This window comes from Marmota monax, unplaced genomic scaffold (assembly GCF_021218885.2).
Source record: "Marmota monax isolate L192 unplaced genomic scaffold, Marmota_monax_Labrador192_F-V1.1 WCK01_AAM20220418_F8-fsc00181, whole genome shotgun sequence".
Taxonomy (NCBI): domain Eukaryota; kingdom Metazoa; phylum Chordata; class Mammalia; order Rodentia; family Sciuridae; genus Marmota; species Marmota monax.
This window is the reverse complement of record NW_026694276.1, coordinates 1,141,889-1,284,896: the sequence shown is the minus strand read 5'-3', so window position 1 is coordinate 1,284,896 and position 143,008 is coordinate 1,141,889. Positions and strand designations below refer to the sequence as shown.

Genomic DNA, 143,008 nt, shown 5'->3' with positions numbered 1-143,008 from the left:
GACAATGTTTTACAACTAGTAAATGATACAGCCATAATTTAAACTTCATAAGTTTCATATTACCAGTTTGTTTTGCTTTGATTCATTGACCTTGTCTTTTGTTTAATCCTAGCAGGTTACTTTCTCCTAAGGTTTTTTTTTTTTTTTTAATCCTTAGACTACTTGGTCCCTGGTGGTGGTCTTTGTTTCTATAGGATTCTGCTGATAAACAGTGTCCAGCCCTCTTCTCTTTTGGTCTTCAAGAAGGGAAGATGGAGTCAGTCAATCCCACTTAGTCACTGGCAAAAGAAGGCTCAGATCCAAGTGTAGCCCTTTCCCTGAAGTAGCCTCTACCACAGTGTTTCTGTAGATGTTGCCTCTGGATGACCAGCCTCAGGTACATCTGAGAAATTAACTGCTCACCAACAAAACAGCTTTGGGCCCCACATAGACTTACTAAGTTGAAATTTCTGGGGACAATTTCTGGGGCTCTTAACTATTAACAGGCTTCCCGGGTGATTCTAATGCACACTCAGATTTGAAAACCACTGCCCAGGGTTGATACAGTAAACCTCATCTGTCAGACACATGGATGACCCCTCTTGTTCCCTTTGAGTACAGGCAGAATCCGTGACTTATATACAATATAGAAAATGGCAATGATAGACACTCATGTGATCAACCGATAGAAGACTCCACGTTATGTTATGTTATGTTATGTTATGTTATGTTATGTTATGTTAGACTGTCTTGGAGGACAAGAAAAGGAGGTGCTCTTGCTGGCCTTGAAGAAGTAAACTGCCATGATGTGACATCCTGTGAAAGGGTGACATGCCAGGAAATATGGGTGACCTCAGGAAGCTGAGAACAGACCCCAGATGACAGCCACAGGGGCCACAGTCCCACAACCACAGGAACTTAATTCCGCTACCAGCCATGTGAAGCTGAAGGACCCAAGGTCCACAAAGGAATGTAACCCTGGAGGAAACTCTGATTGTCACCTCATGAGACCCTGAAAAGAGCAAGCACCCAGGAAAGTCATGCCTGGATCCCGATCCATAGATAGGACGAGGCAATAAATGCTTGTTGTTTTAAGTTGCAAGATTGTTTTAAGTTGAAATTTGATAAGTGACAATAGAAAATTAATGCTTCTCCTGCTACAGCTTGGATCTGAAATGTCCACCAAAGGCTTGGTCCTCAGCTTGGCACAGTTGGAAGGTGGTAGAAACCTTTGAGGGTAGGACCTAGTGGGAATTTTAAAGTCATTGGAGATATGCTTTCGCTCTATCTCTTACGTTTCCACTGTTATGAAGTAAGTAGTTTGTTTCAGTACACACTCGCCCCATGATGGACTGCCTTGCCACAGGCCCAAAAGCAACAGGGCCAACCAATCATGGACTTAAGCCTCCAAAACTGAGAGCCAAAGCAAGCCTTTTCTTTTTTTTATTTTCTTGGGCATTTTCTTAGAGTAACAGAAAGCTAACTAATAAAACTCCCTTCTCAAATTTTCAGCACTCAACTTTTTCATAGCATTATTTATAGACTTGTGGGAAGAGGTTGGAAGTAATTATCTATTTTTTTCATTTTAAATATACCTTTTTTAACAGTTAATACACTACTACATTTTCATTATAAAATTAAAAAGACCAACTATACCAAAAATTGGCAAGGACGTAAAGCAATTGGGATTCTCATGTTGAGAATGAAAAATAGTACTTTGAAAAATTGGTATTTTTTTTTCAAAGTTAACATACACCTACCATACAATCTAACAGTGCTACTCCTAAATATTTACACCAAAGAAATCTTATTTCCATTCAAACACTTGTACACAAGTGTTCAAAATAGCTGTATTCACATAGTCCAAAGTTCATCAACAGTTGGCTGGATAAGCAAAATGGAAATATTATTGGGGAATGAAATATTGATTCATATAACAATACAAATAAATCTTGAAATCATTATGGAAATTGCAGAAGCCAGACACAAAAGAGTGCAACTTGTATAATTCTATATATAAAATTAAAACTAATCTCTCATGACAGAAAGCAGATTAAGAAGCAAGGCTAAGAGGGATGGAGAGCAAAGAGCACGAGGAATCTTTTGGATATGATGAAAAAGTTGTGTATCTTGATTATGATGGTTGTTGCATAGTGAATATGATTTTCAAAACTCATTGCATTGTGCATTTTAAATGGGTGGGGTTTAACTGTATACAAATTACTACTCAATAAAGTAAAAAAAGTAGATAATACCTCCACAGGATACACAATTCAAAAGGCACAAAAGATACAAAGTAAGTCTGTCCAACTCCAGGGGCAGCCATTGTTGTTTCCTGTGTATGTTTCTAGAGATATCTTTACTTAATATAAATTGCAGATATTTATGTATTTTATTATTATACATTAAAAAAGAAGCCTCCTTCTTTTGTTTAAAATAGCTAAATAACTGTCCATTTATGGCTATAACATAACTAAGCTAGTCTCTAATTGATGAACACTTGATTATTTCCTGTCTTTTTACAAAGATCAATGAGAATCAGTTAAGTGAATGGGAGGGGCAGGGGATGGTAGTGAGGGACTTGAGAACAATCTACACCAAAATAAGCCAAACTAGTATAAAATTGCTGGAATAAAGAGTATTTGCATTTTTTTTATCTTTTAAGATATTGCTAAATTACCCTCCATAGAAATTATACTGATGTATATTTCCACCAGCAATGAAAGTGTCCATTTTTCTATACAACTTTGCTGACACAACACATTATAAAACTGTTCAAAAAGCACATATCGCTATAATTTTATTTTGTGTTTCTTATTTTGAGTTTCTTATTTAACACCTTTTCACTCTTTTAAAAATGGCACACACCTGTAATCCCAGCAACTCAGAAGGCTGGGGCAAGAGGATAGCAAGCCCAAGGGCAGCCTCAGTAACTTAGTGAGACTCTGTCTCAAAATTAAAAAAAAAGAAAAACTGGGGATGCAATTCAGTGGTAGAGTATCCCTAGGTTCAATTCCCAGTACCCTCTCAAAAAAAATGTTATTTACATTCATAGATGTTTTAGTGGTTGTTTCTTATGAACTGTTCATATCCACCCACTTTTCTATAGGGCTGCTGGCTTTTTCTTATTGTTTTATAATAGTTCTTTATTTATGGTCTTGGCTCAGAATCCTCAGGAAACAGCTTGAAGTAAAGCTTACATATTAATGCTTTATTGAGGGAGTGCAATTCCAGGGCAGCGAGAGTGAATGGAAATAAGGCCAAAAAGGAGGGGGAAAAATACAAGGTGTTTTGTTATCAAGCTGACCATAGATTCATGAGCAGACAGATGGACACTCAATTAGGTGACTGACGGGTGGGGCGAAATGGTGACAAAGGAGCTGAGAACAATCCACACCAAAATAAGCTGAATTGGTATATTGATTATTTCAGATGGAAAACATTGGATAAAATGTATTGGCAGAAAAAGTAACTCACCTGCCTTTTCCTAACTGAGTAGACTGCAAAGATTCCCTTAGGAGAGATGCCTTCCCTGAGAGCCAAGAGAATAGAACTTATCATTGGAGACCGGGAACTAGAGCCAAGGACCCAAATAAGCTCATTAAAGTAACTTTTATCTCTTAATAGTTTTACACATCCCCCATGTCTCTCAATGATCACCCTAGAATTGATTACCCCTACCCCAGAACCCTCATCCTATAATTTCTTCACAAATGTATTTCTTGTCTAAAATGAATAAGAGCTTTCTGCTTTGGCCATTTCTTTGGGTCTTCACTCTCTTATGAGGGTCCCCAGGTACATGCAAAATTAATAAAACAGGTATGCTTTTCTCCTGTTAATCTGCCTTGTGTTAATTTGGTTCCTAGACCCATATGATGATCCCACCTAAGAACTGAGATCGGTAGAGGCAATGGGAATAGAGAGGAAAAGATTCAATCTACTGTCTCTTGTCAACAGCTGTCCTACAGGGCATTAAGTGCCCTATACTTTCAGATTGTATCACCTTGAACAGCAGATGGAGAAGCCAGATCTCAGGTAAGGAGGCATGATATTTCATCTGAGTTCAAAAGAGGGGAGTGTCATAACTTCCAGGTCTGGTCATCAGTGCAGTTGTGGCCCTAGCCTGCCCTACATCCTGGTAGAGGACAAGATAAGCATTGTTGTTAGGGATAAGGCAACAAGGACAGTGGGTCAGGGCAGGCCACATGGAGTCAGCCACTGAGGTCCTGGAGAGGCAGGAAATGAAAACAAATCTGGAAGAAATGATAAATACAGATATAGTAATATGAAGTTATAATAATATAAAATCATCCTTTTTCCTATACTTTTAAGTTTTAGATACTTGTTCTTCCCATCCTCTGATTTATTTGACTTGAATCATTTATGTGATTTTTTTTTTGCCATTCAGAAATATTTTATTTTTATGTGACTGAATAACAGTGCTTTATGGTTTTAACCATTTATTCCTCTGAGATTATGAAAATGCAAATAAAAACAAAGCCCCTCCCAAGTTTTCTTCTGGTTTTTACAGAATTTATTTTTCAAAGTTTAAATATCTCTGATCTATCTGGGTTTTATTTTGGTATAAAGATAAACCATATGAGTCCGACTTTATTTTTTTTTAATGGACACACAGTTGTCCCTAATATAAAAGGATACTTTTATCCTTAAATATACTTACTTTTGAAGACTTCTTACTAAACCTGCTTTTACCTACTGGGTCTGAGACTTATTAGGTCTAAGAAACTATTTATGATAAAAGACTCATGTAATTGTAGATCTGGACTTTGTTTTACACTATTGTCCAATCTATAGAGGGCAACAGTGGTCAAGTAACAGGTAGTTAGTAGGGAAATAAGATTAATAATACATTTTGTAATACTATGTCCAAAATTTCATCTCCCTAATTTCAGCAAGATGTTGCTAGTTATGGAGACACCGCCCCATCTTGACATATTGTGGTTTGAATTACAGCTTCTTTCCCTGGAGAATGTTGTAAAATATAATGTAGTTTTATGTGCTATTTTTTACTTGGCAAGGTCTGCGGAATATCCTCAAAGGTATTTACAGTGCAAAAAAAAATTTCTTTTTTCAGTAAGACAGGAATGAATAGGAAAAAGAAAAACATGTTTAAAAGAAACTAGACTTCCAAAAAACCTTTGCCCTACAGAATTAACCATTTCCTTAATGGGTTGTACATCCATCCACCCAACCACCTCACCACCCATGTAGCTTGCACAACCTTTTGGCCCACAGTTTTAATGTCACTTCACTAATTATGACCCATTCCTCCTGGCTAGACTGTACATTTCTCAGGGGCAGAGACTGAAGGAGACCAGGCTTAAATTTAACCCTGAGGCTTAGCCTAGAGCCTGAAACAGAGAAATTGCTGAAAACACATTTCTGGAGTAAATGAAATAAAGAGCAAGAAAATGAATCCACTCAAATCTTCCTTGAAAGCCTACTGACACCACCATTTAACTCTCCAACCCCACCAGAACTCTGGGGTCTGAATGCTCAATGACTTCCCCACCTATCCATTTATGTGTCTGTCTTCCCCATGAGAGTGTGAACTTTTTGAAGACATAGACTGTCTTAATCATTTTTAGATCACTAATACTTAATATATACCAGTAAACATTTGCAGAATGAATGCATGCATGCATCAAGTATAGTTACAGAGGCAGTCTGTGGAAAGGTCTGAAAATTGTTAAGAGATGGCTAGTGTGGCTGGTCTTTGTGTCCTGAAAAAGAGACTTCTCTTAGAGGGAAAAATGTGGTTAAGTAGAAAGTGGGTGAACTTCAGAGAGAGGAGACCCGATTTCTAGTTCCAACTCTGCTCTTAAGTTTGGACAAGTCACTTCTCTTCCTGAGCTTCAGTTTTCCTCACTGTAACTTGAAAATGGTTAGGATTGGAGACAACATTTTGAAAGTCCCACCAAAGGGCAGGTAAGCTGCAACTGTACTATTGCTATTATTATTATTTACAGTTATTGTTATTAAGAGGTGGAGGGAATACAAAGGACACAGCATTGTTAAATTCAGAGCTTAGGTAGCATTTGAGGAGATGGTTTGGCCTAGAATGGAATGGGGTGGGGACTTCCAGTAACCATCATGGTGATAGTAGCCATCAAATCCTGAATACCTATCATTTCATTAAATCTTTACAACAAACCTTAACATTAGTAGTGTCACTCCAATTGTCAAAACAAGGAAACTGAACCTCAAAGAACATCTCTGAATTTCAAGATCACAGAGCTAGTAAGTGGTTAAACTGAGTTCAAACCCAACTCCATCTGATTTCATAGCCTGCTCCAGGAACAACTCTTCTGTTTTTCTGAATAACCCATAAGCTGAGAATATTCTGGAAATAAAACCTAGATTAGAGTCCTTTCAAGAATCCAGATAGTGAGTTAAGCTGGGTGAAATTACAAGGCCACATAAACCTGTTTGTCATCGCTCTGTTTATCGTCCCACACAGATGCCTTAGGATTTTAAACAACTAAGCTTGTGCTGGACTAAATGCACTGCATTGGATGTAGAGAACTGGTTCTTAGGGGAAAAAAATATCCACCTACACCCATCCTTTCAGCAGCACAAAGTTACCAGAGGATTTAGATAGCTGCTTTTTGGGGACTTCCTTAGGCCTGGTTTATGATACGAATAAAGAATTTCATTGGTTTGCATTTCCCCAGCTCACATCAGATGTTTGGCTTGGCATACCAAGCATTCTCAAGATGTGTAGTACACGGAGATGCATCCCAGGCACGGCTGTTGCAAATCTTCATCTGGCTGCAGTCTCTTTGATTCCTTCTCAAGTACTCAGGCTCATTCTAGTCAAAGATATTTTTTTTTTTTTTTACCACTGCAAAACTTAGAACCTGATTCTGAATTCCTATGCACTGTTTACCAATGTCACAGAAGTCTACTCTCCTTCAGCCAGATAGTCTTAAATGTGCTGTTACCCACCACGGTTCCCAGCAAGTTACAGAGCGCTTCATAGGTACTCAACAAGTATGTCCTGAATTGAGAAGTTAATTTAATCAGCAGAATCCAGCAACAGCACCTCTTGGCTTCAGTATTATATAGCATCAGTATTCAGGAGGGGTTGAGGGATTGTGGAATGGGAGGAACTTCTTTAAAACCTCTCAGTTTGTATATATGACTTCCCCCACAGAGAGTCCTGCTGGAAATAAACATAACTTTCCCTGTGATCCCCCACAGGAGGGACATATGGCATGGATACGCGCTGGCTTCTCTATTAGAGCTTTTCCAAAGGACACCATCTATTTACCAAGCAAATATTTACTGAGCAAAATGGGAGGAGGAAAGGGCATTCCAGGGAGAGGGAACTGTTTAAATAAAACTGAAGAGGAAGGAAAGCCAGGGGTATGTATGGTGTACAGAGAGGAGTGAAATTCAGGAGACAAAATCTGCATGGAAGGAGGGAAATAATCAAGTAGATTATTTTGGGGGTGCTGGTGAAGGAGTTTGAGTTTAATTCAACAGGCACTAAAGTCAAGAAAAATTTTCAGAAAGGGATGGACATAATCAGAAGTGCTCATTAGGAAAATGAAAAATTCGCCAGTAAATCGATTGAGGATGAATAACAATATAAAGGAGCCAATAATAACTGAGTACTTACTAAGCACCCTTGCAACATTCGAAGCTCTGGGCACACACAATGCCGCACTTAATAAAAACAATAGGTAATGCATGTAAGACACCATGCCTAGCCCATGGTGTTTTCCAGTCCTCAAAATCACCCTGTGAGTTTTGTTATCACCTCAACTTTATAGATGATGCCTGAGGTTCATAAAGGCTAAGTATATTATACCCATGGTCAAACAGTCACAAGTGGCCCAGGCAGGATTTTAAAAAAAAAACAACATTACATTAATTTAATTTATTTATTTCAGAGCCAGGATTTAATGTCACATTGGTCTGACTCAAAAGCTGACTCTTAAAGCAGGGAGATATTAGGAAGAAACTGCAAAAGCCCTGACCTGTGGTTTATGAAGGACCAGGAAGGAAGGAGAAGAGAAAAATGGATATACAACTAAATTATGGATAATAGGCATGATATGGCAACGGATTAAAACTTGATTGGTCAGAGATGATCCAAGATTTTGAGCGTGATAGACCAACAGAAAAATGCACTATACCAAAACTCAAGAACACGGAAGGAAATGTAAATTATAAGAATTCCAAAAATGTTGAATTTGATGTGTTGAAGGCATAAGCAAAAGGGGATAGCATGAAAGCATTTGGAAAAATCATCTTATTCCTTACACTTTATTCCTCATTTATAACTGCTCATTTTTTAAAAAAAATTTCTTATTGTGGCTGGGCTTGGTGGCACACGCCTGTAATCCTAGCAGCCTAGAAGACTGAGGCAGGAAGATTACAAGTTCAAAGCCAGCCTCAGCAACTTAGTGAGGTCCTAAGCAACCTAATGAGACTCTGTCTCAAATTTTTTAAAAAATATATAAAATGGGCTGGGGATATGGCTCAGTTGTTAAGCACCCCTGGGTTCAATCTGCATTACCAAAAAACAAAAGTAAATCTTTTTTGGTAGGGACGGGTACCAGGGATTGAACTCAGGGGCACCCAACCACTAAGCCACATCCCCAGTCCTATTTTGTATTTTATTTAGAGATAGAGTCTCACCAATTTGCTCAGCCACTCACTGTTGCTAAGGCTGGCTTTGAACTGACGGTCCTCCTGCCTCAGCCTCCCAAGCCACTGGGATTATAGGCATGCGGCTCAAAAAAAAAATTATGGTAAAATGTGTATAACGACCTTTATCATTTGAACCATTTTAAGGGTCTTTCATTTCTAAATCATCATAAAGTTGATTTCCAGTTTCTCATCAAATGTGTAAGGAGTTTGGAAATCACTTCATCTTAATAACAAGTAAAAATCTGAACAAACTGAACAATCAAAAGCTCTTCTTAGAACCATGAGAGGAGTGAGGCCATAGGAAAAAAATGGTGCTCCCCAAATTTGAAAAATAGATACAGAGAATCACAACTTACCAGAACAGAAACCTTTCCAGGAACCAGGTGGGAAAAACTAACCTGTAATCAATGGTTTGCTGTGATGCGTGGGTTAGTCTTAGATAAAAACTCCAGGGGACCCGGGCCCAAGGTGGTGGTGTTGTTTTTGTGAGTTTTACCTCCAGGAGGTATATACACCAGGTTCTCACAGAGACTACAGAAGAAAAACCTGTTGCTTCTGGGGAAAAATAACCATTTTGAAATAGGAGCACCAGAGTGTTCTGTTCTTAACAAGGCCTGTCCTCAAGGGAAAACATTTCCCCAGAGTTTACCCTAATGAAGATTTATCAGAGCCTAAGCAACTGGGAAAAGGGAAATTACAGCCCACTCCATCCATCCTGTCCCACATAGATGGATGTGTGTGCGGTGGAGGGTAGATTGAGAAGTTCTATAAGCTGTGGATCTAATTCTATAGAATGACTTAGCATGCTCACCCTCCCCGACATTCCACCTCCACACTACCAAGAGCCTGTTCACCAGAGTTTCTTTTACCCAGTACATTGTGTCTGAGAACATGAAGCAGGATAAATGCCAACAAATAAATAAGTAACAACAATAAAAAACTTCACGTAGGCATATCATATTTGAACTGGAGAAAACCAAAGGTAAAGAAAACATCTTGAAAGAAGCCAGAGAGAAAATAAGACTTACCTAAAGAGGACAAAGATAGGAATTACATTCAAATTCTCAGAAACCACACAAGCGTGGTGATATGAACCTATAGTTTCAGCTATTTGGGAGGCTGAGGAAGGAGGATGGCTTGAGCCCAGGGGTTTGAGACCAGTCTGGACAACATAGAAAGATTCCAATCTCAAAAAAATAAAGTGAAGGAGAAATAAAGAATTTATCAGACAGACAAGAACTGGGGAAATTTGTTTCCTGCCTTACTAGAAATGTTAAAAGTAGTTCTTCAGAAAGAAAAATGATATAGGTCAGAAACTTGTATCTACATAAAGAAAAGGAGAGCACAAGAGAAGGTTTAAGTAAAGGTAACATAAAAACTTCTATTTTTATTCTTCTTATTTAACAGGTGACATTGGTTCAAACTAATAGCAACAATGTATCCTATCATGTATGCTTGTGTGTGTGTGTGTGTATTTGTGTAGGTGCTTATGTATAAGTGAAGTGAATTACAGCAATGATTCAAGGGATGGGAGGGAGGAATTAGAAATGTTTTGTAGTGAGGTATTTGCACTATCGTTGAAGTGATATAGTGTCATTTGAACATTGGTTTGGTTTAATTGTAGATGTATATTACCAACTGTAGGGCAACCACTTAAAAGGTTTTTTTTTTTACAGTAAAACAAGTTTTTAATTATAATTGGTGTGTAAAAAAGAAAAGAAAATGGAATCATAGTTAATACTCAATTAAAGCTACAAAAAAGCAGAAAAGAATGGAGGACAAAAATAGGAAAAAAGAAAAAGGTAATGAATAGAATATAGTGACAACTGGTAGATATTAGTCCAATCTTATCAACAGTCACTTTAAATGTCACTGATCGAACCTACCAATTAAAAGCCAGCTAGTGAATTATAAAAGAAGACCCATTTATATATTGCATACTAGAAACTCATTTTAAATGTAGAGACATATACAGATTAAAAGTAAATGAATGAAGATATACTATTCCAGCACTAATCAAAAGAGAGTGTGAACCGGTGCAGTGGCTCACGCCTGTTATCCCAACAACTTGGGAGGCTGAGGCAGGAGGATCGAAAACTTAGCCTCAGCAAAAGCGAGGCACTAAGCAACTCAGTGAGACCTTGTCTCTAAATAAAATACAAAATAGGGCTGGGGTGTGGCTCAGTGGCCAAGTGTGCCCGTGAGTTTAATCCCTGGCACTCCCCCCCCCCACAAAAAAAAAATGTGAACTGGGTGCAGTGGTGCACACCTTAATCCCAGTGGCTCAGGAGGCTTAGGCAGAAAGAATGTGAGTTCAAAGCCAGCCTCAGCAATTTAGTGAGACTCTAAGCAATTTAGTGAGACCCTGTCTCTAAATAAAATATAAAAAGGGCTAGGAATGTAGTTCAGTGGTTAAACACCCTTGAGTTCAATCTCCAGTACCAGAGGGAGAGAGAGAGAGAGAGAGAAGAGAGAGAGAGAGAGAGAGAGAGAATGTGAATAGCTATATTACTTTCAATAGAGGACTTCAGAGAAAGGAAAGATATCAGGGCTGAAGAGAGGTATTACATAATGACAAAAAGGTCAATTCTTTAAGAATACATAACAGTCCTTAATGCACCTAAAAACAGAACATCAAAATATGTGAGGCAAAAATGGATTGAACTTCAACAAGAAATAAATGAGCCCACCATTATAGGGGAGACTTCAACATCCCTGTATCAGAAATGGACAGATTCAACAGGCAGAAAATCAATAAAGACACAGTGGAACCCAAAAGCACTATCAATCAACTGGATAAAATTAACATTTATAGACTACCTTACCCAACAACAGCAGACTATGTATTCTGCTCTAGCTCAGATGGATATTCTATAGCATAGGATATTCTACATTCTGAGCCAGAAAACACACCTTAAAAAATTTAAAAGAATATAAATCATACATTTGCCCTCAGACCACAGTGGAATTAAACCAGGAATTCATAACAGAAAGATGGCTGGAAAATCCCAAAATACTTGGAGTCTGAACAATACATTTCTAAGAAACACCCACAGATTAAAAAAAAAAGAAAGAAAAGAAAAAGAAATCTCAAGAGAATTTTTAAAACATCCTGAATGAAATGAAAATGAAAATACATCTTATCAAAATTTATGGAATGCAGTGAAAACGATACTTGGAAATTTATAACATTGAATGCACATAGTCACAATGAACAAAGATCTAAAATTAATAACTGTGCATGCTGAATGTTTGTGTCCCCCTAAAATTAATATGTCAAAGCCCTAACATTGAATGTGATGGTATTAGGAGGTGGGGCATCTGGGGAGTAATTAGGTTTAGATGAATTCAGGAGGGTGGAGTCTCCATGATGAAATTCGTGCCCTTCTATGAAGTGGAAGAGATTCCGGAGCTTTCTTTCTCTACCATGCAATGATACAGGAAGAAGGAGCCATCTGCAAGCCAGAAAGAGGACCCTCACTAGAATTGGGTCCCTGAGCTTGAACTTTCCATCCTCCAAAACTGAGAGAAGTAAATGTTTGTTAAAGCCGCATGGCCAATGGTATTTTGTTATTGCAGCCCAAGATGACGAAGACAATAACCTAAGTTTACATCTTAGGTAACTAGAAAAAGGGGAAAACAAATTAAAATAAAAGTAAGCAGAAGAAGAGAAATAATAAAAATTAAAGGAAAAAAATCAATAAAATTAAAACCAGAAAATTAATGGAGAACATCAATGAAACCAAAGCTGGTTTCTTTGAAAATATCCATAAAACTGATGAGTCTCTAGCCAGGCTAAGGAAAACACATACACACACACACACAAAAAAAAAAATAGATAAGGCACAAATTACCAATATCAGGAATGAAAGAGTCCTGATATCACCAGTCCTATGGACATTGAAAGGATTGTAAAGGAATAGCTCAACAACTCCATTGTGCCTACAAGTTTGATGAAATGGACCAACTCTGTGAAAGACACAATCTGCCAAAACTCACACAAAAAGAAACAGACTATTTGAATAGGCCTATATCTATGAAAGAAATTGAATTAATAATTAATAACTTTCCAAAACAGAAAGCACCATGCCTAGATGGATTCACTGGCGAATTCTACCAATCATTCAAGTAATAAGTACAGAAAGTCTTTACAATCTCTTCCAGAAGATACAAGCAGAGAAAATACTTCCTAACTCACTCTATGAGACCAAAGACATTACAAAATCAGACAAAGGCATTACAAGAGAAGAAAACTACAGACCTAAACTCTCATGGACTTGCATGCAGAAATCCTCAATGAAATATAAACAAACTGAATCCTACAATGTATTAAAAATTAGATACTATAACAAAGTGGGACATACCGTATGCAAGACAGGTTCAACATTAAAAAATCGATGTCATTCATCACATCAATAGACTAAAGAAAAAAATCATATAATTATATCAATGTCTGCAGAAAAAGTATTTTATAAAATCTAATACCTATTCTGGATAAAAACTGACAACAAACTATTGATAAAAGGGAACTTTCTCTACATGATAAAAAACATTTGCAAAAACCCTACAGCTAACATACTTAATGGTAAGAAAAAATTTCCACTAATATCAGAAACAAGAAGGATGTTCCCTCTCACCATTCCTTTTCAACATTGAATTGGAAGTCCTCACTAATGATATAGGGTAAGAAAAATAAATAAAAGGAAATAAACTGCCTGTTCACAGATAACATGTTTGTCTATATAGAAAGTCTGAAAGAATCAACAAAAACTCTTGAATCTAATAAGTGATTATAGTTATACTGTAGGATATAAGATAAATATATATATATAAGTCAACTACTCTTCTACATGCTAGTAATGAACAAATAGAATTCAAAAATTTTTTAAAAATGGTCTATTCATTCGCACCTTTAAGAATGAAATACTTTGGTATAAATCTAACAAAGTATTACAAAAGCTATATGAAGAAAACTACACAACCTTGATGAAAGAAATCAAGAACTAAATAAATGGAGAGATATTCCATGTTCATGGACAGGAACACTCAGTATTTTCATAAATTCTTTCCAACTTGATCTATAAATTCAACATAATTCCAATTATATAAGAAATCTCCAAATCTCTTCAACTGTTCTGTGAACCAAAAACTGCTCTAAAAACTAATCCTTTTTTTTTAAAGTTAACACTAAGTTGAATTGATGTGTGTGTGTGTGTGTGTCTGCATGCGCGTGCATGAAGAGATCTAGAAATTATAATACATGTAGAGACTTGTGTAACCAACACTGTAATCAGGACACAGAACAATTCCATCACCCCCCAAATTCCCTCATGCTGATTCTCATAATGACACCTTCTCCCTACTTCTAACCCTTGCCAACTTCTGATCTGTTCCCCATCATGGAGTATGTCATAGAATTGGAATCAGACGGCATGCAATTTTTAACACTAGGCTTCTTTCACTCAGCATAATACCTTTGGGATACATCAAAGTTGTTTTATGTCTCAATAGTTTGTTCCTTGGTAATCCATTGTGTGGATAAACCAGTTTGTTTATCCATTTACTTACTGGAGAACATTTGAATTGTTTCCATTTTTGGCAATTACAAATAGAGCTGCTATAAATATTTCTGTAGAAATTTTTGTGCAAACATAAATTTTCATTTCTCTAGGGTAATTACACAGAAGTGTAACTGCTAGGTCATATGGGTAATCTATATTTCATTTTTTAAGAAATTTTCCAACTTTTCCAGGGGATGTGCAACTTTGTGTTCCCAACAGCAATGTGAGTTTCACTGTGTGAGCACATCCTCATCGGCACTTGGTACTGTCAGTATTTTAATTCTAGCATTCTAATGTGTGTGTTGTGGTATCTTATTGGGCTTTTAATTTGTGTTTTCTTAATAGCTAAAGAAGTTGAATCTTATTTATTTTGTATATCCTCTTTAGTAAAGTGTCTCAGTCTTACTCATTTTTGATTGGATTATTTGCTTTCTTACTGTCAAGTTTTGAGAGTTCTTGATATAGTCTCAAGTCCTTTGTTGGGCATATGATTTGTAAATATTTTCTCCCAGTCTATAGCTTGTCTTTTCATTCTTAATTGTATATTTGTCTTTTCATTCTTAATTGTATATTTTGCAGCTGTATTTTAGCTTGGATGAAGTCCAATACAGTCATATTTTTATATTATGAATCAGGCTTTTCTTGTTGTGCCTTGGAATTCTTTGCCTAATTGCAGGTCGTTAATATTTTTTCCTGTGATTTCTCCTAAATGTTTTTCAGCTTTATGTTTTACACTTAAATCCATGATCCATTCTGAATTAATATTTGTATGAGGGGTAAGGTTTTGTTGGAGGTTTGTTTTTCTTCGTATGGATATCCAATTGCTCCAACACAATTTATTGGGGACAATTCATTCTTGAGTGAGCTGTCTCTGCATCTTTATAAAATATTAATTGGCCATATCCGTGTGTGCCTATTTCTAAACTCTATTCCATTTCATCTATGTGTTTCTCCTGTTGCCAATATCATACTGTTTTGGGTGATTGTAGCTTTGTAGCAAGTCTTATAATCAAGTAGTGTGATTTGTTCAACTTTGTTCTTCCGTTTCAAAATTGTTTTAGCTATTCTATCTCCTTTGCTCTTTTCTCTAAACTTCAGAATTAACTTGTCCAGGTCTACTAATGGTTTTGACTGGAATTAAGTTAAATGTGTTTATAAACTTGGAAAGAAATCTATATTCTATTGAATCTTCCAATTCTGAACATGCTATTATCTCTCCATTTATTCAGGGCTTCTTTGATTTCTTTCATCAATGCTTTATAGTTTTCAGCATACAGATCCTGGACATATATTTAATTTTTAGCTTTTATTTATTTATTTATTTTTGGTGGTGCTGGGGATTGAACCCAGTGCCTTGGACATGCTAGGCAAGTTCTCTGCCACAGAATTACAACCCCAGCCCAAAGTTTTAGCTATTTTAAATGATATTGACTTTTTTTTAAATTTTGCATTTCAACTTTTACTGTTAGCATACGGAGACATGGTTTCCCATATGTTGAGTTTACATCCTACAATCTTGCTAAACGTTTATATTAGTCCTAGGTATTTCATGTGTGTACATTCTTTGGGCTTTTCTAGACAGGTATCATATCATCTGTAAATAGGGACAGTTTCATTTCTTCCTTTCCAGTCTTTTTGCCTTCTATTTCTTTTTTTTTTTACCAGAAACAGATGTCAAATTTTGCCAAAGGCATTTTATACATTAATTGCTGGGTTCATGATTCTTTTGTTGTTTAAATGGCAAATATGGCAATTACATTGATTAGTTTTCAAATGGTAAACAAGACTTTGCATTACCTAGATAAAAACTACTTGGTCATGGTATATTATTATTTTAAAATACATTTTTGGATTTTTATTTTTAAATATTCTGTTGAACATTTTTGTGTCTATGAGATATTGCTCTGTAGTTTTCTTGTCATGTCTTTTTGGGGTATAATGATATCTAATTAATGTATCAATCCTTTTATTTTCAAGATTGAACTTTGAAAATGACAAGAATTCTTCAAACTTCCCATAGAAGACACTCTGGATTTGGGGTTGGTAGCATTTGCTGGTCAGTGAATTTGATACAACTTTATGTTTTGCTCCTGAATCCCAAATGCAGTCAGGAGTCATGTTATTCTCAGTGATAACTGGCTTCATATTCTCATGGTCTATCTGCCAATTGTAAAAACTGGTCTTTCCAGATTAAATATTTTCAGTGACTGATGCAACAAATTACATTTTCCTGCACACTGTGGACCCAATCTCTTGTTCTGTTTTGCAGCCACACCCCAAACAAACCTACCAACCAGGTCCAAAACCTTTCTGCAGTTCACGACTATGTGGATTTCAGAGCGATCTGGAAACGTTGGCTGTCTTCTTCAGAAAAGTCCACAGCTCAGATAACTCAGGCCTCTGGGATTCAACTGCACAAACTGACCCTCTGAGGCCTTTGGTCATTCAGGTAAAGGCCAACCCAGGTCCTCAGCTGGGGCAGAGGAAAGCAGACAAAGGGAGGAAATTCCACCAGGAAGTCCCTCTCTAAGTGGTGGGAGGAATACATGAGAAGTTATTCATGTCCTGTTTCATTTATTTTTAGTTTTTAGATTTCGGTACTGGAGATTGAACCAAGGGGGCTTTCCCACTGAGCTACATCCCTAGAACTTTTTATTATTTTTTTTTATTTTGAGAAAGGGTCTTGCTAAGTTGCTTAGGGCCTCGCTAATTTGCTGAGGCTGGTTTTGAACTCACAATTGTCCTGTCTTAGCCTCCCAATTGCTAGGATTACAGTTTCCACCATCTCACCCAGCTGTTTAGATTTTTAACAATGAATGAATTAAATTAAAAATTTTTAATTAAAAATTTCTTCAAATTACTTACTCAAGGAAAATAATATATATTCATTGTAGAATTTTAGACAATAAAAATAAGCAAAAATGAGAAAAAAACTCATTTTTGAAAGTAAGTGTTTGATGTTTACCTTTCAATTCTTCTTTCTCTGTATGAATAAGTAGTTTTATGTTTGCCAGAAAGTTCGGTCACACTATGACGCTATTTTAAAAGCTGCTTCTTTTCAGCTAGCAAAATTATCATTCCATGCCATTAAATACTCTTCTGGCTGATAACACAGTAGTACCTTTCTTATGGCTGTACCAAAAGTTTAGTCATTTATTGCTGAATCTTTTGCTTTTGGAAGTATAACAAGGTGATTAATTAAACATCTAATGTGGCAGAATAACCTGATTGAGAAACTAGTTGTATCTGCTTTTCTTGGCTGTGGATTCTTCAGAAAAGAATGTGAAATATTTTTCCCACATCCTCCCAAGAGGATGGCCAGGGCTGCAAGTCTGGGAGGTCAAAGAGGTTTCGAGGTGGTTTTCCAACTAGGAAGTAAGATTCGGCTTACCTGTGGGCAGTGGCTTCCAGCCCCTGAGGAGAAGGAGGGACACCATGAGTGTTCACATATGTAGAAGTTGAGATCCAACTGGACTCTCCCCTCCCCTGCCATAGGGTTGGCAAAACCTGGTATACAGATGGCCATGAGGAAAGAGAAGGCCAGCTTCTGGGAGAGGCCAGGGTGTGTAGGCAGCCCACCAGTTTGCCTGGAGAAGCAGTACCCACAGACAAGGAGGACCAACATCCCACAGATAGCCCAAGGAGCAGCGGTTAAATGTGGGAGCCCTCTGAATCAGGACCAGCTGTCCCAATTCCATCAGATCAAGGCAAGATTATTTGCTGGGTTGGGGATTTTATTTTGTTTTATTTTTTGGAAAATCCAATGAATTAAAGGAAGAAGCCCTAATAATATTAGGCTTCTCACCAATAGTGAATGGAATTTGGGACCAGATTTAAAGAAATTTGGGGAAATAAAGAACATGGATCTTTCTTTCCCATTGGATGTCATGGAGCTATCCATTACTTGTTAAAAATGCAACATCATGAAGAACATTTATGTAACTGAATCTTTGTTTTCACTGCTTTCACATCTTCTTGAGCCCTAAGGAGTACCAAGGTCTGTTAGGTCAGCCAGCTCCATGGGTGAAGCCTCCTGAATTAGGGGACCTGAAGTGGGCCAAGACAGATAAGGGTGAGATAACCTAAGTCTGATCCTTGCTCTGTCACAAACATACTTTATATCTCTGAGCAAGTTTCTTCAACTTTTTAAAAAATTTCTTTAATTGTCAATATACCTTTATTTAATTAATTTATTTATATGTGTTGCTGAGAATCAAACCCAGTGCCTCACACATTCCAGGCAAGCCCTCTACCAATGAGCTACAGCCCTAGTTGGCAAGTTTCTTCAACTGTCTTTGCCTCCATTAGTACATCTGTAAAGCTCTGAACCAACATGTCTTTGCCACTTGGCCTTCCTCACCTGTAGGAAATCAGGACGAACTCACACACCCACGAAAACAGTTCCATATATTCCCATGTGCTCCCGTCAAAACAGATTGCTGACCATGTTCCAGAAAATTCCCTAAACTTCATTCCTTAACACATTTGCTCTTGCTTTTCCTTCCTTTTAGGATGAGTGTCCCTCATTTCTGCCCATGGAAGTCCTAGTCATTCTTTAAGATTCAGCAAAACAGCTCTCTTTTGCAAGTCTGCCCCCATCCCTTCCCTAGAAGCCTTCTTTCTTTTTTCTTCCACAGGTGCCTGTGAACACCTGTCAGGATACATTTTGCAAGCTCCCTGAAGGCAGGGGCTGGGCCTCATTTGTCTCCACATTCCCCACAGGACCCAGCTCCAGATTCTGAGTGTGATGGTGCAGCCAAATGTTTGTGGAACTAAAATTGGGACCTAGGCCTAGGCTTGGATAGAGTTCCAGGCTATTTCAGGCCCTACAACGGGTGGGGTGCCGAGGGGAATGCTAGCGCTGGGAGATAAAAGTTCTGAGCGGGAATGTGGCCTGGGTTTCACTGACTGGAATAGCCTCTCTGCCCCCACCCCCATGATGCCTCCTCATCTGGCAACAGGGAAACACTGTGTTCTTGCATCTCTCCTCATATGGTCCCTTGGGCCCTTTCAGACCCTCAGTCTACCCATTCTCTCCCTGAGCTTCTACAAAGAGGGCAAAGGCCTGAGCAGGTCTGTCGGAAATGGTTAGAGGGGCTCTGGGGACAGATCAGGGTCTGAGCTTCCGGTCTCTGGCTTGAGCTGTACTCTTGCTTTCCACCTCAAACATGGTGTTGACCCCTTGCCGGGACTCTGTTTGGAGTGTGAAAGTGGCATGAGATCATGCTGGAGGCTAAGGAGCTCTGTCCTCACCACTGCAGAATGGGACAAATGCTGAGGGTGGGGATGAAGAAGGTTAACTCTTTTCCTGAATGAGAGGTCAGGCTCGCACTGGGAATGGTGGAGACTTCAACTGTTAAAAGGCTGCCCAGGCAGAGCCCCATGGGTGCCATGGAGCATGAGAAGGGTTTTCAAAATCAGTGCGGAGAGGCATGAGGAACAATCTTGGAACTCCACATTTGTGGTAGGGAGTTCTAGGAGAATGAAATGGTTAATGGTTTTTTTTGAAAAACAGGGAGAGTCCCTCCTCCAGGGGCTCAGTTGGCTGCAAAGCCAGGAGCAGAGGCTCCAAGGGTGATGCAATGGGCCCGCCCTACTCACCAGAGAGGGTGAGGAAGGCGGGATCCCACCCAGCAACAGCCTCCAACCACCAGCAGCCCACCATTCTCTCTCCTTTGGCTTCAACAAACCAGCCACAGGGCTGGAACTTTGGAATTAAAAGGGCAAGACCCCAACCACCTAAGCTTTGAGAAACTGCAGCTTCTGCCTGCCCCATTACATCTGGCCTCAGTGCTTTTCCAGCCAAAGCAAACCCCTCTTCTACCCACCAGGAGCCATCTTGAGGGAGTACTCACCAGGGTAGCTAACCAGCCTGGCCAATAACGTCTCTTCCAATCTCAGGACCATTTTAGTCATAAGGGCAGGTGGCAGGTAGAGGATAGAGGGCTTGTGACTGAAAGGCACAAACAGGCAACACAGTCTCTGATACCAGCAAGCTGTTACCTCCACCCTGTAGTCCACTCACCATCCACCTGGGAGAGCATATCTGGCTGGGAAACAGATCCCAGAAGCATCTAAAGACTTAGGGCAGCTTCAGGAGTGAGCAAGTACCTCTAAATTCTGGAGACAGACTGCTGTTCCCTCCCTACCCTGGGATCCGACATCATCTTGGGAACGGGAAGAATAAGCATGCCACTTACTCTGTGGAAAGTGTGGGGCCCATGGAGATAGGAGGAAGTGCCCTCTCTGAGAAGGTCCTGGGGGACCCAGATGTTCTGAAAAAGTCCTGCTCTTGACTTTAAGCCCCATGAGGACAGGAACTGTGACTATCTTGTTTCCTGCTGGATCACTGACACCACCTAGCACAGCTTCTGACTCACAGCCAAGGCTCAGCAAAATAAGTGACCAGAGGCTGAAGTCCAAGGCCAGTTTCACAATTTCTGCTTTTATGGTAATTCCTCAAAACACACACACACACACAAAGAATCATCAAACAGATTCTTTGAACACTGTTTACAATGTCCAGGTCTTTCCAGCCTTGATGTTAATGGGCCACAGCTTTGAGAACTGAAGAAAAATACATCAGGATCTCTGGTCCAACCCAGAAGAAAGCATTTGAGGAAGTCTCCAGGGGCTGCTGACACACAGTGGCTAGACACTGGGGCCAGGCTGACCCAGGGAAGTGGCAGTTGTCCTTGCTTGGCCAGTTCAGCCTTCCTTCTCAAGAAAGCACAAACAAGTATCCAATACCAACACTCCTGTCGGCAGGCAGGATTCTGCTAATTCCTCTCATTCTGAGAGCATGGCACAGAGAGAATGTCAAATTCTGGACAATAACTCCTTTACCCTCCTGATTTTTATTTGGGACCCACATCTTAGAAACTTGGGTTTACACAATGTTTGTGATTTGTTCAAAGCACTTTTGTATTTGTCACCTGATTGAATTAGGTCACGGCAAGCCCCAGATAGAGAGCGATCACCCTGTTTTGCATGAGAAAACAGAGGTCCAGAAAGGTAGAGGATCTCAGTGACTGAGTTGGTAGCAGAGGCAAGATTTGAGCCCACATCTCCATCTTCCCAGATCCCCTGGTTTCTGCACACGATGTGGTACCCCCAGGAGTCAGCTATCACGGGTTTTCAGGTTCCTGGCACAAGACCTCAGACCCCCTACTGCCAAAAGGCACTTAACCCAGTCATTGTTTACAGGCAGGACAACTGGCCCTGCTGCTTAATATTTTTTTGCTCTCTTTCTCTGGCAGGACCTGGTGCTATGACCCAACTTTGCCTGTTTTGCTTGAAGCCATCCACCACTCTCCCCTTCCCCACACTCTATCTATTGCATGGAGTTGGAAGCAACCCAGATGCCCCACAATAGGCAAGTGATTACATAAACTCATAAGCAATATGATGGGATACTTGGGCAACGCAATGACAAGTATGTTAACGATCTCCGTGTGTGGTAATGTGTCCTTCAAATACTGTAATTTGAACAAAGCGGAACACAAAATGCCAGGTACCTACTGATCACTGGGGTGTAAAAATGAGCTTCTGCAAATTAATAAGAACCAAAAGTGAACCTGGAGAGTTGAAAAGAGATTTCTTTTTTTTTCTGTCCTTGTGTTTCTCTCTTCTATAATGTTAAAAATAATAATAAAAAGTAAAATATGATGATAATAATAAGTGGAGAGGGAGTCATAGAAGGAGGAGTGTTTCCTTGCCAGAGTCCAAAAGGGAAGGAGCAGAGGCTGGTATGGAGAGTCAGAGGGCACAGGGGGAAGCAGGAACTGTGCATCCCTATCCCTGGTAGTCTCTCGGGCCAGCTGGCACATTGTCAATCTGGAGTGCTGCTCCAGGGACACCCTTTGTCAATTACCATGTCAAGGTGCCTCCCAGATCCATGCTACATGGCCTCTTTGGGGGCATAAAGATGAAGGTGGTGGTCAGGGAGGGTGTGCCCATCTAGAGGGCTAGAGGCAGAGCCACTGCCCTGGTCACCTACTTTCATATTTCTATTGTCACCCAAGATCACTGCACCTACAGTGAGACCTGACTGGCAGGGGGTGAAAGTCCTACAGGGCAAGCGCAGCCTTTCTCTGGCGGGGTGCCAGGCTGGCAAGGGATGGGTCTGTGTAAAAGACACAAACTGGTCTTCCCTGAGACTTAGGGACAGTGACTTCTACATGTCTCAAGCTGACCCTGGATCTCAACAACCCCTCCTTAAAGACCCACTTCTCCTCCTGTGCTCCCAGCACAGGGCACATCACCACCACCCACCCACAGTGCACCAGACAGCACAGGTTCTAGCACCAGCTTCGGCCTCCACTCTGCCCTACCTCTGCACCTTATGCCTACCTGCCCAGAAATATTGACAGTTGCCATGATACCCCAAGCTGCTTCAATCTCTTGCTTTTTCTATAGCTGTTACTTCAGCCTGGAATCTCTTCCCTACCTCACCCAGCTGCTTATCTGTCAAGACAGCTCAAGCATCATCTCCCTCTGAGAAATCTTTCCTGGTCTTCCCCGAGCTCCACAGCACCTCACTCCTTATACCCCACCCCCATACCTGTCCCCAGGTAGATAACTTCTACCTAGAGGCACTAACTGTGCCTCTTCTTGTGTCTCAAGTCCAACATCTAGCTCTACTCCTGACACATCTGCAGCATTCAATACCACCATCACGCATCATTTAACTCGATGAAACATTCTCAGAATTGCATCACCAGGCAGTTTCATCATTGTCTGAAAACCACAGAGTGCACTTACACAAACCTAGGTGATATAGCCCACAACACACCTAGGCTGTAAGGTATAGCCTATTGCATCTAAGCTGCAAACCTGTACTGAACACTAGGCGACTGCTACACAATGGAATTTATGTACCTAAACATAACAAAACAGATGTATTCACACCACCATAAACACATGAGAATGCACTGAACTAGTACATTATAATGGCTAATACATCACAAAGTGGATAGGAATGTTTCAACTCCATTATAATCTTATGGGATTACTACTGGATATTTAGTCATTGAATGAAAGATTATGTAGCACATAACTGTGTATTTTGTGAATAGAAGAATAAATGAATGAATGTCTAGGATAAATTGGGGATGGACAAAGAGTGAATCTGGTTAACTGGACCAAGCCTCTACATGGAACCCCAATGCCACATTTCGGGGTGGGGGAAGCCTTCCAATTCACCTTCACTTTCAGGCCACTCCTTTCTGGATCAAGGGTTCTCTTGTCTCCAGGCCCTTTGGAGACTTCCTACTACCACACACAGTAGTCATCCCTGTAGGTCCCTGCTCTTAAATACTGGCCCCTGGGATGGTTCTCTCGTCTATGTGGATCGTGTGTTCAGTGGGGTAGGCTTGCTAGCAGAGGGACTATCAAGGGGGATGAAAACATTTCTTGGCATCCATGAGAGGCAGCCCCCTTAGCCAGGCCATGTGAAACCATCTGAGGATTGGGCAGGAGGTGGGCAGCCTCCAAGGTTCTCATGAATGTTATATTGTCACACTTCCTGCCTTGATAAGCTCTTTGATCTCTAGCCAATACCTGGTGGGGGGTGGCAGCCACCCATGCCCTCTGCAGTGGCTGATTTCCAGGAATGCCCAGGCTCTGGTCTGACATGAACCACAGAGGCCTACTGCCTCTCTGCCAGACAATGGGTGCCGGCTCTCCTGCCCTCAATCAAGTACCAGTCCAGCTCATCAGCCTCCTCCCAGACAGGCACTCAGGTAAGTGGAATCTAACCTGCTGGTCTTTTTCTTGGCCCAAACCACTAAGGTCCCATTCTCTCTAGATCTGACCCTGTCCTCATCCTCCTTGCTAGCAAGACCAAGTAGCAAGACCACCAGCACTGTGGGCCTGGAGCCAGAGTGATCTTGGTCCTGAAAGAATAGAAGAGAAACACTCCCAGGTCCAGCAAGTTCACAGCCTGGATGCTAAGATGCACAGAGAATGGGGGACTGCGAGACAAAGCACTCAGACAATAGAAGTTTACAAAATCAGATCCAAAGATAGACATACCTGTGCTTTAAAAAAATTTTTTACAATCCTAAATTCTCACAAGTTGTATGTTTTTCTATTCGAGTTACTTAAGAATTTTCATCCCTAGTTCTAACAGGTGTAGTCTACCTCTGGTCTTTGAGCAGGCAGTATTTTTTTTTTAGTGTCCCATTTATTTACTTTATTTATACATAACGTGCTGGATATCCGAACCAGGGTCTCTTCTAGGCAACTGCTCTACCACCTAGCTACACCCCTGGCCCCCTGAGTAGGCAACTCTGATGTGTAGACTCTAGAAAATCCATAAGGATGAAAACTCCAAAGAGTTCTGATTGGGCCAGGTATAATTCCTGACCCCCATCTGAGAAAGGGACCAGTGTGGTATCGGGATGGATGAATCTGGTATTCTTGTCTCCATCTCACTGCCCCTTTTGCTACAGGAATGCCCCAGAGGGAAGTCTAAATGTTCACAAGAGGGGGCAGATGAGAGAATTCTAATAGTTCAAGATCAGGAGCTGAAAGTATGCATCCTTCCAGGCACTTCCACAGCCCTCATCAAACACAAAGCCTCATGAGGCTGGGTGGTTGGGACACAGCCTTCTCATACTAAGAACTCGGGGGCTCCCACAGTGACTCTTTCACACCCTCCCCAACCTTGAACATAAACCAGTGATGGGGGGGTGTCATTTCAAACCACAGCTTCTTTCTGGTCAGGGTTGACTTGTTAAAACCCTGATGAGTTTCTGGATATAAAAAGGTGTGTGGGCTTGGAGAGAAATTGGGGAAAAGGCCCTTGGAAAGCTTTGAATGGCTCAGCACAGTAGAGAAGAATCTGTTCTCCACCAAGGAGGGAAAGGTGAGGTCCAAGAATGGGAAAAGAGGAAGAAGAAGCTATGTGGGCAGCAAGTTAGGGGCTTTGTGAGGTGGCCTGGCCATCGAGAAATCCCCCCGTGGTAACAGCCAAAACTACTTTCCACAGCATTTCAGAAATGTGATTTTAAATTGTTCACTATGTGACATAACCTCTCCAATGTGACCCGCGAACCTTCATTAAAAGTTCTGTTACGTGTTACAGCCTCATTTTTGTGATTGCTTTGGAACAGAGGTGGGGGTTGAAAGGAAAAGGGACTGAGTGACAGCAAGAGCTAAAGAAACAGTCATAAGACCCGAATAGTGAGTAAAAATCCAGACGAGGCAGAAAACTAGAGCCAGAAGGGACCATGAAAATCTAAGTCCCCCCAGTAATTAACAGAAATCCTAGGGAGGGCACTGGACTTTCCACAGGACAAGAGAATTGGTGCCAGTGTCATTTGAATCTCAAAGGAAAAGCTACTTCCGCTGACATTAGGTGACAAACAGGTTTTGCTTCTCCAGCTAAACTAAGCCTTGCAAAATACAAAATGTGTCACATGCACCTTTGCCATCCCAGGGCCTTAGCAGGAGACAACACATACTAGGGCTCAGGAAGTGTATGAGCAATCAATGAAGGTCCCAGATGCTCACTGGGCGCTCCTCGGGGCTATTGCCTAGGCGGAGCAAGGAGTTGGAAAGGCAATCTGGCCAGGGCTCCTCTGCCTCTGGCTCTCCACCTTCTGACCTATCAGTTCTATCCCAATGGCTGTAGCCTGAAGGTCTTGTAAACAGGCAAGACCCAGGAGGAGATGGTGGTGAAGGAGGTCACAAAGGGTTGTGCAGAAACCTGACTGCTCTCACTCTGTTCCATTCCCCATGAAGTCAAAAAGGCAAACACTACCCTTTGGGAAGGGGCTTTTGGTCCCAAGGGTCCGAGGCGGGGGCAGTGAGTGGGCTGTCTCGGGCCGTGGATTTTTCCTAAGAGTGGCTGTAGGAAGTGTTATGTGGGGCGCCGTGCCCTTTTCTACAAGCATCGCTCTTATGCCCCCGTGAGGCGTTGCCGAGAATCCAGAAGCCCAAAGACCCCTCAGTTCCACGGCATCCTTGCAGGAACCTTGCGCTGCTCACAGGGCTGATGGCGCCACCTGGTGGCTCTAAGGATAGGGCTCACCCTCGGACCCTCAACATCCTCGAGTAGGAAAGAAGGAGGAGCAGCATATGCGGCCCGGCCCAGCGTGGTGACGTCATGACAGAACGCTGATTCTCCCCGCCTCTTTCCCTTCCTTGGAACTGCCAGTACTTGACGTGGCGTCACCGCCCTCTACCCTTACCTTGCGTGCGTGCTTGCGTGCAGCGGAGGTGGCGGCGCGGGCAGGTCGGAGCTGCGCGCTGCTGCTTCTGGTGTTGCTGTGGCTGCCATCGCTGTCCGGCAGTCTTGGGCTGCCGAACAGAGGAGGCGCGGGTCGGAGCAGCGAGAAGCCCACGCAGCTCAGCACTGGGCCTGGCGGGAGGGTGGGCTAGCGCGTGTCGGAGAGTGCCGCGCGGGCGAGCGGGCGCCTGTGAGGGAAAGAGGCGGGGGCGGCGGGTCAGCCGCGGGCCGGGCCGGCCGGGGGATGTCGATGCCTGACGCGATGCCGCTGCCCGGGGTCGGGGAGGAGCTGAAACAGGCCAAGGAGATCGAGGACGCTGAGAAGTACTCCTTCATGGCCACCGTCACCAAGGCGCCCAAGAAGGTGCGGGGGCTCTGGGTGGCAGCGGGGACCAGGGCTCCAGCCTCGCGGAAGGGGCGCGAGCACCCTGGGCCCGGGCTCGGGTAGTTCGGGACTTCGAAGCTAGGGTTTCGGGTGGTCGGGGACGGCAGGGGTGGTGGAGGGGATGGCAGGTGAGCGGCCCCAGGCCTATCCCGAGCTGAAGAGGCCGCCCCTGACCTCGCTTTCCTTTGTCCCTCGGCCCGAGCCCTCGGGGATCTTTTTGAAATCCAGCAGGGCCAGGCCTTAAATTTGCGGCTGACTTTGCTGGATGAAGGGCCTTGGAAGACGAGAGTGAGAGGGGGTGAGCCAACTCAACTGATCCCTGTGACTTGTGCAGGGGATGAGGGTGGACAGAAGATCTCCACCCAGGTGAGTGGGTAAATCTGGCTGAGCTTCTTCAGGCAAATCCTTGGGAGCCGTGGCCGTTTTACCCAACAACTGCGTGATAGCTTACAGGCAAGAGAAAAGAATGCGTGGAACGAGGTCTTTAGTGCAGGTGAAGGCAATGAGGACAGCGTAAGATTGAAAAGCAAACTATGGTTTTTCACCTTCTTCAGTCCTCCAGTTGCTCCAATATATGTAAGAAACGGACATTTAAAGGTTAGTGACAACAGAAATTGTCATGGATGCAGGTTGATCCTAGAGTCATGTGAATACATTACTTAGATATTGCTCCAGAAAGGAGCTTGGGTGGGATGAAGGGGTGGGTGGTAAGGAAAGATTGCTCATTCTTTACTGCACTTACGGAGGCAGAACAAGTTTAGTCTATTGTGCTGTGGGTTGAGCTCAAAAGACATCCTTCCAGTTCTCTTGGAAATGGCAACCTTTGGAGATTGTAGTCTAACTAGCTCTCTGAGTGCTGGGATTGTGTTCTCATTTACTGCCAACCACATCTTGACTTTCCACATACCAGTTAACAGACCAGAGAAGCTTTGCAAAGAGGTGACCTTTCTGAAACCAGTGAGAACCCGGACAAATATTTTTCTCCAGTGTAAAGAGAGTGTTTCAGAGCTGTCGCTGTCTGCAGTGTTGAATGAGATGCAGAGCTTGTATAAGCTGAACAAAGGTTTGCAGGAATAGTCACTTGTCCTTGAGGCTCCTATACCTGAACTACTTAAGCTAAGTGGGCGAGATGGCTTTTGGTTGTTTTGTTTGTTTTTTAGTTTTTTTTTAAGCAGTTAATCTGCCTCTCCAGAAATCAAATGCACGATTCAAAGGACAAGTCACCCTTGTATGTTTTAGTTCTGCTTTCTTATAAAATTAAGGTTTTACTGACAATGCCTTTAAAGGTTGTGAAAGATCCCTGGATTCTAAGGAGTATGATTAACCTTAGTTTTAGTGCTCTCAGTTCAACTGACTGCTTTGTTGGGGGCCATAACTGTAATCTGCTATTCTTTGAACAAATAGTTACAGTCCTTATAAGCATAATGCTTAAAGGTAATACTTCACAATGAATTAGGGGAAAGAATGGGAAATCCCTGATAGCCTAATTCCCTCAACTCTTTCTGTCCTCCTTAGCCCGTCCTCTTTTGTATAGTTGCTTCAGAGTATTAGGCATCTTTATTGTTACTTGCCTTTATTTTAGTAAACCTGTATTCTTGGAAGCATCAGTACTGATAAACCAAAGCTTGTAGATTGTAAATTGCCAGAAAGTCAGGAATCTTGTTCACAATTGTATCTATTGTGCCTGGCTCTGTACCTTGCATATAGTAGGTACTCAGATATTAATTACCCACCTGGCTAACCAGTCACAGGTATCCAAATGACTGCACCAGGAATATCCCTTTTCCCCTTTTCTTCCCGGGAGGAATATTACTAATGTGTATTATTATGAGGCCAAGTGCTAATGACTTTAGAGACTCATATTCCATTAGCTAAAAGAAGCAAGCCTCTGCCAAGAGTATGGGAAGACCCTCTTGTAAGTTTCCATTTGCTGGTAAATGTGACCCCATGTTATTAATTTTGTTCTTTTTGAGCTTTATTGTGTAGCATTTACGTAGCATTTGTATTAACATGCTTTATGATGACTAATTACCCATCCTCTAGTGATGATAAAAGGCATTTATTTAGTTAATGGATCAGTTGAGGACTAGTCAAGGTCACAAAGCAAGTCCTAGGTAATCCATTTCTCAGAATTTCAACTGAATTGGACATTATGACTAAAGTCACTTTTGTACCTCTGCCATGTGTTGATAAATATGAGAAAGAAAGCATAAGAAAAGTAAGAGGAAAAAGTTCTATGGCATAGTCCTGAATGGTGTTTAAGAAAAAGGCTTTTTCAAATGGTGCGGTCCTTTACGAGGATTCCAGCCTGGCTCTGGACCAAGTAATCCTTGGATCATTCCAATCCCTGAGGCCCTTGGGAATTGAGGACATTTCTGATGCCAGAAGGATAGAGGTGACTTCAGGGTGACCTTAGTGGTCCTCAGTCAGATCACAATCTAGTGTAATTTTCTGGTCAGGTTTTATTCACTTAGAGGTAAGAATGGGTGCCCATCAATTAAAAGCATAGGTACCTGAATTCTCTAACTATGATCGTGACTTACTTAGTTTTTTATGCTCTGGGGTCTACCAGTCCATAATAGGGTTTGTGAATTTGATTCAAGGCTTGAAATGTCTGGCTGTCAAGAAGCCAACTAAATTGGTTCTTGAGGCTTCTATGCCTCAGTTTCTGCATCTACCACATCCATGCCTATTGTTCAGACCTGTGGAAATGGAGGCATGTTGGAAATTAAAATGGCAAAAGTAACTTTTCAAAACTCTTATTCCTTCTTTTTAATGATCATTTGCAGTGGGTTATAACAGAATATAACTACAATATAAATATGAAGTCAAAACTGTAGAAATAAGGGGAAATATTGTTAACCCTCAGGGCTAAGATGGATTTGATTATCACAGGCAACACCATAAACATCCCCCTAGCTGAGGATGAAGGGATCACAGAGTTATAGTAACCTTAGCAGGCACTGGAAAAAATACGTGCTAATTCTTCAGGAAGACAACTTTTCCTGACACAAAATTCTAAAGGAAATTCTCACGAGACCACATTGATAACTATGTTATTGTTCATATGGTAAAGATTGTTCTAGACTTGTGATGATTTCAGATGGTACAGCTAGGAAAATTTGAGATGAGAAAAGAGTATTTGAGTGGTAATGATAAGTGTATACTACCACAGCTGAGGCAGATCCCAGTTTTAATGTTGGCAGTTGTAGTCAAACCAATTAAGTCATCTAGTTCCCCATGATCACTGGATGTTTGTCCCTCTTTTTCTGCTACTTTGTGCTGCAGAGGCAATAACTGTCCTTGGACCTTTTGAAAATGACCTGTGTCAAATTGATTCTTTTTTTTCATAGAATAAATCCATATCTCCAGTTTGTTGATGAAATTTCCTGCCATCGACATGTTTCTCTGAAATGCCTGTCTCAGAACACTGGATGTTTTCTGAACTTCTGAACATTTAGGGGGAGGACTTTCCCAAGTGATACTTTAGTCATTGGACCTAGGACCTGTGCAGTCAGACTTTTACCATTAGCAAAATATAGGAAAGGAAAAGAATGCTAAAGAAACTACTTTTGCTTATAGGATATGTGGCACTGGTTCATCAGAAGGAATAGGAAGCACACCAAGCAGAGCCCCATCAAGTCCTGCTTAGGTGTTAACTTGATAGCCAGTTAACATTCCGGATATTCATTTTCTCTTTGGAATTGTCTTAGAGCAAATTTTTGGAACAATTTCATAGAGTATACACCAAAAATCACTGAGAAGAGACGGGCTGCTGTTGCTTCTTTACAGCCTTATTCTCTAGGACAGCTCCTGTTTTAGTGGCAGTCTTTGAACAGGAGTCAAAAATGTAAGAAGGTCTTTTTTTTTTTTTTTTTTTTTTTTTTGGTGGGCTTTGTTTTTTGATCTGGGACCTTGAGCATGCTCAGCAGGTGCTCTTCCCAGCTCAGATCTTTTTTTAGATTTCTTCACAGATACTGATTTCCTCCTCCTCTTACCTGGTTTGATTTAGTTACACTCTAGTTTCCAAATTATTTTTAAGTTCTTTTGTACATTTAACTTGTAACAGAGAAATCTGTTCATTGTCTAGGTCCTTTGCTGGCAAGATCACAAGTGTCTACCTTTTGTCTTATCAGGAAGGTATCATTTGGGTCTAGTGTGTTACCTAATATGTCTTGTGAAGTTGCCTGTAAAGGATGTTTTGACACAGAATCCTGTAGACTCCTGATGTTTATTCTGCTACCTATAGTAGTTAATAATCTGTAAACAAGCACTTTAATGCCCTCTTGGGGCTATTTCAAGGAATTGGCTGGTAAAGGAGAATAATTTATACGTCTCTGATTCTTAAATTTGGGAATGTGAATATTAAATTTTTTAAAAGATGGGCCACCATTTTTACACTCAACATGTACATTAGCATGATTCCAAACTGAATAATAATTCCAAACACATCCTTCTTAGGTGGGTCAGAAGCATCTTCATCATGTACAGAGGACAGCACATTTGCTTAGACCAGAGTTTTTTCCAACCTGAAATCTGAGAATCCAAAGTTGAAGAGATTCTTTCAAATTTTCCTTCCACTTCTTGTCACCACTATCAGTGCCTTATGTGTGGTAAGCAGTTAATGAAAATTCACTTAGGATTTTGGTCACTTTTTCTCTTGTGATTTCCTATTTCCCTTTGACTCAGGTAGTTCTCTTATCCCCACTGTTGTTTGGCTATTACATAAGGCCTGTTAACTTCCCCTTTTTGTTCCAAAAACTGAATGGCATTACATGTAAGTTAAGCACTTGATTTTTGGAGTCAAGTTTAGTTTTAATCTCTACCATTGAGAGCAATGGGACCTTGAACAAGGGATTTAACCTCACTGAGCCTATCTTCTCTCATCTGTAAACCAGGAAGTAACAGTAGTATGACCTATATAGATTTGTTGAGAGGATTAGCACTTAGTAAATTACTGTGTTTGCTCCTTTATACCTAGTGTCTGTATATTCTGGTTTACCTGCATATTTATGGTCTTTTCTTATTATCCTTGCATGCCATTCAGTCAGTGCCTCCTTACACCTGGAGAAGTATGCTGGTTTATGTGGTTACCCTATTGATAACTCTGGGCAATGCGGCATGATAGTTCAAGTGAGAACCTAATAATTCCATGAGAATTATTATCAAAGAGCCCCCAAAATCAAAATGTTTCTGTTGGAATGTCTTTTCAAAGGGGGAATTTTTTTTTTTTTTTTCTAACAGGTTATTTTGTGTAGAGCTTTAACCTGTTGAACACAATGTTTGTTGATTACCTGGACCCTGAGAGTTTAGAGCTTGTGATGGGAGTGAGCTGTGCTCTACCTCACCTTTCCTCACCTCCATCCCTCATAACATGAAATGCACCCATAGTATATGGGTATTTGTCAGGCTCTGGGCTAACCTGAGTCCAAAACTTTCTTTCCTCAAATTGCAGCAGTTTTGGGGGTCTTCTCAAACTAGAATCTTTGAGTTATGTGAAATAGTTCCAAAGACTTTTTGAACTGTGACTTCATCATTTTATATGGTGACCTTCACCCATCCTTATATACTCAACTTCCCTCTCCGAAGTCATGTTTCTCCCTGCTCCCCATGGCCTGTTCCTGGTTATGAATAACTGATTTTATCCTGCAACAGTGTGTGCCCTTTGCTCCACAACAATTACAGAACTAGGTGGAATGTCCATGCCTTTGTTGAAAGTCTTGTTTCATTTTCTTATCTCTGTTAAATTTTTCTAAGAAGAATCAGCCTGGTGCTTTAATTTCAGAATATATATAATGATTGGTACTGCCTGGCAGTATACAGTGGGGCTTAATCATTTACTACCCAAACTGGACACAGTTTAGGAAAAGAACTTTGGCAGAACCACAAATGTAAGGCTATCTGAGCATGCTCCTTCTTTCTTGCCATGAAAGTCCCAGCCTCTCAGTTAACATATATTACCTATGGGGCTTAATGGACTTATTAGCATGTTTCCCTCTATCAGCCTGAGCCAGTTCACCCTGTGCTCAGTTGTAGATAGAAATGAGGCATAATAAGCAGGAGGCATTTGGAACTGCTCACTGTGCCACACTGTTCATCTTGGACCTATCTCAAGCCTAATTCTTTATAGTCTGAAGACTTGCCCAGCAAGAGCATGCCCTATTGTTTCTATGTTTTTCTCTTCTGAACCTGTGAGTGTATCATAGTACCACTAGAATCCACTGAGCTATGTGCTTAAAGTGCCAAGGAAAATGCTATGCTCATCTGTAATGTGCACAGCTCTTTGTGAGCTAGATGGTGAATTGGTGAATGGCAGAATGAAGGGACTAAAGGCCTGGAAGAGATGAGAGTAACTGCTTCATTGACTTAGACCTCCTTAATAAGCTGTTCAAACTGTTATAAGCAATGACAGGATTTTGAAAGTTCTATTTTTAATAAACGGCTGCAGCTCTTGCTACAGCTCTGTTTTAAGGTGAACCTTTAGGGTACATGTTTTCATAAGGGTAATAGGAATTACTTTGACCTCAAGTCCAAGCTTTTGGGCTATGACCTGTTTCCATTATAGTCCCAGGAGCCTGAAATTTTAAAGAGAGACCTATTAGGAATGTTAATAGGGCAGAGATTCTGATCTGCCTTCTTTGACCAGTTCTACCTTGTCTCCTTCCTCAAAAACCTTTAAGAAAAACTCATCTGGACTCTTCATGATAGTTAACTTTTTTTGGAGATGTGGAAGAGATGATTGTCTTGAATTTTCAAAATGCACATCTCCCATATCTATCTATCTATCTATCTATCTATCTCTCTCTTTCTCTCTCTCTCAATTTCAGAAGAGAAATGAATAGGCATATTTGTATGGAAGGTAGAGAATTGAAATAGGCTTCACTTTTGCATGTTTAAGGGAATGCTTGCAGAGTCCTGGATTAGACTTTACAGTGGTTCTTAATCTTTTGAGTCATAGATCCCTTTAAGAATTTCATGAAAGTTATTGTTTCTTTCCTTAGGAACATTCAGGATTCCCCCCCAAAATTTGTATGCACTTTCAGAAGGTATTTGGAACTCCCTAAAACTCAGTCATGGATCCTAGGTTTAAAAAACCCTGATTTAGATTGTCAGGCTTCTAGCAGGTCCTGAAACTTCAAAAAGATTGTTTCCAGCATACAGTTTGTCCTTGTGGCTTGGAACAAAGCTGAGACTGTGTTGTCGCCCTCCTCCTTGAGATGCTCCTCAGCTGCCCAAGAGACTCATTATAAATGCCTTGAGGGTTTAACTCAGGAACTTTCACATACTGAAACCAGAATTTCAGCAACTTTTTTTTTTTTTTTGAACCTTCTTAGCCCTACTGCTGTTTATACGCAATGTGAATGTCCCTAAAGTTCTAAAGCTGCTTCCATAGGAGTATTTGGAATAAGGAGCTCATACCCTAGACTAGATGTCAAATTAAAAAAAATAGTAGTTTGCTTCCCTTTATCTCTCAAAAACAGGTATGATTTCAGGTGGAGCACTCACTATTTTAAAACTGAGCTGATGATACCTGAATCTTACTCATTTGGTTTCTTTAGATGGAACCTACTGAAGTTTAGGACTAAATTTCACACATGTCTTATATGTTGTGTCTGCCTATAATGTTGTCATTAAAGTTTATTGAATAAAATACTATGAGAGGATCATCCCTGAGAGAAAATGAATGAACTTGAAATCTTTTGGTGACTTGGACTCACTTGCCCTTTTATTGGACTGAGGCTGTTTTTCTAACTTCAGTCCCCTTCCTAATGGGTGGATAAGGGAATACCAAGAATTACAAGTGAGAAATTATTGAGAATTTCCAACAGTTTAGTCCTTGATAATGCCAGAAACAGAGGTGAGGGAGGAAAGGGCACTAGACACATGGCCTTCAGCCTGTTAGCACAGTAGCACAGTACACAAGGCAGTGAGCTCAGGTCTCTTTACACATAATGAGGAAGGTGATTTAAATTCCTCACCGTGGAAAGAAATTTTAAATCCTTTGCATTAGGGACACTTTGTCAAAAGGTGAAATTGGTATTCTGGTTTACACATGCTCTGGATTTAAGGAACAGGAGATTTTTACCTAGGGGTTTGAGCCTTGGGGGCCAGTGATGAACACTTTGATTTTGGAATAAATGTTGGGACCTGAAAGTACTTGATGAATTGCTCTGCCTGGCAGTACTAAGCAAATTTCTGTGTCAACTTATCCTACAACCCTGACCGCCCCTTCTGATCCAGAGGCTGAACTTAGCACTTAAATGCCATATGTGCTCTTGTCTTTTAAATACCATTTAGGAATTGGGCCAAAGCTGTCCTAACCAAAAGTTCTGTCTCTAGTTGACACTAAATTTTGTGTGTTTCCTTAAAGTACATGACCAGCGGGAGTTTGAGGAAAGGGAGACCTTCAGAATTTGGCTGTTTGGAATGAAATATGTTCTTTGTAGAGATGGAAGATGTATACAGTTGGTAAGGCAACTAATTCAGTTTCCTGTTGATGGCCAGGTGGTTCCAACTTCTGATTTAATCCTTTAGTTTTTAGTACCTAGCTTCTCAGCACCAGACTTCTTAGCAAGCAAGACAAGATTTCCAGTGCTCACTTATGGGGAGAGTAGCCCAGCTGGCTTGTCATGCTGGACTAAAATGAATTGTGAATGTTAATTATACTGATCAATACAGTGGCCTTGGTAACAGACTTGTAGCTGCTGTAGAATCTGTTTACTTCAGGTTTGTAACAGAAAAGAGACCAAGTTGGTTGGGGACATGGTGTTCTCACTGTAATAAGCTGTATTGTAAGTCCAAGAAAAATGCATCCTGTAGGGACTGAAATTGCTGCACCCCTTCCCCAGGATTTCCCATTGGGAACTTTACTCTGGAAGTGGTTTCTGTTCTTTTTTGCCAGTTGAGAATGAATCAAGATTGGCAAAGGCTTGGTTCTTTTTGGAGGTGGGGTAAAGAATATTTAAAAATCATAAAGCATAGAAGGAGAATACCTGTGTTAAGAAGCACTTTATTTCTCTACTAGCTTGTAATGGGGAACCTTGATTTATTTATTTTTTAAAATAATTTTTTAGTTGTTAATGAACTTTTTTATATTTATTTATATGTGGTGCTGAGAATTAAACCCAGTGTCTCACACGTGCTAGGCAAGTGCTCTTCTATCATTGGACCACAACCTCAGCCCCTGGGTGTGGATATTTGATGGGATTAATTTTAGCCCTTACATTGAAGAGCTAGAACTTCTGTTGGGGGAGCATGGGGCTCATAATACTGCACATTCTTTTCTGACTCCTTGGGGAGGGGATTAGCTGAGTGCTGGGCATGTTTGGAATGAGAGCATATTGCCAGTTTTTACTGAATTTGAACTAAAATTTGGTAAAAATGCAGTCTCTGTTTTCCTCAGACTGGCTCTTTGTCATATTCTCCTGACCCCTTGTGGACCCATCAGACAGATGGTCTGACAAGATGGAGTTGGTTTAAAGATAGATTCCCTACTTCCTTTGCCTTATTTGTTTGATCTCTGAACAAGGCATGTCTAACCCATTTGTTCTCCGTGTTCCTTGAGTCAGTTTATCAAGAACCTGGTAAACTCAGTGGGCTTGTGTTTATTTCTTCAGGTCCTGCTTAGAATGTTTCTTAAATCACTTCTTATGGGGTGGGGAAGAATGGAAAGTATCGGTCACCTAAGGAGTTTTTTTCCAAAATAGTAATTACCTAAACTAGGCTTACTTAATCAAAATGGCAAAGAGGCTGAGAGTAACGGTGCATCTGGAGAATGGGTTGACATTTTGAAACAGCTTCCCCAGATAAACTTAAAAGATTTCAGATTTAGAACCACTCTTACATGATCTAGCAAAGCTGACCAAAATTATTATGAAATCTGGGAATGCAGCTTCAACCCATGTGGGATGACTTAGACTATTAAAACTGCTGCTTTTTTACTTGTACATGACAGTAGAATGTATTTTGACATACTATACATAAATAGAGTATAACTGTTTCTTCTGGTTGTATATGATATGGAATTACATTGGTCATGTATTTATATATGCATATGGGAAAATAATGTCTGATTTCATTCTACTGTCTTTCCTATTCTCATTCCCCTTCCCTTCCCTTCATTCTCTTTTGTCTAATCCAAAGTACTTTTATTCTTCCCTACCCCTGTCCCCTTATTGTGAGTCAGTATCCACTGAGAGAACATTCAGTCTTTGGTTTTGGGGATTGGCTTATTTCACTTAGCATGGTATTCTCCAGTGTCATCCATTTGCTGGCAAATGCCATAATTTCCTTCTTTATGGGTGGGTAATATTCCATTATATATACTCTCTACACACACACACATACACACACATTTTCTTTATCCATTCATCTGCTCATCTGCTGAAGGGCACTTAGGCTGGTTCCATAGTTTAGCTATTGTGAATTGAGCTGCTGTAAACATTGATGTGGCTGCATCATTGTAGTGTACTGATTTTATACCTTAGAGTATAAACCTGAGGGGTGTGATAGCTGCATCAAATGGTGGTTCTATTCCAAGTTTTCTGAGGAATCTCCATATGCAGAAAGATAGCTTTGACTAAGTTAGTGAGCCAGATAGCCAGCCAAAGAGCAGATTTGAGACTCAAACAAAAAAAAAAAAGACTTCTTTTTACTCTTGAAGGGTCTGTTGCTATTGCTTTATTGTCAAATAAGACTCAATGTTAATATGTCTCTTTCCCTAGAAAAGTTGGTGTTTGACTGGAAAGAATGGCCAGACCTCTCAGGGTTAGTACAGGGTGTGACATGTACTATAGAAACATGAATGAAAGCTCAGAGGGGAACTTGGGGAGAGAGAATTATGTAGAAAGCAGGGCCAGTGTGAAGGCTGGATCACAGTGAGTGCCCGCAGTCCAGTGCCAGTTCTGCCTTTTCCTCTCAGAAAGCTAATCTCAGAATAACCACAGGTCCACACCTCTTTACTGTAGGGTGGTCTTAACAGAAATATTCATTGTTCTGCCTAAGGTCTTAGTGAAGTTTTCCATACCTGTACCAAAAGATTGTCAAATAAGGACTGTATTTAGGCTGTTCCAGGCTAACCTTGTCAGATGCAAGCAGAGCCCCTAGCCCTCCTCTGAGAAGTTAGCTCCAGGTGGTTCCAGTTCTAACTGCTCACCAGCACGTAGAAGAACCTGTGTTAGAAAACCTGCCATCCTGCTGTTAATATAAGGACATCTTATGTATGCTAAGTGATACGTTAAAGCTGAGGGAACTATAATCACATACTAATTATCTCTATTTTCTATTTTTAAAGAAGCTATTTAAAATGACCAGACTTAATTTCAGACCTCACTTCATGGGACTATGTAGAAACATTTTGTGGTTCTGTTAAGCTTATAAAGCTGTACGGTTAAAACCTGCTACTCAGTTTTTGGAAAAGGTCTATTTCTTAAAAATCAAATATGGAGTTTTTTTTCATTAGTTGATTTTTTTTTTTTTTTAAACTAGGATTGAGCTCAGGGGTGTTCTACCACTGAGCTACATCACTAGCTATTTTCATTTTATTTTGAGACAGGGTCTCACTGAATTGCTGAGCCTGGCCTCAAACTTGTGTGCTCCTGCCCCAGCCTCCCAAGTCACTGGGATTACAGGCGTGTCTGGCCATTTTTCAGCTTTTTAAAAATATAATTGACAGGGCTGGGGATGTAGCTCAAGCGGTAGCACACTCGCCTGGCATGTGTGGGGCGCTGGGTTCGATCCTCAGCACCACATAAAAATAAAAGATGTTGTGTCCACTGAAAACTGAAAAATAAATATTAAAAAATTCTCTCTCTCAAAAAAAAATATATATATATAATCAACAAATTAAAATTGTGTTTTATTTCATTGTATTCAGTATGATGTTTTAACATATAATTATGGAATGATTGCCACTGTTAAGCTAATTAATATGTCCATTTCCTCACAGTTCCTTTTTGTATATACGTTATGGGAATGCTTAAGATGAACTGTCTTAGCAAATTTCAGGCATATAGTATGTTTTTATTAGCTGTAGTCACTGTGCTGTACATTAGCTCTCCTGAACTTATTCACCTCATAATTGCAGGATTGCAGATGTTGGTTAAAGGAACCGACATCACCTCATTTCCCTACTCTCTGGTAACCACCCTCTTCTCTCTGTTTCTATGAATTTGACATTTTTAGATTCCACATGTAAGTGAGATCATTTAATTGAATGCTTTAAAAAAATATCTACTGTAACTATGAAATCAAGATTCAGTAGTCACATATCCCTTGTTACTTAAGTCCAGATTATTTTAATAAAATTAGTAACCTTACAAGAACTTTTTAAAGTCATGGGTCAGTTAGAGAGGTGGTACTAGAAGGTAGGAATGCATCAGTGACAAATTTTATCTTTTTAAAATTTTGACCCTACCCATATTTAATATGAGTGTTTTTGTATTGGGAAAATTCAGCTTTGCTAGATCTTTTGGAGATGTCACGTAAGATCTAAGGTAGCTTGAAGAGGATGCTCTTTGAATGGCATACTATAGGTGCAAAGAGAACTTAGTAAAATATTTTCAACTTAAGTACATGTTTTCTGATTGTGTTAACTTTAGTGTGTGAAAGAAGTTTCCTCATCACCATTCACTACAAACTAAATAAACCCCTTTTAAAAACATGTTTAAAATATATTATCTATTGTACATTTAATAAATGGTAAATTCTTGTGAAAACAACAGTTTCCTAGGCATCTGTTTTATTTTAAAAAATATTGGTCAGTTTTAGCCATGCCAAATTGAAAAACTCCTTGTATAAATACAAATAGAATAATGCAAAAAGGAACTTCTGAGTAGATTTGTCTTGGGTAGTAACACAGTTGGCAGTAGATTGCTGGTGCAAACTCTTCCTCCCCACTTCATCCACAGAAGACCATGGAAGTAAGTGCTAGTGTACAGCTTTTTGCTCCTATCAAGTTTGGACTCTGCCATTCTCCCTTCACCCTTTTTCAAGTCTAAGCAGTAGTACCTCTCAGTAGCAATTCATTAGCAACTTTAGAATATTATACTTCTTTATCTGGACTTTATCTGGCTTCTTACAAAGTTAATCAAGATTTGGGAATTCTTTTCCTTTTCTAAAGCTCACAAATGTTCTCTGATATTGTAAGCGCAGAACGCTTTAATGAAATGTAGACTGTTCTGTAAACTGACCCCTGGAAAAGTCAGGGAAAAGCTATTTCCCCAGCCAAAAGAAGGAAAATAGTACTAGACTTGTGGATTTTTTCCCCCTTTTTTAAATCTGTTGATAGAAAATTGCTGTAAGCAAGTCACTTAACCCCCAGCCCTGTACTGTTTTCTCATCTGTGAAGTATAGATACAATACTTAAGATTCCAGAATGTTCTGAAAATACAAATTCTCCCTAAACCTTAAGGCACTAAGATCAAGACAGAACTTAAACTAAAAAAGGGAAATCTAGGCATTCAGAATCTTGTTTACCATACCTATAAGTCTAGATTTTAAACTTCTTTTCTAATCAGCTTTGAGTAAAAATCCTGATCTAGTGCTTTCAGGTTGTAAGTCTTATTTTTTATATACCAAGAGTTAAATAAAAATGATTTGAAAACTATTTAGATCAGTAATAGTCTTGCAATGTCATGGATAAAATTTGCCACATAACCTTTCTTAAACAAACAAACAATTCTGACTTCTGGTTTGCCATCCAGGTAGAGCCAAAAGATCTTTGGCTTTGTGCTTCTGACCACTTTGCTTAGAAAATGGCTGTTCAAAAACTCATGGATCAGGAAAACTCAGACTTTGTATTTGGGTCTGGAGGTAGACAGGATGGAGAATTGTATAGTATTCATCGTGGAACAGTAGAGAACTCTTGTTTTTAAATAGCTCCAGAGAAGCTGCAGCCAGCAGTTCTTTTCAGTCAGCTTGTTTCTTGCAAGTAGTGATTTTATACTGAGACTTTTATCTAAAATTGAACATATACTTCCCAGGGTAGGTAGAGAATCAAGAAGAATGGCAAATATCACCTCTCTGGAATGAAAAATACCATTGTGTTTTTAAAATGGTTTGATGTGCGGCTAAGGTTGTGGCCCAGTGGTAGAGCGCTTGCCTTCCACGTGTGAGGCACTGGGTTCCATCCTCAGCACCACATTAAAAAACAAAAAGTATCGTGTCCATCTACAACTCAAAATATTTTTTAATATCAGTTTGATGTGACTGACTGATAGATTATTGTGTATGTGTTGTGTGTCTGGTCTTTCCTTCTAGAGACTTAATGTTTTTTTGTTTTGTTTTGAAGAACCGTGGAGGATAAAAATCAGCTGCATTTGATCTTTAAAAGGCTTTCTCTTTGTCCTTTGAACTTGAAAATATGCAGTCTAACTACAGGATGGATTCTGAAAGGTCCTGTTGACCCACTCTGGAAACAACACCTGTTACTAAATAGCAGCTATTTAACATTAGGTCCTTAAAGTTAGATTTGTATTTTGTTGAGATTTGATGACTTTTCCCTTCCCTGAGACTATGCTTTATGAAAAACTGGATGGTGACTAAAAACTTAAGTGATTTCTATCTCATTTGCCTTTGTTGGATGTTAGCCTAGGTTTCAGAACACTGACTTTCATAGACTCAGCTGCCACATATTGGGAGCTACTTATAGTTTTTCTGCTATCCATGTACTACTTGGCAAGGACTTCCATTTCTTTTGCCTCTAGTTAGACATAGCTTAGCCTTCCCAAATACTGTGCTGACTCACAACTGGGTTTGCTCACCTAAGCAAATATATGAATTTAAAACAAAATAGACTTTTAACCTCATTTAAATTAGACTCTCAGATTTAGTTTGTTACTTTGATGCCGGGGACTGAACCCAAGGACACTTAACCACTGAGCCATATGTCTGTCCCTTTTTTTTTTTTCTCTTGTTTTTTTTTTTTTTCCTCCTTGCTTAGGGTCTCACTAAGTTGCTGAGGCTGGGGATGTGGCTCAAGGGGTAGCGCGCTCGCCTGACATGCGTGCGGCCCGGGTTCGATCCTCAGTACCACATACAAAGAAAGATGTTGTGTCCGCCGAAAACTAAAAAATAAATATTTAAAAAAATTCTCTCTCTCTCTCTCTAGGAAAAAAAAAAAAAAAACTTGCAGTCCTCTTGCTTCAGTCTTCCAAGTCACTGAGATTACAACTGTTTGCCACCACACCTAGCAGAATTGTTCTTGTACATTGCTAATCTTCTTCCATCATAACAAGCTAAGAAATTACAGATGACATTTGCTCAGTTCATGTGACTACCTTCCAAAATGCCAGCTATCCCATCTTCATTCTAGTGCCATACATGGATTGTTTGCTTTCGGTGTTAAATTTTCTTCCCATAGACATTCGTTTGAAGAGTACAGATTTGCCTATTAATAAGGAATTGATGTTCTTAAAAAAGAACATCCCAGCATACCTTGCAGTAAGGTTTGCCAGTTTAACTTCTTGAGAGCTTCATTTAAAATCAAGATTGACTTTAAAGAGAAGCACAGATTAAGGCTAATGATGACTCCTTATTACAAACTTACAAAGTGAACCTAGGAATCTGGCTTTGTCTTTCCCAAAGAGAGGGAAAACAAATATTTATTTGCCTCTATAAAAGCCAATGGAAGAATAAAGAAGCTGCGGGGTAGCCCATGCCTGTAATCCCAGAGGCTTGGGAGGCTGAGGCAGGAGGATTGCAAGTTCAAAGCCAGCCTCAGCAAAATTGAGGCACTAAGCAACTCAATGAGATCCTGTCTCTAAATAAAATACAAAATAGGGCTGGGCATGTGGCTCAGTGGCTGAGTACCCCTGAGCTCAACCCCTGGTACCACCCCCACCAAAAAAAAAAAAAAAAAAAGAATAAGAAGCCAATGAAAATGTGGAATGAACAGTTACAGGAGTAGGACTAGAAATGAGACTTCTCTGAGTATACCTTTAAAACTTCTGATTCATGAAAATATTTTTATATGTCAGAAATAAGATTAAATCAAAGAGAAAAAAGGAAATCTTAAAAATTACTTATAAGTAAGTTTAAAGTATCAAATCTAGCATACTATATCAAATTGATTATACAGTCTTCTAGTACTTTGGCTATATATTCTTTCTGAAATATAGTCTAAGGTCAAAAAGAATTTTAGTGAAATCTTGATCACTGAGGAGACTGTTAGTAATGAGATTAGTTTTGTCCTTTTAAATCTATTTTATGTATTAATTATAGAATATAGCAAATAAGTAAATATATTAGTGTTACTAGGGACCAAGATTTTCAACATAAAAAAAATACAAATAGGAAAATTAAGTTTTTAAGGTAATTTTAAGTTTGAAATATAAATATCAATATAAAAAATCAGCATGAACTAATGAATAAAACAAAGATTTATTTCTCTACTGAATGAACCTAGAAGCTTTGAGACCTTTGATAGCAAATACCATACCTTGTATCAGATATTAGTTTCCCACTGAAAGAAATAAAGCTTGGAGAAATGGCTGAAAGAACAGTCAACTTGGTATATCTTCTTTTTAAAAAAAAAATTTTTTTAGATGTTGATGAACCTTCAATTTATTCATTTATTTATATGTGGTGCTGAGAATCAAACCCAGTGCCTCACACAAGCTGGGCAAGCCCTCTACCACTGAGCCACAACTACAGCCCAGTACATATTCTTTTGTCAAAAAGGAGGGAAGTGCTTAAATGGAATGTCAGAAGGACAGAAGATCTGGCTTGTAGGAAGCACCCACTGGCCCAGCTTGGGGGTCAGCATGAGCATTTGGTACACTTAATGTATAATTGCGTGTAACATTGACTATGAATGACTACTAAAAAAGGAAAAGCAAAGGCTGTCTTCATAAAAGAATGCCAGCTAATGTGTGTGGAAGAAATGAACAATTATTATTTTATAAGCCCCTGTCATTAAATTGGTTTGTGCAAGAATTATTAACAGATGGTGAAGTCACTAGACAATAAGATATTCACCATGATGTTGTTTCGCCCCACAAATTAACCTTTCCTTGCTGAAGAGAAAATGTATCTTTCAAGGGAGAGATCTGATGGTCTTGCTCTAGCCAAGGTTTAATGTTAGTGTCACTAATGGTGCAACAACCTGACACTGTGCCTCCTACAAGGGGAAATATATGACATCATCTATATATCATACCATTAAAATTGCCAAAATTTTAATCTCTGTAATCAAACTGAATTTGTAGTTTACAGGAAGGAAACAACCTGAAAAAATAAGGAAATGGGAGATTCTATAAGAGCTGGCCTCAACTCATGAGCTGGAAAAGCAGAATGTTTTAGATTAGCGGAGGCTCAAGGAACCTATTGTATTTAATGAACCTTTATTCCATCCTGTGTTGGAAGATTGGGGAGGCAGTTGGTCCTCAACTGTGAAAAATAACCTTGAGAAAATGGAGGAAGTTTGGATAGTCTGGACATTAGATAATATAGGATTACTGTTAATTTTCTCGAGTGTGATAATACCATCAAAGTTCTGTAGGAAGAGTATTCTTATTCTTTGAAGATGCTTTCTGAAGAATTTATTAGTGAATTTTTGTGTTTGCTACCTTTTTTTTAGGACCATATGAAAGTATGATGTACGTGTGTATACAAAGAAACGTACAATGGAACATAGAAGACTATGTAAGAGGTACCCACTGGCCCCACTTGGGACAATATGAGCATTGGGTACACTTCATGTATAATTGAGTGTAATGTAGCAACTATGAATGACTAGGTGGAGAGTATACAGGTGTCCATTCTACTACTTTTTAATTTTTTTCTATGTTGAAAAATAATCATAATAAAGTCAAAAAAGAAGTATTATTACAGCAGTGGTGCAGTGGGTAGGGGTGGAAGAAGACTTCAGTATCACTAAAATAATGAGTGTGTTCCAGGAACCAGGACTTCTTCTGTCACCTCTGCTGGTTTCCTTTTAAAAACATTGTGGTGAGAAAAGAGGAAATGACTGGCACGTTTTTAAATAATATTGGTACTGGGATTGAGGGTGAGAGAAGTATGGACAGTTGAGGCTCCTGAGCAGGTAGATGGCTAAACAGGTATTGAACCAGTCTGGGTGTATGTTATGTTCTGTTGTAAAATTGTGGTTTGGGAAATTTTAAGAAGCCCTTCCCTAGTCTCTTGATGCTATTTTTTAAAACCTCTTAATTTTGCCTGTAGTTGTAGTACTACTTGTACTGACTGGAGCACTTTAGGAGATGGTAGAAAGCCAGTGAAGTGTTTTGTCTCCTATGAAAAGAGTTGCTGAAAAGATAAAAGTCCTGGCTTTTTGAGAGAGTTTTTCAAACTTTTTTCTCAATTTTAAGTGACTCAGCAGTGTGGGGCCTGATACTGCCTCATCCCTTCCTCCCACCAGCATTGACAGAAGATCAAGTTGAATCCCATTTTGAAAAGAGTATTTCTTCTGACTGTGGAATTGGATTCCAGCTGTGTGTGTGTGTGTGTGTTATATCCAGTTACTGTTGAGACAGACACACAAGGGTGGAGTGGGGGAGGGAGATACATGCTGTGATTAGTCAGCCTCCCATCTCCCTCCCCGCTAGAAACTCAGGCTCCATATGGGGAGACTGAGAACAAGAAACTTGAGACTGGGAACGAGGGCAGGGAACAGCCAAAACCTGCTCAGTCTCAGAAGACTGATTTCCGCACCAGGGAATGGAAAAAGTTGCTGAAGGTGGTTATGGGTTGACTCTGTGGCCTGAGATTGATTCTCTTAAGTTCAGTTCTTTAATAGTGGGAGCACTGTGTTGGGAAGGGGATGCCCTTCTGGGGAACTTCTTTACCTGACATGAAAGATACTCAGACTTACATATTTCTTGTACCAAGAAGGTTGGTGTTTATTGCTGTTTCTTTGGGATTCATCGAATGAGAACCAAACTGATTGGTGGTAAGTATCATGAAAAGGTATTGCACTTGGTTAGGCTGGCTGGAGACCCCTTTCCTTTCCTCTTAAAAGGGAGTAGGCAAAAGTAGAATCTATAAAAGAATAAATTAGCAGAAAGATGTATGAAAAGAGGACTTGAAAAGGTGTAGGAATCCTGGAAGGTGTTGTAGCATGTTGCTTAGGAATTGACCTTGTTAAAATCTCTAGCTTCTGATAGTCACTTTTTTGCTCAATGCTAAGTGTTAGCTAAGAAATATGCTGACCATAATTTCTAAACAGGAAAAAGTCTCTGAGCATAGAATCCTAGAGGGGACAATGGAACAGAATATATGAATTTAGAAGTGTCCCAGAAAACTGATAGTGTACCAGAAGAGGAATACTAGCCCTTCAAATTATCCTCAGCAGTAAGAAAGACTGATCCATGCTTGTTTAAGGTATGCTTTCTTAATGATTTGTTTCCTAGTAATTGATGTTTACCTTAGAGTCTAGTTCTTCATCCTTAGGAGGAAACCCTTTTGAGAAAGCTAAAAGCTGTTGGATAAGCATGTGAAATAACAAGTTTAATAAGATGTCTGGCCTAACCTAATTTTTGGAGGCTTAAGTTAATATCCAGATAAGACAGTGACGACTACAGTATCTAGCATGTTCCTAAAGGAGCAGTGAAATCCCATGGCAAAGCCATTTGAATTATCATTACACTTTGAGTCAGAACACATCTACAGATTTTTAAGGGACCATATTTCCTTGAATAAATCTTTCCTAAAGTGTACTTAGTGTACTTTAGTCAACAAATGTGATGACTAAAATATAATGTACCATGGGTATTATTCTGATCAGCATTCCTTAGCCATAGAGTCCACATGGTTAACCACATGTGGTAGTTTTTAATTCGTTTTGAATCAAGAGAGAGAAGGCAAAATTGGATAGGACCTGGGAAGGAGGGAGGCTGAGCTGTTAACATTTGAGTATTTAGGATATGTGTTTGTGAAAGTACACTCAGAATTTCTGATGGGAAAACAAATATTTATTAATGTCAACTAAGCAAGTAATATACAACAGTTGTTTTTCTCTTGAGGTTTATAACTTTTTTAGATTGCCTGTGATTCCTTTGATTTGGTAAGTTCTATATAACAGTTCTTTAGGCTCACCTGTCAGCAGGCTTACCACTAGATGGTGGATTTAAAGTACCCCAAATTATTTCTTCAGTAGAGCTTTTCTTTAACATTCTCAGTATGACATAGAAGAAAGTAACCACCATACCTGCTAAGCTATTTGAAGAGGTACTTTAAAATAGCACATTAAACTGGCCTGATATTTAATTGGGTTTTTAAGACACAGCAAGTAGACTTCTGTATTTGGATGTGCTATTTGAAGAATGAGTCAATCTGACCTTCTAGCCTTTCTCAGATGTGTTAATAGTTCTAGAGTGGAACGCTAGTGTGCTTGTTCAGTTGTAAACTGGATGGTGAGCAACTACACACACAATAATATTTAACAGACATTTTTACTTTTTGACACTTTATCTACTTTTCCTCTTCTTCCCCGTGCTGTTATATTTAGGTCTAGTATTTCTTACAGATATAGATTTGAAGAAACTCTAAAGCACAACTTTAAGACAATGTGTGGAAGAAATCGTGGTGATAGGAAGTAATATAAACAGCACAACCTTGCAGGCATCGTTTGGTTTTCTTTTCCCAAACCGTATTTGACTTAAATGCAGTCAAATTGAGTCCAACTCAATCAGTGGTCTATTCTTTTTTTTTTTTTTTTTTTAAAGAATTTTTAATATTTATTTTTTAGTTTTCGGCGGACACAACATCTTTGTTTGTATGTGGTGCTGAGGATCGAACCCCGGGCCGCACGCATGCCAGGCGAGCGCGCTACCGCTTGAGCCACATCCCCAGTCCCAGTGGTCTATTCTTGAGATCTCATTTCAGTGGAGAGGAAACTGACATCCAAAAGTTGCTTTGGGCAGCAGGGTCTTCATTTACAATGTAAAGGTGAAGAACACTCTAGAACGCTCTTCTCTTAGGGGAAAACAGAGCTGCTAGCTGGGAAGACAACTGGTGCAGCTAGGAGGCCTGGAGGAAACTGGCAGAGCAGACACTCAGCAGCATCAGCTGGGATATGGGCTGTGTGCAGTGTATAGTTGGGCTGAGAGAGAGACAAGGTTATCATGAACCTGTGTGTTGCTGGGCCGTAAGAGCTGCAGGAATAGACAGCCACCCATCTACATCAGAGCCTGGGTTCATGTTCTGCCCTCTTCAGATATGGACCATATCATTACTTGAGAGGTGGGGTGGCAGGAGCATCACTGCTTGCCACAGTCTAATATTTTAGAGGGGAGGATTTTGCTAAGCTTTAGGCTGCTGATGAGCTTATTAATGCAAGGGGAGATTAGGAGTATTGATTCAATTCTTAAGTTGCTGAAGAGACATTTCTAACTTGCCACATCCACTTCTCTTATTTTTTTATCTAAAAATCTGCAAATGTTATTGCACTTCCCTCCCCTACCCTTACCCCCCACATAGGTAGTGTCTGGGAACATGCTCAGAACCTTTTGTAAAAAAAAAAAAATGAACGAGGGAGGGAATCATAACAGCCGGAGAGGAGAGAGCTTCTAAACGGGCTGCCCGTGCCAACAGCAGGGAGACTGGTGGAGGAAGTCTAGAGACTGTTAAGAGGCACTGGTGGTCTCTCCACTGTGTATTTTTTCCACTACCAAAAAACTTCATACTGGATTGAAAGTCATTACCTTAGTGTTGGATTAATCTCTTCAGTCAAACTAGCTTTGCCAACTGCAGAAGTCATATGAATGTGCAGTAGACAATCCTGTCTAGAAGGGCAAATGCTTACCTGTGGCCCTCTAGATGAGGTTTTTCTTGTTTGATTGGTCGGTTGGGGTTTTTTCCTTTTTCTTTGAAAAGCTATTGTGCTTTTGACATTTAAGGTATTTAAAATTAAAGTTTTAGCACCTAAACTAAAAATTCTGCTTTGGATAGACAAAGATACTTGTTAATCATGTTCTGGTAAAGTATGTGGTTCATCTTGAGTCTCTGTGGTTATCATTTATCTTTGAGACTCAATTGGCCTTATACAAGAAAGGATTTTGAAATGTTTACTCATTATACAGAAATTTTCTGAATGCCTTCTTACATGTATAAGACCCTGAGCTGACCACAATATGTAGCTTTGCCCTGCTCCATGTCATAGAATCTGTCTTTAGACTTAATAAAACAGGCTGCGGACTTTGCCCCCTCAGTGTTTCACATAGTTACCTAAGGGGAAAGCTTGCCCAGTTAGATATTGAGCAAGATAAGTTTTAATTAAAAATACACTGAGGTTTTTCTTGCTTGCCTGTTGTCCGACTGCATTCTCTCCTTTCATTGTTCATGTGAATCATTGATGATAGAAAGTTGAAAGCATGAGCCTGTATTCCTCTGATTTCTATGTTATGACCTGTGGAGTCTCAACAATTCACTTTTCAATTTGTTCATAATGGCTGCCTGCACCTAGGCTGCACATTTAAGCTTGAGTCTTACACTAGAGGTTGATGCTCCTCCAGCTACAAGAGGGCAAGGTCATACAACTGTAACTGAAGAATAGTTAGTTTACTGTTCCTGTCTCAAAAGTGGCTGTAACCATGTTGCTTGCATTATGCAGCGAAGATTTTAATTGGAAATGGTGGGTATACATGTATAGGAATGTTTGCTAAAGACTTGGCTTAATGGATTCTCCATGGGAACTTTTTTTAAAAGAGTTACATTGTAAGGAGAATCTTAATTCAGTTTCTCAAACCATTCTGTTATTTTAGAAAAGTGAAGTTTTGGAGTTTTCTTTTTCTTTTTCTTTTTCTTTTTTTTTCTTTTTTAGATTTTGAAGAAAGGGTTCCTCAGAGTTTAAACAGGAATTCATGGGGAATGTTTAAATCACATGATATAAGTTAGTATTTTCAAATATTTTAGAAACATCCATTAATTTGTGTATAAATTATAGTTAACTGCAAGCTATTTATTAAAGCCAGTCTTCCAAGTATCCTTCAAATAGTCATCTAATTCTGATTTATTTAAGGAAACTTTTAATAGTTTGACAAGTCATTATTCTCTCCTTAAATTCATCTCTCTTTCATTGGTATATTCTGGTATTTTAAATTTTCACTGTTTATAGAAGGTTCTGGGGATACTACATTAACTTTATGATATATAGACACATGATTGGGCTCTGAGTATTGGCAATCTAACGCCAATCACCGTTTCTAGGCATATTTTCGTAATTCTTCAAAACGCAAGACCACAGCCAACTTCACATTAATAATGTGCTACAAGAGGATATTCTGGTGGAAAAAAAAAAACAACAGAAGTACTATGAGATCTGTCTTCTGATAGAGTTGTGAGGGAGGGTAAAAAGTTAATGTGTCAAGGTTATAAGAGGAAAGAAAATAGAATGGAGAGAGATGGATAAAATTGGGCAAATGCTAAAGAAAGTTGGCCCGTAAGCTTTTCCCCTAACCCCAAATTTTGTCGAAACATTTGGGGAGGAGCAGTAATTAGCATTTTGGGAGAAATCAGAGAGCAGCCTCAGCTGCTCAGAATTAGATGACTATTTGAAGGATACTTGGAAGACTGGGAGAGTTTAGTAGGAACCATGTGGTAACATTGACTTTTAGGGAAGATAATATATGGCCTTAGAATTCTCAGGTACAGAGATATGTAGAATTTCCTCAACATTTTTTCTTTCTCTTTCAGCAAATCCAGTTTGCTGATGACATGCAGGAATTCACCAAATTCCCTACAAAGACTGGCCGAAGATCTTTGTCTCGCTCCATCTCACAGTCCTCCACTGACAGCTACAGTTCAGGTAGGTGTGAACTTCATGTTCACTCTGATCTCTTCCCTGTTCTCTACCCAGTGCTCTTCACTTAACTAGAATCTGAAAACATACTTTATACCAAGACTTCCTGTCAACTGTTAATTAGTAATTAGGCAATGGGAATGTGCCCAGCCAGGCTTGTAGCTAGGGAAGCTTTTGTCATCTTGAGACTTTCTTCCCCTGGCTGTCTCTGTGTGTGGTCTGTGGCCAGTGCCTGGTTGGTAATACTGGGCCAATTTTGATTCCCACATTTGTCCACCCACATTGCAAAGAGAGGGAATCAATGTTATTTTGGCTGACAGAATTGGCCTTGAAAAGAACTATTTGGAAGAATAACTTCTTTGTATAAAATACACACTGTCACTTATCTCTTTCTTTCTTATCCAAAACTGCTTAAATTGTAATGATGACAATTAGTATTTCTGCTCTTTTCATTAACTAGATTGCCTTATGTTGAAGTATACTTCCCTGATAACCTCTGGAGTGGGAAAAATACAGACTACTATACAGTGATTCCAGCTGTTTCTTTTCAGTTCTCTCCTCTAATCTTAGCCATCTATAATAAGTAAAGTCTGTTTCTACTGAATCATGCCCTTGCCAACTCTAGACAGGGTGTTTAGAAGAGAATGGAAGAGAAGATCAGATCTTACAAATTGAGTTCTAAAAGAAACATTAGTGACATCTAATATAACCTCTTCATTGTTCAGCTGAAAAATCATTGTTAAAAGATTAAGAGGCTTGTCCAAGGTCACCAGTTGCTGTTAATGTCAACAAAGAGATTAGTACCAAAAGCCATTCATTGTCCTTTGCCAAAATATTGTTTGCATTGTGTTACTAACATTAAGAGCTAGGCTTAAGGTATAAGGAATGTTTTTAAGAAAAGAAAAACAAACAATTATAAATAAATTTATCTCTGCCCTGTGCCACTGAAAATAACCCAGTAGATAGGCAGCCAAGAACAAATAGGGGTTAAGTACAGAAATAAACGAATATATGGATTCACAGGGGGCATAAGTATGCAAGAAACAGTTCTAGATATAATGGCTGTCATAAATCGAAGGATATCTAGGAATGACAAATAAAAAAGGTGTAAGTGACAAGCAGACTAATTATAGCTAAGAAAAAAGGAAAATTAATTTTGAAAGATGGAGTTATAAGAGGAAGAAAGAGGGAATGAGTGAAGTCTTCAAAGATAGTGATGGTCATGTTACATAAATCTTTAAGAGCATTTGTTAAAGCTTAATGATATAGTTGTCATGGTGGAGAAGATAACCTATGGTAGTATTTGTGTGAATTGCAGTTCTGTCCTTCTGGAGGACCTATCTATAGAAGTTAGTGGGAGAGTCTTGGGGTACTGGCAGGAGAAATGATGAAGAAAATACTTGATGCAGAGGAAAGAAGTGACAAGGGGTAAAGAATGATTGTATATCCCCTTGCATAGCTATCGGAAAGATATATTTAGCTTTTATATGAAGTTACTATTTAAAGTTGATCATCTTAACAGACTTTCCCAAGGCTGGCAATAGAACCAGATCTGTTCGCCTTCTGTGTCACTTTTTTTCCTCTCTGTATTCCTTGAGCATAGTCTAGAGTAAAATCCGTTTTAAGCCTCTCTTACTGTTTTTTTTCTGTATTGGTGGTTTTCAGAATGACCAGTAGCATCAGCAGCATCTGGGAATTCATTGAAAATGCCAGTTCTTGGGTGCCTCATGAGACCTACAAACTAGGAAACTTTGGCCATGGGGCCTTAGCAGTCTGTGTTTTAACAGACTATGTGATTCTGATAGATGCTTTAAGTGTGAAAACCAGTGACATGTAGAAATAGCATTCCTCATCTCCCTTAAATTATTCTTCCATTTTTTGCCAGGTCTCATTTCAATCTGGATTGGGACCAAGTACCTTTGTTATTACCTGGGATATCTGCAGGTGGTACAGGATTAGGATCAGTGGCTCCTAATTACAGGCCCTAATGACAGACTAATGACGGAGTCTCGTTATGGTGGATACAGGAACTGCAACACTGTGAGGTCCACAGCCATTTCATTCACACCAGCTATTAGACCTTGGAAGAGTAGAATTGAGAGTGACAAAAAGGAGCTCCAATTAACAGCATTTGCTTCACTTAAAGTCCCTTGGGGCCACACTCTGTAGAGTTGGAGCCATTGAAGTTTTTCTCCCCTTGTTTCTTTCTTTACTGGCTCTAGCTGCGTCTTACACAGATAGCTCTGATGATGAGGTTTCCCCCCGGGAGAAACAGCAAACCAACTCCAAGGGCAGCAGCAATTTCTGTGTGAAGAACATCAAGCAGGCAGAATTTGGACGCCGGGAGATTGAGATTGCAGAGCAAGGTAAAGAAAGGGAGTGGGTAGAGGTCAGAAGCAACCCTCTTACTGGTCATCGGAATCCACAGACAACTTAAGGCTTAAAAGCTACCCTAAAATGTCTTGGGAAAAGACAGTTTCCTGGACTTTTGGGTAAACACTTCTCTATCTAAGGAGCTTGAGCCTCAGAATTCTTGATCTTGTTTTCCCTTCTTCCTATTCTCAGCATGTGGTTATTACACACAGAGTAGTTTCTGTTTTCCTCCCCTGTGACACCATATTCCAAGATCTACAATGCAGAGTCAGCACAAGCTGGAGCACTACATACTGGTTAGTTATGTGGGATTTTACTGTCGCTGCCAATCCCAGAGACCCAGATTTCTCAGAAACAGCTGGTGTGGGAGGGTTCTAAGCTAAGGATATGGTGACCGAGGGTCTCATTTGGTCCTGAGCACCCTCTGCTGGAGCAGAGTAAAAGTGACTGACAATAGTCAAGTCTTAGTTCTTCTTCCTTGCCGCACTCCTGGGAAGGTCTCTTTACTCTTCCGTTGTTTTCATATTGAAGACAAGTTCTATATTGAGAATGGAGGAACCCAAACAGACTGACTGAACCCAAACAGGATAGGGTAGGATAGCAAGTGGCTTCTGCTAAAGGTCAAGTCATTCTTCTGGGTCTGGTGATTGTCCATGTGCCAAACTATTTCTCTCTCCCAAATGACTGATGAGACTCACTCTCCATTTTAGTCAGTTTGGGGAATTTACTTAATTCTCTGTTCAGCCCTTTGGATATAAAGCAGAAGCAGCAGAGGAAGAGAGATATGCCATGACAACTCTCCACTGTTATTTTGCCAGCAAAGCTGTCAGTCATCAAGGAATATGCCTAGAGCTTTCCTGCCTTACCTCGCCGTGTCTCAGCAGACCCAGACAGCCATGGATGTGGCTGAGCAGGAATGGATGGTACTGCTAGTGAAGCCCTAGCTCAAATCCTCTGTTCTTTCACAGACATGTCTGCTCTGATTTCACTCAGGAAACGTGCTCAGGGGGAGAAGCCCTTGGCTGGTGCTAAAATAGTGGGCTGTACACACATCACGGCCCAGACCGCGGTGAGTTTGTTAAAAGAAAATAGAGGGACTTTTCATAAGGGGAAGAAAGAAACAGATTTTTTCCTCCCCCAACTAACCAACCTCCAGATGCTATTAGATGGGACCTCCCTGTGAAACTATAATAGGAGTTGTTACCTTCTTTTTGAATAAGTAAACCCATTTTTAATGCTAAAAATAAACCTGACTTAGGAAGATCTAAAATAGGATTGTTTTAAAATGCTATTAAGGCTTTTAGGTTGGGTTCAGGACCATGTGCCTGTAATCCCAGGAAACCTGGAGGCTAAGACAGGGATTGCAAGTTTAAGACTAATTAGCCTTAACAACTTCATGAGGCTATGTCTCAAAATAAAAAATAAAAAGGGCTGGGGTTGTAGTTCGTGGTAAAGCATCCCTAGATTCAATCCCCAGTACCCCCCCCCAAAAAAAAAAACAACAACTTAGGAACATGTCTTTTGAGTATAGTTAAATCTCGTGTGCCCTGCCACCCCTAGATAGACTACACCCTTTACTAATTCTCCAGTGTAACACTTCTGTTGCTACAGAGTTATGGTATTGTGTTCTTACTGGTTTGCTCTCTGTGTCTGGGTAGCCCTTCTTCCTCACCCTATCTTCCTATACATCCATACAGGTGTTGATTGAGACTCTTTGTGCTCTGGGGGCTCAGTGCCGCTGGTCTGCTTGCAACATCTACTCAACTCAGAATGAAGTTGCTGCAGCACTGGCTGAGGCTGGTAAGTTCAGCTTTTTCACCAGCTTTGCTTCAAATTAATTATCTAAACACAACTTTTTATATCAAAATTGTCATTACACTGTCATATGTCTAAGGACTCTAAAATTTGGGCAGTAATAAAAACATCAGCAGCAAGAAAATGGATAATAAAGTCAAGGTTGATATCCATGGTGGAATATTATATAGTCATTAAAAATGACATAAAGGGGCTGGGGTTATGGCTCAGAGGTAGAGCACTCGCCTAGCATATATGAGACACTGGGTTCCATCCTCAGCACCACATTAAAAAAATAAAATAAAAAGATATTGTATCCACCTATAACTAAAAAATAAATATTTTTTAAAAATGATAGTAAGAATCTAAGGATATTGAGGAAATGCCCAATTCTAATGCTAAATGAATGAGGAAGATTATTAAACTGTATGAGCTCAGCCAATCTCTTTTCATCAGAAGTCTCATCAATTTTAAGAAATACAAGTAAGTAGTACTTTTCATATTCATAGTTCATTAGATTACTTGGTATTCAGTATTGCACTGAAGCTAGGCACAATGACCTAGTCCTGTAATCCCAGCATCTCAAGAAACTGAAGCAGAAGGGTTCCAGGTTTGAGGCCAACCTCACAACTTAGTGAGACACCATCTCAAAAATTAAGACTGTTTCAATCCCAAGTTACCGTTCCCCACAAAAAATTTTTGCTTATATGAACTACTGGTGAGCTTAAAAATAAACATTGAATAATTTTTATTGTTAAAATATTCAAAAGAAAATCATAAAGTTTCTTTGAGGATCTCTTTTCTTCCTAGGGTCTTCAGAATGTAACTATATAACACTTTCGTTTTTCTTGTTTATTCTTGTCTGTTAAGTGTTTATTGGAGAAATTTAGGAAGTTCAAAAAAATTCATAATCCTTTTTTACAGATGTTTGACTAATCTTTCTTTTCTTTTTCTTTTTGTTTATGAAATAAATGTTAGTATGTATGCAGTTTTATAATCTAAATACAGCATTTTCAAAAGTAGTTTTGATATCACTAAACTTAACATCATGTATAATACTCTTTCATATGTTCATGTGATTTTACCTCGTTACTTTTTTAATAGTGAGCATTTAGGTTTTTTCAAAATGTTTACTAATATAAATAATGTTCTAAGGAACAACTTTGTATTAATTTCCACTTCATTTTGTTGTCTTAGAGTTCTAAGTTTAAAGAGAATAACATTCTATGATTCTAAATATATTTTTAAATCTCTTATTAATTTTTTTAATTTCTGAACTAAAAGTACTATTTTGACTTTGACCTTTTACTCTATTTCCCTCTCCAGAATAGGTTCTCTTGCCTTTTTCTCTTCATATAAATCTCAGAAATTGATACTAGTATAGGTCACTCTCCAAAAGAAGAATTAGCTGATTTATGTCTGCCTCTGTAGGAGTTGCAGTGTTCGCTTGGAAGGGCGAGTCAGAAGATGACTTCTGGTGGTGTATTGACCGCTGTGTGAACATGGATGGGTGGCAGGCCAACATGGTAATAATGCATGTTTATCCCACACTTCTGACTATAGATTTATTTCCTTTTTTTCCCTCAAAAGCATGGTTCCCTAAACATGTTTTGGATGTTTGGTCTTATACACTGACTTTGTCACTAAAGTGTTTAGCTTGATACCCATTCACAATGGGTTTGAGAAGCACGAGGCCCTGGGTTCAATCCCCAGCACCAAAAAAAAAAAAAGAAGAATGTGTCTGAGTACTGAATGGAAAGGTGGGGGAAGGGCAAGACTAGCTCAAACACATGGCTCAAACGTGGCAGAACGAAATTGAAGGAAGTGACATTGTCCCACTTTGTAGGATTCTGGTTCTTACCTTTCTGCCCCAGCTCTCCTTTTGTGTTCAAAGGGCTGTGTATTTCAAGACTCTGGACTAAAAATGAATCTGATTAGTCTAATACTCTTCACTGTAGCCTAGAACAAAGCTAAGGATCCTTTTAGCCATTTTACACCAATAAATTGACTCTGTTTCCACTGTCTAAGCCTACTATATGGAGCTCTAAGACATGCTCTTCCAAAACATACAGGGCTCTCTTACTAGTGCAGAAAGTGGGCTCAAAGTTCCCCCTAGCTCTAGCAGCCTGAATGCCCATAGAAGTCTTCTGGCTGTTCTGTAGATCCTGGATGATGGGGGAGACTTAACCCACTGGGTTTATAAGAAGTATCCAAACGTGTTTAAGAAGATCCGAGGCATTGTGGAAGAGAGCGTGACTGGTGTTCACAGGTAACAGATTCTGGAGTAGCTGCCCCTTGTGTCCTTGCCTCAGCAAATTCTTCTGGTCTCTTGTTAGGCTTTAGGACTGTGTTTCAGACTTGAATTAACTAAATGGGATAAAACTGAATTTTCACTTTCAAAAAATCAAGGTGACCCTAGAAGGAAGATTTTTCCAGGTTCTAGTTCAAACGTTTTTCTCTCCCATTTACTCCATTGAGTAATTCTCAAAATAATGTTTGGGGAAAGGGAGTAGGGAATGAATGTATCTTGAAAAACTGTAATCAATATTGTATTGCAATTTTATATTTGAAATATGAAAATAAAAATCTGTAAAGCTACATCTTATATACACAGCAAAAAGTAAAACTGCCAAATATTCTCAACTTGTTGGAAATACCTAAAAGAAGTGTTTCTCTGTTGGGGGCACATTGTACATCCTTGCTCTCTCTCACTCTCACTCTCGCTGTCTTTCTCTCTCATATACATACACACACAGGAAACCGTATCAGAATCATTATAATCTTTATTTATCAAAAATAGGCATGGAAAAATGTTGATTTAAGGATATAATGTCCCCTTTATGGAAGAGAAGTTAATTTATTCAACTGAAAGCTTTTAATTTAATTTTCCTTCCAAAACTAATGGGTGGAGAGAGAAGAAAATGAAATAAGTGGGGAGAAATGACAAGGAAATAATTATGTTTATTCATATTCTTGGGCAATAAATAAGACTGGGGAGGGTACCATGGAACTTGAACAGAATTAGGCAGATTTTGCCGTTTGTTATGTTTTACCAGCTAACTTGGTTTTTGTTTGTTTTTGTGGCCTCTTCTCCCTTTAGGCTATATCAGCTCTCCAAAGCTGGGAAGCTCTGTGTTCCTGCCATGAATGTCAACGATTCTGTTACTAAACAGAAGTTTGATAACTTGTACTGCTGCCGAGAGTCCATTTTGGATGGGTAGGTTGAAATATATAGATGTCACACTTAAAGGGGATAAATCTGGATTGGGTTGTAGTGTTAGTCTGATGTTATTGCAGTCTTGTCCCCTGGTCTTCCTTTGCCTTTAAGAGTTTGTTAGAGGGGCTCATTTCATATGAGCTCAGCCAACTTCCAATTGAAATTCTCCTGGGCATTGCCCCACACTTAACTTTGTGCAGAGGGACTGAGTTGAGCCCTTGTCTGTTTCCACAGCCTGAAGAGGACCACAGATGTGATGTTTGGTGGGAAACAAGTGGTGGTGTGTGGCTATGGTGAGGTAAATAGCTGGGCCTCAGTGTCTCTGTCTTTTCATAGACTTACTAGAAATAGCAGGTAAAGGAGACTTGTGCTGTCAGTCCGGAGTCACTGATGCAGGGTTCAGATGTGTTTGATGTATATCAAAGCATTAACAAAAGTCAGATTCGTGAATAGACATACAGAATGAGTTTTCAAATTTCACCAATTTGTCTTATGAAATTTCATTATCTTCCCCCCATAATAATAATAACCTCTTATGAAATGGCCCCACAGGTGACTTGCAGTACAATGAAAGGTGAAATCTGAAGTGGCATATAATTGACAGTCTGTATACTAGAATAGGTTGCAGGAGATTTTATTGTCTTCAGCAGCGACACATAGAAGTTCCTGAGCTGCTAGGCTGTCCTCCAAATAACACATTGCAAGCAAGAGTTATCAGAATTTTTTGTTTGTATTTTTGTTTTGTTTTTGTTTATCACAGTGGTAGGCCTCCTGCTAGGCAAATGTTTTACTGCTGAGCAGCATCTCCACCCAGCCCATATCAGGTTTTTCTGGAATACAAAAATAAGAGGTTTCAGGGCTAGGTATGTTGCTCGGTGGTAGAGTGCTTCCCCAGCATGCCAGAAGCCCTGAGTTCAATCTCCAACACCACAAAAAGAAAAAGAAAAAAAAAAAATTAGAAGTTGCAGTTGCTCTTGCTTGGTCTTGCTTCCCTAATAGTAACAGTTATCCCAAGCCCCTCACCCTTGCTGTGACATGTCTGCTAATTATGTCTTTAACTGAGGTTCACAACATGATCTTGTCTGTTTCTGCTCTGCTTGAGGTTGGAGCCTCCCTACAAGTGCTTACTAGATGATTGGTGATTTCAGGAAGGTTAATTCCTATCTCCCAAAGACCCTGCCTGCCCCATTGTCTCTGCCTTAATGTACCTGGCAACCTGGCTGTTCTTGTGTTCTGCAGGTTGGAAAGGGCTGCTGTGCTGCCCTCAAGGCCCTTGGTGCCATCGTCTACATCACAGAAATTGACCCCATCTGTGCTCTGCAGGCCTGGTAAGAACAGAGTGATGGTGATCCATTAGATTCATCTGAGTACATCACATTTCTTAGAGTTCATGATTGATTATATTAATCGTCTTTTGCAGAAATTTTCCAGGGGGAGGAGAAGACTAGGATTTCTCTGTTCCCTTCATTATAATCCTGGGGCTGTCCTAGAGCCTCTTGGCCTTTCCATTCCTGGATGTGGCTCTGAAGAGGCCAGTTTGTGTAGTTTAGCACAGCTTATCACCTGCCATCCCTGCAGAGGGGGATTTTGTGACCAGCTTCCCTCCCACTGCCTCCTTGATTTGCTCATAGTGTTTCTTCTTTTCTTCCAGCATGGATGGGTTCAGGGTGGTGAAGTTAAATGAAGTCATCCGGCAAGTTGATGTTGTAATAACTTGCACAGGTACGTATTAGTGCTTTGGTACTCATGGAGAAGTGTTCACTCCAAGGCTAAATCTTGAAAGTAACCTGACTGGCATTCAGAAACAGTCAGTGAGACCGGTGCTCAGTATGGTGTCTCAGAACTAGAGGAAGTTATCAGAACAGTAATTTGTGTTTTCCAGAGGAAGGAGCCTTTTTCCCCTGATGCCTTTCCATACCACTTGATTTTAAAACCAAATAATTATGTTGAAGGAGCTGCTGTACACTTTCCTCATAACACATACAAGCACTTTAATGCCAGCAAACCTCTTCTGTCTCCCTTGTTCTGACTGAAAACCAGTCAGTGCCTTTGTGGCCTAACATCTCTTCTCTCAGCCACCCATCTTTGCTTTCAGGAAATAAGAATGTAGTGACACGGGAACACTTGGACCGCATGAAAAATAGTTGCATTGTTTGCAACATGGGCCACTCCAACACAGAAATCGACGTGGTGAGGCTTCTCTCGGTTGTTGTTGGGGCTTTCTTCTCTGTTTTCTGTTGCAGCCACAATCAGCTGTGCCTTCTTCCTTTCAGACCAGCCTCCGAACTCCGGAACTGACATGGGAGCGAGTACGTTCTCAGGTGGACCATGTCATCTGGCCAGACGGCAAACGAGTCGTCCTCCTGGCAGAGGTACATACAGAAGACTGATAGACAAGTAGTCCTTTTAGATCTATAGGATGAAGGAGGTGGGGAAAAAATATTTGACCTGTGTTTCCCTGAATTCTGTCTTTGTTTGTTTCTCAAATGGTCTAGTCCATCAAAATAGAGGCACTCCAGGTACATCTAATTTAGCCTAAGTAACAATTTCTTGACCATAGCTAATTTTCAACCTTTGACACTCAGGTGGATTTGCAGAAAATAGGATAAAACCCAGAGTCCTGATCTGGAACTGTAATTATTCTTCTACCAGCTGAGTTGGGAGGGGTATAAAGTCCTTTCCTACATTTGCTTAACTTGTATAGCAAGGGGATCTGAAAGGGGCAATAGCTCATCCCAGGACTCTCTTACCTTTCCAGGGTCGTCTGCTCAATCTGAGCTGCTCCACAGTTCCCACCTTTGTTCTGTCCATCACAGCCACCACACAGGTATGTGGAAAATGCCCACTTTCCCTGCACTGAGACTTATGGAATCAGGGGAAGTTTGCTGTGCTCTGCCCTGTTCTCCCCCCACCCCCCACGTCATACATTGTGGAGACTTCAACTTTCTCAAGTATAGAAAAGAGTCATTAGGGGTTGGGGTTGTAGTTCGGTGGTAGAACACTTGCCTAGCATGTGTGAGGCACTGGGTTTGATCCTTACCACCACATAAAAGTAAATAAAATAAAGGTATTTTTAAAAAATTAAAAGTCATTAGTCAGTTTGTGTCTCTATATCGTCTGGTAAGTTGAGAATAGTGTTCCAGCTTAGTTGTATTTAGTGTGTTCTTTTGTCAAGTACTAAATGAAAACACCAACAAATCCACTTATGACGTGTATGGGCCTTTATTCCAGGCAGAGTCCTAGGTGCTATCATGATGGCAGACCATTATGGTGATCCTAAGGTTCTGTTAATCATAGTTTTATTTTTAGATCCCGTTCTAAAAAGTGTTTTTGTTTTCTGGTCCTCTTTTCCCACCTTAGGCTTTGGCACTGATAGAACTCTATAATGCACCTGAGGGACGATACAAACAGGATGTATACTTGCTTCCTAAGAAAATGGGTGAGTGAAAAACAGTGAAACCGATACCGACCCCTAGATAGCTTCATGGTTTGGTAAAATGACTGTCATGAAGAGCACTAGATTTAGAGTCAAAAGTTCTGATTCCTCTCTAGTGCTTACTAGTTGTTTGACATCAGGACAGGTTCTAGTCCCCATGAGCCTCCATTTCTTGACCAGTAAAGTGAGAATAATAGTGATTATAGATTTGTAGAATTGCAGAATTGTAGTAAGAGCTCCAGCTAATGAGTATATCAGCAGTTAGCACATCAGTTTAAGGTCAATGCTCTTGTTCTCAAGTAGCCTTATGAGTTCAGTAAATGTCCCAGTGCAACTGAGTATAACCTAGAACCAAAATGAGAGAAACAGAAACAGGTTTTAGGGTCCATTTTCTGTCTTGGTTTGAAAATCGCCTTCTATCCAACCTCCTGTCATTCCAGAGGACAACCTGTGCTTAGTTCATGTGACATAATACATCTCAAATCCTTTGCCTTTCTGCACAGTGGAGCTCACCTCCATCACTTAATGGCTAGCCCCAAATACATGGCTTAAAGCTAAAAAATTTCTTGCTCTGGTCCCCTCCAATAGCTTATCTCAGATTGTTTTTTCAAAAATTCAGGTTCATAAAAGTCAGAGAAGCTTTTCTATGGAAAGGTAGTAAATTATCTTAGAAATCCATGATCCTAAGATTTAAGGCCTTTATGGATCTTTTCCTAAATGAATGTTAATGACACAAGATTCTTTGGAGTCTACTTTGATTTGTAATTTTGACTAGAACTTGATCCAGGAAGGTGGGAGTAGTATGGAATGTGTGGCTGCTGAGATGAAGCCAAATCTTTTACCAGAGAAGGATAGAAATATAGAGGTTGACCCATTTTATCCTAGTAAGTGGTTTTCTAAATGCATTTTGGAGAGACCGAGAAGTACCCTGCCACAACGAAGCAAATGTTTCAAGATTCTTTCAAAGTTACTCTGGTGCTGTCCTCTTCCTCAAAAAGCTTCAAATGAAAGCAGAGAAGGGGTATGCCCTGAGAGACATATTTGACAAGAAAACTGCCCCCTGCCACTTTGCTCTTCCTAGATGAGTACGTTGCCAGCTTGCACCTGCCGTCATTTGATGCCCACCTGACAGAACTGACAGATGACCAAGCAAAATATCTGGGACTCAACAAAAATGGGCCATTCAAACCTAATTATTACAGGTAACTCAGGGGAAAGCAATGAAAAGCTCTTCTCCCTGATATTAAGCCAACCAGCCCAGCCCAGTTTTCTCTAGTAAAGATGAGGTACCATACCTGATTTTGAAAAGTATAAGAACTCCGCTCCAAATTAACAAAGTTGGGGCTGGGGAATGTAGCTCAGTGGTAGAATACTTGTCTAGCATGCCTGAGGCCTTGGGGATTTTGGTTCCAAGCCCAGAACTAGGGGGTAGAGTGGCGTGTAAAATAAACAGGGTGAGCAGAGAAAGTATGTGGAAAAACAGGGGCAGATGATGGCCTGGGTATTGTCTGTGGGGATACCCACCCTTCCCAGGGAGAGACTTGGGAAAAGTTGTTCCATTTCATATTCTTCTTGAAACTCTCATATGGAGCCAGGCATGGTGGCACATGGCCTGCTATCCCAGCAACTCAAGAAGCTGAGGCAGGAGGATCGCAAGTTGAAGGCCAGCCTCGTCTACTTAGCGAGACCCTGTCTCAAAATAAAATTTAAAAAGGAGTAGGCATGTAGTTCAATGGTAAAATGCAAGGGAGGCCCTGATTTCAATCCCTAGTACCAGTGGAAGAAAGAAACTCTAAGATTTGAGGCCTTTATGGATCTTTTCTTAAATGAATGTTAATGACACAAGACTCTTTTGGAGTCCACTTTGATTTGTAATTTTGACTAGAACTTGATCTAGGAAGAACTTGATACATGGAAGACATGGATATTAACCAGTCAATCTCTTTCTTTACAGATACTAATGGACCATATTACCGATGACCAGTCCACATGAACCACACAACTCTAAAAGAAATATTTTTTAAAATAACTTTTATTTTCTTTTATTTCTTTCCTCTTGATTTTTTTTTCTATAATTTCATTCTTGTTTTCTCATGTCATTATCCAAGTTCTGCAGAACATACAAGGACTTGCTTGCTTCATGGCTCTTTAGATGAAACTGAGGTTCAAGGTTCCTCACCCTAGTCACTAAAGAAGGATTTTGCTCTCCCCACCCAGAAAGGTGATTCTTTCTTTACCGTTTCTGGGGACTTTAGTCTTAATTGGGTACTTTATTAATAGGAAATGCTAAGGTACCTTTTATGTGGATAATATCTGCAATGTCTAAATTGCCTTAAAAGAGCCCATTTCTTAGCTGCTGAAATCAGTGCTCTTTCACTTCCTCAGAGGAGCAGGGATGGTACCTACCAGCCAGGTAGGTTAGATGTAGGTGGTGCATGTTAATTTCCCTTAGAAATTCCAGACCCTATTTCCTGTGTAAAGGTGGGATGTCTGGTTCAAAGATGTGTGCTAGTGAATGTTGCTTGTTAAGATCCAGTAGGCCCCCTTGAATTTATAGTACAGCCCTTCCTCCATTCCCACCAGCCTCTCTCATTTTTCTAGTTCTTAAACTGCATTCTACCAAATTGAATTTTGTCCTCTAGCATTTCTTTCTTTCTTTCTTTTTTTAATAACACAGTTTTTAGTATTGACACTGAGGAACTACTTGGGTGGTTAGTTTTTACTAACTTCTTTTGAACCTTTGGAGCTAAGAGTGCAGAGTTGAGTCTAGAAAAAAGCTAATCTCAAACTCTGATGAGTCCCTCTGTTTCTAGCCCCTAGTTTATAGCATCAGTGAACTGGAGCCATAAGCAGATTTTCTCAGCTCTGCCCCATACAGCTTATGCTGAAGGCCAATTTCTTGAGCCATTACTCTGTATAAAGCACTGAGCTCTATCCTTAGGGTTTATCCTTTAAGAGCAAATTTCTGGTTAGCTGTGCTTCTGCAACCTAAAATAGTTAAAGGGAGTAGGTATGGATGGATGGAAGAATGATAAATTGGGCCAAGGTTAAAGAAATCTTACTCTATATAATTTGTCTGGAACTATAAGCCCTATATAATGTTAGTTTCACAGAAGTGGTACCATTTCTGTTTGACACCATGCCACAAAAAGTTTATGAGCTAAGATCTTAAAGGGCAGTTTGTAATCAGTACATCCTGACTCATACTCTGAAAGAATCCCAGAGAGGCTCCCTCAGAGATCAAGAGAGATGTATTCCCATGCCATGCACCCTGCTTACCAGCATTTCTGCATGGTTAAATGGGCTTTATGCTCATAGGCTTTAAGCATATAATTATCCAGGATTTTAAATCCTTAACTTGTTCTAGCTTGTGATCCTTTAAAGTTGGATCCTACATTAGTGCTAGATACTAGAAATTTCACTTCTCTGTTTCCAGTGATCAGAGAAACAGACATTAAAAACAGGAATATAAGAAAGTTTTTACCCTGCAGCTTCCTAGCAGGAGACAATTATCTTGCCAAAATTTTTCCCCCTTCTTTTCCCATTTCTCCCCCACCCAGTCCCTTCCTACTCCTTGCCAGTGTGACTGTGCTTTCTTCTCTGTAGATGCTAACAGTCGAAGCCCTTTTTCCTAGGGCTCGTAACCAGCCAATCAGAACACCATATCCATTAGGGGTCATAACCTGGCCAACAGTGTATCCATTGGGTCAGCTCTGCTGGAGGGAGGCGGCCCAGGTCCTGCTGCCCTCTGGTCGGCCCTCTGATCCTATAGCTATTATGTGTCCATAGGAATAATAGGTAAGGGCTCCGTCTCTGTCAAGCCATGTAACAAAGGACACTGTGGAAAATGTCTGGCATCAGAGGGAGCGTGTGGAGAGCAACTTGGGAGGAAAAAGTTCATTTTGTATTGAATGATTTTTAATGAATGCAATATTAATCCTTGCAGATGAGCAATAATCATTAAAGTCAATTAAAATGATTATTAGTAGTCTGTGTTATTCTTGGTTAAACAGCAAAACTGTTTTCTAGAATGGAACAACTCATTTTTTTGTACCAGGGATTGAACTCAGGGGCACCTGACCACTGAGCCATGTCCCCAGCCCTATTTTGTATTTTGTTTAGAGACAAGGTCTTGCTGAATTGCTTAGCGCCTCGCTTTTGCTGAGGCTGGCTTTGAATTTGCAATCCTCCTGCCTCAGCCTCCCAAGCCGCTGGGATTACAGTCATTCACCACCGTGCCCACTCTATTATATCTTAAGATATATCTAGCAGGAGACAATTATCTTGCCAAAATTTTTTCCTCTTCCTTTTCCATTTCTCCCCCACCCAGTCCCTTCCTACTCCTTGCCAGTGCGACCATGCTTTTCTTCTCTGTAGATGCTAACAGTTGAAGCCCTTTTTCCTAGGGCTCGTAACCAGCCAATCAGAACACCATGTCCATTAGGGGTCATAACCTGGCCAACAGTGTATCCATTGGGTTGGCTCTGCTGGAGGGAGGTGGCCCAGGTCCTGCTATAGTTTAGATGGTGAATGTCCCCTAAAGGTCCATATATTAAAGGTTAGTTCCCTAGGGTGACAATATTGGGAGGTGTGGTACAGACTTTGGGGTGTAGTAGGTGGGTCACTGGAGGTGTGCCCGAGAAGGAGATTATGGAACCTTGGCTCCTTTCTCCTTTTTGCTCCCTGGCTGATGAGATGAGCAGTTTTGCTATACCATGCATTCCCACCATGATGTGCTTATTGCCTGACCAAAGGCCCAAAGCAGGCCAATTGATCATGGACTGAAACCTCCAAAACTGAGCCAAAATAAACCTTTTCTCTGTGTAAGTTAATCATCTCAGGTATTTTATTATAGTGATGGGAAACTTACTAATACCTTAGTTTTATATGCCTGCTCTATCCCAAGCATCAGGCCTAGGCACTTTTTCTCTTTAAAGAAACAAATTGCTATGTAAACTTCAGAGATCCTCATTTGCATAGTCACCTTCTGAGACCTTATACCTTAATCTTTTTCTATAAAGGATGCCCCCAAAGTATAAGCTTCAACCTCCTCCCAAACCTATTTCAATCTCTGAAGTTGCATTGATGCCTCTTGATAAAACAAAGTATGTGTCTTAGTTTGTTCCTGCTGCCACTTAAAAAAAAAAAAAAAAAATCAAACTCAGTATTCTATAAAGTAACCAAAATTTCATTTTTGCACTGCTCTGGAGATGAAAGTCCAAAGTTAAGACAACAGTAGATTTGGTGTCTGGAGCAGTCTGCTCTTTGCTTCTAAGATAGCACCTCTTTTTACATCTTCATAGAGTAGAAGGCCAAACAAAGCCTAGTGAGTTCCCTCTAATTCTATTATAAAGACAGAAGTTCATCCCATTGGTAAAGGCTCTTTTCTTCGAATTTAATCACTTAAAGTCTCCACCTCTTAGTACTATAATTGGTGATTAAGTTTCAATTGATGAATTTAGGGGAATACATTGAGGCCATAGCATTCTACCTGAGCTCCCAATATGTATGTCCTTATATATGAAAAAAAAAAAATTGTTAGATCCCAGCTCCTTTAGTCTTAGCTCGCAGCACCAACTCAGAAGTCTAAAGCCCAGGATCTCATTTAAATCAGACATGGATCATGCTCAAGGTTAGATTCATCCTGAGATCAATTGCTGTCCAACTGTAAATCTGAAATTAAACAAGTTAATGGATTTCCAAAACACGATGATCAACAGATATAGGATAGACATTTTTATTCTGTAAAGGGAAAATCGGGAAGAAACAGGGAGTTACAGATGAAACCCAACAAAGTAAACATTAAATTTTAAGGCCCCAGAATGATCGTTGACTGCATGTTCCACCTTCCAGATACATTGAGATGGAAGTTTGTCCCTCAAAGCTTTGAGGAGGGGGTGGTGCAACATGGTGTATCCCTTCATGAGTGCTCCTGGCAGTGGGTACTAAATAAACCTTTACCTGCCAAATAACTTAGGAATTAAGGAAACTCAGAGAGAAATTCATACAGTTTTAAAAGAATGTAAAATAAGACCGGTACTCCCTGCTAATGGGTTATGAAACTCAGGGTAGGAGCAGGAATCTGCAACTATAGCCCTCACAGGAGCCGCATGTGGCCCACTACCTGTTTCTGTATGGCTCACAGGCTAAGAATGTTCTTTTACAAATTTTTAATGATTAGGAAAAATCATGACTGATAGTTTGTGACACATGAAAACTACATGAATTTCCAATTTTATTGCCCATAAATGGAGGTTTTTTGTTTTTTTTTAAAGAGAGAATTTTTTAATGTTTATTTTCGGCGGACACAACATCTTTGTATGTGGTGCTGAGGATCGAACCCAGGCCACACACATGCCAGGCGAGCACGCTACCACTTGAGCCACATCCCCAGCCCCTAAAAATGGAGGTTTTGTACACAGCCACACTCATTCATTTATGTAATGTCTGGCTAATTTTATGCCACAATGGAATTGAATAGTTTCGACCAAATGCCCCACAAAACCTGAAGTATTTACTATCTGGCCTTTAACAGAAAAGGTTTGCTGATCCCAGGCACAAAGGTTGTGTTAGAAAGGAAAAGATGCGTTGGAAGGCATTTAATTTGCATTCTATTAGGCAGGAAGAAGGAGTTTCTAGATCAAAGTAGAAACTGACAGAATGAAAGCATTAGAAGGAATGGTTATTTGTTATATTTTGGAATCTTAAGTGTCCCAAAAGCTCATGTATTGGTCCTTGGTCTTTGGTCCTTGGTCCTTGGTCTTTGGCTGATGTGCTATTGGGAGGTGGTGGAAATTAGGAGATGGGGCCAAGTTGGGAGAAGTTAGGTCATTATGGGTGTGCCCCTTCCCTTCGAGGCTTCCTGGACACTAGAAAGTATGCTGCCTTTTCTGCCACATACTCCTGCCACCATATTTCCTTGCCATAGGCCCAGAGACAATAAAGGCAAGCAACCTTTTAAACCATGAGCCGAAATAAACCTTTCCTCCTTTTAAGTTGTTTATCTCAGGCATTTTGTCACAGCAGCAGAAAGCTGACTAACATAATATTAAGTTAAAAATATTCTGATCTGAATAGTAGATGCTAAATCTACCTGTAACCCGGCCAAGATTTACTCTGAGATTAAAGGATCACAGAGAACAACATAAAAATTACTGAGGAAGGTAAATTTTTATTTCAACTTAGAATGTGTAGAGAGTAATTAATTTAAACTTGCAATTTACATTACAGTTAATAGTTTGGAATGGAATGCAAATTAAATGCCTTCCAACACATCTTTTTCTTTCTTTTTACATACAGGATTGGAAATTTATTATAAAGAATAGGAAATTTTTAAAATAGTCTTGGGGCTGGAGTTGTGGCTCAGAAGTAGAGCACTCGCCTAGCACATGCAAGGCACTGGGTTCAATCCTCAGCACCACATAACAATAAATAAAATAAAGGCATTGTGTCCAACTGCAACTAAAAAAATATTTAAAATAAATAAAAATAGTCTTGCTTGTGTTTTGTTTGCTATTTAAGTGCTCTAAAAGGAAAATTGAACATATTAAGTGTATAAATGCATTTGAAAACGTTTAAAAAACTTCAAGTTCATAAATAGCCTATTCACAGTCCCTTTTAAAGTGATTAACATTTGCTAGGAATATAAATACAATAAGATCTATATAAGCAGAACTTTTAAAAGCTTAAGCAATGTTTTTACTTCTTTTATAAATTTAATGTTAATTTTTTTAACTGAAGTAATATCTCTGCATCTCTAGTGCACCTTTTTAAGTGCCCTTTAAAAAGAATTGTTCTGAACTGTGAGGTATCCAGACATTTCTCCCCTGACCTGATGTCTTGTGGTGTGGTTCCCCCACTGCAACCACTAGAGGGCAAGTTTTCTCATGATCTGTTACTAAACCCTTTAATACAAGATCTGGATGCATGGAACACTCGTTAATGTGGTGGTGATGATTATACAGTGAAATACCACAACCCGTTACCTGAAACCTCAGTGTTGAGAATTTTCAGGTGTTAGAAAATATCTGAATATAAAGAAAATTATCTATTATCTATGGGGTGGAGCAGCATTCTTTACATGATTAAACATGTTGATGGTTTTGCATTTATGAATATTTACAGAATAAGAGACAATAAAAACTATTGATAGTTTCCCATCAGTTCAAATCAGGATTTGTTGTCAAATTAACTTGTGTCAATATTATGGAGGAAAAACTTGATTTTTACAAATTTTTTGAATTTTGAAGTTGTGAGTAAAGGATTGTAGCTCTGGAATAATAATAGTAACACATATTTAGTGTTTGCTGTATATCTGGCCCCATGCTAAATACTTAACACAATTAACAGACCTGATGCTCACACTAACCTATGAGATAGGTACTATTATTACCCCCATTTTACAGATGGGGAATTTGAGGCAGTAAGAAGTAGCTTGCCCAAGGCTATCCAACCAGTAAGTTGAAAGAACTGGAATTACCCTAAGACTGGCTCAGTGATCCATGCTTGACACTAGGCAATATGGCCTCTAGAAAACAGCACAAAACCAGGGTTCTAGTGATGCCCAAAGTAGGCTATGCATGAGTCACACACATGTGGAGCTTGTTAAAAATAAAAGATAAGTAAAAGGGCTGAGGTGTAGCTCAGTAGTAGGGCACTTGCCTAACATGTGTAAGACCCTGGGTTTGATCCCCAGCACCACAAAAAAATAAAATTCCTGGAGCCTATCTCAGACCTACTGAAACACACTCAGGACCAGGAGGAAACAAGGACTGAGGGAGTCAGTATCTTTCCAGGATAGTCAGTATACTTGAGCTAGGATTTAGCCCCCATCTTTCTGGCTCCCGTGGCCTTTCTCCTGAGTCATTCTTGAGGGTCCCAAAGGGTGGTACTCGCCCCTTGGTTCTCATTTCCCAGCAAAGATTTTCTAAGCAGAAGAAACTTGGCTGTGGGCAAAGTCCCCAAACAGTAACTGCTATGCCTTTTCTGAATGCAAACCCAGACAACCTTGGGGAACCTGCCGTCTTCCACTGCACCAAGTTCTGTTTCTCCAAGCCAAGGCCAAACTGATCAAATATAACACACTTGGGGCCCCAAAGACTCCTCCAAGAGCATCTGGGCCCTGAAACTCTACAATCGATTATTTTTTTAATTACAAAACTTCTCACATATTCATTACCAATTCCACTACTTCAGTGAGTGGGGGGCAGAGGACCAAATGAAGGGCTCATTCTTTTTGATGACTCTCTTGCCTTTGTTTTTCGATCTGAGTAAATGATTGTTGAAGGGTCATCTAGAGGTGTTTCCTGCTCAGGGGAGGGGGTAATGAGCTGGGCTGGGTGCCACGCTCTAGGAGACTTTTCAAAGGCCAGTAGTGCTTACTGCATGCTATCATTCCAATTTGTCAACAGAAAGGATAGGTCTGTGTCATTCTTTTGAAAGCCTGCTTTATCTTCATCTAATGGAAAGATGTGGTAAAGAGGGATTTGTCTTTTTCACATACAATGGGGAATAAACCTGTACTTGTAGATTTTTCCCACCTGTGCTGTGGGTTTGCTAATATCTAGTAAACAAGCTCATAACCTTTTTAATTTTTCTCTCAAATCTAAATGAATTATATGAAAATATCACTAAATATGTGAAAATGAAGATGCTGCAATCCCTACTATTTTACCTTTAAAATATTATTTGAATCTGTTCCATCAACTTCCTTTCCCCAGGTCATGCCTTCAAATGAAACCACAGCCCTGGTCAACAGCTTGATAAACTTGGGCTCCTCTGACCCATGGACCCATAGATGTGGCTCAATGGTAAAGCAGCCCTGGGATCAATCCCCAATACCAAAATACAAAACAAAACAAAAAACCTGTTGGCATGATTTTCTCTTTAACAATCTTGAGCTTGAGGTACCCAGCAAGTCAATCCCAAATTCTTGACCTACAGAAGTTAAGATGATAACTGTTGTTGTTTTAAGCCTCTAGGGTAATTTGTTACATCAAAACAGAAGTTAATACACAGTGTATGCTGGATACTCGGTGTGTAGCTGGTTCCCCTCCAGGACCTGCATGTTCTCCCACTCGCTGCTGCTAGTACTTGGCAGCTACATCCTTCTCCAATTACTACCTCTGAGAAAGGAGCTACCTTGCCCAAAGATAGGCTCCTTCCCCAGGGACAACCTGCCATCCAAGGACTAGGACATATAGAAGTGTGAAGACCTGGCCCCGCCTCCAGCATGGGCAACTCTGAAGGGTCATCTTGGCTCTAGAGCCTGTTGCAACTGTGTCACACTTCAACACAACAGAGGTCAGAGGTCAGTGAGCTAAAGGACAGTGGTAGGAGATGAGGCCAAAGATTCAGGCAGAACCCTGTTGGGCCCATTTAGAACTAAGTGAGGTGGGCAACTGTGGTGGGTTGGGATCAAGTGCCTGGATAGAAAGCAAAAAAAAACAGACTCGGTTTCTCCTACTGTTCTCTTACAACATGCTCTGACACCAGATGTGTGTGAGCCCACCCACTTCAGTAAGCAATGCTGCAATACAGAGACTCTAGCTCAGTGTCCATTCGTTAATTCAATTCTGTTGCTATCTTCCAGGAGATAGCATTAGATCCCACAGGTTGAGGGCTCAGTCCCATGAGATTGCCTCCTACTTCCAATGCCATGCAAAAGGCCTAAGTTATTTCACCTGTGCTTCTGGCCAACCAGTAGTGTTCCCCCTCTTTGAATTGGACCAATTTTCTAGAGTAACCATGCCCTCTCCAGACATTCTATCCTCCAGGAATCTCCACGTGTTCACATCTCCAAAAGCTCAGGAACTCTGTCCTTTGGGCTTTTATGGAGGCTTCTTTACATAATCTTGATTAATTAAATCATACTGTTAGAGATCATCTCTACCTTTAATCCTTTCCCCTACCTGGAGGTTAGTGAGTGGAACTGAAAATCTCACCCCTCTCTGCCTCAAAGGACTTGGTGACTTGTCCCAACCCTGAAGCTACCTAGGGGCTGCCAGCCAACAGTCAATTCATTTGCTTATAAAAAGGCACTAATGCTTTAAAGATTCTAAGATTTTAGGAGTTTTCTGCCAGGAAACAGGACAAATACTAAATATGTATTTCATTGTGGTGATTTAAATTGACACCTGGTTTCAAAGCTAACTCAGGCTGCTGGGAGATCCATTATAGGGCAGCAGGAGAGGAAGTTGTAAAGACTAGAGTGGTAATGGTCATGAAGAGGTCAGCTCTGGGGCATTTCTGTGAGAGTCTTGGTGGATTAGATATGAAGGATGAAGAAAGAAATTAAGGATATATACTATGCTTTGGCTTGAGAAAAATAGGTGCTTGGTAATACCATTTATTGAAACATGGAAGAGCTAAAGAGCAAGTTTGGGGCAAGAGAGAAACTAGAGTTAGTAACATGCTAAGTTTGAAATGCCTTTTAGACATGTCAGCAAGAGGCTAAATGAGCCATTGGATGTACTTGTGGGTCTTTTTTTTTTTTTTTGATTACTTCATATTATATGTAAGAAAGTTGGGGGGCTATAAATTAATTTGATCTGGGACTGAGTTAAACTGACTGCAATACAGACGGAAAGACAGCATTAATTGTTATTGTCCTATTAATTAGCTAACTAAAATAATATTGATCTTTCCACTAGCTACTAATGGAAAGAACTCTTCATGACACCACAATTAGAATACAAGACGATATAGATCCATCTTGCTCCATGGGTCATGACTTTAATTGAGCATACTATCAATGTCTTGGCCAGGGCTAAGGTGCAAATTGCCAGATATAGGCTCACTCTGCCTTCCAGCATTCACTTAGACATAAATGGCTACGAAACATTATCACTCAGTACCCCTGACTCATGCCAGTTTCCTTCTGCAGAGCCCAACTGGAACAACCACTGTGTTGCAGCTGTTGCAATGCTACAGTGGCTCAGAGAGGAAATTTCACTTCCTTCAGTCTCTTGAGCAATGACTACTGGTAGCAGAGGCAGAGTTTCGTGCCTTAGGATTCCCTTCTTGGTAACAATAATATGCTCCTCATTTAAAACAATACCTCATATAAATTCTCTCATGTATCTGTAACGTCAAAAGACAGGTGGGATTATCCTCATTTTATAAATAAGGAAAGAAGGGGGAAAAAGAGAGAGAAATGCTTGAAGACACTTCTGCAACTTCCACTGTACTGGGTTGTGCTTTTCTGAAAGTTTCCTCACAAATCAAGAAAGTGAGCTCTCCAGCTGTGCCTGGCTCCTTCCCATTTGGGATTCTTTGTCTTATTTGGATTACTCCGTTTTCTGTTGCTAAAAACAAAATACCACCGGATGAGTTATAAGGAAAAGAGGTTTTGTTTTTTTGTTTTTTGACTCTTGGTTCTGGTCCAAGGTAAAGTGACTGCTTGTGGTGATGGCCTTCTTGGTGGCAGGGACCTGAGGTGGTTCAGGGCATCACATGGCAAAAGACAGAGCATGAGTGCATATCCTGATCTCTCTCTCTTCTTATAAAGTCACCAATATTCAATCACCCTGATGACTTTATCTAATCCTAATTTCTTCCCAAAGGCCCTACCTCTAAGCACCACAGTCAGATTAAGTTTCCACCCTTTTCATTCCTCACGATGGGAATTAAACTCCAACATGGATTTCAAAGGGGACAAACTATATTCAAAGCAAAACATATTCAAACCACAGTACCACAAGATTTCAAATGGAGTACAGTTCAAGGAGTTTTAGCCAGGGTAAAATGAGGACTCTCTGGGATTCAAATGTGGTGCCAATTTAAGTAGCTCTCTTATTTAGAATTCTCAAACTTGTCACAGCTTGGAGACATTATACTTTATTTAGGAAAGCTCCATACAAATTCAGATGATTCTTGTAAAAAAGGCTTGACTTGCCAACATGGTGGCACATGCCTGTAATCCCAGTGATTTGGGAGGCTGAGGCACAAGGATTGCAAATTCAAGGCCAGCCTCAGAAAATTAACAAAACCCAGTCTCCAAATACAATAAAAAGGGCTGGAGATGTGGCTCAGTGCTAAAGTGTTTCTGGATTCAGTCCCAGTACAAAAATAACCCAAAAGCTTGTTACCTCTCTATATTGAGTTTGTATAAGCCAGAAAAACTGGAAACAACCCACATATGCATCAGTGAATAACTGCATAAATAATAGAATATGATTTATGAACTATTGGTACCATGGAACACGATGGATTAATTTCAAAATAACTGTTTATATGAAACGAAAGACAAAAAGAACATATATTGTATGATTCCACTTATGCAAATTTGAAGTATCTTACAAGTATCTGATTAACTAGATCTTACTTTCTTCAACATCTCTTCTCACTTAATCTTTCTATAGATTTTTAACTCCAGAATATCTCTTTGATTTGTGCCTTTGCTTACGTTGTCCTAAATGCTAGTGTGCTCGTACCCGACCCTAGTTTGAATTCCCCCTCATAAATTGATACTTTTGCTCATTCTCTGAGTGGTCTCTATGTCCTTTGTGAAACTCATTCACCACTCTCCTTTTCTTCCCACTTCCACTGAGCTGGGCTTCCCTTAATATGGTCCCATACTACTCTATGCTTATCTTAGTTTTGCACTTATAAAATTGTATGGAATATAGTTCTTAATGAATCCATCTCAATCAGTATAATTTCTTTTCCACTACAATTAGAGAAGTGATACAGATATATGTATGAAGGCAAATTTGAAAAAAATGCGAACTAAACGGTAGTGATGGAAAGCTTCTTGGTGGTTAGTGGAAGGGGAGAGGGCCACTGTGACAGGCAGGAGAGAGGGTGATGAAGGGCAGGGACACTTCTGGGGCTAATGGAAATGTTCATCTCTTGATGGTGGCGATTACTCTATGGGTGTTTGCACATGTCAAGATAAGCCAAGTTGTGTACTTTAGAGGTGCAATTTCCTGTATGCAAATTATACCTCAATAAAGGTCGCACATTATGACAATTTGAAAAAGTCAGAAAAGGAAAAAGAAGGAAATGAAAATAGGCCATTTCCACTATCCAGAAATAAAGCCTGCTAAGATGTGTTGTATTTCTTTTCAGATTCTTGCACGCCCCCTTCCCAGCACATGCTGAGAACCAATTATACATTCAATTACTAATGCCACTTGGTTTCCAGTGGAGTTATGCTCTGATAGGTCCATCGAAAGCTGAAAATATGGGAAGTCAGAAATGCATTTAATACACCTAACCTACCCAACATCATAGCTGAGCAACACACTGTACAGTAGCAGTTTCTCTCCCTGGTGATTGTGAGGCTGACTGGGAGCTGTGGTTGGGTCCATGGCCCAGCATCCCAAGAAAGTATTGTAGTGCATATTGGTAGACCAAGAAAAGATCAAAATTCAATATACAAAGGACAGTGTCTGCCGCAGTCTGGCTGGGCACACAATCACGAGCCACCACACAGCTTGTAGATTCAAACAGCAACTCTTTATTCCCGAACTCACACCAACCGTCTACAATCACGTTCTGGGGAAATCCACGTTCTCTGCCCAAATCCACCTCCACTGGGCTTCTATCTCCAAAATATACTGTCTGAATCCCGTGAGAACTCAAGGGGAACTCAGGCAGCAGGATACGCCCTATTCCCAGCAGGAATAATCTTAAACCTTAAACCTGGAACCTAAACTGGGAACGCCCTAAACACGATTATCTTAAAACCGGGAACACCCTAATCTGCCTTGGTCCTTGAGCAAGGTCACCTACATTCAATGTCACTGCAACATGTCAGCAACATGGGGTACGCTGGCAAGGAAATTGTCATACCTACTTGGCTAATGGCTCCCAGCATCTCCCCCCTTCTGATTAATTAAACAACAAGCAATGTGGCTTAAGGACCGTGCCTGGTAGTTTGTCCAATTCAACATATGGTTCTTACCCGTCATCGGAAAACTGACCTTTAGGCGTCAGCCTCCTGTCTTAGGTTGATACCACTGCAATTGAATCATACCCGTCACTGACTACCGGTCCAGCATACAGCCATACTTGTGGATAGGTCTATGCACCAGTGGGGGGGTGAGGTTCTTTGCCTCACCTCTGTTGGCCCCCAAATTTGGCCTTGGTGCCAGTGGGGGAGTGAGGTTAATGTGGCTTATGGACCATGCCTGGTAGGTTGTCCAATTCAACATATGGTTCTTACCCGTCATCGGAAAACTGACCTTTAGGCGTCAGCCTCCTGTCTTAGGTTGATACCACTGCAATTGGATCATACCCGTCACTGACTACCGGTCCAGCATAAGCCATTGGCCCCCAAATTTTAGACCATCACTAGCAGAAGGGAGGAGGATACAGAAATGCCACGACACCAAGCCAATTGACGGCTCCTTGGGAAAAATTGCATCACTGGTGACACCATCAGCAAAGATATGTCAGCACTACCACAATTAACATGGGGTGCGCTGGCAAGGAAATAAAAATTGCATCACTAGTGACACCATCAGCAAAGATATGCCAGCATTACCACAATTCGCTACACCAAACGATCTAATGGCTCCCAGCAAGTGTCTTCTGAATGAATATTGCTTTTGCATCACTGTAAGTTTAAATATTAAATCAAACCATCATAACTTATGGACCCATCTGTATTTTATAGACATTTTCACATTCTACTCAAAAAGTCAACTTAAACACGAACATTAATAGCTTCTCTATGTTCTAGAATTTATATTTAGAAGTGGAATCACTGAACAGAAACCTTAGCATTTTGAATGTCACTGAAACAGTGTAGGATATTTAAGGGTTTAAAATGTTTTACCCCAGTTCATAAAGCTTGTGGTAGTTCAGTCTTAGAACTTGACTAAGCTGTGGTCATTAAAACTAGATCTGGGCCTGGAGTTGTAGCTCAGTGGTAGAGCCTTTGCCTAGCATATGTGACTCATTGGGTTTGATCCTCAGTACCATATAAAAATAAATAAATAAAATAAAGGTATTGTGTCCGTCTACAACCAAAACAAAAAAAATTAATAAAAACCTAGATCTGGTCATTTTTGTATTGGATTGCATGGGGTTTACTGCTTTCATCTAAGAAGTCTCTTGACATTGATCATCCTCCTGAGAATCTCATAGTTTGGAAGAAATGTTAATTTATAGTGTGTATTACTGGATATAAGAAGGCACAGTAGCAGAGGACAGAAAGACAAGAGGAAAGAGCAACCCAGGGGCTTTAGATTTATCCATTAACCTAAAGAAAGACTTTTTAAGCACCTAGTGTGTGGGACTCTAGGGGAAATTACACAAGAGTTGTTTCACAGGGGCTTTCTGAGAATTGAGCCTGGGTTGTGGAGCAGCCAACATGAAGCACTGGAGAGACAAAGATGGATAAAATGTCTAAGTATTTCAGAACATAGTAAAAGGTAACAGTAACAGGTAATAACTTAGTACTTCTAAAATTCTAATGGGCATCTCAGCTCGAGATGTCTGATGGTTTTCCATTGAACTTAGACTGATATTCAAACTACTTTCCATTCCCTTCAAGGCCTTACATGTTTCTGGCCCCAGAATTGCACGGCTCTTCTGAACTACTATTCGTCCAAGCTCACTCCGTTCCCCATTCTAACCTCAGGGCCTGTGCATATATCTGGTGACTGTCCAGATTCAATGTTCCCACCTTGAATCTTTGTAGAGCTCTCCTTTTCTTGTAAAACTCCCACAAAAGCTCACCCTCAGGTCTGCCTTCCCTGGGCAGCCTACCTAATACATAGTCACATAGGCACACTGCTACCTGCCGCCTTCTAATTCCTTACACTTCTTTTTTACTTCTTCTGATGAAGTCTCTCTCTTTTTTTGAAATTATTTTTATTAGTGCATTATAATTATTCCTAATTGTAGGCCAGGCTCAACCTTGGCTTCCCTTTTGGTCCTTGTTGAATCCAGTTTGAGCAACCTGCTAAATGTATAGAGAAAATCCTGCACCCTTGGTCACACTGTTGATTTACTAGCACCCAGGCCTGCCCTCAGCAATAATCTTATCAAGTCAATTTAGCCAGAACCCCTTGTCCTTGATGTTTTGCCGTCGTAATTTTCTATCCACCAACCTTCAGCCCACTCCATTATAAATGCCCACTTATCTTTGTTGGAATAGGAGTTGGGTCCAATCTACCTTTCTCACCACCAGACTCAGTTGCAGTGGTTCCTATACTGGTTGCCATGACCCCCCCTGCCCCGGCCCCAAATAAAGTCTGCCTTATCATCTTTTTTTTTTAAAGGCAGCTTTTAAAAAAAGGCACCTTATTGCCTTTCTCCACATTTATGGGGAGGCTGCCAGCTCCTCGCCAAGGGATCCTTCTTTCTACCCCAGAGGGTGTAAGCCACTGGAGAAAATAAGTCAGAAATAATTAGTGAAGAACAAAAGACACAGAGTCAGAAAAAATAGTTTTAAAGCAGAGCCCCTGATAGATCCAGCCCACACAGGAGCTGGACAATTAAAAAATGTCTCTTGTGGTTTATTTAAGGGGGTACATCAAAGGCAGGGATAAGGTTTCAGGGGTGGAGTCTTGCTTCTTGATGTCTTGCAGTCAGCAGGTTGATTGGCATCTTGGCAGGTCACACCCATTCCTAAGAGGTTGTGCTACTATAGCAGGTCACCCCATCTCCGGTGCTGTGTGGGGCCAGACAGAGCTGAGTAGAAATTCACATGTATTTGGGTGATCACCTTTTCACTAGGCTGAAATGCTGATGTAGTCCACGCATAGCCCATGGATGGCTCTCCACACACATTAATTTTTATTGGTCCACCTTATTGCCTTAACAGCATTATGAGTAATTTTTTCTCTTTAACAGTTATGGTATAGTGGCTCAGATAGGATCAGATTCATGATTGGACCCTTGGGCCCCTCACTCAGGACCCCAAGTGTGCACCACTGAAGTTTTTTGTTTTCATTCCTGATTGACTGGCCCTGGATTCAATGGTGAGTCAGACTGGTCAACCATTGACCACCCCTCCCAACAAATCTTCACTGAAGCTAATAAGGAGAGGTTTTGATTCTTAAGATTCTGAGTATACTTTCTGAAGCTGGGATGGATGAATGTCAGGCTTCTTTTTTTTTTTCAGAGGTATACTGCCTAGGCTGGAGGGTCTTCCTGGCTCTCTTTCCTAATTTGTGTTCATTCCTGACTCCCTGAGGTCAACTTTTTTAGTTATTGATGGACACAATATCTTTATTTTTATTTATTTATTTTTATGTGGTGCTGAGTATTGAACCCAGGGCCTTACACATGTGAGGCAAACGCTCTACCACTGAGCTACAACCCCAGCCCTGGAAGTCCTTCTTACTAGCTCTCTTGTGATGCCTCCATGTTCTCTTTATTTATCCTACATTGTCCACGGGAACTCATCAGTTCACTGAACAACCTTCTCAGATCCCTACTTCTTCGTCCCCTCTGTCCATCCCTGCCAGACCTTTTTTCCTTCCCACTCTAGTCCTCCAGTCACTTGAGCTTGAGACCCACCTGCTATTAAGAGACTCCGGGATCCCAAAGTGGCCGAACAAGTAAAACAACTAATGGGAAACAGACTGAATGGAAAGCCACTGAGATGGGCTTTGGAGACCTTCAGACAGCTTCTGGATGACTCCTCAGTCCACTCCTCTCCTAATTAAGTCCAAAGTCTCGATGAGACGGACTTTTTTTAAATTTTGGTACCAGGTATTGAACTCGGGGACACTCAACCATGGAGCCACATCCCCAGCCCTGTTGTGTGTGTGTGTGTGTGTGTGTGTGTGTAATTGTAAATGGACAGCATGCCCTTATTTTATTTGTGTATTTTTTTATGTGGTGCTTAGGGTGGAACCCAGTGCCTCCCACGTCCAAGGAAAGCGCTCTGCCACTGAGCTACAGCCGCAGCCCCTTTAGAGATAGGGTCTCACTGAGTTGCTAACCACCTCGCTTCTGCTGAGGGTGACTTTGAACTTGCGACCCTCCTGCCTTGGCCTTCCAAGCATGCACCACCCAGCCCGGCTAGGACTGTAAGACTTCTATTTGCATGTGTCTATATGTTTATGTATGTCTATTTACACGTGGTACATCTATGTGATTTTCTCCCACCTCCAGGTGATACTGCCAAAAGCAGCCTGAAAGAGGGCTCTATGTAACTGGTTAAAGAAAAATAAGCTCTTACATAAATCAATCATAAAACTCTCAGAAAAACAGGAACTGACCCAAATGCTTTTTCATTTCATATAATTTGAGCAATCTTTGGTAAATGAATGTATTGTTGGTTTAGTAAAAAAATAAAGAGAATGAGTTTCCCCTCAGAATTGTCAGCATTATATATAATGCAGACATATAACTTAGATTCTATCTAGTTTTACTAAGTCAAATGCACTCATGTTATTTCTGTTACACAATTCAAGCATAATTGTTGAGAATGAGTGAATTAAATAAATGTGAGATAAAAGCTTATAAGCAAACTTTTCAACAATGATTATGCTTTATGTCTATTTAAAAGTATTTTCAAAATTGCAATGGTGCACACCTGTAATCCCAGCACCTGGAAGCCTGAGGCAGGAGGATTGTGAATTCAAAGCTAGTCTCAGCAAAAGCAAGATTAAGCAACTCAGTGAGAACTTGTCTCTAAATGAAAAAGAAAATAGGGGGACTGGGGTTGTGGCTCAGTTGTAGAGCGCTTGCCTAGCACATGTGAGGCACTGGGTTCAAACCTCAACACCACATTAAAAAAATAAATAAAAATAATAATAAATAAAATAAAGGCATTGCTTCCATCTACAACAACAAAAAGAAAATAATAAAAAATAAAAAAATAGGGCTGGCAATGTGGCTCAGTGGTCGAGTACCCCTTAGTTCAATCCCTGGTACCAAAAAAAGCATTTTATCAGCCCAACTCAAATCTCTTAGTAACTGAAAGCCTTAAAGTTATGCTAAATTAAACGACAAATATTTATTGAATAACTAGATCATTTCTAAGTAAGACAAAGTATTGAAACATTATTGCTGAACATACATTTGTCTACTTTTGGCTTCTTATTACACAGGAACTCAAAATACTTAGGTCTGTTAAACATTTCTGTGTCACGTTAAAAATTGTACTAGAAGAAAGCTCACACTAAGAGAAATTATTAAAGGGTTGTGGCTCAGCGGTATAGCGCTCGCCTAGCATGTTCGAGGCCCTGGGTTCAATCCTAAGTACCACATAAAAATAAATAAATAAAATAAAGGTATTGTGTCCAATTACAACTAAAAAATAAATATTAAAAAAAGAAATTATTAAATGGTATATTCATAAATTTTCTACAGAATGCTTGTGTGACAGTTCACAATTGCTTACTTTCCAGTTTTGATTAGAAATTTAAAAACTAAAGAATAGAAATTCTAATTTATATATATATATATATATATATAATTAAAATGACTAGAAATAACAAAAGAAACAACTTTGTACACAAAGTATGCACAGAAAATAACATGTATTTTTGGTAAGAACAGTTATAAGGTATCTTTGCTAAGGGAAAAAAAAGTAATTCTGTAGTTTAAAAAAAAATGACAGGTTCTTTCAGAGTCAGAAAGTAAGATGAAGGATGAAAACTAAAATGATATAGAAAGTTGGGGAGGGAGAAAAAGGGAGAAAGAATTCTGTGTGGTCAAGCTGTCTAAAATTGAATGAATTTATTATAAGGGCTTTACAATGATTCTTAATATCAAAAATACATTGGTATAAAACTAGAATTTGGTCTTGTCTATGTTAAAATTACAGTTTTCTTGCAGTATTGGTCTGATCTTGAGAAGAGCTGGAAAAGGTTTTTCTTTATCTTTTAAGGAATCTGACTAGAAAAGCAAGATTATATATTTCATCAACTTAAGTTTCTGGGCCCATTGCTATGACCCATTTTTTAATAAAGTCTGCCTTACCCCATCTTTTTTTAATTTTTTAATTGTCAGTGGACCTTTATTTTATTTATTTGCAGTGCTGAGAATCAAACCCAGTGCTTCACACATGCTAGGCAAGCGATCTACCACTGAGTCACAACCCCAGCTTCCTGCCTTACCATCTTTAACGAGTGTCATGAATATTTTTTCTTTAATATTTCTCAGTATTTTTGACTCAGGGTCTCACTAAATTGCTTAGGTCTTCACTAAGTTGCTAAGGCTGGCTTTAAGCTTGCAATCCTCTTACCTCAGCCTGATGAACCACTGGAATTACAGAACAGGCATGAGCCACTGCACCTGGGCTTCACATTTTTAAATTAATTTATCTTTTTTGTTGTTGTTGTTTTGGTATCAGAGATTGAACCCAGGGAGGCTTAACCACTGAGCCACATCATCAGCCTATTTTATGTTATTTTAACACCAAATCTCCCTAAATTGCTGAGGGCCTCACTAAACTGGTGAGTCTGGCCTTGAATTTGTGCCGCCCTCCTGCCTCAGTCTCCCAGTAATTGGGATGACAGGTGTGCACCATTACACCTGGCTTAATGTATGTTTTTAATTGACACATAATTGCACATATTAATGAAGTAGAGTGTGGCATTTCAATACAAGTATACATTGTGTAATGATCATATCGGTGTAACTGGCATATTTAGCATCTCAAAGATTTATCTCACTGCTGCCCCCCCCCCCCCCCGACATTAAGTCCAGTGGTCCTTTACCACTGAGCTGCAATCTCTAGCCCTTTTTATTTTCAGCAAGGTATGCAAAATTGCACGGGCTGACCTTTAATTTAAGATCATCCTGCCTCAATTTTCCAAACCTCTGAGATTACAAGCCTGGGCCAGCCTGCTCCACTATTATTTCCTTACCCATTTTGAAATAGTCATTAATTGTCAAGCGTGGTTATCCTACTGTACATGAGTAGTTATTATTCACCTACACCCCTGTACCCAGTAACCATAGTCTCTGTTCCTTCTTCTCTTATTATTTCCCTAATATATATAATTGTTTACTGTCCGGCCCACCAAGCACTGTAAAGTACCATCAGTGTAGAAACTTGACTAGTGTCCCATTCTATCCCACTTGCCGGAGCACAGGAGACATTTATTAAATGCTTACTGAATGCATGATTAGCAGAATGATTAGTTTTTTGTCAAAACTGTATTTATGGGGCTGGGGTTGTGGCTCAGTGGTAGAGCACTCGCCTTGCACATGTGAGACCCTGGGTTCGATCCTCAGCACCACATAAAAATAAATAAGTGAAATAAAGGTATTGTGTCCAACTACAAGTAAAAAATATTTTTTTTAAAAAATGTATTTATTCATTGTTTGCATTATCTCCCCCATGTGAATGTAAACTCCATGAAGGCTGGGATCCTATCCTTTTGTTCACTACTACATTTCCCATGTCTTCTACAAGGATATGACCCTGATAAGTGCAAAGTGATATTAGACGGGCAACTAGATTTAAGGAACTAAATGAGTTGTTATATATAAAATGGCATCTAAATGGAATTGGAAGGAGGGGAAAACTGAATATAACAAAAAAGGGAGCGCTTTCTGGCAGTGGGAATCTCGGGAAGTGTGTAGAAGCCAAGATGGCTTACAGAGCTTGCCGCCACACTCAATATGGCAACCAGAGAAATTTCCTGGAGGAACTAACGCGAGAATTGCATGACTGCAACTATCCGTGAATTGAGCTGGGGGTGTGGAACAGCCAAGATGGAGCCGGCAGCCGGTGTTCCTGGCCCGCTGATTGTGAACAACAAGCAGCCCCAGCCACCGCCACCTCCGCCGCCCGTAACCGCGCAGCCTCCACCAGGGGCACCGCGGGCTGGCGGGGGCCTCCTGCCCGGGGGCAAAACCCGAGAGTTCAATCGCAACCAGCGCAAAGACTCGGAGGTCAGGAGCTTGGCGGGGGAGAGGCCAGCACTGAGTGGGCGGCGGCGGGGTCCCGGGCCGTTTCAGGGCCAAGCTGGTCTTGCCAGAGGGCTTGGAGGGTCGGGTCGGGGAGTTGTCACTTTATAGCAAAAGGAGTTTCAAGAGAGGCTGCAGCTCCAGGAGATGGAGGCGTGAAGGCGGGACCCCAGCCGCGATCTCCTCCACTGTGACTGAAGCCACTGATCGCCCCGCTTGCTTGCCTGGGGCCTGGGGCGTGGGCGGGGCCTCTGGTCCAGTCCCGTCCTAGGGTGAAGAGCCGCGGGTCTGCCGGTGCCCTGGAGGTCGGCAGCCGCGCCCCCAACCCCTAATTATCTTGGGCCTCTGTTCCTGGGCGTGCGGTGGATCGCGCGTATTGGCAGGAAAGAGACCATAAATATGGGTTTAGAAATCGCTTAGAAGCCGAACAGGGCCCATTATCAATACTAGAGCTGCGTGGACAGCGGTTGCGAGAGTAGCAGGGGAAATAATCCCGCGTCCCTCCGATTTAACTAATGCAGGCTAAGGAAACGGGCAGACGGTGCCTAGTGTTTGATGTTACCAGTGCGACTGATGCTGAGCCGTTGAAGATCAGAAATACACATTTTAAAACATACTTTAGGGCGCAGAATTCCCTCCTCTTCTAAGTGAGCCCTGCCTCCTCTTATTGAGACACCGTAGTCTGGAGCAGACTATTCACCTCGCCCTAAGTTAAAATTCCTCCCACTTCTTCCCTTTGCAGAATTCGTGAATGAAGACACACTTTGCAGAGTTTTAGGGCTTCTTAATCAGCCTGTTCCCAGAGTACTTACTATGTGGTCCTCTTCACCTGAGTCAGCTCCTAGGCTGATCAACAGTCTGGCGTTATTTAATGAGAGGGAGTTCCTCATTGTCCAAGCATGATGTTCCAGCTCATACCAAAGAATGAGGATACTGTCTTTAGACCTATACAATCAGTTTCTCTCAATCATCTGTTTTTTTTTTGGTTGTTGTAAGCCCACTCCTCTAGTAAAATGTGAAAAATGGGCAAGCCCCAAATAGCGGAACCTTGAGTTTTAAGTAAATAATTGAAGAAGCAAAGAAGCCAACCATTTATGAGTCTTTCCATGATGGGATGATGGGACATCAGTGGTGTCTATTCAGCAGTTTTTCAAGTGTGGAGGATTAGGAAATTGGTGAGGGTGAATCCATCTTCTGATCATTAAGGGATTTTTTTGTTGTTGTTTTGTTTTAGGGAGTTAACACCCCAGTCCTTTTTATGTTTTATTTTGAGACAGTGTCTTGCTAAGTTGCTGAAGTTCTTGCTAAGTTGTTGAAGCTGGCCTCAAACTTCTGATCCTCCTGCCTTACTCTCCAGAGTAGCTGGGATTACAGGCATGTGCCACCCCACTAGCAGGAGTTATCTGTGTGTGTATGTGGAGCTGGGGATCAAACCCAGGGCCTAGTGATTACTGCTAAGCTACACCTACAACCCTCATTTTAAAAAATAGTTTTACATTTTCATAAGTGGCCATGAATGGTCAGATAAAAATATTCTTTATTGCAATTTATTTATTTAGTGGTGTAGGGGATTGAATTCAGGGCCTTGTGTATGCTAGGTAATTGTTTTGTCACTGACCTGCACTCCTAACCTCTATGATGCATTTTAATTTCTCTTTCTACCCTTTAATATCCACATAGATTCAACACATGGAAGGCCAGTCAAACAGACAGGGAGACCTATCTATTAAATTCATGACTTAGAGTTACTTATAATACACTCTTTCTCTTGTCAGTATTTTGGGAGCCTAATCATATCTGGAGGACAAGGAGGCTAACATTTGATGACCATTTATTTCGTGCCTCATAATTTAAAAAGAATATTTTTAGTTGTAGATGGACATAATAACTTTATTATTAGTAGTAGTATTAGTAGTAGTATTTTTAATTTGGTGCTGAGGATCAAACCCAGTGCCTCACACATGCTAGGCAAGCACTATACAACTGAGCCACAACCCCAGCTCTTGTGCTACATAATTTTAATCAGTCTGTAAAAACATTCAAAGTAGATTTTTATCATCCCCATTTCATAATGAAGAAACTGATGCTCAGTAACTTGTGAAAGTGTACACTATTGTCTATGAAAAAGAAGTAGAGGGACTGGGGTTGTGGCTCAGTGGTAGAGTGCTTGCCTTGCACATGTGAGGCACTGGTTCGATCCTCAGCATCACATAAAATAAATAAGTAAAGCAAAGGTACTGTGTCTATTCAACTAAAAAAAAATTTAAAAAAAAGAAGTAGAGTTCTTGCTTGTAAGTGGTCTTTGTCTTCCCAAGTAAATTTTTAAACTTTTTATTTAATTTTTAAACTATTATTTGTTTTTGTGGTAGTGGGGATTGAACACAGGGCTTCCATATTGCCAGGCAAGCACTCTACCACTGAGCAACATCCCTGCCCTTTTATTTTATTTTAATATAGGTATCACTAAGTTGCCCAGATTGGCCTAGAATTTGTGATCCTCCTGCCTCAGCCTCCTGAGTCGATGGGATTGACATGTGTGCACCACTGCACCCAACTTCTTTCTTTACCTTTTTTCTGTGGTGCTGGGGATTGAACCCAGGGCCTGTATACACTAAACAGTTGCTCTACCACTGAGTGGACACCCCCCAGCCCCTGGAGTAAATCTTAATTAAACCTAAGAATTTACCTGTCTCTTCCTCACTTCATTTTTCTTCCCAGTACAGAGCATCCAAGATGGCATGTTATTAGTGATCACCTGTCTCTAGCATTAAAAAATTGTTTTTGGCATATTCTCTCCTCTGTGTGGGAGGGAAACCAATGTGTTCCATTTTTGCCTTCCCTGTCACTTGTCACAGAAATCTGAGACATGGGCAGGAAAGCTGAGGGTTTCAGTACTCACTTTGTCCAGAACTGTTGATAACCTACTAGCCAGAAAGAAGTGAGGCTTCTGGATTTTTTACCACTATATGGAGTGATCATTCCCTGCACAAAGTAGAAGCTTTATGTTTGTTCATTGAACATGTATGTATTTGAATGTAAACCATGCATTCTCTCATTCGTTCCGGCCAGGTACCTTGCTAGACAACTGTGGAATGATTTGGTGAATAAAATGGACAAAATTGCTATTCTCATGGAAAGGCAGACACTAAACAAATACATCAGTATATAATTATAAATTTTGATAAGTGCTCTGAAAACAAAGTATTAGTTGTTCTGAGAAGGTTTAACAGTGAGAATTGGGCTATCCCAGAGATAAAAAATAGTATGATAAACATAAAAAAAGTAGAGGCAATGATATCCTATAATATAGCAGTGTCTCTTGAAGCATATTTGTTTTTCCTTTGGAAACCACTCAGGATAATCTTTCACGGAAAGCTCCCTCCTTTTATCAACAGGGTTATTCTGAGTCTCCAGACCTGGAGTTTGAATATGCTGACACAGACAAATGGGCTGCGGAGCTCTCAGGTAAAGCATTTTTTACCTGAAAAAATGCTTCATGTTATTTGAGGGTAGTTTTTTCTTATTTGGTCTGTAAGAAAATTAAGAATGAATATTATTTTGGAGTTCATTGTTTTACCTAGTTAGATCTCTCAATGGCATGTATAAAACAAGTATTAATTATTAGATTCAAGCTCTGCATATCTCATAACTTTGAATTGCCCTTTACTTTTATGAAGCATCTATTTGTTGTCAGCCCAGTCCCAGTGTGGGACCGTGATGCTCCTTGAACACATACCCTCGCCCTGACAGTGTTCTCTTAAAGCAATGGGTCATGAGGGATGCTGGTAAATGTGCTTGCATCTGTGCACATCTGTTGCTGCCATTGTTGCTCATGTGCAAAGTGATCAGTGTGAGTTGTTTTTTCAGCCCTCATAATATAGATTCTACTCAGAATGTAGCACTTGGGAGACCTGTGTTTAGGGTGATGGTTAGCTGCTGGCATGGTGGGATAGATACACATCAGACTGAAGTGCTCAGATTTTTTTTTTTTTTTTTTTTTTTTTTAAATATTTATTTATTTTTTTAGTTCTCGGTGGACACAACATCTTTGTTTGTATGTGGTGCTGAGGATCGAACCTGGGCCGCACGCATGACAGGCGAGCGCGCTACCGCTTGAGCCACATCCCCAGCCCCGAAGTGCTCAGATTTATACTTCACTGACTTTCTGGTTGTAAGCTATGAGGCAGGTCACCATTCTGTCCATTGTGTACTTCAGACGACTAAGTCATAGAGAATATAGCCCAAGAGTCCCTGTGATTAAGGAACAGAGCTGGGATTGGAAACAAATGCCTTACTCACCCTGCTTCATGTGAGACTTGGTATGGAATGTAGTCGTGGAGCAGCTGATGATGAGATTTGTTCTTGACAGAGCTTTACAGCTACACAGAAGGGCCAGAATTCCTGATGAATCGGAAGTGCTTTGAGGAAGACTTCCGGATCCATGGTGAGACTTTTTGATTCCCTTCACCTTGCATCAGGAGAGCTGTAGGGTTTATCTTAGTCATATGAATGACCTTAAATCATCCTAGATATAACATTTAGAGTGGGCCTTATGCACACTTTCTGAGAAATTCAAATTCATAGAGTAGCATTGTGACCATATTCCTTACATAGGGAGTATATTGGTCCTGTAGTGATACCAATCCTGAGGAATAACACTGAATTCATTCCATTGTGAGGATTTTTCTGGGCTGAGATATAACTGATCTCTTGCCCTGCAGTGACAGACAAGAAGTGGACCGAGTTGGACACCAACCAGCACCGTACCCATGCCATGAGGCTCCTGGATGGCTTGGAAGTCACTGCCCGGGAGAAGAGACTCAAGGTGGCCCGAGCAATTCTCTATGTTGCCCAAGGTACTGTGTGGACTTCCTCAGGGACCCCTGGTACCTCTGCCAGTGATGTAGCTCAGTCAAATGTGTGGAGTTGCTTGGCAAACTTTGCCCTGTGTTTTCAGGAACTTTTGGGGAGTGCGGCTCAGAAGCTGAGGTGCAGTTCTGGATGCGCTACAACATCTTTCTGCTCCTGGAGGTGGGCACGTTCAATGCCTTGGTGGAGCTCCTCAACATGGAAATAGAGTGAGCACCTCTGCTTGCAGGGCTTGAGTAGGGAAAGCAAGGAAGGGGAAGGGGGACAGAACTGGCAGACTGACTGACTTTGAGAAGGGTAAATGGGCTACCTGGGGCTGAGGGTCTGGTTCCAGGCTGTTTTGACTAGCAGGGGTTGAATAATGAGGAAGTTGCTCAACCACACCTTAAAGACTAATAAAGATTAATGACAGGTTCCTGCAGCTCCCTAACACTGGAGCTTCCTGCCCAGGCCTAATGCACCAGTCAGACAGCTTCTCATTTTGAACTCCTTTTTGAACCCTGTATTTTCCTTGGACTTTTCCTTTTGGTAGGAGGTCAGATACAAGTCTGACATGTGGGCTCAAGCCTACTTTAGCCTGTCCCTTGTCCACTGAGTAGGTCAACTGCTGTTCATTTAAGAGTAATGCCTTCAGTAATAATAATTAAGAACACTGAATGCTACACGCCCCAGGCATTGTTCAGGATGTCACATGTACTGATTCATGTTAATGACATGGCTACTATTATCACCCCCATGTTATAAATGAAGAAACTGAGGTACAGAGAAGTTGGATACCTTGGCTAAATGTACATAGTAAGTATTAGAGTCAGGATTCAAACCTTGGCTGTCTGGTCCAGGGCCTAAGTTCCTAACCATTGTTCTGTCACCTCTTATGCAGTCTAAGCACACACCATAACATTTGGTTCCCCCATGAGACAGTTCATTCTTATGGGGCATCACTTATCACTGCTTTGCTGGCAAAAGTGCTGATTCTTGTATCTCTCCTGCAGCAACAGTGCTGCGTGCAGCAGTGCGGTGAGGAAGCCTGCCATCTCCCTGGCTGACAGCACAGACCTGAGGTGAAGCAAGCAGCAAACCTGGGCACCTTGAGCTTTAGCCAGAGAATGAGCTCAGAGCAGAGTGTGGGAGGGTGTCTTTGGGTTTCCTGACTGTGGGTGCATTCCTTCTGCACATACTAATCTGCAGGTGTGATGGGCTCAGTGTGAGTAGTTAGTCCTGCTGAAGGCTTTACCTATGACGGAGGTCTAGAAAATAGAGGAAATCCATGGTCAAGATACTTAAGAGCCACAGTTAAGTCCAGCCCACACTACTAAGACTTTTTGTGGAGTATTTTACATTTGAATGAAACGTAATGTTGCTCCCTGGCCTCCCACCTTCTCATGTGCACAGCTTGATTCCTATCTACACTCATTAGTTCTAGCCACTTCACAATGTTTCATGGCTTCACAGGAAGTAATAGTAACTGCTGAGGAATCAGATCACCTTTCTACATTTGAGGGTTGAAATCTGTCTCTTTTGGTGAATTTGGAAACTTTTCAGACTGGATATTTGTGGTGTTCCCCATGTATTAAGGTCCCTTGGTGTCACCTCCTGATTTCCACTCCATTATGGTAAACTCTTCTTGTTCTTGCTGTGCTCCTGTCCTGCTTTGACCCCCATAACTCACTCACACCTCCTTGGTTTTCCCATTCCAGGAAGCTTAGGTCAGTAAGTTCTTTTGGCCTTTTTTTCATACTCATTTATTCCACAATCACTTGGTAAGCACCTGCTTTGAGTAAGCACTTTTTTAGATATGAAATACAAGGCAGAGTAAGATCTGGTCCTAGCCAGAGCAATGAAACTCTGAAGGAAGCATGAGGAGGGAAATCCTTTAGCATTCTTTTGCTTGGTGGAAGACACAGCTTGTCACTTTTCTTAGTTTTCTTTGCATTACAGCCTTCCTCCACCAGCTAGCCTTTGTACACAGATATTTTTGTGTTAGCTGGGATGTGAGGAAGCCAAGGGTGCCCCTTTGTCCCCTGTCCTACTCCGTTATGAGCTGGCTCTTGTGCTCAGGGTTCTGCTCAACATCATGTACCTGATTGTGGAGAATGTTCACCAGGAGTATGAGGGCGACAAGGCTGAGTGGAGGACAATGCGACAGACCTTCAGAGGCGAGCTGGGTAAGGCCCTGGGGATCCTCTTAGAGGCCCTGCCTGGGAGCTGAGACTAGAGGGCTTTGGGAGGGTTTTGTTGCTGCCTGTGGTTCTGATGCCCTTGGGTTACCTCCAGGCTCCCCGCTGTACAACAATGAGCCATTTGCCATCATGCTGTTTGGGATGGTGACCAAATTTTGCAGTGGCCATGCTCCCCACTTTCCCATGAAGAAAGTTCTCTTGCTACTCTGGAAGACAGTATTGGTGAGCACCTTCTTAGGGGGAACTCTCAGGTGCTGGGGATGGGACAGGAGGGATACCTTGTACAGTCAGCCATTCATTTCACATCCAAGGATTCAGCCAACTCGGATCCAGAATATTTAGGGGGAAATGTATTTGTATTGAATATGTAAACTTTTTTCTTATCATTCCCTGAAATATACAGTATAACAACAGTTTATGTAGCATTTACTTTGTGTTAAATATTATAAGTGATCTAGACATGATTTAAAGTATGCAGGAGGATGTGCCTAAGTTATATGCAAGTATTACACCATTTTATATAAGGGACTTAAGCATTTGCAGATTTTGGTAACCACCTGGGGGAGGGGTTTGGGAAGGGGTCCTGGAACCAGTCCCCCATGGATAATTAGAAATGACTACATTTGCTTTTGAATGCTGAATTATGTGAAAATGTAACCCCATTGGTGTTAAATTATAAAAAGCTCCTAAAAGGAGGTGACAAAAGAAATGTCTTTTGGCCCCCAACAGCCAAAACAGCTTTTGAGTCAAAATAGATTGGCTTCCTGACCCCTTGATGCTATTTTCTCAGTCATAGAATAGCTTCACCCCAGACATGGCACCTCTCAGAAATCACCTCCCACACCTGGAGTTTGGAAAGTGATTTGAGGCAATTAAAGCTGGTATAGTTGGGGGGTCTTTCCTTTCTATCAGATGTCACTTAAGAGAAGCCAGGATGAGCCCTGAGCTAGCCTCTGTTTTCCTCAGGGTCTGGTATGAAACTGCCTAGCTGGGGAGAGCATGGGGCAGGGGCTGGCTTGGGGGTATTGTCAGCAGCCACCTTGGCCAATCAGGAGCCCTTTCCTCCAGGAGGATGCTTCTCTCTCGAAGGCCTGTCCCTTTCTGCAGCCAGGGATTAGGGAGCTTCAGGCCCCTTAGAAGTCATCTACATGTTTTATCTTGGCCACACATCCTGCTGGTTCCTCACAAAGCCTCACTGAAGCCAAAGAAAAGCTGAGTTGCTCAGGGACAATGATACTAAGTAGCTTAAAATGTAGTTTGGGCTTTTAGGGAGATGTTTAGATGTTTTTGTCCTCCCGTCCTCTTAATTTGAACAACCAACAGTATGTTTCTAGTTGGACTTTGACAACTGGCACACACAACTTTTAAAGCAAGCATCTGCTAGCTTTTCTAGAAACTGAAAGGGATGGGGTTTCCAGTCTGCTGCTTTTTAGAACTGAAGAATATGTCACATGTAGAGAGTTGTCACATGTAGAGAGTTAAGTGTGTGCACTAGGTTCCATCAACTGGTATTTTACTCTTTCTTTGCTGTTTTTTTCTCCTCTCCCTTGCCAGAGTCACTGGATTCTCCTTTAGGGGGTAGCTTTAGTTCCTTGTTCAGAGGATGTGTGGGTGTCTGTAAAGACAGGTCATCATGATGTCACTTGTGCTTTTTGAGTCTGACACCATGATCAGGGACCTACCTGATGGACATTATGACCCTGGCTTTGCATCCCTGTCTGATGCAGTGCACACTGGGTGGCTTTGAGGAGCTGCAGAGCATGAAGGCTGAGAAGCGTACCCTCCTGGGACTACCTCCTTTGCCTGAGGACAGCATCAAAGTGATCCGCAACATGAGAGCTGCCTCCCCACCAGCATCTGCCTCAGACCTGATTGAGCAGCAGCAGAAACGGGGCCGTCGGGAGCACAAGGTAAGGTAACAGAAAGTCCTGGGACTCTGAGGGCTCTAGAGATACACACAGGCAACAGCATTGTCCTTGGAGGAGTAGGTGCTGAGAATCTGCTCTGATCAACAAATGCCTCCACAACAGGGATGTTATCTTCATCCCAGACCCAGTGTACAGTGGTACTCAGGACATGGCAGTTTTGAGGGGTTAGAGCAAAAAATGATTTGTCATTTGGTTCCAGTTTTGACTACTTCTCTGGGTTCTCCACTGTTCTCAACTCTCTGCCTGACATCTTTCTGTGTTCTAGCCACACTCCCTGCATTTCCTTTTTCCATCTTGTCAGTTGGCTCTGGATTCCTCACCTCCCTTCCCTTTGTTTTTAGGCTCTGATAAAACAGGACAATTTAGATGCCTTCAATGAGCGTGATCCTTACAAGGCTGATGACTCTCGAGAAGAAGAAGAGGAGAATGACGATGACAACAGTCTGGAGGGGGAGACATTCCCCCTTGAGCGTGATGAGGTGATGCCTCCCCCACTACAACACCCCCAGACTGACAGGCTTACCTGCCCAAAGGGGCTTCCATGGGCTCCCAAGGTCAGGTGAGTCTCAGACTTCCAGAACATACTTGGCTTCTGAAGCCAGAGCCTTCACACCCTGAGGCCAGCATCTGGCCTGAGTCCCTATGCATGGTCCTTTGTTGGGCTAGGCTGAAATTGGCTTTGGGACAAGGCTCTCTTAAAGTACCTTGTGTTGTCTTCGGGACTTCTAAGGTTGGCCTTGGTCTCTCACAAAGTAGCCCTTATATGGCTTCCAAGTTAGTAATCTGAGTTAGCATTTGGTCAGACTTGCTAGTGAAGAAGAATAAGGAAAAAAGTAAAAATTATTTGGGCAAATCGATTCCTGCCTATCCTGAAGTTGTATGTATTTGTTCATTTGTTTTTTTCAGTGCTGGGGATAGAACTTGGGGGCCTTGTACATGCTAGACAGAAAAATAATAGATTCAGGAAGGGTTTCCTCAGAACCATAATTAAGATATTTGAGATATATGGGGGTGAATTGACAAATGGGAGGATACCTGGAGATACAAAAATGGTATCTTTTTTTGATGGGAAGTAATTTAAGAAATAGAGGAGCATATGAAAAGATATAAAAATCACTTTATTAATCCAGATAAAACTTCAGTTTTCAGTATTCTGTGAAGTGAATGCAGAATAGGTCATCATAAAATGCAAGTGTGCATTGTTTGAGACAGGAAACTGACCCACATGAAAAGTCAGTGGTTTATATGTCTGTGTTTAAGAATGTTAAATATTTAAGAAAGCCTATTGAAAGATTTAGTACTGTCTGAATAAAAGTATGCTTTGAAGTTTGATGTATCTATCATCTTAATTTTATGAGTAAAATAGTTGCACATATTTGTAGCTTGTTAACTCAACAAAACTATCAAGAACAACAAAATAGCTGAAGAATTTCTGATTTTTCATCCTTTTTGAAAAGGAAAAATAATTGAGAGACTTTTCCTTCTCCTGGTTCACAGTTTCTGGATATTCTATTTCTATTAACTGAGACACCTTAAAGTAGTGTTTGTTAAAACCTTTCTTGTTTCCTTTGGCAGAGAGAAGGACATTGAGATGTTCCTCGAGTCCAGCCGCAGCAAATTCATAGGTTACACTCTAGGCAGGTAAGTGCAATCTGAGTTTCTTTCAAAGTTCATTCTCCTGGCCTTTGGTGTGTGGGGACCCGGATGAATTGGTGTCAAGGCTTATCACAGGCCTTCTTTGTTCTCCAGTGACACCAACACAGTGGTGGGGCTGCCCAGGCCAATCCACGAAAGCATCAAGACTCTGAAACAGGTAAGTGGCTCTGGGTGAGCCTTTGGTCTGTTTGATCCCCAGTGAGTAAAGTGAGCCCAGCCTGAGGGAACAGCTTTTCAGGACTGTTGTCTGCCTGCCAACAAGAGCCAGAACAGGGCAGCCTGGGAAGCAGCTCTTCATAGGTTTGATGGCTTGAAGCTAGGTTTTTGTTTGGCACTAAGCCATTCATTAGAGAGTATTTTACCTGCCGGTCATTGGGTTTTTAAGGGGTCTAGCAAAACCCTTTTTCTTGCCCACATTTTCAGGTAGAGGAGTAGGCAGATAGAGGAATAGGCAGATGAAAATTGCAGAGCCAGCTTTTTCTGCTCATGGAGCAATTGAGGAATGAGGCTTAAGAAAACCATATTTAGTTTCCAAATATCATACTTTCAGAATTAGGCAGGCTCATATACCCAGTCCCAGGCAGGGCTGGAAGGCCCTGCTGGGATTGGTGGAGGAGTAGGAAGGGGACAAGCTGTCAGTTCTCAGCAGGCAGGCCAGCAAATTCTAACAAGGATGGAGAAAGGGATTAGGCTAAGACTGTCCTGTTTCTGTCCCATAGTCCCCAATCACAGAGGAGAGCAATGGGTAAGAAGAAGGGGCAGGGAAAGACCAGAGTGTTAAACCTTCCACATGGGAGGTGACATCCAGTGTGGGGAAGAGCTGTCTCCCCTAGTGTGCTCCCCTATATCTAGAGTGTTAACTGTATATTTTGGAAACATTTTTGAAATTTGTAGCAACAAGTGGTGTCTGTGCAGCTAAGCTTTTTTTTTCTTTTTTAATATTTTTAGTTGAAGATAGATACGATGCCTTTATTTATTTATCTTTACATGGTGCTGGTGATTGAACCCAATGCCTCACACATGCTAGGCAAATCCTCTACACCGAGATACAACCCCAGCCTCTGCAGCTAAGCTTTTTTAGTATATACTTGTTTTTGCTTTTAATAGCTTTTTTTTATATCACTGTAGCTACCTGGAAGCGCTTTTCCCTCTTTTTTTTTTTTTTTTTTTCTCTAATCTACTGTGGGCTTTTTATCCTGGTTCTCACCTACAGAAATATTTTGGGTTTGAAATTTTAGTTGGGGGTCTTTGTGGTAACTTCGCCCTCTTCTAGAAGACCATGTGTGAAGAAAAATGTATGGGTCGTTGCCAAGGGATAGGGAGTGTGGTCAGAGCTCAAGGGCTGTTTTCCCCAGTGCCCCCTCTCCTGTCTCTACCCAGCACAAGTACACATCGATTGCAGAGGTCCAGGCGCAGATGGAGGAGGAGTACCTTCGCTCTCCTCTCTCAGGGGTGAGTTGCAGCCTTCTGCCCACAGGGTCCCCAGATGTCCGTAGGTCCTGTGTTGGGACTCAGCCCTGTGCCTGGTGCATGTCTAACATTGAGTGCAAGCTCTGAGCCAGGCACCTGATTCTGAGTACCAGCTCCACCAGTCAGTGGGTGGCAACTTGCATGTGCCTATCTCTCTCTCTGCTTTGTTTCCCTACCTGTAAATGGGAATACTATTGCCTTCTCCACAGGGTTATAATAAGGATTAAGTGAGTTATTATTAAGTGAAGCATCTAGTGTACTGCCTGTGTGCATTTTGCTGTCATTATCACCAATGTCATTCTTTACGTTGATAACTTAAGAATTCTCCAGCCAGCTAGCAAGCTGGCTCAGGAGATTGTAGCCTGGACTGGAGTTTTGTGTTTGTACTCTTTGTGTTAAAAGGGAGAAGAGGAAGTTGAACAAGTCCCTGCAGAAACCCTCTACCAAGGATTGCTCCCCAGTCTGCCTCAGTATATGGTGAGTGCTGGGTGTGCAGGATCCCTCTCAGTAGCCACCAGTAGGTACCTGCAGTGGGATCCCTTTCCCACCTCACTGGCCAGCCTTTCTTGAGGCTCCTACCACCTGAGGACCTATAGGAACACTGCTTCTTTGGACTTTGTCCTGATCTTGGGCTCTCACATGTGTCTGAGCAGTCTGTTCTTCCCAGATTGCTCTCCTGAAGATTCTGCTGGCCGCAGCTCCCACCTCAAAAGCCAAAACAGACTCAATCAACATCCTAGCAGATGTCCTACCTGAAGAAATGCCGTGAGTGTCATTCCTGTGAATGGAGCAGGTTGGGGGCAGAGGGCAAAAGGCAAATAGTTTTTAGGTTGGTTTCTGTTTTGGTCCTGACTTCCCTGCAGGTTAACTTGAGGGTATTTCTGACTCACTACTGACTTCAGTAGTTTCACTGGTTGGGGAGATGATTTTAGACCCATTGGCCTGGATTTTAGTGTAGACTCTGCTACTGAGTGAACTCCTGGGTGAATTGGAAAAGTCATTCCTCTTTTGTAAGTGGATAGAGTAGCTTATGACATTTTCCAGAGCTCTACCTCCAAAGCCATGTAATTGGGATACCTGGAATGGTAGGGTCAGTTTCTGGGTAGTTTGCCAGTCATAGCTGTCTGTTCCTGTATGGAGTCTCCCATTGGCCAGTGAACTGGCAGAATCCTGGAAAATGTCTCATGAAATAGAGTGAAGCCCTAAGGGTTCCTCCTCCCTGGGCTTACCTCTTCTCTTTGTGAGTACAAACCAAGCTTGTGTTCCACATTAAGAAGGAGGGGGGCCCTCACCTAATCAGCCTGTCTACCTGCCAGTGCTGCCAAGTTCTTAGCTCACCTTTCTGGTGGCTGTGGCCCTGATGTCTGGCAGTAATGGTCAGGTGAGGGAGGAGGCAGGACTGGCAAATACAAAAGGGAGAATCACATAACACTAGGCCATCTTGATAGTCTTGGGAAAAAAGATTCCAGAGTTAAATATTGTATTTTTTCTTACTCAGATTTACAATGAAAAGTCCTGAATTAAGAAACTGATTTAACTTGGTGCTTCCTAAATTTATCTGACTTAAAAACTTTATTTACTTTATTCCATATTTTTTTTTACTTTTTTCCCATTTACTTTTTTTTTTGAGAGAGAGAGAGAGAATTTTTTAATATTTACTTTTTCAGTTTTCAGCGGACACAATATCTTTATTTTTTATTTTATGTGGTGCTGAGGATTGAACCCAGCGCCCTGCCCATGCCAGGCAAGCGCATTACCGCTTGAGCCACATCCCCAGCCCTACTTTTTTTTTCAATGCTACAGAACACACTTTGGGGAATTCAGGTGAATATAGCAGCTAAAGTTTAGGGGTGATCTTGAAAAGGGGAAATCTATGTTGGAAAAAACAGCAGAGAAATAGACTAAGAATGTATTTGGGGGCATCACAGAGAAAAAATAAACTGTGCAGAGTTAGATTGCTTGGGAGGTGGTTGAAGCAGTAGATCTGACTTCTGAGATGACCATGGGGACCTTTGCCCAGAGGACTCAGTAATCCATCTCCTCTGTGTGCACTTAGAAAGAGGTGCAGTGCATGCCGGCAACTCATGTGCACACCTGTGTTTTCAGCACCACAGTGTTGCAAAGCATGAAGCTGGGAGTGGATGTGAATCGCCACAAAGAGGTCATCGTTAAGGCCATTTCTGCTTTGCTTCTGCTGCTGCTGAAGCACTTTAAGTTGAACCACATCTATCAGGTACGTGCAGGACCTTCCTTCCTGTCTGCTGGGCAGAAGCCTCAAGCAATATTGCTTCTCCAGCTTGAAAAAGTGGGGTGTTGGCCTTTGGACCCACTTGACCTCTACATGAATGTTTGAAGACACTGACCTCTAATCTAGACTTTGTATGACTAGAGGAAAGAGGGTAAGGTATTGAGGGACATGCTTTTTTGTCTTTTTGTTTTGTTTTTTTCTATTGGTTTCAGTTTGAATACATGGCCCAGCACTTGGTGTTTGCCAACTGTATCCCTTTGATCCTAAAATTCTTCAATCAAAACATCATGTCCTACATCACTGCCAAGAACAGGTGATGGGGACCAGGGACCAGGAAGGAGTGGGTATGGCCAGATGGCAAGGCTCCTAGCTGTTCTCTCCCACTGAGTCCATTCAGCTAATATTTTTCCAGTACCTCTGAGCCAGAACTCTGCCAGACACCAGGCATAATGATGAATAAGATAGGGCTCCTGCCTGAAGAAAAGTCAGTGTGCCAAATCTGAGTCTAACTAATCTAGTGACAGATGACTTCAGTATGTGTATGAGCTGGGGGCTCTTACCTGGGCTCCAGTGGTACCTTCATTATCCCTTTAGCACTGTTTTTTTTTTTTTAAGAGACCATCTGGGCCATCCTTCTCTTGAATGTATGAACTGTATAGCCCTGCCTGCTAACTCTTACACACACAAATGCACTCATACTACCTAGTACTATCTGCACTTGAGAGTGCCTGCTTATCAATAGGAGACACCATGGGATAATTGCCAGCCAGGACACCATCTTGAGTGGGACTTAGCATAAATTATTTGCTTTGAGCTGTATCTCCCCTCCAGCCCCCCAGATTTATTGCTATGGGAAAGGCTGCACTAGAGTCTCTATCCCTTATAAGATTACAAATCAGTGTCCACCCACCGGAGGCCCTTTCAAGTTCCCTTATAGTAGATATGTCCTTGTCTTACAGTGAGGGAATTTGGGGTGGGACAAACAAGGTAGATCTCTCCTTCTGCTTTAACAAGCAAGGAGAAGAGCCAGGAACCATCTCAGTCATAGATGTTCCACCAGATCCAGGCCTGGTTCATGGTGGATGTGTGGGTTCTCTTGCCTCTGCAGCATTTCTGTCCTGGATTACCCTCACTGTGTGGTGAACGAGCTGCCAGAGCTGACTGCAGAGAGTCTGGTGAGTGGTTGGGCTCTCCCTAGCTTCCCCTTTGGCAAAGTTTGCCATCCCAACCCAGGGATAGAGGACCTTCCACCAGAGGTCACATCTGAGTGCCTGGCTTTTAAAGCACTAGAAGTGCACAGAGGGTGGAGGGAGGGACCTTCCAGAGTGGAAGGACTTGAATATATGGGATAATCAGTCAGGGAGCCGATCTTCAGGGGTAGCTGGCCCAGAGCTTGTCTAGGAGAATTGCTTCCTTCAGCATCTATACTAGACTCTGAAACCAGAGCCCCCAGTTTTATGGCCCATGTTTCCTGCAGAAGAAGTCTAGTAAGCTCACTACCCCCTTAATTCCCTGCCAACGTTTAGAGTGGTGTTCCCCTTGGGCTTCTTTGAGAGGAGGTAGTTCCTGGTAGAGGCATGGGCACCTAGTCTTTTGTGTCAAGTTTGTTGAGGACCTTTTGGAAACTGCTGAGAACCCTGCAGCTATGAGGGTTGTGATTGTTCCTGGGTTTAACCTATAGGAAGCAGGTGATAACAACCAGTTTTGCTGGAGGAATCTCTTTTCTTGTATCAATCTGCTTCGGATCTTGAACAAGCTGACAAAATGGAAGCATTCAAGGACAATGGTGAGTCAGTGTGGTTGGCACATCTGAAATTGGGAATTCACAGAAGAGTGCCACACCTGTACCTTCCCCTCCCCTCTGGGAGCAAGGGATTTGAGGACAGGGCATGCTGCTGCAGTCCTGTCCTTCTCACTTAGCTTTGCTGCTGTAGCCATGTCCTCACATATTAAAGGCTGGTCCCTGATTTCTTCTTGACAAGTTGAACCAGAATAGGCTTCATTGTGCACTGTAAAAAAAAACCCACACTCAAAGAAAAGCTCTTTTTCCATCCTCTTAATCTTGATGGGTAACATGACCAGGATTTGGGGTCTTCCTTAACCCTGAGTCTCAGCATACCTTTGGAATGGGGAGGTCCATGAATTCTCTGAAATTATATGTAGGTACACATGGGGATGTTCTGGTAGGACTCCATAGCTTTCTTTAGATTCCGAAGTGACCCATAATTAGGGTGACCATCCTGATTTGTCTGGAACTTTCCCAGTTTAGCACTCAATGTCTCATTTACCAGCAAACTCCTCAGTTCAAGGGAAACTGAGATGGTTCATCACTCTGTCTATATAACCCTGGAAGCAGCAAATGGTGGTGCTCGAATTTCTTCTGTCCTCAACTAGACTGCTCACTGTGCCCTACCCAGATGCTGGTGGTGTTCAAGTCAGCACCCATCTTGAAGCGGGCTCTGAAGGTGAAACAAGCCATGATGCAGCTGTATGTGCTGAAGTTGCTCAAGGTACAAACCAAGTACTTGGGGCGGCAGTGGCGCAAGAGCAACATGAAGACAATGTCTGCCATCTACCAGAAGGTGCGGCATCGGCTGAACGACGACTGGGCATATGGCAATGGTGAGATCACACATGAAGCAGAATTGGAATAAGGTGTGGGGAAAGGTAACATAGCTCATTCCCTGCCCAGGGTACCTCAGAAACCTTTCTCTACCGAGCTTCCTAGAAAGGAACAGAAGAGAACAGGAAGCCCAGCTCCTGCTTTTTTGGCATCAGGATGGGAGCTCTGGGGAAGACTTGGAAAGCAACCCAAGTTAGGCATCTGTAGTCATCCTTTGTTTCTCTCTCTCTCTCCCCTTCAAGCCATTCCATGTCTAGAAATTGTCACTAAGGTTCTACCCCTTTATCATCCCCACTGCACCTGGACAACTAAACTCTTACAGCTTCTGACTGGCTCTCTGATCAGTTTCTTCCCCTCTATCTGCACTTCAGACTTAGTCCTAGTGATCTTTTCAACACACAAATTCTGTTCTCTCTCCTCCTGAGTAAAATCCTTTGTTAGCTTCCTATTTCCCTTAGAATTAGAGTTGAACTCTGAAGCAAAGCAGGTGAGATTCACTCATCTTCCTTCCCTCTCCCCCTCCCTAATCTGATCCTCCTTTTCAACTTCATTACCTCCATCACACCCAGGGCTGTCAGTCCAGACTCCATCACACCCAGGGTTCCGAGTATAAGGAGTCCTTCAGGTATCCACCAGGGATTGGTTCTAAGACCACCTGTGGATATCAAAATCCAGATTCTCATGTCCCTTCAGTTACAGGTTCAGCATCAATAGATATGGATGGAATCTGACTGTACTTGCTTCTGAAATATTAGCCATGTCATTTCCCACTTCTGACCCTCTGTATGTACTGTTCCATCTACTCAGTCCCCCCATGTACCCTTACTCTTCTGTGTCTGCTTGTTACCATGATACAGTTCCTGGCATGTAGCACTGTAGCTATATGACTGTCAGTATGCCAGTCAATTTGTGTGGGCCCAGGGTGGCACCCAGTACCTGGTCAGGGAGTTGAGAGAGGATGAGAGGGAATCTCCAGGTTCCTGCCTCTAACCCCAGAGAGCCAGGGAGAACCTCATCTTCAGAGAAGTGTGTTTCACATGTGGCTCTCCCTCTCTGGGTTTACATAATCTCTGTAATAAAAGCCTTTCTCAGATCTGGCTTTTCTCCTTAGACCTAACTCTCCTTTATATCTAGGAAAGAATTCTTATCTTCCTGGGAATGGGCTTCAAGGTGTCACGGTTCTAGTTAACAATCACCCCACTCAACTCTGGCCAGCCTAGCCTCTGAGCCTCAGGGAACCCATGAAGAACTGCTGTAGGGCTGGGCTCCTAATCGTGCTTTTTTGCTTTGTCCCAGATCTTGATGCTCGGCCTTGGGACTTCCAAGCAGAGGAGTGTGCCCTACGTGCCAATATTGAACGCTTTAATGCCCGGCGCTACGACCGAGCCCACAGCAACCCTGACTTCCTGCCAGTGGACAACTGCCTGCAGAGTGTTTTGGGCCAGCGGGTGGACCTTCCTGAGGACTTCCAGATGAACTATGACCTCTGGTTAGAAAGGGAGGTCTTCTCTAAGCCCATTTCCTGGGAAGAGCTGCTGCAGTGAGAAAACAAAGGGTGATCACACACCTGAGAGATTGTCCTGGTCATTGCTGCAGTGCTCCCATCCACCTCCAGGTGGCAGCACAGCCCCACTGTGTCCTCAGCAGTGCTGGGCCTGTGGTTGGCCTCTGTTCTCCCAGCATCCTACTCCTGAGCAGTCATCTCTGCTTGGGATCCACTCTTCTTTTCCTCCCCTCAACTCCCACCCTGCTCTCTTGGACATGGTTGGTTGCAACTCATTTTGAGGTCAGTCCAAGGCTGGCAAAAGCTGGGAAGGGGTGGGTACCCCTTGTCATCACATCTGAGTTCGAGAGTCATGCTGACTCTCCATAAGACTGCAGCCTTGGCATGTCAGCTTTCCAAGGAAAAGGGTTTAATATTAGGGCCAAGAGCAGAAAGTTGACATCTTGGTTGTGCTCTGGAGGTTTCTGATGTCATTCCAGCCGCTGCCTCAGTTTCATCCAGGGGCAACAGCAGAGGCTACTATAGCTGCTGCACACCTTATTTTTTGGATGGGACTGAGGTAGAGAGAGAGGCTTCCCTTAACCAGAGGTGCCTGTTTCCTTCTGGGTTTGCAAGGGCCTGTAAATATCTCTATAAATCTGTGTGTATTCTCTTGTGTCATGTTGGGATTTTTAATGTATTTGTGTATTCTGTTTACATTAAAAGGAAACAAAAACAATCCCCATGGCCTTGTCTGCAGAAAATGTGGCCTCTAAAAATCTCCAGATCTCAAAAGTAGCTTTTTCTGCCAGCATTGATAGGTCACCCATTTGTCCTCTGTCAGGATTTCTGCCTTTCTCATTCATTTCTGCCTTTCTCATTCTCATTTCTGCCTTTCTACAAATTTCCAAAATGTCATCTCCCCACATCAGTCTTGGATGGCTCCAACCCAGCTCCAGGGCTCCAGGTTATGGAGTTATGAGTGTTCCTGCACCCTGGGTTTGTTATGGTTTCGGTGGGAGCCCCAGCTTTCTTAGAATAACCCTCCCTGAGCTGGCCTCAACCAAACCAGTTTCAATGCTTGGTCATAGTGGAGGTCAGCTGCTCAGACCCTCACTGGGGCACATGATTGAGATTGAGAGGAAATTTAGGTGCTCAGAACCCAGGAAACAGACCATCAGGAGCCAGCTTCACAGTGGGAAAGAGTATTAGGGGAGTTTCCCATGGCCGAGGGAGAAGCAAGGAAAACCTTAAGGCAGGTAGGCATCAGTTTGAGGCCTCCTGGAACCTACATTTGCTCTCAGATCCCTAATCAAGTCTGGCTCTCTCTCTCTCCACTTTCGGCCTCTACCTCAGTGGATATTACCATTTTCATTACTGGTGAAAGGACTGTTTCCTTTTCAAAATTGCTAGAAGGTTCTTTATCTTACTTCTAAGCAGTATGTATGAGGCCTTAAATCTTCAAAGGGGTCTTGACTGATAAAGGAAGCATTTTGCAGAGAAAGTCCCCTTTGTTGGTGCATAGGTTTGGTGCTTGCTGAAACTCGGGATTGGCCATGCTGTGCAGCATAATTAGGAGCACCAAACAGAAGCCATCAGTGCACTCAAGGGTCACAAAACCTTTGGGATGGGACGTCTCTATGACTGAATGGCACTTTTTCCCAAAGGAACTTGCACAGGACAAAGGAGTTTGACACTGTTCTTGGGTGTGTGATGGATTTTTTTTTTTTTTTTTTTTTTTGGCCAGGACTGATAGGAAGTATGTATCTTGAGATTCCCATGTGGTAAAGATAGCTTCTTCACATTCTTACAGCATGCAACCAGGTCACTGAAATTGCGTGGCCTGAAGCTTTGGTCCCCTTCTCTGTTGACTTCCCAATCTCTCCTCTAACCTGCAGAAAAAAACACAGGACTGTCAAACCTGAGCAAGTGAATCCCTTCATCTGTTGGCCCAGACACTGGCCCAGGGAGGGCAAGGGGCTTTTCACAGCTGCAGAGTTTGCTAGTGGTATGTTGAACCCAGGTCCTTGTGCAGAAATATCTTTTGGAGCCACCCAGTCATTATATCACATCAGGATGATGAGATAGGTGGGGTACACAAAGCCCTTGATAAATGCTTAACATAGAATATTGTTTATTGCTAAGCCAGTTGTGGTCCAGAGCTCCTTATCCACACAGGGTCACATTACTTGAGGCTTATATCCCTTTGAAGATGGGAACTGTCCCTCATTAATCATAAGAGTACCACTTAATGGAAGCCAAACAAGTGCCAGACACGATATCGTACATTTTTCTACTTTAGTTTTCAGCAAATGCTGAGTATTTACTATGCCAGCTACTGTTATAAACACTTTATGTAGAATATCCATTTCTCACAATAAGCCTGAAAGGGAAATACCATTGCAATCCCTGTTTTGCATATGAGAGGACCGTGGCCCAGAGAGGGTAAAGAACTTGCCCAAGATCTTATAAGGGCTAGAGCTAGAACTTACACCCAGGCCCTTGCAATATACGTGTTCCACTTTATACTAATCATCCCCAGCATATTCCACCAGTGTGCCCATTTGTTCACCTCAGTCAGTACTTAGTATTTGCTCTATCCTGGTCCCTGGCACAGAAGAGTCATGGCAGATGTCCCTGGCTTTAGGTCCTAACTAGGTCACCCAGCCTTGGACTTGGTCTACCTTCTAGTTTACTGTGATGCCCTCAAGGTAACTTGGGGGTTGCTGCTACCTTTTTTTCCCCCCTCTTTATCTTCTGAACCCTAACTTCTTTCTCTCATTCCCAGAGGCCTTCTGTGTCAGCCCCCCCTGCCATACCTACTGGGCTTATCTCCTTCAAGGCTGACTTCCTGTCTGTCATCTAATGAACTGACCATTCAGTTGCAGTGGCTGCTGTATTCATTCGGTACTTGTTGCAGTCAGCCTCAGGCAGTTGCTATAAAATAAGGGGTTTGCTCCCTTTGGGATTGAGATAGCCCTGACTTTCAATCCAGCCTCTGACATTTACTTGCTGAGAGGCTTGAAGCTAATCAAGCTCTATGCTTCAGTTAGCTCAACTGTGAAACTGGGTTTCATAATAGCCCCGAGGTGAGGGCTGAATAAGAATGGGTAATGGAACCACATACCTGGCTGGCAAGGGACAACAATAATTGGTAGCAGTTGTTAGCATGGCTAATGGCCCTTGCACGACTAACCTATGAATTTGCATCCATTTCCTATGTTCCTTAGAAAATAAATCCCCTTCCAGGACCAGAACCAAATGTTGAAGAGCAGAACCACATCTTAGGCCTACACTCTATCCTAGTTCGCTGCTCTGAATGGAAGAAGAGCCAGCCACAGCTGGCAACCCTACTGTCATACCTTGAAGTCCTGCTCTGGACTAGGCTTTGTGCCTAGGTACCCTGGATGTTCAGGTGAATAGGACACTGCAGACTCTTCCTTCTCTTATGGGACAGGTAGACATCTGAAGGTCCCTGTGGTCGTAGCCAGTATCCTCCCACTTGAGGAGAGACTGGGCCTTCAGTCTGAATGGGAAGGGAGTGGGTCTGGCCTTAGGCCTCAGGATCAAAGGCTCTGGGCACAGATGCCCAGAGGGGGAGGCTGGGGCAGGGGTAAGGTGTGTGCTCCCTTTGCTGGTGCAGGGAAATGTCTGCCCACTTCTGGCCATTCTGGGGCTTTGTTCCTATCTGTGGCTATAGAGAGTTTGCACTTTGGGGTTGTAATTCAGGTTGATGTGGAAGGGGCTGGGGGAAGTGGGGGGAGGATTGAATGCCTCTTGAATTTCCCAGTGCCCTATTGAAGCAGGAAGCCTGGACTGATGAGCTCCATGGCTAGAACCCTCTAGTCCTGACTTGGTCCATGCCAGGACCAAGATTGAAAGTCTGAATCTTGAGGTGGGCCTCACTGGGGCCGAGAAGAGCTTCAGCAAAGGGAGGTTGAGCCCAGCAGCTCTTCTAACATTGGGATTCCTGGTGGGGTCACTTCCCCTTCCTTGTCCTAGGAGTGAGTGGAGCCCCAGCCTGGCCTTGGGAAAATGCAGGGCCTACACTAAGGTCTCAGGTCACCTGTGGAGTGAGACTGGGGGCAGGGGCTTCTGGAAGACCTGGGGCTGTGTCTGAAGGGTGTGGGGGAGGAGGGAGGCACAGCTAATGGGAAGCAGGTGGAAGGGCTGCCCCTGACCCAGCCAGGGGACAGGCGGCTGAGATGGCCCAGTCAGTGGGAGGACCCGTCAGCTCACAGATAATCCCATGGAACAGGCTCCGGGATACCCATTCATATTCATTATGTGTGAAGTGGGCGGTTGTAAAGTTAGCTTTCTCTTCATTTAGCTGTCACTGGACAGAAAAATATGAGCTGTGGACAGATGCCCCTGGATGGGAGCCAGTAGCTGGTCTATGGCCTCCCTGTGCCCTTCCCCAGCAGGTCTCCCCCCCAACATGGGCCCTCTCCGGCCTTTGCCTCTGGCCTCTCCCTGCCTCTATACCACTCTTGCTGCCTGTATCTCAGGCTTGACTTTCCTTCTCCTGTCTTGTTTCCACTTCAGCTTCCTTTGCTTAAGTTTCACAGATTCCTTCTTCCTCCCTCCCTCCATCTTTCTAAGTTGAGAAAGAAGGAATCATGTTTTTCTCAATCCTTGTCTCTGGCACATAGTTATAAGCACAGAGTAGAACCTCAACAATTGTTTTAGAACAAACCAACTTCTTTACAGTTCTCGTTTTTGTGGAGCAAAAGCTCCAGACCTTTGCTGACCACTCTGTGGGTGAAGAAACTTCTAGTGCAGTGGTGTGGGCCCTGGAGTCAGAGGTGGAGGCTCAAGCCTCAGTTCTACCACTGACCAGTGGGTGAAGGTCTAGGAGGCTCATGGAGGTAGCTGGGGGACCTCTCCCTCCTGTCCTGACTCCACCCTTTCTGATCAGCCCCTCCTACTGTTGGTATCTGGACAGAGGAAAGAAGTCACCAGTAGCTAGGGAGAAGAGGGAAGACATTGGCTCTGGCTCCTCTGGGGATGTGTGGCTTCATCACAGTGACTTTCTTGGCTGGGAAATCTGATCTCATGGGGAGACTTGCTCCCTGTTTGGGAATAGGCACAGCACTCATGTGTCTGCGTGCTTGGGTTTCTCTGTGCCTGAAAGATGAGGCGTGAGGTGGGGGTCGCTGGGCTGTGTCTGAGGTGGAATTCTTCTGAGCAATGTGGTTGTGTTTACTGGGAGGGTAGGAGGGCCAGGCTTGCTTTTTTCCTGCCTTTCAGGCTTCAGAGATAAGGCAGAAAGTGGGGATGAAGGATAGAATGGGTAATACTCGGAAACCACAAGAAAGAGTTCTGGCTTTTGTCTCCGCCCCACAGCTCAGGCGTGCTTCTGGGGCATCTGGGAGAGGCAGTTGCCCCACCCCCAGCACTCTGGGGTCCCAGACCCCAGGAGCTCAGAGCCTTTGGTGGGCACCCTGTTCTTTCATTCTCCCCTCCATTGTCAGTTCCAGCACAAACTCAGCTTTTTGCTTCTTTCCAATGCCCAAATTTCCTGCCTCCCAGCACCCACTGAAGCCACAAGAGACCCTGTGCGGGTAACAGGGCCTAGCATGCCATTCATCATTCCTGAGGGCTCTGCAGCAGGCCCACATTCCCCTGGGCTCCGGAATCCTTGGTGGCCCATCAGGATCCTAGACACGAACCAGTCCAAAAGCAAGTGAGTGCCAAGCCCTGAGGATACACAGTCCCCTCATATAAAAACACCACCATTTTTATCACAATGCCGGGCAACACTTGTTTTGTTTACAAAAGTATCTTTACAAAAATGGGGGTTAGAATCCCAGGGGCTCCGAGACTATAGAAATCTGTTTGAATCTGACCTACATCTAACACGGCTTCCATGGCCTAGCCTGCTCTGGTCCCATGGAAGCGAATCCAAATATTTGGTGGTTTCTGGAGGAATTTCTGCCCTTTGGAGGAGATGACTGCATAGCATGTTGGGAGATCGGGCACAGGGCAGGAGTAAGGGATGGCTGGAGCAGAGGAGACCACACCATTCATGCTGTCCTCCAAGCCAGACACTGGGTGCATGCCCCTCGGTGGTGGGAGAAGTGAGGCCAACCCTCGACTCTGGTTTCCCCTTTGTCATAAACCAAACTCTTTGGTTTCCCCTGTGTAACAAAGAGTTCCTCCCAGTTCAATTTTCTTCTCCCTTTTTCCTGGGCTCCCTGAATGAAGAGTTGGGCCTTTTTAGCTGGAAAGGCAACAGCTGGACTTGGGCAGTCTGGAGTAGGCAGGGCAATGTCCCTCCCTCCAGTCCAGTTTGAATGAAAGGACTTTTGTAACAGGAAGGATCCTGTCTGCTTAGAAACCCCTTTCTCCTAAATAGTCCTAAAGGAAAGACCCTATTGCATGTTTCCTGCCAGGGCTGAGGGTCCCTGCTGCTCTCCAAGGCCCCTGGAAGCAGATGTGTGTGCTCTCTGCTGTCCAGGCAGGGTGGGCCCAGAGCAGCTCAGAACATAAATGGGGGTGGGCAGCTCAGTTACATATCAATGCCACCCATCACGTGGTCCAGTTCAGCAGGCTGGGCGGCTCCTTGGGCTTCACCCTGAGTGAGACGAGACTTGGAGACTTGTAGTCGCCATCCGGAGAGGGCTCAAAGCTGTGGCCCCCCAGGGCAGCAGGAAAGCTGTGGATGGAGTAGATGCCAGGGTGGGCTGCAGGGGAGGCTGGCACCCCCATGAAGCCAGCCACATTCCCATGGGAGTGGGAGTATGGGGACATGCATGGGGAGGGAATGCCCTCTGGAGAGACAAGGCAAGGGCCTCCTGGGCTCCCGGGCCCTGGACTGGGCCACAGGGAGCTCTGCAGCTGAAAAGAGAGGGAAAAGGAAGGCCATGAGCCAGCAGCCCTGGGGAGCTGCCTGCCTTCCCTAGTCATTCTCCCTTTGTCTTGAGGCCCCAGAATCTTCATAAGAATCATCCATTTGGCCTAGAGCTGTCACCTCTAACCACCACCCCCACTGGCATCCAGAGGCCCACCACTGCTTCTCCAAACAAAACTTCCTTCTATGATTCCTTGTGCTCTTCAGGTGTCACTTAGGGGGCAAGAGCTGATTTGCAGAGGAAATTAAGGGGTTTGCTCAAGTCACACAGGGCCCTGATGCTATTCCAGGTCTCTGTGGGCCAGAGCTCATGTTCTCTCTGGTGACCCCACCAGGGCCTGACTTGAGGGGGGTTAGGGTCTCACCTGGGGGTGACTGTCAGTGCGGGGCAGCACAGAGATGTCATAGGCAGCTGTGAAGGGGTTCCGTCCCTCCTGCATCTTCCCATAACGCTCACGCTTCCGCCACTTGGCTCTGCGATTCTGGAACCAGACCTGGGGATAGGTTGGGGAGGATTGAGGGAGTGCTATAGCAACCCTGAGGAGCCTGCTGGGGAGAGAGCTGATGTTTGTGTCCTGTAGAGTGGAAGCTGGCTCTAGGCTGGAGGATCTGGAACTGTGGAACTGTGGGGGCTTGTGAGTCCACACTGTCTTCAGGGCCAAGCCCAGAGAGGTTTACTGGCCCCATAGGCCCTCAGCTAACATTCCCCATGCTGAATTACTCTTTAGTTCTCCAGCCAGGCTGTGTCTGGTCAGGGCATATGGGGGGTTTGTGGACCTCAGAGTCCCAGGGCACTTTCTAGTGTTCCAGTGCATGGGTTTTGGAGTTCTAGTCTCCCTGCCTATTTTCCTTTTCCATCTACCCACCTGGCAGCATCCAAGGAATCATAAAGACATTCTTGTTCAGGTCATGGTCTTGTTTAAACTCTCAGTGGCTTGCTAGAGAGTTTGGCTCAGAACCTAGCTCTTTAACAAGACCCTTTAGGACTGGCCCCTGCCCACTCCACAGCCTCTAGTCCTGCCAGGCAAGAGCACTGAGTTCTTCTTACTTGTCTCCTTATTGGCCATAGCCCTCCTTCAAGACACTCAGAGGTCTTGCTCCTTGCCAATTTGGCTAAGGTTTTGCCTACCTGGGTTACCTGCCTCCCCAGTACATATTCAGGCTAGGCACCTCTATCTGCCCTTTCTCATCATGCTCTCCACATTCTGTGACCATAATCTTGGGAATCTCTCTCCCATTAATTTGTGAGCTCTCGGTAGGGGTGGCATATCTGTGTTGTGCACATCTATGTTTGAGATGAATTTCTTGTTGAGCCCCTATACTGTTGCATGTATTATTGTATGTATTTTTTACTTCTGTAATTTAACAGATATTTATGTGTCAAAGCTTGGGTTAGATGTTGATAATATCAAAACAAAACCAAACAAATAACTCTGTGTGTGTGTCTGTGTGTGTGTGTGTGTGCGTGCGTGCATGCATGCACATGCATGTGTGCATTTTAAGTAACACAACTATCTGGGCTGGGATGAAAAATTCCCCAATCCTCATACTCCCTACCCTCCTCTCCATGGTCATTCTTCCTCATGAAGGCAGGCAGGGCCCTGATAGTTAAGAGACTGTCCATAGCTCTAATCCCCTCACTCCCAGGTTGCAGAGATTCCCAGAACAGGCCTGGCCCAGGTCAGAAAAGGCCAGTTGCCTGCCCATCTGCCTGGATTTCCTTTGTCTACTCTCGCTCCTCTGCAGGCGAATAAAGAAGGCTGGAGCCAGCCAATCTGTTGACTTTACTGGGAATTACTTCCCTTTCACCACCCATTTTCTCCTGAAATCTCCACTGTGGACCTCCACCTGTACTCTGGATCTGCCCTATGCATTGTCCAGATGTGGTCTTATTATTATTCCTCCCCATGGGATGGGATTTATGGGTGAGTGTCATGCTTCTCTCAGAGAAACATCTCTACTGGAGACCTTTGATTGTTGGGGAAGCTTCTGGACTGGGTCTGGGAGCCTTATGGCTCCCCCTGCACCCTTCCAGGGTTGAAAGGCCTATAAGGGAGTGAGTGCGGTATGTGTCATTCCTCCAAGCACCTCCATAGGGAACAGCTATTCAGAGCCCACCCCAAAAGCCTGCTTACATGCTCCAGAGATCCCTGTTCTGGATTTCCATAGCTTGTGTAATCTGAATTTGTTTTGAATGCGGGGACACTTTTCTTGATGAATCCATGCCCTGGAGAGCCTGAGGAGATGGTCCTGAAAGTCTGTGTTAGGTATCATCTGGGAGGAACAAGGAGGCAGAAGAACCCAGCAGAGAAGGAGAAACAGCCTAAGCCCCTGTTTTTCTGTGTTGGATCCAGCTTTGAGGTCTTCTCTGCTTAATGGCAGTTGGCCTCTGTAGACTAGTCTGCCACACCCCATATATCCGAAGTTGGCCCCCAGACCAGCACCTTTAAAGAATCTCTGGAAGGGCCTCTGCAAGGCATGATAAGCATGAGCTTTGTCCCTGCCAAGTGCCACCTGGTGAGGGAGGCAGACTCTTCCACTGGAGCAGTCACCTCAACTTTCCCTAGAATCCCACCCCACCTCCTGCTTGGCATGGGGGAGACTGCTATGAGTAAATGGGTGCAAACAACAACTTCCTTCTGGGCCAGACTTGTGCTGTACCTTCTCTTCCCTCTTTCTCAGCATCTACCCACCCTCTCCACAGGCTGGGCTCCCTGTTAAGGGAAGCAGACCACAGCCCCATCCTGGAAGCCCTGGACCTGGTGTCCATGGGGAGAGTTTGTTGGGGTATGGAAGGATTCCCAGCTAGGGTCTCCTAGGAAGGGTCTGGGAGCTGGCTGAGGCTAAAGGTGACTGGCTCATAATGACCCTGACACCCCTATCAGGGATATTCCTGTTCTGGGCAGCCACCTTGGGAGTCCTGATCTGTGTTTGGCACTTCGCTGCTTCTAAAATGCTGCTCCATCTGTGATCCTCAAGGTTAAGTTGCTGCTAACTTCCCTTTTCCTGAAGTGAGATACTGAGAGTGAGATTCAATCACATGCCCCCAAATCACCTGAGCAGCTAGTAAATGGTAGAGTTAGGACTCCCACACAGCTTTTTCAGCTCCAAAAGGCCATTATCCCTTTACCCACATGTAAACCTTGACTTAGGCTGGAAGAACCTGTGACTGTAGGGAAGCTGGGCATGGAGGGTGAGCCCCAGTAGGCCAGACTCAGGCTGGCCTGGGTGGAACAGTTCTGTGAGGTGCTATTGCTGCCTCTCCCAGCCCTTCCACTGTCTGGCCCATGGTCCAAGTGGCCAAGGCAGCCAGGGAACCCAATGTCCATGGTGCCCTCACCTGAACCCGAGCCTCGGTCAGGTCTGTGCGCAGAGCCAGCTGCTCCCGGGCGTACACATCAGGGTAGTGGGTTTTCTGGAAGACCTTCTCCAACTCCTCCAGCTGGAATGTGCTGAAGGTTGTGCGGTTACGGCGCTTCTTGCTCTTGTTCTTGGCTAACTCCATGGAGTCAGGGAGTCCCGGGGAAAGAGGGACACGAAGACTGGCCAGGCAGGGACCTGGGGAGCCTTGCAAGTTAGCGGGCCCGTCTCTGGGGCCCCCTCGGCAGTCCAAGGGCAGCTGAGGGAAGCTGGCGGCTTTGGAAGCTGTCTCCTCAGCTGCAATGGAAACACAGAAAGGAGGATGGAAAGAGAACCGGGGGTTTTGTGGGTGGAATGGAGGGAGGGGAAGAACACTGACGCTCCAGTCTCCGCCTCCCCCTGCCTTTCCCTTCCCTGCCCTTCCTCCCAGCAGCCACCCTCCATGGGAGCCTGGCATTCAGAGGCCTGCCTGCTGAGCCTCCAGCTGGGGAGGGGGCCCTAGGGAACCATGTGCTCTGTGGTCTGGGCGGATCTGCTGGGGCCAGAGGGGGGGGTTCATTTCGGGGAAGTGCTCTGTGGTGGTGCATCCCACAGGGTGTGGAGGTGCCGGGATTGGCGCCATAGCCGGGACCGCCACCCTGGCAGGGCCAAGAATGGAGGCGGGGGTGAGGACAGGGTGGTTGACATCTCCCATTCCTGCCAGGAAGGTCTCCCTTGTTCCTGACTCTGCAGGTCTTGGTTCCCACACCCTTATGCTCACGTGTCAGCTTCCAGGATCAGATGGCAGTGCGTGGAGATGCTTAGACCACCTTTAATTGGGCTGTCTGGGTCTCATTCTCTGAACCCCAAGTCTCAGGTCAACATTAAATCCCCCAGCTCTGCTATGTGAAGGACAAGATGGGACGACAAAGAAGCTTCCAAGGAAGTCGCCTCTTTCCCCTAAAGTTGTCTGGACAAGGACTTAAGCTCCAACAATGGAGAGATGGAGGCCAGATAGGCTATACTTGGAGAAGGGGAGGTGGGGGACCAGTGTTGAAATGGGGCACAGGCCCCTTTCTCTGTCTTTCTTGTCATGCCTACTCCTCCCTCCTCAGGAGTTTCTGACTGCTCCCTATTTGCCTGTGATTAACAAACAGGGAGGCTCGATTGCAGACTGGGCACAGTTCCCAGCAGCCCCACTCTGACGTGCTAACCCTCACTCAGGAAACTTGTCAGAGCCCCACCATGACTGACCGACAGGGCATGGTGAAAAATAGGTCACCCTGATCGCCCCCGCCCTCTCCCTCTGGTAAGGACCCCCAGCAGTGTCCCCATGAAATCCCTCCTCGACAGTCCACTGGGATGACAACCACGACGCCACAAAGACGCTCCACTGACTCATACCACCCCTTCCCTGGCCCAGGCCCATCTCCAGTGGGGGCCTGGCTCTCAGGAGGCCCAGTTAGCTGGCACCAAAATGTAAGTTTCTTCCTGAGGATTGGTGATGGGGTCACGGCTGCAGTTATGGGGGGATATAACCAGAGACAGGCTTCTCAGGATCTGGGTCAAAGGAGTCCCCTATCTGCAAGGTGGGGCACAAGTTCTGGAAGGTCATCAGTGAATTCTCATGACCACCCAGGCTCTGTAATAAGCTCCCCATATATGTCCTGGAGGCCTGGGACAGTCAGACAGTGCTTGGCCTCTGATTATGCCCAGACTGCAGCGATAGCTCAGACACCAGTAGTCCTTCACAACTCAGGTGTAACCCAGGGGAAGAAATGTTCCACTCTTGGAAAACATAGTTTGGCTCTAGGGGTGGTTTCATTTGGTAGAAGTTTAGGAAGGAGAACTCACAGAAGTTGAATCTAATAATTGAAAATGGTCAGGGAAAGCAGGGAGACTAGAAAGGGGACACCCCTCATATGGTAGTTCCTCAAAATGACCTGAAAGGGAAGAGTCTTGGCTTCTTGGGTTCTCAGGGAGGCTATGTTTGACTCTAGGCAGGAAAGGAGTGACAGTAGGTCAGAGTAGGAGTTCCAAGAGGACTGGTAACACTGTGGAGAGCGCTGCAAAGCCCTGGGGTTTGCTCATCTATCTCTTGCACCCTTGGCTGTCTATCTAATAGGACCTGCCCAGAGAAAATGATCAGATTTGGGGTCCTGGGACTTGCTTTCCTGATCTTGAGCTACCCAGCTATTAGGGTCAAGGGATGAAAGTGCAGGAGGATTTTTTTAGAACAGCTACTCCAAGAAAGAGCCCAAGCCAGCTGGCCTTTCACACACCTCCCATTCCTGCCCAGTCTATAGCCCTCTCCAAGGACCAACGAACTACTCTCTTCTCATTGCCATTACTTTGAAACCTCCTTGATCTGCTGAGAGGATTCCAGGGAGAGCAAGTATCTCCCTTCTTTGGGACACAGGGTGGTTTCTCAGAGAACACTGAGCAGCCTCCTGAGGAGCAAGGTCCAGGAGAGAACACATTAAAAGAGGATAAATGGCCAGGCACATGCCTGTAATTCCAGCTATTGGGGAGGCCTAGGAAGGAGAATTGCAAGTCTGAGGCCAGTCTGGGTGACTGAGGGAGACCTTGTCTCTATTAATAAATAAGGCTGGGGATGTAGTTCAGTATTAGAGCACCCTGGGTTCAATCCCCAGTACAGAAAGAAAGAAAGAGAGAGAGAAATAGAAAGAAATGGAAGGCAGCAATCATGAAAAGGCCACCCAGGAATGAAAGCCAGCAATTTGAGTCTAAACTTTTCAGGGAAGCCTGCTCTGTTAAGGGGACATATCTGAGGTGTGTATAGGAGACACTGCACCCTGTCCAGACAGTGGATGGCAGAGAGAGAGAGAGTACTCATGTTGGATGGACACTGGGAGCCTGAGGCTCAATACCCACAGTGTCCTCTGCCTCCACAACCTCAGAACCACACACACAATTTGTCCAGAGTGAAAGCCAGGAGCCAGGATGAACTGGGGAACATACCAACCAAAGTTCTCTGTCCCTGACCCTGGACCTGGACCTCACACCTGCCACACACCACAGCCCACTAGGTGCTCCCTTCAAGCCCCTGGGCTGCACAGAAACTGCACCTCTCTAGGCTGCCTACTGATAGCCCTGGTCCGGTGGGATGACATCTGCGGCAGCAGGGCAGCAGCGGCAGGACCAAATACCTCTTGCTGAACTTTTGCTCTGTAGTCCGCTGTTTCCTGCCGCCCCGCTGGGGTCTAAGCGATTCCGAAGTTATTCTGACAGCTGGGTACCCGTAACTCTGGCAAATACTGGAGTGGACATAAACGCAGGACCCCTGAAGGGGCTTTGGTACTCTCCCTTGGAGAGGTCCTCTGCCTTGACTTAGAAGCCTCAGCCTGGGACCAAGGATTTGGGACGTTCCTTCACCTCCAAGACCGGCCTCTGAGACTCAGCCTAGGTGGGGTGGATTTTGGGGGCAAAAGTCCAGCAGGAGTCTTTGCCTGAGGGCGAGTTCCGAGGTCAGGAAACCATGCCTGGGGACAGATTAGCGAGGAACAAGAAGAAACTGCTGATCACTTTCCCAGTCCTCAGAACATCCAGGAGCTGAAGGCACTAGGGTGATACCGCTAGGACATAGCCAGGGTCCAGAGCAGAGCTGGGAGTTCTCTGAAAAGGGCAGCCTGAGACCGTCAGGGCGAGGGTGCAAGGCGAGGGCTCTGCTCGGAGCGCAAGGCTCCCAAGAGCGCAAATGTGTGGCCTCGGCAAAGATCGAACCGCAGATGGGGCACAGCTGCTGCGCTCACTGGTCTGAACTGGAAACGCTCCGAGCCCAGTATTTTAAAAGCAGGGAAAAAAGGCAGTATCCCCCTTCGCCCATCAGTTCGCACCAAGTAGGCTGCGTGGCCTGAGTCCCTTTGGCTACCCCCTCCCAGCAACAGCGCCAAGGTCCTCTCTGCTGTGGCGCCGCCAGAGAGCTTGACAAAGCAAGACTCCTGGGTAGGTGAGCAGCGGCCAGGGTCTCCTTCCAGGCTCCTCTCTCACCGCCGCGCCTTCTTTTCGTTTGGCCTGTCGTCCGCTCATCTTGAATTGTTAGTTTTCTATCCCACTTGTTCCCATTTTGTTAGGCTCTATGCTTTCTGGATGTCTCGTTTTCTTTCGTTTTATCTGTTCTCCCTCTCTCCGTCTTTTCCCTCTTTCTCGTTTACCCGCTTGGTTCGATCTTCCGCTTGCTTCTTTTTTCGTTCGTTCGTTCGTTCATTTATTCCTTTCGGTTCTTCTGCCCAGTTCGCCGTCGACCGTTTCTCTGTCCTCGCCGCCCTCTTCCGTTGTTTTGTTCAGTTCTCCCCTCCTCCTCCTTTTTAGTTGTTTACACTATGGGGCTTTCTTTCTCCGCAATTCGTTCGTTGTCAACGCATCCTTGCCGTCGGATGATCCCAGGTTGCTGGGTTCCTCCCAGCCGTTTATTCCGCCCTAGCGTTCCCCGCAGTGAGCTCAGCTCCGGGGCTGTCCAGGCACCCGGACGGTCTCGGCAGGATGCAGCGCAAACAGCGCAACGCGGGCGAGAGAGTGGTTCCTGCTGGATGCGGGCGCGCTGAGCCAGGCCGGGTACCTGTCCCTGGCGGTGCTCTCGACACTGCGCGGCCGCCGCCGTCTGGCAGGGATCAGAGGAGCCAGACCAACTGCTTCTCATTAAGTCCCAACTGTGGTTTTTATCAGTAGAACCTCTTTCAAAGTGCACAGACACGAAGCTCCGCGGACTCGCTCATTTCCTCCACTGACCCCCACACACCTCCCCGCCCTCCCCTACACACTCCTACCGCCCAGGCTGGATTAAGGCCCGAATTGTCCAGCCACTCGGTAGAGGGCCTAGAAGCGCCAGCAAGGCAGGGCGGTTGCGGGATGGGCGGATCTCTGAGGATCCAGCTCTGGGCCTCAGCTGCGGGATGTGGCAGCAAAAGTGAGGTGGGCGTGAGCGCAGAGTCCCGCAGGTCAGCGGGTGTAGTGGGCGGCGGCCGGGCGGCGGACCAGTTCTGACACGTTCCTGGATGGTGGTCCGGCCCAGTGGGCCTTAGCCCAGGAGCCCGAGGAGCCCAGGGTTTAGGCCCGCCCAGGGCTGTTCCCGACGGCCCAACGGAGAGGAGGATCCTGCGCGGGGACGCCAAGGTGAGAAGAAGACCATCACCGTGCAAAAACGATGGGGAGGCCAGGTTAGTCTGAGAAATAAAGGACTTAATTATTCTGTCTTGAGATGGTACCCGCACTGTGGGACCAGCTATGGCCACTCCACCGAACGCCGAATTCATAGGCAGCGCCCTTCCTGCTGAGGCTGGGCCGGGGGGGAGAAAAGGCCAGCAAGGTCAGGCCACAAATCCTCCGCTGAGACCCGCTTGGCCACTCCAGGTCGAGGCCCAGCCTCTGCGTCCTCAACGGGAGCCAGACACAAAAGCCAGCGTCGGGGCTCAGGGTGGTTCCCGGACCCTCGGCCCAGCCCTCGCTTCTGGGTCGGTGGCAGTTCCAGCACAACTCCGGCCAAATATAATCTTTCCTTCCTGCCATCGGGCCCGACTCGGCCCCGGGCTGTCGCCGCTCCACTCTCCTTGACCTTCTGCCTCCCATTCCCGCCGCCGGGGCCACCGGGGACCTTGCCTCCCACACTGCACTGGCCTTTGCCTAGCCCGGGCCAGGGGCAATCTGGCTTCCGAGGGAGCCGTGGCCAAAGGCGAAAGGGGCAAAAAGTTGAGAAATAAGCAAGCGGGAAGGAGAAGCGGGGAGGCCCAGGCGGGCCAGGGTAGGGAAGGAGAGAGGGTCGGGCTGCGCGCTACCCGCGGCGCCGCGCGTTACCTTCCGCTGGGCCCTCGTAGAAGTGGCCGCCGTTGGGCGCCGGGCCGGGCCCGAGGTCCTGCAGGTACTTGGCGGGCGGCTTGGCTGGCTCTGGGAGGTAGGGCTCCAGGGGCCCGCAGGCCGGAAAGCGGGTCAGCCGCGGGCCGCAGGGCGGCGCGGGGTGCAGGTGAGGCGCAACGGCTGGAGTCCCCTGGGGACCTGGAGAATCGTCCCCTGCGGGCCCGTAGGGGCCGGGTGCGGGCCCCACGCCGAAAGGCGTGCAGCGCTCAGGGTCCATGCCGGTTCGGGGCTCACAGGCCGCCGGGGCTCGCGCTACCCGCGCGGCCTGTGAGCTCCCGCCAAGGGGGAGGGACCTGGGCTCAGGGGCGCGGAGCCCCCGGGAGCGGCGCGCGCCGCGGGGGGCGAGGGGGGTACAGAGGAGGGGGCCGCTCCTCTGACTTAATGCTGGAACTATCCACGTCACGTGCGGCACCGCGCGGTTTAACCCCTCGGAGCCCGGGAACCCCCCTGATTCACCCCAAGCCCAGTGTCCCAAGCAGTTGGAGGAGAGGAGAAGGAAGGCTGCTTCCTTTCGAGGTCAGAAACCTTTTTGTCTACCTCTCTGGGTGAGTCCCTCGCTCAGAGCTGCACCCTTGGTCCTGATATCCCCCCTATCGGGCTCTTGTTCGCGAAGGGATGGGGGACTGTAGGGGCAGACCCCGATCCCAATAAACTCCCTTAGACCTAGTCTCCTGCATGCTTGGGAGGAGAGAGAGCCTGGTGCAGGGGTGAGCTGCCCCTTACCTAGCTCTTTTTAAACTGGGAGCTGGATAAAGGTCCCTCCCAGAGCAGCACATATCCCTTAGGGACCTCTTAGGGACAGGAGTCATTGGGGTCATTGTGTGGAAAGAGCTGTAAATTGCAAGTGGGGCCTGGGGAGCGTGGGCCTGCATACTGTCACTAATCAGCTGTGCAGCTGTGAACCAGTCTCCATGTCCACGTCTGACTGTAGAAATGGACAGAATAAGTCCCATAATCTTTCTAAATATTCCTGGTGAGTTTCAGAGCAGAGGGCTGGAGAAGACAGAGAGGCTCCCAGGTGCAGCTCAGGATTGAACAGGGTCTGGCAGAGGCAGCTTTTGGAGCAGGTGGAGGAACTGAAGAACTGCTGTTCCCCTCAGCAATAGGCAGAGTGAGTGACTGTTTCAGAGTGTCTGGGAACTCACTGGAGAAAGGCTATCACCAGCTCAGACCCCAGGGCTCTGACATCTAGGCCTGTCATCATGGAGGGGTCAGGGTAGAAACCCATCTCCTGAGATTTGGGTATCTCCAGTCAAAATGAAGCATTGGATTAGGGCAGTAACTTGGCATTTTTCCTTCTCTAACGGTCCCTCCCACCGAGGTGCACTTTGCCACTGAACCACACCCCAACTCTTATTTTATTTTTTTGAGACAAGGTCTCACTAAGTTGCCCAGGAAACTGGAGGAAACTTGAACATGTGATCCTCCTGCCTCAGCCTCCTGAGTCACTGGGCTTGAGGTATATACTACCATGCTCCAACAGAGTTTAGCATTTCTGAAAAGAGAAATGACCTCTACCCTATCTAAGATTTGGGAAGAAATACCAAAAGGCCTTAGGACCTGTATCACTGCCCATGGATTGAGGAACCCTAGGTCTGGGTTAAATCATTTATATTTTCAGTGCCCTAGAGACTAGCGAGAGAGGGGTGGGGAGTTAGACATCATTTGTATTTTATTTGAATTCTCAATTTTTAAAGGAATCAAAGAGGCCTGGTGTGAACACCTCCCTCTTCCGTTGGAGGCTTAGAGGGGGTTTCTTGGCTGTCCTCAGCCAGAGTTGGGCTGTAAATCAAGGCCAAACAGGAACCAGAAGCCTTGCATCTCACAAGGAGTCATTAAGCCATTATTAAACATACCATAACTTCTCTGAAGCCTTATTGGTTTAAACACCACATTGGAGGCATTATGGCCATTAGGGCCCCTAATCACAGACTGCAGACTGGGCAGAGAAATGGGAGCACCTGGGGCTAGTATTTCCCAGCCTACAGGAAGGCTGAGCTCAAAGTTAGTTTTTCCTCTAGCCTTACCAGGGGGATCCATTCTCCAGAGTCCAGTGGACCCTAGCTTTGGCAACCAACTTTCATTCATAATAAATAAGGTTTTTCAATAATTGTTAATTGGATGTTACTGACCTTCGGAGGAGAATGTGTAATTCACGACACCTATTCAATAAAGCTATCAAGCAGCTAATTAGGAAGATGCAAGTATGAGATGGAAAGATGTCACCAACACATCAAAACAAGTCAGTCTGGATTAAATAGCATATTTTTCCTCAAATGATAATCTTTCTGAATCTTTTCTTCAATCATAAAAATGGGCCATACGTGTGGACATGAGGTATTTGAGAAGCACTCATGTTTTGATGTCCTGTGTTAAGAGATGATGACAATGATGATTTAAACCGGAGCCAGATATCTGGATTCCATCACTGAATTGGTGGAAAGTCCTGACTCCAGACTGAATGGTCCTGAGGCTGCAGCTGAGCAGAGAGATTCAGCTCTGCTTTCCCAGGGACCCACATCCCTTTCCAAGCCTAGAAGTTCTTCCCGGCATGCCCTCACTCTTGGGACAGAAGTAATTTCCACTTGGAGGTGTGACCAATTTAAATAAGGAGACAGAATGACCCAGATTATGTTTAAGTCTGGTGAGTTTGTGGAGTTGCCCCTCCTGTGAGGGTTCTCCCAGGATCATGCAATGGAGACTCTCCAGCTCTCCTTTTCAACATGGGTGCAAACTTGTATCTTCATCTGTCTCTGGTCTGGGGGAATTTGATGGAACAGGTGCATAGAAAACACAAAAGTAGAACCTCCAAGTTATCAAACTTTCCTCCTTAGGCAGGTTGGGAGATCATGGGGTATGCAGAGATTCTTATTTTATAAGTACGTATACTTAAATGTAGTACTTATACTGTGTCAGAAATTATTTCATGTACTCTGCATACAGTTGACTTATTTAACCTTCACAACAACCCCACAAAGTAGGCACAAATATTATCCTTGTTTTGCAGAGAAAGAACCTGAGGTCACAGTAGAGAGCCATATATTCAGGGTGGACAAAGCCAGTTTTTTTTTTTTTTTTTTTTTGCGGGGGGGAGGGAGTGCCAGGAATTGAACTTAGGGGCACTCGAACACTGAGGCACATTCCCAGCTCTATATCATATTTTATTTAGAGACAGGGTCTCACTGAGTTGCTTAGCATCTCACTTTTGCTGAGGCTGGCTTTAAACTCGTGATCCTCTTGCCTCAGCCTCCTAAGCCACTGGGATTACAGGTGAGTGCCACTGTACCCAGCCAAAGCCAGTTTTTACCCTCAACTCCATGGTCCCCCCACTCTGCATGACTCTCTCAAGCCCTCCTGCAGCCAACATAACAAAGTTAGAATCATTCATTGTGCACCCTTGTTATCCCAATGGGAAGGCTGGACTTCTCAAAAGGGAGGTTGAGGCCTGAATAGCTGCAGACAGAATTGGTTTGAGTCAAGTTGCCCTGAGTGGTTTTGCAACCAACTCATATGTGGAGCAGAGTTTTAAGAAAATTTATGAGTTTACCATTCATGCTATTTAATAACCAGTTCAATTGTAGCATTTGTCACTGCTGTTATCCACAGGGTAATAGATGAGCTGATAGTTGATCCAGATAATTCTAGGTCCAGTAATAAGAAAAACTTATTTTTTTTTCATCTGCTGGGAAACACTACTTTTTAGATGGAAATAATACTTATTGACTGATGTATAATTCCTTCACTTAATAGGTGGACCTGCTGGTGACAGGCATTTGGTACCAGAATACAGCAGAGAGCAAGACAGATGTGATCCCTGCCTGCATGGTGCTTACACTTTCTGAAATGCAAATGTCTCATTTACATTGAAGCAAACTGTCGCTTGGAAGTGGATTAGGATGGAATCTGTCTTGAGAGTAGAGTTCCTGGCCCCTGGCTCAAGTATAAGGTCAGTTCTTTAATTAAGGATCATAAGTTCCAGCTACTTCTTTCCCTTTCATTTTCTACTTCCCTCAGAGTTCACCACATGAAGGACAATGCCCTCCTTCTTCTCCCAGTGGATATCCAGGGAGGCTGGAATACTGGGAGAAATGTAAGCTCAGGTCTGAGATTTGCTTCACATAGGCAGAACTTCTAGACAGGAAAAACTCAGTTGCTTTTTTTTTTTTTCTTTTTCTCCAAAGGAAAGACAGTCAGCATTACCCTTATCCTGTTTAGACACCAAAATCCTAAATTGATCCCTATGAAAATTCTGGGTTTGGGAGCCAAAGTAGATTGTTTCTCATTAGTGACATTCTTCCTGGAAGGTCAAGCTAAGGAATGGTAAATAAACCTTCAGATCCGGTATTTCCTCCTCATCCATGATATTTTTAAAAGAGGTTTGTGCTGTGGATACCTAGGATCCTTGCCTGGGATTCTAACAATCCAGGCTGAAGTCTGTGCTTTGGGGTGAAATTGCTGGGAGGTTGGAGAGCTAATTTTCCTCTTCGTTGGTTTGCTGTATTTCAGTGGGAAAGCCACTTAGCCTGCCTGTGCCTCAGTTTCTCCACTAAGAAACTAGGAGGAATGATTCTGTAGTGTGGTTTACTAGACTGAATGAGTGAGTGTTTATACAGATGTTTCTTGAGCCTGAATCCTCACTTGGTTGGGATGGAATGGGAGGAGGGGAGCAGAGAGGTGGAGCTATGTCTGTGATGTGGCAGTGTCCAGAGGGCCTGATTGTCCTATTATCTGACTTACTGCCTTTGAGCAAAGGTAAATGGATTCTGTGGCAAATGCCTGCATGGATCATGGAGTCATTTTGTGGAGGAGTTTTTGATGAACTTATTCTCGGTGTAAAATAGAAAGGGCAGGTTTAGACTTCTGGGCAGCTGAACACTTTGGTTAATTAATTTGATGAATTTATGTGCTCATTGAGCCATTGTTGAATACCTGCCATGTGCCAGACAGCAGGACTGCGTGGAGGACAGAGCCAGAGATAGGACCGCTTACTCTCAGGGCTTTTCCAGACTGGCAGGAGAGAGACACAAAGCAATAGGCATTTACACTATAGAGCACAGTTGTGCTGAGGTGAGAGAGGGCACAGAGGGCCATGCAAGCCACAAGAAGGATGTCTATCCTAGCCATAGGGACAGCTGGTCACGGGGGTGCTCCAAGGTTGAATCCAGAAAGTTGAATGGGAGTTACCCAGGGAAAGAGGGCATCCTGGAGAAAACATCCCACAAATGAGAGAGAGGAAGCTAAGTTGGGGGAAATAAGATTTGTTGAATATTGCTGATCCTGGGGAAGAAGAGTTTGGGTTGGGATAAGAGGAAGAGAGAAAAGATAGGGGCATTATACAGGAATCTAGAGACACTCCAGGAGTAGCAAGAATGGCTCCAGAAGCATCAGTCCAGTTCCTAGTGTCTGGTGAACACAGCCCTAAGCAGTGTGTTCAGTAAGTGGGTGTTAGGGAGGAGAAAGCCCCAGGTCCTGGGAAGTGCCCCTACTTCAAGGGCCAAGGGCGGGGAACCCAGGACCTTTACCCAGCAGGCAGACATTGAGACAATAACAACAAGGAGGAGAACAGAAAATACAATCACTCATTGTCTGGGAGCCCTGAGGTAGGGAGTTGAGTGGAGGGGACAGACTGTGTGACTGGTTGGGTGAGGCAGTCTGTGAGCCTTTTGGAGCCACATTTTGCCTCTTACAGAGAGTGCTGGCCAGGGCACCCTTTGAACTCATTTCAGCAGGAAATCCATTGGTTCCAGAGTGCAGATTCCAGATTTGTTATTTTATAGGGCTAATAAGTATGTAATTATCAGATTTGGGGCCCTTCAAAAGAAATGCAAACATATACCACTGAACACCCTGAGAAATGTGAATGGACTCACCCCAGAGTTCTAGAAGGAGCTCCTCATCATGTCATAGACATATCCACTCCACACCACGGTCTGTTCCTGAGCAGAGGATAACAGAGGGGAGGTTGGACCTGAACTTTACAAGGAACCAGGAGGAGGGGCAGAGGATAGATGGGCCTCTGCACATCCCCCTCTGGAGTCTCCAGGGAAGGAGGGGTAGTGGGTGGGTAATATTAATAACATTCACTATTACAGAATACCTGCCCTGTGCCAGGCAAACACCATCTTGTTTAATCTTTACAATGTTATGAAGTTGGTGTTAACATTCCCATCTCACATATGGAGAAACTGATGTGTATTAGTTATCAAATGCTGCATAACAAGTCACCCCCAAACCTAGCGACTTAATATAACAGTCAGTGATTGTGGGTCAGGGAGGGATTCAGCAGCAGTTTGGGCTGAGTGGGTCTGGCTTGAGGTCTCTCAGGACCTCAGCTCAGATGTTGGCCTGGAGCTACAGTATTCTGAAGGCTTAAATGGGGCTAGGGGACTTGTTTCCAAGTGGCTTGTGCACATGGCTAGCAAGTTGGTGTTGGTTGTTGGAAGGAGGCCTCCATTACATTCCATGTGAGTCTCTCCCCATGGGTTATTGAATGTCCTCACAACCAGGTAGCTGGCTTCCCCCACAGTGAATGGCCTAAGAGACATGAGTGGAAGCTTTAATGTGGGTTATGAGCTGGCCTGGGAACTTACACACTGCCGCTTTGGGCCAGAGTCTACTGGTCACACAGATTTGTCCTAATTTAATATAGGCAAGGGTTTCACAAGACAAGGCTCCTTGGAGTTCATTTTAAAGGCTGGCTACTGTAGACTGGTTCAGAAAATGGCCCATATCCCACCACTGTGCGTGCTGCAGGGATTCACACCCAAGTTGCTACCTCCTCGGGTAAGGCTCTAGTGGCAAATGTGAGCCAGAGCAGCGGCTGTACTGATGGGTTCAGAGGACCTGAAGGGGCCTAATGGGGTGCCTGGCAAGCAAGTGTCAAAGCCCAATAGGCAATGACAGTCACACTGCCTCTCCTGAGGAAGACTGGGGAGACCCCAGAATGGGGACAAGGTGTGCCTTGGTTTTCTTTACCATGGGTGCTTAGCCATCATAGCAGGCAAACTCTGAGGGGCTCCCTCAGTATTGGCAGCTGATGTCAAGGCGCCATGGTTTTTTAGTGCACGTGAGTGGTGGGAGGAAGCAGCCTCATCCCTTCTCTGTGCTTTGCAGAGGTGTAACACTGTGTTTGAATTCCCTAAGTGCAGTGCTGTCAGCTGAGCTCAGGACACCCAGGTAGGTGCATGGTAGCTTTACACCATCTGATGCCTGAGTCATCCCAGATAGACCAGGGCTCTCCTTCCCTTCCACAGGATTTAATGGGGCTGAGATCCTGCTTAGCAGAACGAAGGGGCTAAACGTGCTCCCTGAGTCAGAGTCTGGATGGATCTTTCTTATTAGATTTGCTTTTATTCTAGGGAAACAAGATTCAGCTCTATGAACAATTACCTACAAATACAAGATGCTTGGTAAAATGTGAGCTGCCTGCCCTTGCTGAGAAATGGGAGGAGGCTGGTGTCCTCCTGGGTTATTGCCAGGAGAAGGTGGAAACCCCACCCCCCACCCCACCCCACGGTTATAAGACATCAGCACCAATCCCTGAACTGTGACCAAGGCAAAGCTGCCCCACTCCCAGGATCCTCAGAGGTCTTGGAATTGCAGCCCGAGAAAACACAAAGAGCCATAGAAATGCAGGCAGACTGGGATTAGAGCAGTTGCTGGCCTCATGTGAAATGAACAAGGCATGGGCACACAGGAAGGTGCTTGCAGAGGGTTCTGTGAGGTGTGGTAGAGATGACAATTTGACAGACTGGGCAGGCTAAGAATGTAGCAGGTGTGAAAAATGGAGCCTGCCTTCCTTTAAGCAGTGGGGAGGCATTGAGGAGTATTGAAAAGCGCTAGGAGCAGGACCCGGCTCCATCTAAGGGCTCCTATTACTACTGTTGTTGCTATTTAGCAGGAGGACAAGAGGTGTGCTTTGGGGAAATAATGTTGGTAGCTTGGCCAGAATAACAATTATGATGATACCTAACATTTACTGAGCACTTTCTATGGACCAACCCCTTTAAGTACATTATCTTATTTAATTCTAACCTCCTTCGAACAGAGATATTATTATCTGTATTTTACAGATGAGAAAATGAAGAACAGAGAAAGTAACTTGCCCAAGGTAGCCTTAAGGCATGGGAGAAGGGGACCTACTCAGGAGGTAGGAGATGGACATGAGGGGACAAAGGCCTGCATTGGTGTGTGGCTGAGGGAATGGAGAGGGATGGCTGGGGGAAGAGGAGTTGGTAAGAAGAAATGACCAGACATATTGCCTGATAGGGATGAGGTGGGGGAGATGGTGTGGGATCAGCAGCCCAGAGAGTGAGTGCCACAGAGGCCTGCTCTCTGGCATCATTTGGAGGGATTGTTGGCTCTCTGGAAACAGGAGACCAGAATGTTTCTTCAGGGGACATTTTGAACCTCTGAGCCAGATTTTCATGTAGGAAGTCGTCCTTAAGCCCCCAGCGTACATTGGCATCTGCAAAGCCCTGGACTACTCTCTGGACTTCGGGGATCTCTGTAAGTGGGTAGGGTGAGAGAAGAGGGCTTGGGAATCCTGTGACCAGTGCCATTCAGGTGATTGTGCTGGGTGTGCTAGGTGCTGAGTGATATTGGAGCTGGCTGCAGTCTCTCTCATCCCTCAGAGAGTGTGGGATACTCAAGACTCTGCTGAAAGGCCTAAGGTGGGGGCAGAGGTAGAAGGCCTAGCCCCTGGGGTTGGCATGATTCCTACAAAGCAAGCAGAATGCTGGGGGCAGTAGACAAAGGGAAGGCCAGGCCTGTGGCTGTTTTGGGTGTCCCTGTGGTACTTATGAAATACCCAGTCCCTTTATAGTGGTGCAAAGGGCCTGAGCCTGCCCTGCAGGGGAGGAGGCCTTCTCCGAAAAGGCCCCAAAGTTTTGAACTGAAATGACAGTGATGATTTTAGAAGCAGCTCCTGCCTTTGGCTGGGCACTGTGCCAGGAGGTTTGGGATGGGGGTGTAGAGGGAAGCCAGCCTGCCGTGGAACGTGGAGCTCTGATGGTGGGATGTGAACATAACACACGCATGTGTGGAGTACGGGTCTGTATCTCTCTAGGAGAAGTCTCAGAACCCTGCCCCTGCATCAGGGGCCCCTTGTAGTGAGAGGTAGGCAAGCCCTGGATTTCACAGGGTCCTCACAGGGGAGAGTATCTATAACCACAAACGGACCCTGGGACATCTGGGCGAAAGCAGATCTGTAGGCACATTCACACCAGATCTATTGGACAAAGAGACCGGATATTTTGCTGTTTGATAAACTTCATAAAACAGTGGAGCTGAGTGAATTTGCTGCTGCCTGAATGGAAGTATCCTAAGAACCCATGCCAAGAAGATAAATAAGACTGTGGCTCCAGGAGAGGAGCTGAAACAAATGTGCAGTGAGAGGTACATCAAAGTAAAACTAGTTCTCCTGACTGGGGGCTCCGTGTGTGGCGAAGTGTGTGTGCATAAGAGCATGTGTGCACACATGTGCGTGCGCGTGTGTGTATGTGTGTGTGTTGGGGCAAGTGTTTGGCAGACACTAGGCCACATTGAGGAGCCCAGAGATGTACCTCTGAAGGCAACCATCTACAAAACAGGCTTAGCTAGGATTAGGCCCAGCTCTGCTTGGCACAAAAGAAAACCAGCATTTGCCACTGTTGGAAGATTCAGGTCCTATAATCAGCCAGCTGAGGGGGAATTCAAACTGGAATATCTGCACTCAGAGATCACTGGGGCAGGGTGACCAGCTCCTGTTGTCCAGCTGAAAGAATTATTCTACATTGATGACAGGGGTTCAAGCTTGGGTGTAAAACACCAAAACTCTCTTATTTGACTTCAAACACTCCAGAGGGTGCTGGGGAGACAAGAGGAGCTTAGGAGAGAGCAGAAGATTAGATAAGGATGGGCACTTAGACCTCATCTAGCCCAGAGTCTTTCAAAGTATGATCCTCAGGCCAGCCGCAGCCGCATCCGGGAACTTATTATAAAGACAGATTGTTGGGCCCCACCCTTGATTTCCTAAATCAGAAACCCTTGGGGTGGGGCCCAGTGGGGCCCACCCATCTTTGTTTTGTCAAGTTTTTTCTTGATGATTCTCATGCACTCTAAAGTTTTGAGAACCACTGCTATTCTGCTGTATTCTTTAGAAATGAGGGATCAGAAGCCTTGGAGAGAGGACTTTTGTCAAGAGCACACAACAAATGAGGACACAGCCCTTTCCTCCTCATACATATGGACTCACCTATTTATTTTGCAAATTATGTGAGGGGGGATTTTAATCTTTTTTTCCCCCTTAGAGGCAATTGTTATTTTTATATTTTTCATTTGTTAATAAGCTGTTTAGATCTGTAGTGTTGCTGGGGCCCAAGATGTGGAATTATTTGCTATAAAGTTCAGGCTCTGGGAAGTAGACTTGGAGGCTTCAAGGTTCCTTTCCATTTCAGCCCCAACCGCAGACAGACAGGCCAAGTTCCCCCAGCTGGCCCCTCAGTCACAGGCACCATCCTATCCTCCCTTTCTTTTCTTTTTTTTTTTTATTGGTTGTTCAAAACATTACAAAGCTCATGACATAGAATACAACAGTCACTAATATGCCATTTTGTAAAAATGTGAATGTGTAACCGATGTGATTCTGCAATTTGTATTTGGGGTAAAAATGGGAGTTCATAACCTATCCTCCCTTTCTGTCCTGGATACTTTTCAGTTACTGCACCATGGCTGCCTGGTCTTGCTTGCTTTGTGCGGATGTTTTGGTCGGTAATCCCTCCCTCAATTTGCTGGGCCAAGTGAGGGTGGACATGTCGGAATTAGTTTCACCCACTGGTCTTCACTGTCTTCCTGAGAAAACCTGCCTCTCCTTCTGGCTCTCACAGTGGACCCAGCATGTTTCCAATATCGCATCAGTGTTTCCCCAACAGAGTAACTCTTTAATGGGGCAGATTTGTTCTCTGTACGGGAAACATGTGGTCCCTCCTCAGGCGCTGTGAGGGTGAGTTGCCCTCCGCTTTGGCCATCTGGTCACCTCTTGGGACTCTCCTCGCTGAGCTCAGAAGGGCAGTGTCCTAGATTGGGTGATGTGAGGAGAAGTGAGGGGCCCTCTGAGATTTTTGGGTGAGTAACTCCTCTAAAAGACCAGAACCATGATACATAGCATGTTTATATCCACCCAAATTCCCAGGAAAGTTACATGAAAATTCCCTTTAGTCTAATTTCTAAGCAAACAGGGAAGGAACCAGTTTGTTTTGTTCAGTGTAAACTGCACCTTATTGAAGGCTTTTAAATGTGGGTGGGAAGAGAGAAATCCGTTCCTTTCCTCCTCCAAAGGCCTATTAGGGGATGGAAGAAAGAAGCCCAGAGTTGCCAGGGTGAGCCTTCCCTGGCCCCAAACCTTCCTTCGCCCTCCTGGGAATTTGATTTTTCTTTTCTTGAGCCCTGAACTATCTGAAGTCATCCTTCCTCAACTCAGGGAGCTGTGATGACCACTTGGGATGATTTGTTAGGTCCATCAACATCCTTCTTGCCTTCCCTGCACAGTCAGGGCATCTATAACCTGTAGTTAAATCATTAATGTCAATTAAAGTTTATTTCACTTTGAGCATTTCACAAAGCCCTAGAGTTTCCCTGGAGCATTGCAAAACCAAGTTTGGACATCGCAGATGAGTAGAAAGTTGGCCAGTGGATGAAAGACAAAGGAGAAGCAGAAAGAGGGAGAGACAGCTTTCAGGTTTTTTTTTTTTTTCCCCCTTTCTGTGTTTCCCAGACAGAGCTCCAGGGCTCTGGCTGGTTTAACAGTAATCAATCAATTGTTGATTTCACTCTCATGTACAGAGAACAGGGACAGTGAGATTGAGACAAGGCAAGACAGAAAGAAACAAGGAGAAAGTCTCTGGGCCTTCCCAACCAGCCAAGGGCAGTATCACCCCAGGAAGACACTGTTTCTGAACCCCTTTCCCCCTTTCTACCAACACAGTAGGGTATTTGAGGGAAACCCCTCTAAGAGTTCGAAGTCTGATATTTTGATTCTGGCCCCTGAAAACTTGCCTCCTGCCCGCAAGATTTATTTTATTAAGTGGTCCACACCTGAAAGTAATTGAGTCTCGGCGTGGGTGCGGGGGCTGCAGAGGGAGGGAGGGCCGAAGCGCGGCGGCGGCAGCGGCAGCGGCAGCGGCAGCGGCTCCCAGCTCCTCTCCGGCTCCGCTCCCAGAGCCTCCAGGCGCCCGGGTCTCTCTCGGCGCCGCAACCTTGCATCGGCCTCCCGCGCCAACTTTGCAGAGAGAGGCCGGGCGCGTGCGGGGGAAAGGAGAGGTATGTGGGGCTCCAGGAGTTGAATGTGGATGTGGGAAAGGGGCTGTGACCAGCGTCGATCCCGCACCCTCGCGCCGCGGTGCGGTAGGATCCCTGTGCCCGGGTCCTTCCCGCGCGCCCTCGCCAGCCCAGAGGGATGGTTCGTCGCGCGGGCTCAGGAGTGCCTCTCTAAAATGGGAATGAGAGAGAGAGATTGAAATAGATAAAAAGCATTCAAAGTTCAATGTCAACTTCAAGTCTCTATAAAATCAGATCAAAGGGAACAGGCGCTTGGTTTTTTCTCCCCCGGACCTCCAGGAGCCTCGGGGCGCCCTGGGAGTCGAGCCCGCGGCGCGCTGTTCTCTCCAGCCGGGGCTGGGGACTCAGCACCGCAGCCTGGGGCCTGAGTCGGACCGGGCGCACGGGAGCGGAACCCGCGCAGTACTGGTGAACTTGGGGCTTGGTAGGTGGCTCGCAGCCGACAGGGTGCCATCGCATGACCAGGCCGGCCAGGACCTCAGCTGGTGATGAAACGTGAGAGCCGGGAGCGTAGCATGCGGGGCCCGCGACAAACTAACGGTCTCACCCGCAGCCCCCGACAGACCGGTGGGTGCAGGCTGTATTGATCCCACGGCTGCCACTCTCGGCGGGCACTTGTCCATGCCACAAGCAGTGGTGAACCGTCCGACAGTCCGGCAGGCAGCGAAGTGCAGCAGCCTGTCTGTGGTGCGCACCGGGTGGTGGCCTGGGCTCCTCTGCCTTCCTAGGGCTCTTGCCGCGCGCGGGCTGTGCGTGTGCTTTCGTTTTCTCTTCTCCTTTCTCAATTCTAATTTTCGATAAATATGTGTGTGTGTTTCCCTTTGTCTTTCCGAGGCGCTTCTTTTAGAATGAATGACAAAATAGAGATTTCCTCCTAAACGCCAAGTGATTGCGAGCCAATATAGTTAGCACTTTTTATAAAATTACAAACCTTCAGTCTAACAAAGTCTTCATGGTTTTGGCCGCGAGAAATGTGCAGCGAGATAAGCCTTCCCATCGAAAAATAAATATGAAGAGTTTTATTAGTAGCAAAATTATAGTTTCTTTCTCTCACTCCACATAAAAAAGAATTGTAAATTGTGGACATTCTCTGCCTGTATCAGTTTTATGTACTGTAGCATTCCACCCCGACTGACATAAATTTCCATGTCTGCAGAGCCTGCTCCTAGGTAAAACCACATGTCTATTTTGTGTGCCCAAGCAAGCTGGTACTTTATATTGCTGCCATGAACAGCTCTTGATGATGGTCACTGGGAGAAGGATCCCTAGATGGGCATGTGTGGAGGGGTCTTTTTTATTTGGACATCTGGGAGAGTTACATTGGTAAATAAACCAGCCAAAGAGAACCCTCACCTCCTACATAGTCTGAAGTCACAGGAAATTCACAAGCAGGAAAAGGGAAAAAAAAAAAAATTAAAGAGAGGCCAAGGGAAAAAAGGTTAGAGAGAAAGAGAATTTTAGAGACAGAGTGCTGAAAGATACAAAAAGATGGACATTCACGCACACTAAAGATTCTGGGAGGGAAAGAGTCTGAGAGAAAAAGGAGAGAGATGTAACAGAGAAAGAAATAAAAAGAGATGGAAGAAGAGGCATGTAAAGATGGAGAAAGAATAGGCACAAAAAGGTGCAGAAGAGAAGCATCAAAAGGATGAAGACAAAGGGCACATGCCCAAAAGCGATGGTGTGGGGTGGGTAGGAGATAGAAGCCTTGCAAGTTGGGAGCCTCCCCAGGGCCAGGCATCTCCCCAAGGCCTGGCTTCTCAGGTTTCCCCAAGTAAGGGAAATCCAGGCAAGTCTGTTTGCTCCATACCCGGATCTGATGATGCTGTTGATTTGGTTTTTAAACAGTGGGTTTGCAGTCTTCTGGGCTGGGGCAGGGGTCTGCTAGCCATCCTTAAACCTGCAGAATGGATTGAATTTCGGCCACTTTGATGGTCCTGTAATCGTCTCCCAGTTTTCCAATTTCCAGAACCCCCCAAGCCAAGGGCGGGGGGGTGGTGGTTGAAAGGGGACTTTAAAGACGCCTTTGATAATGTCTCACGGTTACATATTTCCATAACAGTTTTCTTTACCAGATCTTTATGTTTGATGCAGCCCCAGATGTTCTGGGGGGCGGGGGAGAAAAAGGGAACCAGTCCCCTCTGACCCAGCATGCCAGGCACTGGAAACAGGCATGGGGAGGCAGACTTGTGTGCTGCCGGACTGTACCTTTCTCTAGTGTTTTTCTGCTCTTGCTGTCCCTACCACCAGCTCTTCCTTAGCCATACTTTCTGACCCTTTCTCAGGGACAGGGACCTATCCTCTGCATGCAGCTCTGGCATCACTGGGCCCTAGATGCCCTTTCCCCACCAAAACTCTTCTATTCTCAATCCCCTTCTGTGCTCTCTTGGGGATAATTTGTGAAGTCAATAAACTTAATGTCATAAGAGGTCAAACTAGTTCCAGGTACTCATCCTGGAAAATAGGAACAGGACCTTCTGGAGACAGTGTCCTTAGAAGCATCAGGAGACCTTTCCTTCTTCCTCCAACACTCATTCATTGAATGTTACCATGGGAAGGCATGCCGAGGTCAAGCATGTCATGCCCTTACCCTGGATGAGTGCGCTGTCTACACATTTGGGGAAGTGAGGCAGGTATGCAAGCAACTTAGGGAAAAGGCTGAATAAATGTGAAGATGGAGGAGAGTTGCATCAGAAAGTGGTTACAGGTTCAAAGAAAGCACTGGGCAAGCTTCATGGTGACAAGTCCCTGGTGACATTGGTGATCAATCCCTTCCCTCTTTGGGCAGAGGAAGAAGGAGCTTGTTTTGGGTACTGGAGGACTTGCAGGGTCAGACTGGAGGGTGATGGGGAACATCAGGCACTGTGGTAGACTGACAGGAGGTGGGGGGCATTTGGGGACATAGGCACTTTGTGGTGTCCCCTCCACAGAGCAGAGCTGGGTGGTTATTGGAACATGTTTCTCTTATTTAATACATTTCATTTAACATCTGTTGAAATAGCACCAGATTGGACATGCACCGATCACTGGGGCATAGGAATAGAGAAGACAAGTCCCTGCCCTGTGGGTGCTGCTGGTGTAGGGCATGTTCACAGAGTTCCAAGGGCTACTCAGGCTTACTGGGAAGAAGACAAGCAGGCAGCAGCCAGACCCTACCTCTACTTCAGCCACAGGAATTCCACTGTGTATGTACTGGGGTTCCAGGTAAATTTCCTTTGGAAGAAAAGGGAGCCCCTGCTGCTTAAAAATAAAGAAAATATTTTGTTCATAGGAGTTTGACTTATGAAAAATAGGTAAGTGAATAATTAAATAAATGAAAGTGTGAAGGTGTCCTGGGAACAGAAGGGGATCAAGAAGAGGGGATTACGATTATGATTTAATCTTGACACCTGAGTTTCAATTAAAATAAAAAATAAAAACTCCAAGGTTTCTTTTGTGCTTCCCCTGGCTGTCTGTGGCTGTGCATAGAGTACACATCAGGACCGGGGCTGCCGTATTCTCTGGCATGGTCTTCCCACATCCTGCTCTTTTCTTCCTCTTCCCAGCTGGTTGGGAGTGGCTAGGTTCCAGCTGCTCCCAGAAAACTCAGGGGTCCCATCCTAATGATACTCTAAGACCAGACCCCAGAATTGGGGTGTCCAGCGGGCTGAACTCAGTCACCATCCCGACCTCCACATTCCTGCTTTCCTTACATCCCCTGTGTGTTGCAATATGATAAAATGCCACAAGGGGGCAGGACAGAAACATGGGGCTCCTGCCTGGGAGGGCCAGGCTTCATCTGACCTTGGCCACAAGCCATACTGAGTCCACTGGAAACACTTCCTTGCAGGGCACAGTTCTTACCCACTGGAGGATTATAATCCCTGGTGACATTGGTGATCAGTCTCCTCCTTCTTTGGGCAGAGGAGTTTGTTACAGATGTAGCAGGAACCCCAACCTCTTTAGGCACCTGCCCACCCCCCACCAGCAGCTTGACCTCTGCCACTGGCTCCTCCAGCTGCAGGAGCAGAGGCTTGGCCCTGCCTCCCCAGGATGCCCCCAGCCACATATTATTATGTGCTCCTTGTAGGTGAGATCACTGAGGGGACAGGATTCTGGATCCTGAGGCCAAGGTGTATTGGTCAGGGGAAGACAAGTCAGCTCCTGTCTCCCCTCAACCCACCCATCGCAGCAGCCACCTTTCCCAATGTAGACTGGAGTCTGCCTACATATCTGCCTTGGGTCCCCTTCCTATTCTCCTGCTAAGAAGGGTGAGGGGGCTGAAAGAGGACAGGTCAGTCTTATTGTGCTGGAACAGGGAGAATGTCACTCCAAATCCAGATGTGCCCCTGGGGTTTAGGTGTGTGCTTGTGGTGGGGGCTGGGTGAGGGCTTCAAGCATCGACAGATTGCTGGGTCATCTCCTCAAGCTGCCCTCAATACCTGACTCCCCAACCTAAATCACACGTTAAGCACCTCCCTGCTCAGGGTCCTTGCTAGGCACACAAAGTTAAGAGAGGCAGAGCAGTGACTTAGATACAGTCCCCGCCCTTGGGGAAGGGCTTACAGAAACAAACCCCAGAGGCCCCAGGCTGGGCTGTTTTGGGCAGGTGGCAGCGGAGTAAGGATTCTACCTGGGCTTTGCAGGATGCATATTCTCCAAGCTCTGGGATGGCGGGAGGCATGTTTGTCTTTTCACTGGTGAATTTCCGTTGCCTGAAAAGCCTGTCACAAAGTAGGCATTGCATTAATATTGGGTGAAGCGTGAAGGGAGGGGAGAAGTAAGAAGACATTCATACAAGGGGTAAGTGGGCTATGGGGATGGGAGTCTGACAGTTGCCTCTTGGGTAACCAACCATCCTAGTTTTGAAATAGAGTTGTGATCTGGGAAGGCCCAAAGTCTAAGCAAAACTGAATGGTTGGTCACCCAAGTGGCTCCTCCCCTTGGAAAAGGGACATATATTGGGCTGTCCCAGGACCTTCCCTGTCTGGCCCTCCCTTTCTCCCCTCTGTCTTTCTTCCCTGTGTAGCAGGGTCTCCTCTCAGGTCTCCTGGGCCTAGCCCTGCCCCAGCCATGACCCCCCCAGCCTGACCTCTGGGGCTGCCCACTTCCCTTTCACTCCGCCACTCCTGATAAGGAGACTAGAAACAGGTTTGCCCTTTCACCTCTGCATATCTCTCTGTAGGAGCCTGAGGGTCCCTACATCCTGGGTCACATCCTGCAAGGCCCTGAGCCTCCCTCAGGTTGCCTGCCAGCAGCCCACAGTTTTAGGTGGGAGAGAAGTGTGGGGACAAGGGACAACAAAGACCACAGCCCTTGGGAGTTGGGTCTCTTCTATCCTGGCTGAGGAGGGCCCAAGAGCCCACTGCCAGGATGTAAGAGCTGGCGGGACAGGAAGGCTGAGTTGACTGACCCCTCCCTGGGATTTTGACTGACATTCTTGATGGAATTGGCCGGATGTTTCTCCTTCACAAGAGACACAGCCTCAGGCAAGACAGCTGTGCCTTCCTCAGCCTGCTGCAGCTGGAGGTGCTGGGAACCCAGAACCCACACTTCCTACTTTGGGGATAACATTGTTGGGCCAAATGGTCTCAAGCGAAAGGGTGTGGGGGCTTTTAAGGGGTCCCAAAAAGGGTCAGCATGACTTGCATGGATGATCTTCTGCCCTCTGCCCTCCAGACATCTACTCTTTGCTTGGGTCTGTGGATCCCACACAGGTGCTGTCATCTGACACTGGCAGGCAGGGTTGTGTGGACCACCTATTACTCAGAGACCACTCAGGGTCTATCCAGGTGCTGTTGGAGGCACTGAGTTATGCCAAAACCCACTTCCATTTTAAGTCTGGGGACATAGTTCTCCAAAGCTTCCCTCCCCATGAATTAGAAGTGTGATCAGATGAAGTTTTTATTCAGAAGAATTTGTTGTAATCTTTGCTGATTTGGAAGGTATTTCATGAATCCATGGCAATTTGGGATATGTCATTGGTAACAGCTTCAGTTTTTTTTTTTTTTTCCTTGAGATGGTAAGAATTGAACTGAGAATTTTCAAATTTTCTCCTTTGGTAAAATCCTGTCACAGCAATTATCAGTGGCAGAGGGGACATTACCCATCTGTGGCCTGCAGGGGGCGGTGCAGGGGAAGGAGGATTTTCTCACCCTTATACCTTGGTGGTTCTGGTGTTTATGAGCTTCAGGTGTGAAGATGGGGCTCAGGGCTCATTTTTTGTTACTACACCCTTTAGAATCATGTTTTTCAGATTTTAATCTCTTGAGTAGAGCTCACATCTGAGTGTCATTTGTACTATTAATATTTTTCTTTACTGTAGACACACACAAATACCTCCTCCTCCCAACCGCCCCCCCTGCTCCCCTCCGGTAGTACTGAGAATTGAACCCAAGGCCTCACATATGCTAGGCAAACACTCCACCACAGAACTAAAACCCCAGCCCTTTTTAGTTTGAGACGGGCTCAGGCTTCAAAGTTGCCCAGGCTGGCCTTGAACTTGTGATCCTTCCGCCTCAGCCTCCTAAATAGATGAGATTACAGGCATATGCCATGGCACCTGGCTCCTAAACATCTTTTGAAAGAAAAATTTACATCCTTACCATAAATGTAACACTAGTAGCACTTGCCATAAACAGAGAGCAGCTATACAAATAAATAAAATGAAAAGGTAGCAATGTTACTACATTGTAGCTAGGGTTGCCTGTAGAAGCCTCTGAATCCCAGGTTTTTTTTTTTGTTGTTGTTGTTTTGTTTTGTTTTTCTGAAAGAGGAATGTTGGCAAGTGTTAGGGATATTCTCCTTCCCTATTTGCCATGTCTTTAGGGATCAGATACAGCTGTTACATGAAGGGCACATTGTAATCTGGTAGGGAAGAGGATTGGAGAGGAATGACTTCCTTGCTCTGCAACCAGGTTGCCATCTAAGGTTATGACAGGTTCTCCCCAGAAACCCTGAGTGGTTTCCTGGGCCCGTCCAGGTCTCTTCTCCTGGTCACTGGCTTGGAGGTTCCCTCTCAGCTGGTTCCTGACCATGCCTTCTCCAAATGATCTGCCATCAGACACCTGCTCTGCTGCAGCTGTAGTCTTCAGCACATGGGGAGAAACTGAGGGGGTTCCTGGAGATGCGAGGAGCTGGTCTCAGACGTTGCCAGAATATTTCAGCCTCAACGAGACAATACTAGTAGGATCGTTTCCACTCTCCTCTGTGGAGCTACAGAGACTTTCCCTCCATGAAGCTTGAGCATAAACATGAAGTACAAGCTGTATTCCTATTGTCTGTCCACTCCCCTGTGTTCTGGACTATGTGTCCAGCTGTTCCTTGTCCTGTCCCCTTGCAGGCCTTATGGGCGTCTCAAGTTCCAAATGTCCAAACAAAGCAGAAGTCTTAACTCCACTACCAACCTGCTCTCCTACGTCCCCCACGTTGGTCCACAGGGCCTCTTTCTGTTCCTCACACTCCAGATCCAGTCTGGATATGTCCCCGTGACTCCACCTTCCAAACGTATCCAGAGTCCAGTGACTTCTGCCACCATCTGGGTGTGTGACCCACCAACTCTTGCCTGGACCAACACAGTGCCTTCAAGCTGGCCTCTCCTCATTTTCCACACACTAAAGCAAGAGTGACTTTTTGATATTTGATCCTATCACTCTTTGGCTTAAAATCCTCCCCTGACTTCCCATGACATGCCTGCCTGTCCTTCCTTATCTTCTACTCTCTACCTGGGGCAGTGAGTGTTCCCACCTTGAGGGCCTATTTCCATCGGCCTGACACTACATTGCCTCCCCAGGGCCTTTGCTCCTGTGGTCCTCTGCTTGGGGCACACTCCATCTTGTCCAGCAGCTCCTTGGCGGGTGTGTGTGTGTGTGTGTGTATGTGTGTGTCCAGACCACCCTGCTATGGCCCTCCCCCACCATTCTCTAACCCCCTACCCTGCTTTATTTTTCCTTTTAGGTCTTATCACTATTGACATTGTTTATCTGAGAAAATGGTTATTTCTTCATTGCTTTGGAAGGATAATTTCACCAGATACAGAATTCTAGATTGCTGGAGTTTCTTATTTCAAACACTTCAAATGTTCACTCTCATCTTCTCTGCGTGGCATCCGAAGTGAAGGCCGAGGTATTTTTTTTTTCCTTCTTGTTCCTCTGTAGGTAAAGTGTCCCCTCTCTGTTCTGGCTTCTTTCAAGATTTGTTCTTTGTCTCCATTTTCTGCAGTTTAAATGTGATATGCCTAAGTATTTGGGATTCATCCTGCTTGGTGTACTTTGTTGACATTCTATATTCATTTGTTTATTTGTCTACTGACTATTTCCCGCATGAGAAGATATATTCACGAGGACGCGAATGCACTTTATCTAGTTCCCACTGTCAGGAACAGCCTTGGAAGTAGTAGCATTCAATAAATATTTGCTGAAGGATGAATGAATGATCAAATAGAGAGCTGCTGAATGGTAAATTTATATAAGAAAGAAATCTTGTACAATGTAATTCATACGGTAAATTATTTCGTGTTTCATTTTCTGTATTTGAAGTTATTTGATCTATTTTTATATGTCAGTATAAAGTTGTCAGCTGGACTTGGTTGGAATAATATTAGCAGCAATGACTAACCACTTACTGAGTAATTACTACAGCTACTCACTGTTTGATGGGTTTCACATGTGTTAACTCATTTACTCCTAAAACAAAAACAAAACAAAACAACAACAAATCCCAACTCTTTGAAGCAAATACAATCATTGCCCTTATTTTAGAGATGAGAAAACTGAGGCCCAGAGAAGATAAGTTACTTGTTCAGAGTCACAAAGATACCAAGAGGTAGAGCTAGAATCTGAATCCGTGAATTGAAGTCTCCGGCGCCATGAGCTTAATCTCTGATTACTGCCTTGATTTACCTTTCAGTTGAGGTGTAAACAAAGTGTACTAACCCCAAGTGCACAGCTCAAGAAACTTGGAGTGTATTACCCCTTCCAGGCCTGCCCTAGAACCTGACCTGCGTGCCCCAGGCCTCTGGGTCTTTTTCAGTTTCCTGAAAAAAAGCCCTTGATCTGGGTAGCTTTTATTTTATTCTCTCTCTTTTTAAAAGTGCTAAAGTATCTTTTTTTTTTCCTGTTCTTTAATGCTTTTGCTTGAGCAAATGAAAAACAAAATTAAATAAAGTTTTATGGTCTGTTAATACCAAATTTGAAAAGCAACAAGTTAGAGCCCCTACCCTGACCCTGCTTGGCTCTGAGGGGCCTTCCTGAGTCTCCTACATGGAGAGAGAGGTGGAATATTTGGAAACAATCCTGTGTGCTTATCACGGCACTTCCTGTGACGGGTATTTAACATACCTGCTGATTGATATTGGGAAGGACCATCTTTGATGTTATCCTTTTTTTTTAAAGTTTCTTTTTAAAGATGTTTATTTTTTTTAAATGCTAATATAAAAAAAATCAAGAGCTTTGTAATGTTTTGAACAACCAATAAAAAAAAAATGCTAATATACTTTTGGTCAGTGGTTGATCCTCTGCAGTAGATGGTGCATCCTGCCCTTAAGAGGTTCCTGGACTCTGGCTTTCTCTGCTGATTGCTGCAGGCTGTGCACAGCTGTCCAGCACCTTCTGGGGCCTGAGACTGGCTTTTCACTGCCCCCACTTAGAGGGGAGAGAAATCCACAGAACTTTCTTTGCTTTTGAAAGCCCAGAGTGTTCTATAAGCTTGGCCATTCCATCCCAGCCTCCCCAAACACACATACACACACTCACACTCTTCCTCATGGAGAACTGGGAGGGGCCACTAATAGTTGGAACAGAAGCATCTTAAATTCCAGTCTGAGGACCCTTCCCCACCTCCTGCCACTTGCCTCCAAGCTTCCTCCCCAATTTCTCTTCAGAATGTGCAGAACCAAGGCATGGATTAATATGGATAAGTGCAGCAGAGAAGAAGGCAGGAGGGGAATGAGGGGGAGTAGGTAGAGTACAGACACAGGGTAAGGACCTGGGGCGGGGGCAGAGCTGGCTGGGGAAGACACCAATCTTTCCCCAGTTAAAGCTTTGAGGAGTCCCTCAAAGGCACCTGGCCTGGTAAAGGTAGGGTAGCCTGACTCTGATCCAGAGGGTGCTGAGGAGCAAATTTGTATAATTTGGGGAAGGAATATCAAGGGGGTCCTGTGACTCTTTGACAGTGCCGCCCTTTCACCTGTACCCACTCCATGTAGCCAAGCTGACCCCCAACTCCAAGGTTCTTCAGCCTCCTGGGGAGAGGCCAGGAGGGCTGGCGCTGGGTGGAGACGGAGGGGCCAGCCCTGCATGGCCATCATTCCTTTCTGATCTCCAGCCATCTCCCCTGCTCCAGTCCTGTCTAGCGCCAACTTGGAACTTCACAAACAGACTCCAGGATCTCCAGCCTCCCTGTTCCCCTGGTGTCAGCAGCAATTTCCTGGCAGGCCTGGTGACAGGAGCCTGAGCCTGCCCAGGGGAAACCCAATGCCCTGGTGTCAACAGTGAGTGTCCCTTGGTGTCTGGGGAATGGGGCTGAGACTGTGCAGAGCTGAGCAGCCTGAGGGGGTGGGAAGACTGCCACCATCCTCCTCCATCGCTCCCCAGTTCCTTCCACACCCAGTTGAGGCTGCTGGGCCTACTCTTCCTATATATACCCAAGAACCTTAGCAAATACCTCTTTTCCACTTTGTAACTGGACTGAGGCTGGACAAAGTCACCTGCACCTGGGGACAGTGCCTGGGGAGCAGTGGCCTGCTCTGGAACAGGCAAACCCCATCCCGCTACCTATGGTGTGAGGATGCTGCACTGGGGAGGGGCAGAAGGGCCTCTTACACTTCCTTCCCTCCCTTCCCACCTGGCTCCAACATTCAGACAAACATCTTCACCACAGGCCCCATTGATGGCTGACTGCCATCCCTCTGCCTCTGGTTTTTCTTGCTGCTGGGTTTGGGCTGGGTGCTTACCTTCTCAGTTGGCCAGAATGCTCCCTGCGGGTCTCCTCTTTTGTCCATAAGCCTCCGGGGTTGGCAGGGCCTCACCTGTGGTCTGCCACAACTTCGTTCCTGTTGCATTAGAATATGCCTCTGCATCCATCGCCAGCTGTGCTAACTGCTGGATACAGTCTCTGCTCTCGGAGGTCCTCAGTGTGGTGGGGAGTCAGTCTGGAGAACATACGCAATAGACTAGTATGGAGGCCATGATGGAGAAAAAGCAGACCTTGAGGTCATCCATTGACCCTGTAAAAAAATGGTCCCAAAGCTTGGGAGATTTGTCAATAGTACAAATAAGCGTGTACAAAACTAAATATAGGGGGCAGGAAAGATGGTGGGATGAGATGGACATCATTACCTTAGGTACATGTGTGACCGCGCATGTGGTGTGACATTGTGTACAATCAGAGAAATGAAAAGTTGTGCTGTAATTGTGTACAATGAATCAAAATGCATTCTGCTGTCATATATACCTAATTAGAATGAATGAGTAAATAAATAAACCAAATATACTACTTGTTTAATTGCCTCTTAACAGGCTTGGGCACAGCAGATAAATATGAATACATATAGTGTAAATTTAAAAGTTGTAGCACTAACATAATCACCATTTTCCTGGATAATGCATGTGTCTCCTACCCTTGGCACCGAGCAGGGGCTGGGTCCAGGTTTGCTGTATTGAATCAGATTGACTCACAGGGGTGAGATGACTCAAGATTGGAGGAGACATTCTGAGAAACAAGACTGGTCCCCGCCTGGAGGGGTTGTGAGATGTATCTGGAGGCTTAGGACTATGGGCAAATGCCTGTTTATTGGTTCCAGCCTATGTCCTGGTTAACATCCAGGTTGGCTGTTTTCACATGGCAGGTGGACCCTTTGCTCGGGCTGGGATTGTGGCTCAGGGGTAGAGCGCTCGCCTAGCACGGGCGGGACCCTAGTTCGATCCTCAGCACCACATAAAAATAAAGG

At 43.6% G+C, this 143,008-nt stretch overlaps 3 protein-coding genes and 1 long non-coding RNA gene across 5 annotated transcripts in view; 3 read left to right on the top strand and 1 right to left on the bottom strand.

The window, feature by feature from the left end:
* The first annotated feature begins 26,440 nt into the window (after nucleotides 1–26,440).
* Nucleotides 26,441–65,397, top strand: Ahcyl1 (adenosylhomocysteinase like 1). 2 transcript variants are annotated; one of them, XM_046467159.2, is made up of 17 exons: nucleotides 26,442–26,821; nucleotides 50,492–50,603; nucleotides 52,820–52,963; nucleotides 53,939–54,039; nucleotides 54,668–54,770; nucleotides 56,196–56,290; nucleotides 56,927–57,033; nucleotides 57,865–57,981; nucleotides 58,216–58,279; nucleotides 59,221–59,309; nucleotides 59,633–59,703; nucleotides 60,077–60,171; nucleotides 60,255–60,353; nucleotides 60,740–60,808; nucleotides 61,342–61,420; nucleotides 62,499–62,619; nucleotides 63,372–65,397. In XM_046467159.2, the coding sequence occupies exons 1-17, from the start codon at nucleotides 26,702–26,704 to the stop codon at nucleotides 63,376–63,378; spliced, it is 1,593 nt and encodes a 530-aa protein (XP_046323115.1). In that variant the 5' UTR covers nucleotides 26,442–26,701; the 3' UTR covers nucleotides 63,379–65,397. The 2 variants fall into 2 exon arrangements, with proteins under 2 accessions (XP_046323116.1, XP_046323115.1); XM_046467160.2 differs by lacking the exon at nucleotides 63,372–65,397 and having other exon boundaries at nucleotides 26,441–26,821; nucleotides 62,499–62,623.
* Nucleotides 65,398–84,035: 18,638 nt separating this feature from the next.
* Strip1 (striatin interacting protein 1) lies at nucleotides 84,036–103,443 on the top strand. Its single transcript, XM_046467151.1, has 21 exons — nucleotides 84,036–84,232; nucleotides 87,643–87,712; nucleotides 88,617–88,691; nucleotides 88,969–89,103; nucleotides 89,205–89,325; nucleotides 90,109–90,177; nucleotides 91,175–91,281; nucleotides 91,391–91,518; nucleotides 93,024–93,206; nucleotides 93,566–93,783; nucleotides 94,800–94,865; nucleotides 94,974–95,037; nucleotides 96,261–96,332; nucleotides 96,753–96,827; nucleotides 97,018–97,115; nucleotides 98,457–98,583; nucleotides 98,811–98,911; nucleotides 99,707–99,773; nucleotides 100,280–100,384; nucleotides 101,016–101,220; nucleotides 102,518–103,443. The coding sequence occupies exons 1-21, from the start codon at nucleotides 84,053–84,055 to the stop codon at nucleotides 102,763–102,765; spliced, it is 2,514 nt and encodes an 837-aa protein (XP_046323107.1). The 5' UTR covers nucleotides 84,036–84,052; the 3' UTR covers nucleotides 102,766–103,443.
* Nucleotides 103,444–108,428: 4,985 nt separating this feature from the next.
* Nucleotides 108,429–118,995, bottom strand: Alx3 (ALX homeobox 3). The gene is made up of 4 exons (XM_046467153.1): nucleotides 118,708–118,995; nucleotides 112,898–113,214; nucleotides 109,923–110,051; nucleotides 108,429–109,544 (listed from the first exon to the last, which is right to left on the bottom strand). The coding sequence occupies exons 1-4, from the start codon at nucleotides 118,982–118,984 to the stop codon at nucleotides 109,236–109,238; spliced, it is 1,032 nt and encodes a 343-aa protein (XP_046323109.1). The 5' UTR covers nucleotides 118,985–118,995; the 3' UTR covers nucleotides 108,429–109,235.
* A 20,044-nt stretch (nucleotides 118,996–139,039) lies between these two features.
* Nucleotides 139,040–143,008, top strand: part of LOC124108739 (uncharacterized) — a 7,467-nt gene continuing 3,498 nt past the window's right edge. The window contains exon 1 of the long non-coding RNA XR_006856756.2: nucleotides 139,040–139,185. This is a non-coding gene — a long non-coding RNA (uncharacterized LOC124108739). The remainder of the gene's footprint in view (nucleotides 139,186–143,008) is intronic.

Excerpts from the sequence above, each read along its gene's own strand:
- Ahcyl1 (XM_046467159.2), top strand. The coding sequence starts at position 26,702 with ATGTCGATGCCTGACGCGATGCCGCTGCCCGGGGTCGGGGAGGAGCTG. Across the intron at positions 56,291-56,926 it reads ATGGGTGGCAGGCCAACATG|ATCCTGGATGATGGGGGAGA; the intron begins GTAATAATGCAT and ends GCTGTTCTGTAG. Across the intron at positions 57,034-57,864 it reads AGCGTGACTGGTGTTCACAG|GCTATATCAGCTCTCCAAAG; the intron begins GTAACAGATTCT and ends TTCTCCCTTTAG.
- Strip1 (XM_046467151.1), top strand. The coding sequence starts at position 84,053 with ATGGAGCCGGCAGCCGGTGTTCCTGGCCCGCTGATTGTGAACAACAAG. Across the intron at positions 90,178-91,174 it reads GCTGACAGCACAGACCTGAG|GGTTCTGCTCAACATCATGT; the intron begins GTGAAGCAAGCA and ends TCTTGTGCTCAG. Across the intron at positions 98,584-98,810 it reads AGTTGAACCACATCTATCAG|TTTGAATACATGGCCCAGCA; the intron begins GTACGTGCAGGA and ends TATTGGTTTCAG.
- Alx3 (XM_046467153.1), bottom strand. The coding sequence starts at position 118,984 with ATGGACCCTGAGCGCTGCACGCCTTTCGGCGTGGGGCCCGCACCCGGC. Across the intron at positions 113,215-118,707 it reads CTACGAGGGCCCAGCGGAAG|CTGAGGAGACAGCTTCCAAA; the intron begins GTAACGCGCGGC and ends TTTCCATTGCAG. Across the intron at positions 109,545-109,922 it reads GCACTGACAGTCACCCCCAG|CTGCAGAGCTCCCTGTGGCC; the intron begins GTGAGACCCTAA and ends CTCTCTTTTCAG.